The 144,179-nt window shown below is 32.4% G+C and overlaps 7 protein-coding genes across 9 annotated transcripts in view; all 7 read left to right on the top strand.

The window, feature by feature from the left end:
* The window catches only part of LOC133175684 (sulfotransferase 2A8-like), a 1,122-nt gene extending 464 nt beyond the window's left edge, over positions 1-658 (top strand). Inside the window, exons 2-4 of the mRNA XM_061310792.1 lie at positions 39-142; positions 259-406; positions 549-658. Of these exons, the coding sequence (XP_061166776.1) occupies positions 39-142; positions 259-406; positions 549-658 (362 nt within the window). The remainder of the gene's footprint in view (positions 1-38; positions 143-258; positions 407-548) is intronic.
* A 12,892-nt stretch (positions 659-13,550) lies between these two features.
* Positions 13,551-23,882, top strand: LOC133175802 (sulfotransferase 1B1-like). The gene is made up of 5 exons (XM_061310917.1): positions 13,551-13,866; positions 22,253-22,567; positions 22,802-22,905; positions 23,019-23,163; positions 23,330-23,882. The coding sequence occupies exons 1-5, from the start codon at positions 13,710-13,712 to the stop codon at positions 23,437-23,439; spliced, it is 831 nt and encodes a 276-aa protein (XP_061166901.1). The 5' UTR covers positions 13,551-13,709; the 3' UTR covers positions 23,440-23,882.
* Positions 23,883-29,968: 6,086 nt separating this feature from the next.
* Positions 29,969-37,597, top strand: LOC133175682 (sulfotransferase 6B1-like). Its single transcript, XM_061310790.1, has 5 exons — positions 29,969-30,272; positions 36,449-36,764; positions 36,974-37,094; positions 37,212-37,359; positions 37,488-37,597. Exons 1-5 carry the CDS (start codon positions 30,119-30,121, stop codon positions 37,595-37,597), a joined length of 849 nt encoding a protein of 282 aa, XP_061166774.1. The 5' UTR covers positions 29,969-30,118.
* Positions 37,598-63,536: 25,939 nt separating this feature from the next.
* On the top strand, positions 63,537-132,568 carry LOC133175977 (sulfotransferase 1B1-like). 3 transcript variants are annotated; one of them, XR_009719362.1, is made up of 6 exons: positions 63,537-64,248; positions 74,466-74,780; positions 74,992-75,095; positions 75,209-75,353; positions 75,517-76,067; positions 132,415-132,568. XR_009719362.1 is itself a non-coding variant. In XM_061311140.1 (5 exons), the coding sequence occupies exons 2-5, from the start codon at positions 74,531-74,533 to the stop codon at positions 75,624-75,626; spliced, it is 609 nt and encodes a 202-aa protein (XP_061167124.1). In that variant the 5' UTR covers positions 63,537-64,023; positions 74,466-74,530; the 3' UTR covers positions 75,627-76,254. The 3 variants fall into 3 exon arrangements, 2 of the variants coding, with proteins under 2 accessions (XP_061167124.1, XP_061167123.1); XM_061311140.1 differs by lacking the exon at positions 132,415-132,568 and having other exon boundaries at positions 63,537-64,023; positions 75,517-76,254; XM_061311139.1 differs by lacking the exon at positions 132,415-132,568 and having other exon boundaries at positions 75,517-76,254.
* On the top strand, positions 87,801-89,568 carry LOC133175681 (sulfotransferase 1A1-like). The gene is made up of 5 exons (XM_061310789.1): positions 87,801-87,832; positions 88,413-88,726; positions 89,049-89,152; positions 89,271-89,369; positions 89,539-89,568. Exons 1-5 carry the CDS (start codon positions 87,801-87,803, stop codon positions 89,566-89,568), a joined length of 579 nt encoding a protein of 192 aa, XP_061166773.1.
* Positions 111,670-116,581, top strand: LOC133175973 (sulfotransferase 2A8-like). Its single transcript, XM_061311134.1, has 5 exons — positions 111,670-111,911; positions 114,081-114,395; positions 115,731-115,834; positions 115,951-116,098; positions 116,215-116,581. Exons 1-5 carry the CDS (start codon positions 111,755-111,757, stop codon positions 116,322-116,324), a joined length of 834 nt encoding a protein of 277 aa, XP_061167118.1. The 5' UTR covers positions 111,670-111,754; the 3' UTR covers positions 116,325-116,581.
* On the top strand, positions 118,717-132,568 carry LOC133175974 (sulfotransferase 1B1-like). The gene is made up of 5 exons (XM_061311135.1): positions 118,717-118,982; positions 130,801-131,115; positions 131,342-131,445; positions 131,558-131,705; positions 131,847-132,568. The coding sequence occupies exons 1-5, from the start codon at positions 118,826-118,828 to the stop codon at positions 131,954-131,956; spliced, it is 834 nt and encodes a 277-aa protein (XP_061167119.1). The 5' UTR covers positions 118,717-118,825; the 3' UTR covers positions 131,957-132,568.
* Positions 132,569-144,179: the final 11,611 nt, after the last annotated feature.

Genomic DNA, 144,179 nt, shown 5'->3' with positions numbered 1-144,179 from the left:
CTTATGCATTATTTGTTGATATTTCATCTATATTTTAGACTGTTACTATGGAAGTTGGTTTGAAAGAGAGAAAGAGTGGGAAGAGGCAGCACGACAAAATCCCGAAAAGATTTTGATTGTTTATTATGAAGATCTTAAGAAAGTATGTTCAACAAAAGACTTTTTGAATTAACATCTCAAGGTATTCTGTTGTAATTAATGCCACTTTTTCTTTAATTAAAAGATACTGGACGTATGTTGTTTTAATGTTTAATTTAGAATGGGATGGAGACGATGCGACAGATATCCAATTTTCTTGGAACCTCGTCTGATCCTAAATTTCTTCAGGCTGTTTATGATGAATGTACCTTTGAGAAAGTAAAAGAAAGAGAAAAGGATACAATTTGGAAGTTTATCTACCGAAAAGGTTAAAACTATTATGCTCTAATTCGTAAATGAAATATCTTTTCAGATATAAATCCAAATGATATATATATATATAACCCATCTGAAGAAACATATACATTTTGTTATATTACACGTTCTGAATGTTTGTCTTCATATTGCAGGAGAGGTTGGTGATTGGAAATCGACGTTAACTGAGGAACAGAATACGAAGTTTGATCAGGTCTTCAATGAAGAAATGAAGGATTCAAAATTAAAAATACAATGGGAGTAAATGGTAAATTCAACGGAATTAAATGGATATTGAAAATTTTCATAGGATTTTGTACAGTTATTAATTTTGTTTCATATATTACACTAAAAAGTAATATTTATTTTTTCCCCAATAACCATTATAAACAAAATACAAAATACGATATGAAATGATAAATCTGCTGTATGTGACATTTTTGCAACAAACGAGTGCCTCAGTGGGTTGGAACTATGGAAATGATCACGTAATGCTTCTAGAATTTCGAGAATTTCAATTCTTTTAGACAGCATTTTTTAAAACTCATGTTTAAATTTTTATTTCACATATAAATGTAAATATAAAGATTCACTGCCTAGTTTGTTGGGTATGCCTGGAACATGAATGCAATGTATGCATGAATGTAATTTTTGCATAGTGAGCTTCGCCCGTTATGCAAATTATCCCATGTTTCCAACTGTGGTAAATGCCCTTGCATACCCACCAAACTACATTTTGTAGACAGTAATTTTGAGAAATTTGCAAGACTGTGACGTTTAATTGATCCCTGCCTCCTCTTGCCCTCATCAATAGGAGTAATATAGTACTGAAAATATTGAAGTGAATCTGGAAACTATTTCGTACCATATATGAATCAATGACCTAGATATTTCACATTGAGTACAGAAATCAATTAGGTTTTTGCTTAATTTAGGCCATCGTTTAAATGCATAGTTTCATCGAAAAATTGAATAACTGAGGTTATCATCTGCAACCATTTTATGCAATATATGAATGTCTTAGTTTTGTCTGATTAAGTATATATAACCATTCTCTGTAATTACTTTAATTTTATACAGGAGCTGTGACACGCATAGTCTTAGAATTTCTAAAACTCTCCACGATTAAAGTCTTAAACTCAAATCAGGCAAACAATGGTTATTACATGTTATTGTTACCATGGAAACGTGCCCCAAAGTTTGAAAAATAGCATTTTTCAACATATTCAGAGTCCCTTAATTAACGTTTGCATCAATGCAAACAAGTGGCAAAAACTGAAGAAAAAAAAAAGGAATATGTGAATAAAATAAACGCGATTCTTTTATACTTGAATCTTCAATAATCAAGATAAAATAACATTATGAAATCAGGTCTGATTATCTATCATTCAAATACTGTAAGCTAGCGTGTCAAAATGATAATCATATTTAGTTAATATACATTGCATTTTATTTGCGCATCAAAATTACACTTCATATTCTCATATTTCATGATAAACATTCCATGTAATAATATGCTTGTTTTGTACATCAGTTTTATTTAAAAAGTACAAGAAATAAATTGATTAAGAACTCACTTTCAGTGTATAAACCTCACTCTTCGTTCAATCTAATTTCGCTCTTTGTTTGTCAGACCATTATATATTCACTCTTGCTCCTTTAGCGTATTGCAATCGCTCTCCGTTCATTGCTCTATCCTTTCAAAAATTCCCTTCCGCATTCGCTCACTGATCATTTTCTTTCTATGGAGTAGTAGAACGCTATTTACAATTTACAAGAAATTGGACATACAGAAGTATACCCATTCTTATATTCATTGATATCGCAGAAAGTTGATATTTTGTTGTATTGAAGTGAATTGTTTAGAAAACTTAATGATCAAAGTTTACCTTGGTTGTTGAATAAATGATTATATGTATTTTACTATAAATGCACTTTAAAAAAAATAGATTATGATTACCCATTAATAAAAAAATCGTAAAAAATGTGTTTTCAGTAATAATGATATTTAGGCGACTTCAGAGATACAAAGAAAAGGTAAATGGCTACAGCTTTGTAAATGGAAAGAAAAGATTAACACAATATAATGCATTTATATTATAAAATCATTTACTTCAAGCAATAACTAATTATATGTAATATGTAGTTGCAGTTTATGTAATGGTTAAAACTTGCAATTTTCTGAAGTCCAAAAGTGTATGAAATCTATGTGCTTGAATCACTGATAAAGACTCAGCTTTCTGACTAATGGAAAGAAACAGTATCTTCTGATAAGTGAGAGATTTAGCAAAAACCACACTTTTAACATTTTATTTCATATTTTTATGATCATTATTTTTTTGGAATAAATTTGCAGTGAATAAAATTTCAAAACGAAACCAATCGTACCCGCCTTCATTATTCATGTCTGGAGGACCCTCAGAAACTGACAAACACCTTTCTACAGGTTTTATCAGATATTGAGGAATTGTTGACCGTTCCTTCGCTTCGAATATAAATAACTTCCCATGTTCCAGTACTAAATCAAAGGAAAACAATGGAAAGATTCATCTTTCCACCATAGCACAGCCAACCCAATAGTCAAGAACTTCGTGAATCCTGACTGCTCGAATTTCTTAGATGATCACTTACGTGGGATTAAGTTGAGTAAACATCTGCTTTTTTGATCATTTCAAATCGTTGTCTTGTCATTAAGATGATCTTAAATATAAGAATAGTTGATTAGGATAATGTATTTTTCATGATTGGTCCCAGTAGACTGTTATGCAGGTATTCGTGTTGTCAGTACACCTTGTATATAGATTTTTTTTCAAGTCTTGAAAAACTTATATTTACAATTCAGAAACGAATAATCAAACTAGAGAAGTCATTTACATTTCTTGTTGATTTTTTTATAGCTCTCTAAACAGAGTGTTTTATTGGAATTGTTTGAACGAGGCACAGAAAGATTTGGTAGAAGCAGCGAAAAGTAGCGAGACAAATTGATTGTCTTTTATGTAAATCTGAAAAAAAGTAATGTTCAGCAATAAATTATCTGTTTTGGTATCCTAGGGTAACCCAATTTGTAGTGAAAATTATATTTCCTTTAAAAGATACAGAAATGAAATATATGGAGATAACGAACAGTATTCAAGCTCAAAAGTCCATTATACAATACAAAATAGGAGCAGAGCAAACACGGACCTCCAAACATCAGAGGTGGGATCAGGTGCCATGGAGGAGTGAGCATCCCCTGCCGACCGGTCACACCCGCCGTGTGCTCCTTGTCATGATCGGGAAATAACGGAAAAATCCGTCGACAATTCAGTGTGTAAATAATGGCCTAACAATTAGTATGAAAAACGTCAGTCAGCATTTGACTCAATGATAAATTGTATTTGCTGACAAGGTCATTGTATCGACCATAGAACTTACGAAATGATGACTTTAAACGAGACTGCTGATATTCTTGTTTCATCAACTTATTTGTCAATAATTTACCTCGTTTTAGAAAATGTACATACGTAGAGCATGCTCTTGCGTATCGAATCAACTGAGAGATATATACCCCGTATGCAGGTGATGAAGGTATATTGCTGCATAAGTAAGGGAAGTTGACGATTGAAAAGTCAAAGTCATCACGTTTATCATAAAGCTTGGTTGTTAGATTACCATTAACGTCTTTTTCAAGTAAAATATCCAAATATGAAACAGATGTGTCGGACTCTGTGGTATCTTTTATCTCAAGTTAACCAGAATATATCGTATCGACATAAGAATGAAAATAGCCATTGTTAATTGACAATACGTCGTCGATATATCTAAATGTCGAGTTGAACGCCACAGAAAGTGATTTCTTCTTTTCACGTACAAGTTTTTGGACAAATTCTGCTTCATATGAATACAAAAAAAGATCTGCTAATAACGGTGCGCAATTGGTACCCATAGAAATTCCAATAGATTGTTGGAAGACCTGGTCTCCAAAAACCACATAGATATTGTCAATCAGAAACTCAAGCATCATTTTAATGTCAACTTCAGAGTACTTGTGTGTACAATCAGAATGTTTTTTAACAAAATAATTTTGCAAATGACCAATGACAAGGTAAGTATATTAACGAGTTCCATTTTTATTGAAAAAGCAGCTGTCAATGATATAAAAAAGCCTGGACTTTAATTTATCGTGGGGAATGGTTGTGTATAAAGTTGAAAAGTCGTAAGTTTTTAAGCTGTTGATTTTGGTAAAATCTTTTGATTTCAAATTTTCCAAAAGTTCCACTACACATTTATGTTTTTTTAAATGAAAAATTTAGAAAGGCATGCAGACTATGCAACGCATATCAAATTTTTAACTTCGTCCGATCTTACATTTCTTCAAGCTGTTTATGATGATACAGTAAAAAAAAGAGAAAACGAAATTATCAACATGTACAAGAGTCATTAAAATATAGGCTTTTATCTTAACTGTTTTATTTCATGTTGTATTATATCCATATCTAGTTGACATATTATAACAATAAATTCAAACAATTTGAAAAAAAATTGAATATATCAGAACATTCATCAAATTTATCTAAAATTTAAGACTGCAAAATGGGGTCAAGGAGACCGATTAAAATTTAGTAATCCAGCAACAATTTTCAATTGCAAAAGTGCAAAGTGTCTATGAGCATATCTCTGATAATTAAATTGCCCTTGAACGAAATGAAATTGAAACGTTCAAATTTTCTATTGCTAAATTTGTTACACTGTAACGTAAAACATTGCTTTATCTTAAAATCAATTTGTAAGAGAGAGAGATACATCGAATTACGTCACGAAGCAATGAGTAATAATAAGATTTTGTTTTGCACTTAGGAAACCTCTAAGACAATCTGAAAATGCTGGAGAAACCAATCTATCTATCTATCTATCTATCTATTTATCTATCTATTTATCTATCTATCTATCTATCTATCTATCTATCTATCTATCTATCTATCTATCTATCTATCTATCTATCTATCTATCTATCTATCTATCTATTTATCTATCTATCTATCGATCGAACGATCGATCGATCGATAGATAGATAAATAGATAGATATAGATAAATAGTTATATATATAAATTTAAAGTATTTATTTTATATATATATATATATATATATATATATATATATATATATATATATATATATATATATATATATATATATATATATATATATATATATATATATATATATATATAATCACTTCACTCTAGCTAGTTCCTCATTCACTTCCAATAAACAAAAGCAATAGTTAAAAGTAGTTATGCTTCTGCAAATATTTGAAATAAATAACAAAATCAATTAACAATCAATTTGGCATGTTTACACAAATAAAAAAGAATATTAAAGTACAGCTGTAACTGATTCATGCTAAAAAAAAATAAATTTCTTTCATGGTTTCTTTCACTGCCCAATATGCAAAGTTTCATATAGCAACTTGTGCTATTGTTAACAAATTTTAGAGGGTGGTCGCTCTCTCTCTCTCTCTCTCTCTCTCTCTCTCTCTCTCTAGTAGCAGAGATTCACAGAGTGAACGAGTGTCATTATATTTATCCTATTTAGTGATGTAACGGTTTAAAATTTAAAGGTAAACATTTCAGATTAATGTATACGTCAGTATTTTACATTCGATTGCTTTTTCATTATTGATCTATTTATCAATTTATTATTTATCATTTAGCGATTCAGGGACAATATGAAAACCATCTATCATTCTGTGTTCAATAATTCAGAAGTGAAAAAAGAATAAGATAGACAACACGATCAGTATGTCCTGGTCCCAGCTTACCAAGCAGGTAACAACATTGTCTTTGTTTGTAAGACTCATTATTTTAATTGTAATATAGAAGAAATGGGATTTAATTCTGCAAATTGCAATGCAACTTACACCCATAGCTCCGTTTTTAAGGAGGAATTTTTTTAAAAATCATATGTCAGTTTAAATATTTTTAATATTCCCAACAACCAAATGAGTTTGAATTATCATATTTATATTGGATTCCAAAACTTCATAAAAATCCTTACAAACAAAGATACATAGCGGATTCCAGTAAATTTTCTACAAAGCCTCATTCTTTACTCCTCACTAAAACATTAACAGGAATGAAGGAGAAATTTCAGAGTACTGTCAACAATATATTCGGGAAGTGGTGTAAATTAGATGTAGATACTTAAAAATTCTAAGGAAATTTTGGAAAATTTGAAATCACAATATTTTACCAAAATCAATAACATAAAAACGTACGACTTTTCAACTCTGCAAACAACCATTCCCCACGATAAATTAAAGCCCAGGCTTTTTGACATCATTGGCTGCTACTTTTTCAATAAAAATGGAACTCGTGAAATTACTTACCTTGTCATTGGTCATTTGCAAAATTATTTTTTTTAAAAAGCATTCTGATAGTACAAGTACTCTGAAGTTGATATTAAAAAGATGCTTGAGTTTCTGACTGACAATATCTATGTGGTTTTAGGAGACCAGGTCTTCCAACAATCTGTTGGAATTCCCATGGGTACCAATTGCAGCCGTTGTTAGTAGACCTATTTTTGTATTTATCTAAGGCAGAATTTATTCAAAATCTTATACATGAGAAAAATCTCTTGCTGTGGCATTCAACCCAACATTTTAGATATATCGACGACGTATTATCAATTAACAATAGTTATTTCTATTCATATGTCGACACGATATATCCCAGTGTGCTTGAAATAAAAGATACCACAGAGTCTGAAACATCTCTTTCATATTTGGATATATTACTAGAAAAAGTCGGTAATGGTAATCTAACAACAAAGCTTCATGATAAACGTGATGACTTTAACTTTTCAATCATCAACTTCCCTTACTTATGCAGCAATATACCCTTATCACTTGCATATGGGGTGTATATCTCCCGCAAAAGCATGCTCTTCGATTCGTGTGAACAATTTCTCGACCGATGTAAGTTATTGACAAACAAGTTGATGAAACAAAAATATCAACAGTCTCGTTAAAAGTCATCACTTCGTAAGTTCTATGGTCGATACAATGACCTAGTCAGCAAATACAATCTATCATTAAGTCAAATGCTGACTGACGTTTTTCGTACTAATTGTTAAGCCAATATTTACACACTGACTTGTCGACAGATTTTTTCGTTATTTCCCGATCATGAAAAGGAGCATCCGGCGGGTGTGACCGATCGGAAGGGGATGATGACTCCTCCATGGCACCTGATCCCACCTCTGTTTTTGGAGTTCTGTGTTCGCTCTGCTCCCAATTTGTATTGTTTTAATCGACTTTGAGCTCGAATGCTGTTTGTTATCTCCATATTTCACTAGTTTAAAGTGTTATTCAACACGAAAGGTATACTGTACACGTACTTTTTCCCCACGGAGACGTAGTTCCGTGGAATCACAAATTCGAATTCTCTTCAATCCGCGGGTAAAAAATTACGCAGATTTCTCGGATTGCGATTTTATGTTTAAATGCACTTTTGTGTCATATGACAAATTTCCATGGAAAATTTGTAACGTAGCATAAATGATTTCCAGTTGGGGAAAAGAGTGTGCCTGCAATATTACATAATGCATTTTTGACCTAAATCATAATGCAGAATGGTAAAGTACTATTGGTAAAAAAACTTGAAACTGCCTTATACTTCGTTATTTAAGCAAGTAGGCACGACTGGATTCGCAGGGGTGAGAGCAGAGTGGGTCACTTTAACTTCAGTTTGATATGTTACTTTGATGAGACAGTTTATGATTTTATGATGACGACAAAGGATAACTTAAGCGTAGACGGACTTATAGTTCCAGCATTTTTGCCACTTCAAACTTAACGGACGCCCGAAAACGAATTGCAGATGTTGAAAATTTACCCATTAGGAAAGATGACGTATTTGTTATTTGCTATCCAAAATCAGGTACGTTTTTTTCGTATGGGATCTATCCTCTTGTTTCTAGAACGGTAGATAAATATTTCAAATAGCTCTTATCTTTTCTTATCTTTGGAAAATGAAAGACAATGCTATTCATATATAATAATTCAGAGAAATACATAAGATAAGGAAAATTCATAATTATTACTATATAAGTATTCTAAATTGTGAAAGTTTAAAATTTTGCGAAATTATTATTTTCTGGAATAAGGTTAATGCATAAATATTTTTTGTTAACTTAAAATGCGTTTTCATTTGAATAAAAACACATTTTCGTATTAATAATGTACATGTATACAGTTTTTACACATCTGTCGTTTGCATGAAAGAGTATCTAGCAACTGGATTAACACTTCTTTATGTGGCCAAATTTGAACCTTGCAATGAAAGAAATAACTGTATTTTGACATTGCATTTGCAATTCAATAAAATATACTCACGGATCTCTACCTTTTTAATCCATGCGTAAAGCACATTCGATAAGTCGACTATTAAAAAATTACATAACATAGGATAAAGGAAGTTATATAGAATATAGAAGAAAGCTTCAACTAGTACATTCAAATGAACTTTACAAACTAAGCTTTATCAGAATTTCAGCAAACGTGGGAGGTACAATTGTTGTCTCAATTCAATCGAAGGATTTCATTTGTGATGAGCGCTGCAGTTACTGTAAAATCGTTGATTGCTTTCCTTCAAACACACATTAAATATAACTATATATCATTTTTTATGCTCGTTAATAGAAATCAAAACGTGCAACTGAATCCTAGTAAAATCTCTCAATATTTTTTGTTAAAAATACTATTAATGATAATTACAGAATGAAAGTCAGCTTGATCTCGCTGTACTTACTGAGATGACGTCATTTCTTAGTTTGACACGCAGTTTCTCTGTACTTGAGGCGTGGATCAAGCTTTTATCGTAGCTTGTAAAAATAAAAATAAATACAAATCACACATAGTCGGACGAAATGAGAGACATATTCTGAAATATATTAATCCACATTTTATTGTCAAACTAAACTGATAATGTGTAGACTTTTATATGCAGCGGACAATAAGTCTTTTGAACCGGACAAATGTCATATTTTTATCTCATTGACCCTTAAAACACTTGAGATATATGGAGATAACGAACAGTATTCAAGTCCATTAAACAATACAAAATTGGAGCAGAGCAAATACGGACCTCCAAACATCAGAGGTGGGATCAGGTACCATGGAGGAGTGAGCATCCCCTGCCGACCGGTCACAACCGCCGAGTGCTCCTTGTCATGATCGTTTATATTAGTGGCATGAAAATATTTTTTATGTTTATCTATGAAATACTTTCTAGCTTAATTTGATTGATTCAATCGATCCACAAGGGTGGAAAGATTTAAGTTGCATCACATCCCATAAAAAATGCTTTGCAATGCTGAGTACTATGGCAACTTGACAAATTTCACCAAAGACGGACTCGTTTCCTTGAGATGTAAAAAAAGAAATACAACTTTATATTTGAAAAATCGTAAAATTCTGTTTATTTCCCTTTTATGATGATGTTAAATATGACGTCACTTCAATGTCGTTATCGTGGTTATTTTTATCACAACATGATAGTAAATATCGGCATCATTAAACAGTTTAAATTTTAGGCTTTAAGACAGAAACAAATCAAAACACAGAAACATTCAGAGTTGATGCAAGATTATTGCTTAAATATGTCCGAAGCAAGGTATGTGTCCTGTGCATGGTGAACTCATCTTACTTCATTTAATTTCAAAAAGGAAACCACTGGCTGAATGAAATCGTCCCCCCCCCCTTTCAGAGTTCATGTCTGGACACCCCTCACAAAATGACCGACACCTTCCTAGAGTTTATACCAAATCTACAGGATTTGGAGACTGTTCCTTCGCCTCGAATAATGGCATCCCATCTTCCAGTTAAATATATTCCAAAGAAAAACAATGGAAAATTATCCAATCCATTCGTAACCCGAAGGATATTGTAGTGTCCGCTTTTCATCATTATACTAAAGATCCATTTATCAAGGACTACGTGCCTCTTGACTGGCCCACCTTCTTGGACGATTTCTTACGAGGGGGTACGTTGAATTCATTGTTGTCTTCTGATAATATAATGTCTTTCATTTGACACATCTTTATTTTATTTTCATTTTGAATGAATAACTATAGCGAGTGTTTGATCGGGAATACAAGCAAGTACTTTTCATGATTGCTCCAAAAGGAGAGTATAATGCAATTATTATTGCATAAAGGGGGCAGGGCCTAAATTATACGGAAAATGCTTACTGTGACATCACACAGAAATAGCAATTCCTCACAATAACAGAAAATGAAATAATTTGCTATTTTAACTGCATAAGAGTAATGAACTACAAAACGTACCACTGCATTCATTTTTATTGCTAGTTAAATCCCACACAACAAGATATATACAAGTCACTGATCGCAATGCACTTGTCGATATGGTGTCACCATGATAAAATTTGACACATCTTTTGTACAGAGAGAGTCAGGTCAAGTATTTTTTTCACAGCGAAAAATACATTTTATTATTAAAGAGAATATTATTCGCAAATGTTAGTAAGGACCATTAATACAAATCTGAAACCTTTGTTTACTGCCATTATTTAAAAACTATCGAGAGAATGTATTGAATTAATTCTATCGTGTCTTTGATACATTTTTTTGCATGTTTCACGCCGAGTGCTTTATTAATCGTCTTTTTGCAAGGTCTTTTTACACTTAATAGATCTTGACCATTTTTTTTTTATATACATAACGGTCATATTCCTTAACTTGAAAAGTGCTGCTGCTTTCCTGAAAACGAGAGCATTACTTAATAAATACATAAAATACTTGGTAAAGGTCACACATATTCGACTAGAGCTTTGAAATTTAAACTAATGAAATGCAAATTCTATTTAAAGCAGCAGATTTTTCCATAAACAACAAGATATGTAGAAACAAATTATTACTTAAATTTTTAATTTTAATTTAATTTGCCCTTGCGATATTGAAATTTGTTCATGACCTACATATAGTACACATTACATACATTTATCACGTGGCTGTTAAATAACGTGACCAAAGCAAATTCAATACAGGGCGGTGTATACAATGTTATTTCAATTAATATTAAAGTCATAAGATAATATAGTAGCTTTAAATAAATAAATTCAGTTTAAAAAAGGTATGTATTTATGCACGTTCATTTTCCGTTGATTTCTTCGTAGTACGCCTTAACAGAGCTGCGTGTCATATACATTCTTTGTTAGAAATATTCATCTAAAGTTTAATTTTAAACAGACTGTTACTATGGAAGTTAGTTTGAACGAGAGATAGAGTGGGAAGAAGCAGCACGACAAAATCCCGAAACGATACTGATTGTCTATTATGAAGATCTTAAGAAAGTATGTTCAACAAAAGACTTTTTGCATTAACATCCCCAGGCATTCTGTTGTAATTAATGCCACTTTTTCTTTAATTAAAAGATACTGGATCTATGTTGTTTTAATGTTTGATTTAGAATGGGATGGAGACAATGCGACTGATATCCAATTTTCTAGGAACCTCGTCTGATCCTAAATTTCTTCAGGCTGTTTATGATGAATGTACATTTGCGAAAGTAAAGGAAAGAGAAAAGGATTCAATATGGAACTTTATCTACAGAAAAGGTTAAAACTTAAAGTTTCTAAATCTAAGATGAAATATCTTTCAAGAAATGCATCCATTTAAAAAGTATACAAATTTATATAATAAATCTTCTGAATTTTCGCATCCATACTTTAGGAGAGGTTGGTGATTGGAAATCGATGTTTACTGAGGAACAGAATAAGAAGTTTGATCAGGTGTTCAATGAAGAAATGAAGGGTTCAAAATTAAAAATACAATGGGAGTAAATGGTTTTTAACAATTTTCGAAGGACTTTGTATATTTATCAAATTTTTCCCGACATCTAACTTGTAAAGGATGCTTATGTATTCCCTTATAACCAATATTAACAATATTATATGGAATAATTTAGAAGCATAAATTGTAGTTGTGTGTGGCATTTTTGCGACACATGTACGGAGTAAAATGGAGAAAAATGTATAAAAAGGAAACATTGTTTGCTAAAATTTAGGTTATCAACCATATAAACATACGTAAATAATCTGTATTATTTCTGATTATTAAAAAACCCCACATTTACAACTTGTTAAAAAAAATATTAGAACCAATTCTGACAAAATCACTTATGTACCAACAAATACTTTTTAAAAACAATATTTCATTATTACAATTTAGCAGTATACATTTTGAAAAACTCTACAAAAGAGAATTGACTATCTGGAAAATGTGTTTGTTATCCGATCACTAATATAGCACAAATACTGAACAATTTTCCGGGGCAGGGAATTAATTATAAAGGGGGTGATATTCTAAACATGTTAGAAGATTACTACACTCATTCTGAGGTAAATATTTAATCACTTAACTCTAGCTTCATCTTTGAAATTTAGTGAGTTTATTCAAAACTAGAATAAACAAACGCAAAGGTTAAAATTCGTTAGCCTTCTGCAAATATTTCAATATGCACTAGAAAAAGACACAAATCCAGATAAAATCACCTTTCATGTTTACGCAAATAAGAAAATTTATTAAAACAAAGCTGTAATGGATTCATGCTACAAAAATTTGAATTTCTTTCCAGGTTAGAGAGCTTTTTTTTACTGACAAGTAAGCAACAGTTGATGAAATAATAGATAGTACGAGTGCTATCGTTAACAAATTTTAAAGGGTGCCCCCTCTCTCTCTCTCATTCTTTAAAGAAGCAGTGACTGTTAATTCTCAACTTTTAACTTGGAATTTGGAGATCGATCCAGACATTTATGCATTTGAAAATAAGTGCTGCATTTATTAGGGAAAAGAGAATCAAAGATAATGGATTATTGATCGAAGCAGCTTAAAAGTTTTATAGTTGAATGCTTTTTCATTTTTATTTTGTTTTAAATGTCATTCATTACGAAAGGTGCACTGTAAAACGTACTTTTTCCATGGGGCCAATTCTTCAATTCGCGGGTATAAAATTACGCAGATTTTTTGGATTTCCCATTGTGTGTTTTAAATGCATATTAAGTGCAACGTGAAAATTTGGGACATTGCATCAATTATTTCCAGTTGGGAAAAAGTATGCCTACAGAATTACGTAATACTTTTTGACCTAAATAATTGTGCAGAACGGTTAAGTTTTGTTGTTAACAAAACCTTGGAACTGCCTAAAACTTGTTGTTTCAGCAATTAAGCACGTCTGGACTGAAAAGGTGAGAGAAGAGTGGGTCAATTTAACTTCAGTTTTGCATGTTACTTTGATGAAACAGTTTATGATTTTATGATGACAACAAAGCAAAAGTTAAGAGTGGACGGACTGCTAGTTCCACCATTTTCGTCATTTCAAACCCTAACTGACGCCCGAAAACGAATTGCAGATATTGTAAATTTACCTACAAGGAAAGATGACGTTTTTGTTATTGGCTATCCAAAATCAGGTACGTTAACGTTTTAATTAACTTTTTTAAATAACAGACGAGATTTTACTGATACAAAAAATGTATATCTATTGATACAAAATACATTCTGAATTTCGGAAGTTTCGGGAAAATATTTATTTGATAGGTGAATACATAAATATTGTAAATTTGAAATGCGTTGAAGTTTAGAAATAAAACACTTTTTCTGATTATTAATCTACTTGTATAAGTGGATACACATCTGTAGTTTGGGTATAGATCAAAGAAATACATGTAGCTTCTTTATGTGGCCGAATATAAGCCTTGCAATAAAAAAAATGTCTTAACATTTGATTTGCAATTTAATAAATAATGCCACGGATCTCTATCTTTCTAATCCATGCGTAAAAGAATTATTTGATAAGAAGACTTTAGGATATTACATTCTCTGAGAAAATATTTGCTTGTTCACACATCTAACTTGGGGAAAAAGGGGGGGGGGTGGCAAAAAGAGCGGAAAATGTCTATATTCAGTTCACAGTTTAAGAGGTATGTTTGCAAAGTCTGACACCTTCAGCACGACATTTTAGATTGAATAATGGATATTGAATTGTTTGAATGGACTTTAAAGCTTGAATACTGTTCGTTATCTCCATATTTCATATAGAGGAGAAGTCGAGAGTCAACTTGATTATCTATATTAACTAAGAATTACAGTACCCGCAACGTTTTTCTTGACTATGCTATCGTGTCCTATCGTGTGCATTTCCTATCGTATCGTGCGTGTATCTTATCAGGTTTTCCGTATATCGTATCGTATATGGCGTTTATCAGGTTTTGCGTTATCAGATTTTACGCTGATCGTGTGCATTTGGAAGGCATTTAATTTTACCACCATTTTCACAAAAAAGATCGAGGTATTCCTTTCTGCATTAATTGTGAATTTAGAAAAAAGAAAAAAAAACGAATAAACAGTAATCCACATTGTAAAGAAGAAGAGAAGGAAAGCACGATCAATGTAAAGTTTTCAGTAAATCCACATACCGTACCATCAGGATTTTGTTCAAATTATTAGAGCTCGCTCCGTGACTGGAAGGTCGTGGGTTCGAACCTCGGCCGCAACTGACCTAAGTCAATAAAAATAGGTAGCAACTATTCCAACGCGGGTATGTTAAGGCTACACCCAGAGATATCCTACTTGCCTTTATAATGTGACGTCATAGTAAGCTGTATGACGTGAACTTTAGAAATAATGATTTCTTAATATCTATATTTCAAGTTTAATTTCAGGTTAAAGAAATGAATGGAATCATTCAAAACATAATATAAACTAAATCTTGTCGTTTTTGGGTGATATAAATAGCTAAGTATTTAGCACGGGGGTTAAATACCAAACCCATGACGTCATAACTATTGATCAAATATTTGCCGAGTGAAGTTAAACGTGACGAGAATTCATGTAAACAAATAGATGAAATGGGAGTTTTAAAGCATATACGTGAATGTTATGTGATTCATAAGGAATTAAAGATTAAAAATCAAGTACGCTGATATATTCTTATCATGTTTTCTTAAAATGAACACAGGCAGTGCTTTGAAAGTCCGATCAGCCTTTTCTCTGTCGTTCTATAACAACAAAGATGCAAAAGTTCAACACTACGCCGCATACTTTGAAACAAATTTTTTGTTTGTATCGAAAGCTTGTATTCTATAGTACTTGGAAAGTGCTGCTAGAATCGTGTGGTTAACATGAATTGATAACATTTCCTTGATCGTATGTATAAAATGTAAAATTTTGGTAAGGTTTCATGTGAAACTTTGGAATATTTTTTTCTGTGTCGGGAGAGTAGGATTCTAGCAGCACTTTTCAAGGCCCAGTGATGTTTTTTCATAATAATTTTCACTAAAAGAAATGAATTAGCTCCGGGGTAGTGTTGAACTTTTCACTTTTTCATTAAGGCAGTTTTTCTATTTATAGACGTCACGTGATGACGTCGTAGTGGAGTGTTTCTTTTAGCCTAATACTCAGTGACGTCTATAGAAGGAATAATAATAGTAAATGTTTTATCCATGACTTTTCCGATTTATCAATGTTACATTTTACGAAAAAAGTCTATGATCTGGGTACTGCCTTAACATACCTGCGAAGCGTTCGGCACTATGACGTGAAAGTTGCAGGTCTTTCGTATGAGACCTTAAAAACCAAGGCCCCGTGTCACGACAGACGTTGGCACGATAAAGAATCCTCACTGCTCAATGGCCCTGAGTGCAGAGTAAAGGTATAAATTTGAAGCCCTTCACTGGTAAATGGTGACGTCTATATATGAGTGAAAAATTCTCGAATGGGAAGTAAAACAACATAAGATCAATCAATCAAGTGAAAGAGGGATTATTTACTGGAAAGTTAGTAAAAGTTTTCATAAACGATGGCATAAAAATAAAATTTATTTGAGATGCAATAGTTCGATAGTTATTTTGATGCTTTATTTATTTATTCATTCTGTTCACAGAAAATAACTGATGAAATAAGACTAATTAAAAAAATTTTTTTTGTTATGCCAAACAGTGCTTTTATCCCGGGAAGAAAAAAGGGTAACAAATAATTTACGTCAAATTTGAAGAAATAATGAATGAGGAAACTAGATTTTTTTTACATTTAAAAGTTCTAATTATACCCTTTTAAAAAAAACTCTAACCCCTCCTTTCCCCCACCCGGTAAAATTCTCTCAAGGCAAAAAAAAAAAAAAAAAAAAAAAACAAAAAAGTAAAAAAAATGAAATAAAGTAGATGTAAAAGGAGGGCTGTTTTATGAAAATATTTAGTAAATTAAGTTTCAACGTTTAAACCCTATTTCTTATAACCTGTAAAGGTCTGTCCCTCGATAGAAGTAACAGATTTTTACGCAATATAAATTTAATTTAAAACAAAAATTACATGTAATGATTTCATAAATTTATCTGGCCTTAATGTTTCGTGCATAGTCTCCCTAGAAGTCGTATCTACAATTTCAATTCTTAGTTTTTGGATGAGAAAGCATGATGTTTGTCCATAAACATTTAAAAAAAACCTTATCCTCCTTTAGTTTTGGTCCAAACATTACAAGAAATTTCTTTAAAAAATCTTTCAAAACGCTAGTCCTCCAACAGTATTGGTTCATTAATTTCAATCAGATTTTGTACACTTACCAGGATACATACTTCTGAGTATCGGTTTTTCATTTCGACAAAGGTGTTGTCATGTTAACTAAAAATGATTTTTCTGGAAATTCTTTCAAAATGCTACTCCTCCTACAGTTTTGGTCTAATTTGGGTAGGCCTTGATACGCAAGTACACTATTCTAAGATACATTATTATTCTGTCAATGTGATTTTGATTTCATCAAACAGTGTTGCCACGTTTACTAAAAATAGAAGTTCCTTTAAAATTCTTTCTAAACTCTACTATTCCTACAGGTTTGGTCCAATTTCAATAAGACTTAGTACACAAGTATACCATACTAAGATACATCAGGTACACATCAGTTGGGCTTCAGTCTCGTCATTTTTTTTATACGAAATTGGAAGTTAATAAATATTGAAATTATCCCACAATTCGATCAATTTTGCCCATATATATAATCTTTTCAATTAGCAAACAGCGTCCCAGTGCTACATTGATTGAAAAAAGAATAATGGTATTTCTATTAAAGTCATTAATGTTTGATATTTTTTTCAACTTTAACGTGTAAAACAAGTTTTATCTTTTTTGATATTTCTTTCTGAGACTACATGCTTGTCAGGTCGCGCAAATTGAAAGAGATAACGAACTTCAAATCTAAATCAAGTAAAATTAGGAAAAGAAGATACATACAAAAATAGATGCTTAAATATTTAAATATAGACCTATTTTGATTGTAAAATAAGCAAATATCATATTTCTAAAATATTAAGAAATCGTAAACATTATACGATGTTCAAAATTCTACCTTTTTGCAGTCATCCTTACATGAATATATCGATACATTTTTTTTTCACTTTATGGGACATTATTGTGAAAAATTAAGATATATACTGTTAAATTCATTTCACTTATACAAACATGACTTTTTTTTTGTTCATGAATTATACAAAAACTGTATCATATGTCCTTTATCAATATTCAGGCCTATTTAAAGCTTAACACGATTCGTAAAGGAATGTATCCGCCATATTCGATTGGTCTCTGGCTATATCTGAGGGCCTCTAAATAAAGCCGCTTCACTTAGTCACTGTTCAGTGTAATCAATCGTCACCGGTGTAGACGGACGTATGCTATACAGCATATGGAAGCGACAAAAAATAACTGTGTGCTTCTTCTAATCAAAATGCAGGAGAATAAAATACATGTACCAAAGAAACTTACAACAGTTGCACAGGTCAGTGCAGTATACAAACAAACACAAATACTACGTTACTGCAATAAAATGTAAATAAAGGTAATGCAAGATAATCAGCACGAACACGGGTCGTCTTTCTACGCCGACACCCGTGACAATAAAGCAGTCAGGTGTAACGAATACGAAGAGTATACCCCGGTGCTGATATCGTAGATAGTAATATCGAAAATGGCTACTGGACTTTTGCGAGAAGCGCTGACTTTAACAGTCGATCGACGGCTTACTTTTACACTAGGTCAATATACGGAGGCTCTTTTGCCATATAAATATTTAGCTTTAATTAAAAGGTAATAATGGACAGTTTCAAAGCACAGATTACGTTGTCTAGGAAGGGAACTGCAACCACTCTATCCTCAACCCTCTCCCTTTCCCCCTTGACCAATTCTTGTCAAGTTTTACTTTCGAAATGTTTTTTCTTCCTTATTTAATTCCTTCAGCAATTGAGACTGAAAAGAGATACTACCCCTCACGAATAACATATTTCAAGTTATGTTATTCTGCCTCCCATCATCTCTTGTGTAGATGTATACTAGTAAATCAAGTATGCGCCCCTAACATCATACCTATAACCACTATTAATGTTTTCTTATCTATTATCAATTCCGTACCCCCGTACATAACGCAGGTTTAAATGTCAAAGTAAGCCGTCGACTGTAAAAGTCAGCGCTTCTCGCAAAAGTCCATTTACGAGTCGTGTTCAGCTTTAACATGGAAAAATAACAGAAGGAGACGTGATTTGTTTCTATTAAATAACAAGCAGGTACATGTATTTGAGTCGCTTACGCCAGCACTGCAGCTATTAAACATACACAAAAGTCCAGTCCGGCGAATGCCAAGAAGAACAATGATTATGCAAACAATACGATGTCCTTAATTTGTCGAAAACAAATGTATACATATTGCACGATTCTCATGTCCTGTTAATGAGGTGGAAAATATGTGTGATTTCTTTCGTTTGAAGAACGAATTAGACAGAACTCAATTTCTACTTGGTAATAATAATGAATGGATTAATCTGGATATTTAAAGTTTTCAATTCGAATACCTGTAAAGGTATGTTCAGTCATGCGGTTCAATAGAGAGATAGAGAGTTGTTTGTTAAGGCCAGTTTTGGACAAGCACAGCTGGTAACACGTTCAAAAACATGCAGAATTATTAGATTTTATGAATCCAACTTACATTTACATGTTGTTATTTAATAATATATGTACTGTTAATACGAGTACATGAAAGCTGCTGCGTGTCGTTGCTAGTCCATTAAATGTGTTGTGTTCTTTATTATTACTGATTTGGTATCAGGAATGAATACGTTTTAAAGGAGAAGTATACATATGCACTGGTAATAAAGCTATGTTTAGAAAACGGAAAATATTAACGCATTTTCATGCTTTGCAACATTACTTCTGCTTAAAATACATATGCGCATCTTATGTAGTCATGAAACACATGAAAATTATAAAAATTAGTAAAATTAGCAACAAGTCTTCTATCAGTTTGTTTACATATCATAAAAGGGAAAAAGAAATACATTGAATTACTAAGTAAAAAAATGAATACTTACATGTACGTACATAAATAATATTTATCAACGAAATAAAAAAGCAAGTAATGAAGATACATGTAATATTTCGTTTTGTAAAACATTTATCTCTACTTTAATTTACCAATCATGTATCCTACCAAGTTTTGCTTTTATCAGGTTTTGTGTTTATCGTGTTTTGCGTTTATCAGATTTTGTGTTTATCGGGTTTTGCGTTCATAGTGAAAACTATTAATCCTGTAGGACCCTGTGGGACTTCTATTGTATCTTGCATGTATCCTATCGTATAGTATAAAGGGGATGAAGGACACATGGTCACATGACTCTGTTTAACTACGTCATAGTCTCCGTTTATATAAGTGCAAAACGTGTAAACCATCAGTTCCTGTAAAAAATTTTGACAATTTGTTTTACTTTAATTACCATCTTATATATATATATATATATATATATATATATATATATAAAAATAACATTCTTGTAAACTTTAACAAATTGAGGAATGTTTGATCCACTCCTCTGTTTCCCTATGCTGCGCGTCCAACAAGTCGGTGACGTCATACAAGATCTGATAGTACAGCAAGATCAAACTCGATGAATACACTGGCATGATTTTTATGTAAAAAGAGGTTATAATCAGTATATGATGAGATATTTTGAGAACTGGAGAACATAAAAATTGTTTTTGCATTGCTGATAACGGGCATCTTATGAAGGCATATCTTATTTCGCTTATTAAGCTTTCCTGTGACGTCATAGTTGGTTTTTCCCGTACTCGAGAAATATAAACATGACACGCTTTGGTCATGCTTATGTCTTGTTTAATTAACGATGTCTCTTACAATATTGAGGTCAGCTTCACCATTCGATATTTTTACAGTCAATCAATAAAATGGAGGACTTGCATTTCAACGTAAATTTTCAAATATTGAATGATAGAATTTTATGCAAATTAAGTTTATTGTTGTTTAAGTTGTCTTTAAAAGTACGTAATTTTCCTAAGTTGTCTTTAAAAGTACGTAATTTTCCTAACCCAGATGCAGTGTAATAGAAGAAACCTGTTTTTTTTTTTTTTTTAGAATTTTAAACCCCATTCATACTCTGAAATATTTTAAAAGATGCATGTCCACTGACATATTTTTTATCTATGCTTAAAAAATCCCAGTATGGACAGAGTAATGGGCCCGAAAACATGGAGAATCAAAACTCCACTTGGACACTGTAGACCATAGTATTTGTCGATCAATATCTCTAAAATGAGGTAGGAAACCTAATAATTTAACTGCTTTAAGATATGAGGGACATACTAAATAAGAAATATACAAAATGTGAAAAAAAAAATGAATGACAAGTAATTTTTCAGCTGAAGGTCCTTCTTCCCCTTAAATATGGAGATATCAAACAGTAATCACGCTCAAAAGTCCATTGAAGCAATACAAATCGGGAGCTGAGCAAAAACCTCTAAAACATCAGGTGCATCATAAAAGTTTTGTTTTTAGGTTACCAAAAACGTCTTTTTCCAATACAATATCCAGATATGAAACAGATGTGTCAGACTCTGTGGTATCTCTTATTGTAAGTTCACTGGGCTATATCGAGTCGACATATCAATGAAAGGAACTATTATTAATTAATAATAAGTCGTCTATATATCTAAATGTCGAGGCCACGGCAAGTGTTTTCTTCTTCTCATGTATATTTTTGAATAAATTCTGCTTCATATAAATCCAAAAATAGGTCTGCTGATAACGGGGCGCCAGTAGTACCCATGGGAAACCTTACAGATTGTTGGAAGATCTGATATCCAAAAACTACATAGATATTGTCAATCAGAAACTCAAACATATTTTTAATATCTACTTCAGAGTACTTTTGTGTACAATCAGAATACTTTTTAACAAAATGATTTTGAAAATAACCAATGGAAAGGTAAGTTAATTTACGAGTTCCATTTTTATTGGAAAAGCAGCTGTTTATGATGTCAAAAAGCCTGGACTTTAATATTTTTGTACCCTATCCTATCGTATATCATGTCAGGAATAACGTTGCGGGTACTGTATTAGCAATTCAGTAAAAGTAGGAGAATGATACTCATACATGTACAATCATTTTCCTTCTGACAACTTCATTTTTGATTGGTTGTATTGAAAGATACTAAAGAGTTATGTTATTGAATGAAAAGAGGAGAAAAATGAAAATAATAAAAAAATATTTGATGTTGAAAGTACAATAACATAGAAATTAATGGTACTGGCAAAATTATGCATTTTTGAGAGGCCCAAAAATGCACTGAATCTATATGCTCCATTTACTATAATAGCGCTGTCTTCTAGTTAATGGAAAGGAAAAGATGATTTAACAAAGAATATCCTTACATGCAGAAAATTTCTTATTTTACTATATGCTTTATGATTATTTTGGGTGTGTGTGAAATTGGACATCATGATAGTACTTCATTTAATTTCAAAAAGGAAGCCATTGGCTGAATGAAATCGTGCCCCGCCTTCAGAATTCATGTCTGGACACCCCTCACAAATTGATAGACACCTTCCTAGAGTATATGCCAGATCTACAGGAATTGGAGAATCTTCCTTCGCCTCGAATAATGACTTCCAGTGTCCCAGTTAAATATCTTCCAAAGGAAAACAATGGGAAAATTATCCACTGCATTCGTAACCCGAAGGACATTGCAGTGTCTGCTTTTTATCATTTCACAACCGAACAAATAAGCAAGGACTACTGGCTTCCAGAATGGCCAACTTTCTTAGACGATTTCTTACGTGGGGGTATGTTGAAGTCATTGTTGTTTTCTGACAAGATCAAATCGTTATCATTTGACCCTTAAGATCACAGTGGTGCACTTACAATGTACTAGTGTTTTGTCCATAATCCTGTAGTTTCAATATGCTACCAAAAACAAAATTACTAAGAACGCATGAATAGATTACCTGAGAAATTATAAATGTCCTATTTATTCTTTGGTGAGATACTACTATTCATTTAATATTTTATTTAAACAGAGATTTATTACGGAAGTTGGTTTGAACGAGAGAAAGAGTGGGAAGAGGCAGCACGACAAAATCCAGAAAAGATTTTGATTGTTTATTATGAAGATGTTAGGAAAGTATGTTCGACAAGAAACTTTTTGTATTTACTTCCCAAGGCGTGCTGTTGAACTTCATGCCGTTTATTCTTCAAAAGATACTGAACCTATGTTTGTTTTAATGTTTACTGTAGAATGGTACGGAGACGTTGCGACGAATATCCAATTTTCTTGGAACCTCGTCCGATCCTACATTTCTTCAGGCTGTATATGAATGTACCTTTGAGAAAGTAAAAGAAAGAGAAAGGGATTCAAAGTGGAGCTTTATCTACAGAAAAGGTTAAAACATAAAATACTCTGAATCTAAATTGAAATATCTTTAAAGTTATAATTTCAATTGCTAAATATAGAATTATGTAAAGAAAAATACTAGTATACATTTTTTTATATTACACGTTCTGTATTTTTATATTACACGTTCTGTATTTTTGTATTCATACCACAGAAGAGGTTGGTGATTGGAAATCGGTGTTTACTGAGGAACAGAATAAGAAGTTTGATCAGGTCTTCAATGAAGAAATGAAGGATTCAAAATTAAAAATTCAATGGGAGTAAATGGTTTTGAACAATGTTCAAAGACTTTTGTGCATTCATTGAATTTGCTTCGTATTTTAAACTTATAAAGGATTCTTTTTTATTCCTTAATAACCAGTATGAACAAAATATTGTTTTATTTGAACTATTGAAAGCAAAAATATGAGTTGCGTGTGACTTTTTTACAACACATGAACTGAATAAAATGGAGAAAAAAATGAATAAAAGGAAATATTGTTAAATAAATTCAAGGTTATCATATAATTTAGGAATGACTCTAATTCTTGGCCAAATTATTCAAGTATAATCTGGTTTGGGTCAGTTTACGCTTTATAATCCGCGAAGCGGATTATAAAACAGCGTAAACTGACCCAAACCAGATTATACTTGAATAATTTGGCCAAGAATTAGAGTCATTCCTTGTAATTTAATTTTAAAATCATTAAATAACTATGGGTGTAAAATTTCGTTGCTTTTTATTAGTTCAAATTTGCCGCTCACTAATACAACCGTAGTAACGGAAATGATGGGAAGCAAGGGGAGGTAAAAACTGATACATAGGCCTAGCAGCCTTGTTGTTTGTTTACATGTGGTAAGATCGAATTATTGTTTGAAGTTTAAGGTACATTTATTGAATCTGGAATTTTCCATGAATTCCGAGGACTGGAATTGAGAGGATTGTATGGATACAGATGATTCAGCTGGTTGTCAGGGGGGTGTGTCCCCATACCAAACCAGGTTATACAGAAATAATTTGTGTTCCTTTTTGGATATTAACCAATCAGAGGCTAGAATACAAACAAAATTATATTATAGAGACATAATCTGCATTCTTTCTGATCATTTTACAAAAAATGCAAAACCACAACGTTAAGAAAGATAAAAACCAGTTCTGACTTGATCACAAATACATGATATCGCTAACAAAGTAGGTTTTAATAAAATATTTTATTTGTATGTACATTAAAGATTTATAAATGTTAAAATTCAGCAGTAATCATTTTTAAAAAGTCTAGAAAAAGAAGCTTACTATCTGAAAAATTTGTTAGTTAATCTTTTGTGGACTCTTCCTCTTGAAGGTTTATGCAGCCTTTAAAGCATCTATGTATATTATTTTGCCAATATATTTGCAAATATTTAATAATATGATGCAGGAGAATAAAAGTGTGGTTTTGAACACATTTATACTTTCTTTAATTGATTTAATTGAGAGGACTACTGTAGATCCATTATTTCACGCAAGTACTTAATATCACGAAATTGATCTTGCCAAATCGCGAGGACAATAATTCGAGAGTAGCCGGTTGATCAAGATATTTTACTTGGATTTCAGCCCCATAAAAGTAAAGCGAGTAATTTTATTTTGCTAGTGGTGCTTCTCACGAAATCATGAGATAATTAATTCGCGTACATTCAGGAATCTACAGAATGTAGATCCGCCTGGTTAATTAAGCTAGTCTCTTTTGTTTGATCCCTATCTAATATTTTTTAAGTTTGAGGATACCTCTTTCATCCAACCACAGTCACTTTTATGTGTCACTATGTGTCATTAGAATACAAAAAAAAACCCAGGTCTGCTTATAAAGTAGCTCAATGTGTGACCATTGGGATTCAAAGAGATTGCTGGAAGAACTGGTCTCCTAATACATTAAAGAAATTGTTAATGAGGAACTCCAACATCTTGTAAAGTAAGCGTACTTTTCTTATAAAATCACAAAAAGAAATTAAACAAAGTAATTTTTTAGATGATTTGTTAGTTAATAAGAAAATTTCTACAATTTTCACAGAATGTTTTTGGAATTGAGTGTTTGTGACCAGTATCAAGTGGCAAGCTACCAAGTTGTATGTTAGCTGAGAGACAACACCATTTCGCTTTGTTCACTTAATTAATTACAGCACTAAGCAAATGACATATTTGTATATATTGAATAAATTACGCACTAGGCAAGTGTCCATTATATTTGTATATTTTGCTTTGATCTGTATATTTAGATCCCCCCCCCCTTCTGAAAGTGTTTTGCTCCGTTGTTATTTTTTATTTTGATCAAGGTTTTTGTTATTAAATGTCAATTAGAAATTTGTTGGCATCGATCACGGTCAAAGTTTTAGAGTTACTCCCCACGGCTGTTTGTATTAATAGTCGCGTTGCACTATTTTAGCACAGGAGCATGTGGAGAGTAAAGAAGCATGTGGAGAGTAAAGAGAGCAGATTAGATATTATAAGGACATTGAAAATCTGTGATATTTTCTGACAAATGCACACGTATTTGTTTGCGAAATATATTTAGAAAAGGGCCAATGAGAAGTCGAATTGGTGAATAACACGTAAAACAATAAGCGAAAAGTATTTGGATCCGCGCCCAATTTCATATAAGTAGTGATGACGTCTGTACTAATCTTCTCATAAAATCATTATTACAGTGTGCTAAATATTTTATATAAAAGGAATATTCTTTACACATTTTAAAGAATAAGCAATCAAATTTATTTAACGAATTTTTGTAAGTTTTGTGTGAGCTTTTGGTGTGTAAATCACACAGACTTGCACGTAGGCATATTTTTCATGAAGCGCTATCCCAGATTTCTACTTATCCTTATGACGTCCAGACGTCATAACTGCTTGTATGAAACTTGGCGCGGATCCAAATACTTTGTGCATACTGGTGCTTTAAGCGTTATTCACCACTTCTCATTAGCTGTTTTCTAAATATATAGTTTTCATTTGACCAACAAATACTTGTGCATTTGTCAGAAAATATCACAGATTTTCAATCTCCTTATAATATCTAATTTTTATTACACGTTCGATATTGTTAAAATTTTACACGTCCCATGGTGTCTAATTTAGCCTTTACTAAACAGTTCTAGTACTTGTAATGAGAAAAAAAAGTCCGCCGACAACCTGTTTATATGTATACGTAATAACTCTCCACATTCTCCTGTGCTATATAAAAATAGTGCCATGCGACTTTTAAAACAAACGGGGAGTCACTCTTAAGCTTTGAGCATGATCGATGCCAACAAATTTCAAATGGACCAAAATGAAAATAAAAACAATGGGATGGGATACTTTGAGAGGGGCGGGCGGGGCGAAAGGAAGTTAAAGTATAAAATTTCATTGTAAAAGCTCAAAAGCTTCTAGAGATATCGCCCGGAAACTAAAGTCTTACACAGAGACAGAACGTATGAATTTACGACCTTGATCTTACACCTTTTGACCTCACAATCAATAGGGGTCTTCCTTGGACAATAGGGAGTTTTGGTATAAAAATTTCATTGCAAAAGCTCAAAGGCTTCTTCATATATGACACGGAAACGAAAGTGTTAAAACAGACAGAATTTATGACCTTTGACCTTTTGACCTCAAAATCAATATGATTTTCCTTAGGCCGTAGGGAGTTGTTATGTAAAATTTCAAAGCTCAAAGGTTTCTCGAAATATTGGAAATTAAGGTGTTACAGACAGACAGAAATACACACAGACGGACACTCATACTCAAATTAATATTCCCCACTTTCAGTGAAGATGGGGGGGGGGAGGGGCGGGGGCAAAAAATGTCGCTAATAAAGGAGCATGATTTGTATGGGCCCATCAGTATTCCAACGGATTGTCGGAAGACCTGGTCCCCAAAGCCAACATAGATACAGTATTGTCAATGAGAAACACCAACATCTTTTTACCAACAACTTCAGAGTCAGAATGCTTTTTAGCAAAATACTTTTGAAGATAACCAATCACAAGGTAGGAAAACACGATTTCAATTTTTATTGAAGAGGCAGTTGTCTATGTCAAAAACCTTCTCTTTAATTTACTATGAGGAATGGTTGTACATGTATAAAACATGCAAAAGTCTTATGTTTTGATTCTTTTGATGTTTGAAAAGTTTTGAGATTTTAAATTTTACAAAAGTCGTTTGGAGTTTTTTTTAGAATCCACATTTTATTTACACCGCTTTTTAAATACCGGGTACGTTCTAAAACAATTGTCTGAAGTTTCTACTTCACAACAGTTAATATTTTGGTGAGGAGTAAGGATAGGGGCTTGGTTGAACATTTACTGGATCCTAAATTATATCTTTGTTTGAAAGGATTTTTATGAAGTTTTGGAAGCTAGTATAGGGACAGTAAATTAAACCCACTCCCATTGACTGAAACGTATGCTTCATTGGAACCCTGTCTCTTGCCAATAAGCTTACTGAGTTCTACTCCGCGTAACTTCAGTGATTTTTTTTTAATTAGGACTACTTATCAGTCTATAAAAAAATGGGGAGGCATCCTCTGCAAGTTCCTTGTGTTTATACACAGTCTTATAACGTTCTTTCTACTGTACTTCAGATTTTTGTTCCCCGCTTTCACTGAAAGTGGGGGATATTAATTTGGGTATAACTGTCCATCCGCACGTATGTTTAGCTGTCTACATTTCTGTCTGTGTGTAACAATTTCGTTTCCAGGCTATATCGCAAGAAGCCATTTGAAATAAAATTTAATTCACATCTTTCTATGGCCGAAAGAAGACCCCTATTAATTTTGAGGTCAAAAGGTCAAAGGTCAAGTTCATAAATTCATACATTCTGTCTGTGTGAAAAATGTTTGTTTCCAGACGATATCTAGAGAAGCCTTTGAGCTTTTGCAATAAAATTTTACACCACAACTTCCTATGGCATAAAAACAACCCTATTGGTTTTGACGTTAAAAGGTCAAAGCTATAAATTCATACATTCTACCTGTGTGTAATACTTTCCTATCCGGACAATATATCATGAAGCTTTTGTGCGTTTGCAATGAAATTTTATACCACACTCTCTATAGCCCCGCCCCCCTCTCAAAGTGTTTTGCTCCGTTGTTATTTTTTATTTTGATCAAGGTCTTTGTTATTAAATGTCAATTAGAAATTTGTTGGCATCGATCACGGTCAAAGTTTTAGAGTTACTCCCCACGGCTGTTTGAATTAATAGTCGCGTTGCACTATTTTAGCACAGGAGCATGTGGAGAGTAAAGAGAGCAGTTTATTACATATAATAAAGCTTGTGGGAGGACTTTACATAGTAAATCTATAAGAACTGTTTTGTAAAGGCAAATTTAGACACCATATGTTGTGTAAAAATATTAACAATATCGAACGTGTCAAGAATGAAAAATTGGCGTTTTAAGGAGGATGAAAATCTGTAATATATCAAACAAAGCACACGTATTTGTTGCTCAAACGAAAAATATTTAGTTAGAAAAAAGCCAAAGACAAGCTTAAGTGGTGAATAACACGTAAAACACCAATATGCACAAATTATTTTTTATCCTCGCCCAGTTTCATACAAGCAGATATGTGTGGTATGTACAAAATTTCTCATAGAATCATTATTAATGTGTAATTAATATTTTATATAAAAGGAATCTTCAGTACATATTTTAAACAATAAGCAATCTATCTATATGATTATTCATATTGGCATTTACGATGTGAAAATTTTGTTTAAAAAGATTGTCATGTAGATGTTCACAGAAATAGAAAATAAAAGATAAAATCTGCGCACACGCCACAATTCTTAAGCAAATTTGGATGAAAATCTAAACTTTAAACTTATATGGTCTTAGGGCCAAAAAGCTGAAAAGTCAAGGTTGACCTATTTTCTTCCACCATCAGCATTTTTTTTCTACCCAGAAATTTCTTGACAAGCAAAAACAAAACAAAACAAAACAAAAACAAAAAAACTAAACAAAACAAAACAAAACAAAACAAAACAAAAACAAAAACAAACAAACAGACAAACAAACAAAGCAAAACAAAGAAACAAACAAACTCCTCTCAACCGTGAAAAGCCTATTTCTTAACAGGGGTCCACGTTTTCAAGGGGGGATTACAAAGTCGGTTTTAATTTGCTTCAATATATACATTTAACAACTCTGCAAGTTCCACGGGGGGGGGGGAGACCCGACCCCCACTCATTTTTCCTTAAGTTGGGGACACAAAATCTCTGAATTAGCTTGTAGTTGATATAGGTAATTCCCTTAGGAGGTCAGTCAGTCAAACAATCACGTCTTTGTTTTTGTAGATTTCTCTTGGATCAGGAAGTCACACCAATAATAATCTATCATATTTTACCTTATTCCAGTAGTTGGTTGGAACTAAAAGGAACTGTTCAGTCCGACCCAGCCATAGACAACTGTTTCCTAATGTGTAATAATAGTACTGTTTATTTACTATCTACTCTATCTACCAACATATAACTTTATAATGAATTAGTATGCTTTTGTATACTAACGTTTTACATGATCCAGGCATTCATTCATTTAGAATATTAGTGCTACATTTATTAGAAGAAAAAAAAACTACCCAAAAGAAAATCAATTAATGAGCAAAGCAGCATTAACATTTCATGGTTGAATACTTTTTTCTCATTATATATTTAGTTTAAAACTTTATTCAATACCAAAGGTATATTACATAATGCTTTTTGACCTAAATCATAGTGCAGAACGGACCATTGTGTGGTAACAGAATCTTGAAACTGCCTTAAACGTCGTTATTTTAAGAACTCAGTACATCTGAACTCGCAGGGGTGAAAAAAATTTGTGTCAATTTAGCCTCAAATTGGTAAGTTACTTTGGCAACTAAGTACACCTGGACTTGCAGGTGGGAGAGAGGGGTGGGTCAATTTAAACTCAGTTTGATATATTACTTTGATGAGACAGTTTATGAATTTATAATGACGACAAAGCAAAAGTTAAGCGTAGACGGACTGATAGTTCCAGCATTTTTGCCTTTTCAAACCTTAACGGACGCCCGAAAACGAATTGCAGATATTGTGAATTTACCCACGAGGAAAGATGACGTTTTTGTTATTTCCTATCCAAAATCAGGTACGTGATTTCTATACATGTATAGTATTTAGCCTCTTTTTGTCCAGTACAATATATAAATATTTTAAATAGTCATTCTTTTATTATCTTTTTTTAAAATGACAGAATAGATATAAGATAAAGAAAGTGCAAGAAGTTGTGATACAAAATTCGTTCTGAATTTGGGAAGTTTCGAGAAATTATTTAGTTTTGGATTTAGGTAAATCTTTGTGAATACATAAATATTTTTTGTTTGATATTGTACATGCAAAGAGTGATTACACATGCATCTGTAGTTTGCCTGAAAGAGTATCTAACAACTGGATAAAAGAAACATTTCTTCATGTGGCCAAATATAAACCTTGCAATGAGAAAAGTGATTCGATATTTGATTTGCATTTAAAAATGTACCAGGATCTATATCTTTCTTATCTATGCCTAAAACGGTTATCTGATAAGACGACTAAAAATAACGCATAATATAAAGTCATGTTTATTTGTTTAACACCCCTTCGAGAATTTTTCACTCATATTGAGACGCCAGCACTTGTCAGTGGAGGCTGCAATTAATACTTGTACTCGGCACTTACTGCCTTTGAGCAGTGAGGGATCTCTTTCGTGACAGCACCTAATGCGATACGGGACCTCGGTCCAACCGCTGTCTCATCCGAATGACCGTTCTCCGCATCACACTGTGGATTCGAACCCGCGATGTAAGGTAAATCATATACGGTACCAATTATGATGCACCAGATATGCATTTCGACAAATTATGTCTCTTCAGTGATGCTCAAGCCGAAACGTTAGAAATCCAAAATATTTAAATAAAATGACTTTGAAAAGCTGAAAAAAGGTGTGCCAAAGACTTGAGCCAAATGCATCGAAGGATCAGAGCTACGTATGAGGGAGATAATCCTTAATTTTAAAATAAATTTCTGAATTATACCACAGCAATTAAATATATATCCGTATTTTCAAGCTAGTACCGAAGTACTTAGCTACTGGGTTCAATTCCTTACTTTAAAGCAAACGCTCTAACTACTGTGCCACGCGGGCGCCTATAAGGTAGTGGATGTTTGTGAATTGCGTTTGTACATATATGTAACAGGGGTGGTCGCGTGGTAAGAAAGAGCGGGAAATCTTGATATTTGGTCCAGATTTAAAGAGTTATGTTTAGAAAGCCTGACGTTAGGGATTACATTCTTATCCTTGATATAGAATGCAGATTGAATAACGCATATAGAAGTAAATTTGAAATTGATTAACTTTATGTGCTAAGTATTATCAGCATTTCAGCAAAAGTAGGAGTTTCCTTCTGACCACTTCATTTTTAAGCGCTTAGCGTAAAACGCTTATAGACAGCTTACAACTGCTTCCGATCCAGCGCGCCACTAAACAAGTTCGATAACTTTACTGAGTCTTCTAGAAATATACTTCTTGAAATCTCCGACTTTTTCAGCTATTTTGGTTTCACACAGTTACATGCAGTTCTAGTAATAGGTGTTAATCGGTATGCCCAAAATTGACCTTCATATTGTCTTCCCACATTTTTTTTTATTAAAATAGAAAATTTAGTGTTATAACTACTTACAGATCTTTCTGTTACCATCCTTGCATCATGTCTAGAGTTCTAAATATTGTAGATTTCGCATCTTTGTTTCAATGAGCAACAGACAGACAGTCTATATAGACTTGTATTGTGTAGTCTTTACTTGTAACATAGATAAAAATATTTCTGATGTAAAAGGCAGCATATGCATAGTGGCTATGTTTTCAAACAATCAACTAAGACAGGAAACTAACAAAATTTCCATTTCTAACAGGGATATCGATGAAAATTTGGTGCTTTTCAATTATGTGTGAAGAAATAAATTGCAAAAGGACAGGAATGGCGGTGATGTGATGTTATGTATACTTGTGTTAGGAACCTAGGAAGAATTCATATATTGTATATAAGGTTATAAGTGGGTTGAGAATTTGTAGGAATATCGGTTTAGCGACATTTAGAGGACTACATGAAAACGGAATAATACAATTTTATATCTCCATGGATATTAGGAGATATAGTTGAACCTATTTTATACATGTATATAACGAGGTTAATAAACAATTTTCAAAACTGAATTTTAGGTTGTGTAGAATGTTTTTCTAGAAATATGGAACTAACAGAGAAATAACAGGTCGATTATCTTTTAGTAGTCCATATCAAATGCCTTGAACACACTGGTCCTGTGTCCATGCTATTCTTATTATTGTTTGCGTGGTAGGTAATATAATAAATCGATCAGTAACAAATTAAATCACGCTCAACAACAGCCAATCTTGAATTAAAAATAAAAATTATAGCATACCACAAAATTGCTAGCACAGAATAAATTTATTGTTACGATTTTTGCAATCGGTGTGGCACATTCAAGAAAGTAATACTAGCGACATTTTTTAAGTGTTCAAAATTTGTTGAAATGTAACATTTATCCTGCTAATTTATTACTAAATGTACAATTTGAATTTGGTCGGAAAAATAATTTCCAACATTTTCTTCCTCCTTGCTTGCGATTTATACATAGAGCTAGGTCTTAAAGATTCCCAGGACCTTTAAGATTTCTACTTGTGAGGGGCGCTGGAAAAATATATTTTGAATTCTATATTTGCTTCTTCTTTCTCTCTTTTAGGATTTAGAACATGCGTTTATTTTGGACTGATTATCTACCACTTCCTCTATACTAGGTTAATGATTTTTTTAAAGATTATCTGTCAGTTTTATGTACATGTGATTGACCTTTTAATACATTACATTAAGTTTACTTTAAATAAAGAGGAAAAGACACAATGTTGAATTTCAAAATGTTAAAAATTTTAGGGAAAATTTCTAGCTGTTGAACTGTAGTTCATTCACCAGACAAACCAGAGAACTACAGATCCAACCTTTGTTAAAACCTTCTATTTACGGCGCCGCTTTTTGTCGCACTCTCTGGGCATTATTTCTTGTATTATATGCGTTTCCCCGCCGAAAGCATGGTATCCATTAAGATACTATATCCCCAAAAGCCTCAGATTTAATGAAAAATAATAGAATACTGATACATACATGTACCCCTTGAATTATAAGTGTATTTAGACATAATTCCCATTTACTGTAGAAGTATTTTTCCGCGTGGTATTAATTTACGCTAAGAACACGTTTACAGATTTTCCGCGGAAATCTCTCTTAATGTACTTAATGAAATATGGATGACAAAAAAAGTCAAGCTCATAAGTCCATTAAAACAAACCAGAAAGGGAGCAGAGCAAACACGGACTCTAAAACGGATCTCGGACCAGGTGCCCCGTCGATCAGTCAAACCCGCTGTATCTTCTTGTCCATAGAAATAATTCGGTGTGAAAATAATGTTCTAACAATTTGTATGAAAAACGAAATATTGACTTTAAACGAGACTGTTGATATGCTTGTTTCTTCAACTTATTTGTCAATAGCTAGAAATTGTTCATACGTAGAGGATGCTCTTGCGTATCAACTGGGAGATCTATACATAAATTCAATATGCAGGTGACAAGAGTATATTGCTACATAAATAAGGGAAGTTGACCATAGAAAAGTCATGTAGAAGTTTTTAAATGAATTCTGCTTCATGTTAATACAAAAATAGGTCTGCTAAAAACAGAGCAGAATAAGTACCCCTTCGAAATTCCGACAGATTGTTGGAAGACTTGTCCAAAAACTATCGATATAGATATGTTCTACAAGAATTTCAAGCATATATTTAAATATCATCTTCGGAATACTTGTGTGTATACTAAGTAATCAGAATGTGTTTGAAGAAAATAATTTTGCAAATGACCAATGACAAGGTAAGTAAAGTTACGAGGTATATTGAAGGTATATGGTGTTTATCTAAGAAATCCGCGTAATTCCCTATAGATTGAACAGAGATTTTGATTCCGTGGAATTACAATCCCTTGGAAAAAGTACGTTAAAAGTATTACATTCAGTATGCAGAGCAGTATGTGTCATAATTTGTGACCTTAGCATGACCTTACATTAGCTCAGTCGGTAGAGGCTCGCTCCGTGATCGGAAGATTGCAAGTTCTAGCCCTTGCCGCGAAAAACCTAAGTCGATAATAAAATAGGCATCTTAAAAACCGAGGCCCCTTATCAGGGTAGGCGTTGGCACGATAAGGATCCCTCCCTTCTCAATGACCCTCGGTGCCAATGCAGGTAAATGTCTAAATTTGAAGTGTATTGTTACGTCTCTATACGTGTGAAAAATTCTCGAATTAATGAATCAGCCCTTGAAGAGTTATTTCCATTTGTCTCTAATCAATAAAAATCAATTTTAAAAAATCTAATTTCAAATTGTTATTCTACTCCAAATTAATAAATACATCTTTCCATCGCAGCATTTTTGATATTCTTAATATTTCAATTTTTATTTTTTTAGAGATTTACCCGTCCCCACAAACCTCAATGCGATCTTCATTGATCAATTTCTGTTTAGGCAATTACAACTCATATTTTAAAAATTCTTGTGGTACACCATGTCTACTGTAAAACGCTTTAAACTAATATCAGAGTATTTTATACATGATGGATATTTAAGGATAGAGAATTAAGTTCTATCAGGGAAGGAATATCTTAGTTGTCAATGTGTTTCACTCCTAATCTTGTTACTTCGGTCTTGGAATATCAATTAAAAAACCGCATTCCGATTTCCATGTTGGGGTTATACTAAAGTACGCCTAGAAAATTTTCACGCCCGTGTTTTATATATCTTATTTCTTTTTAATAACAAATTGAATACATTCGGTAAGGCGTGAGAATAATTTAAAACAGAAATCCCATGTAAACACAGGTATTTTGTGTTATGAAGTCATTGAATATTGAGAATGGTCATGCTAGTTCAAATCACTGAACTGAAGTTTATTCTTAAACAGGAAAACTCAGAATTGTAATTGCGGCTAAACCTCTTTTATCTGAATGTTCTATTTTTTAGCATAATTATGTTGACGTTAGGGAAGAATAAAAAAGCTCGTACTTATTCCGGTACAACAGAAAATTTAAATTTTAACTACATATTGCACAACTGCATTTTTAAAATCCATTGTTTATCGCTTCCTTGTACTTTCAGTAACTTGATTGATTAGGGCTACAATTTTTGTAAAATATCTGATTTTCTCTAGGCTTTGATATACATTACATATGACTGTATATCATTCTTGATGATTGTTGAGCAAAGTTGATAATTTGTGTCGTATAAAATAAAATATATGGAGATAACAAAAAGTATTCATGCTCAAAAGTTTATTCAAACAATACAAATCAGGAGCAGAGAAAACATGGTCCTCTGAAACATCAGAAGTACATGAGATCAGGTGCCATGGAGAAGTGAGCATCCCCTGCCGACCGGTCACTCCCGGCGTGTGCTCCTTGTCATGATAATAGCAGAAAAGTCCGTCGACAATTTATTTTGTAAATTATGGCCTAACAAGTAGTTTGAAAAACGTCAGTCAGCATTTGACTTCATGATAAATTGTGTTTGCTGACAAGGTCAGATGAAACTTGAATTGAAGCAAGATCATGTCAAATAAGAATCAAGAGGAGTATATGTGGTATGGTACAACAGGGCAATTATTGTTTACTTCCGGATCGTTAATAGTCTATCCTCCTTCGGTTATCTTTTTTTACCCATAGATGCTGGAAAATTACACATTTTCAGATTTCTTCTTTTTGTCTTTTGACAGATATTCTTCTCCAGAGGGAGGCACAAAATGTTAGAAAATGTTAGATGAATACGAAATCTGCACATAAACGTAGTTTGACGAATTACATGTTATAATAACCCGTCTGAAAGATACATAAAAGAGTTATGTATATGAATGAAAAGATGAGGGGAAAAAAATGAAAAAAATATTTGATGTCGAAAATACGATGATATGTAATTGTAACTAATGGTAATGGCAAAAATGTGTGTTCTTGAAACTCCGAAGATGCATGGAATCTATATACTCTGTTAAATATATATTTGCACTGTCTTCTATTTAATGTTAAGGCATCCTCTGGATGATTGAAAAAAGAACATCCTGACATGCATAAACCTTTAAAAAAATATTTATTTATTTATTTATGATGATTCTTTTGGAGGAGATGTAGGGGATGAAATTGGAAATTATAATAATACTTTATTTAATTTTAAAAAAAGGAAACCATTGGCTGAATGCAATCGTGCCCCGCCTTCAAAATTCATGTTTGGACACACCTCACAAACTGTCAGAAAAATTCCTGGAGTTTATACCAGATCTTCAGGAATTGGAGACTGTTCCTTCGCCTAGAATAATGGGATCTCATCTTCCAGTTAAATATATTCCAAAAGAAAACAAAGGAAAAATTATCCATTCCGTTCGTAATCCGAAAGACATTGTATTGTCTGCTTTTCATCATTACACAACCGATCCATATGTGAAGGACTACGTGCATCATGACTGGCCCAGTTTCGTGGACGATTTCCTACGTGGGGGGTAAGTTAAATTCATTGTTGTTTTCTGACAATATCAGTGTTATTTGACCCTTATTGTCTTGAACTGCAAATCTTTATTTACTTTGCATTGTGAATGAAAAGCTATAGCGAATGCGTAACTTGTTTACTTTATTGGGAATACATGTAAGTATTTTTCATGATTTGTTCAAAGGGAGAGTGATGCAATTGTTGTACTGTTACAACTTACAGCTATCTATTTTTTATAGACTGTTACTATGGAAGTTGGTTTGAAAGAGAGAAAGAGTGGGAAGAGGCAGCACGACAAAATCCCGAAAAGATTTTGATTGTTTATTATGAAGATCTTAAGAAAGTATGTTCAACAAAGTGTCTTTTTGCGTTAACATCCCAAGGCATTCTGTTGTAATTAATGCCACTTTTTCTTTAATTAAAAGATACTGGACATATGTTGTTTTAATGTTTAATTTAGAATGGGATGGAGACGATGAGACAGATATCCAATTTTCTTGGAACCTCGTCTGATCCTAAATTTCTTCAGGCTGTTTATGATGAATGTACCTTTGCGAAAGAAAAAGAAAGAGAAAAGGATACAATGTGGAAGTTTATCTATAGAAAAGGTTAAAACTATTGTGCTCTAATTCGTAAATGAATTTCAGATATGAATCCAAATGATATATATATCCATCTGAAGAAACATATACATTTTTTATATTACACATTCTGTATTTCTCTATTCATACTACAGGAGAGGTTGGTGATTGGAAATCGATGTTAAATGAGGAACAGAATAAGAAGTTTGATCAGGTCTTCAATGAAAAAATGAAGGGTTCAAAATTAAAGATTCAGTGGAATTAAATGGATATTGATAATTTTCATAAAATTTTATACAGTTATTAATTTTGTTTCGTATATTAAAATCAAAAGTAATATTTATTTTTTCCCCAATAACCATTATAAATAAAATATGACATGAAATTATAAATCTGAGTTGGGTGTGACATTTTTGGAACAAATGAGTGCCTCAGTGGGTTGGAACTATGGAAATGATCATGTTATGCTTCTAGAATTTCGAGAAATTCAATTCTTTTAAACAGCATTTTTTAAAATTTATGTTTAAATTTTTATGTCACATATAAATGTAAATAAAAAGATTCACCGTCTAGTTTGTTGGGTATACCTGGGACATGAAACACAGTTGGAAACGTGTGATAATTTATGCATAGGGGGCTTCCCCCTTTATGCAAATTATCCCGCATTTCCAACTGTGTTAAATGCCCTTGCATACCTAGCAAACTACATTTTTGTAGATAGTATTTTTAAGAAATTTGCAAAATTGTGACCTTTAATTGATCCCTGCCTCCCCTCGTCCTCATCAATAGGGGTAATGTAATACTGAAAATATTGAAGTGAATCTGGAAACTATTTCGTACCATATATGAATCAATGACCTAGATTTTTCACATTTAGTACAGAAATTAATAAGTTTTTTGCTAAATTTAGGCCATCATCTAAATGCATAGTTTCATTGAAAAACTGAATAACTGAGGTTATCAAACCATTTTATGCAATAAATGAATGTCATAGCTTTCTCTGAATAAGTATTAAGACCCATTCTTTGTAATTTCTTTAATTTTATATAGGAGCTGTGACACGCATAGTCTTAGAATTTCGAAAACTCTCCACGATTAAAGTCTTAAACTCAAATCAGGCAAACAATGGTTGTTACTTGTTATTGTTACCATGGAAACGTGCCCCAAAGTTTGAAAAATGGCACTTTGCAACATATTCAGAGTCCTTAATTAACGTTTGCAGCAATGCAAACAAGTGGCAAAAACTGAAAAAAAAAAAAAATGAAACATGTGAATAAAAATAAATGCAATTCTTTTATACCTGAATCTTCAATAATCTAGATGATCATAATGAAATGGGGTCAGCATGTCAAAATGATAATTATATTTAGTTAATATACATTGCATTTTATTTGCACATCAAAATTACACTTCATATTCTCTTATTTCATGATAAACATTCTATGTAATAATAAACTTGTTTTGTTTTATTTAGAAAGCGCAAGAAATAAATTGATTAAGAACTCACTTTCAGTGTATAAACCTTACTGGTATTTTGTCGTATTGAAGTGAATTGTTTAGAAAACGTAAAGATCAAAGTTTACCTTAGTTGTTGAATAAATGATTATATGTATTTAACTATAAAAGCACTTTAAAAAGTATACATGTAGATTATGATTACCCCATTAATATAAAATCGTAAAAAAAAAAATGTGTTTTCAGTACTAATGATATTTAGGCAGCTTCAGAGATACAAATAAAAGGTGAACGACTACAGATTTGTAAATGAAAAGAAAAGATTAATAAAATATATTGCATTTATATTATAAAATTATTTTCGTCAGGCCATAACTAATTATATGTAATATGTAATTGCAGTCCATGTAATGGCAAAAACTTGCAATTTTCTGAAGTCCAAAAGGGTATGAAATCTATGTGCTCGAATCACTGATAAAGACTCAGCTTTCTGACTAATGGAAAGAAACAGTATCCTCTGATTAGTGAGAGATATATCAAAAAACCATCCTTTTAAACATTTTATTTTATATTTTTATGATCAATATTTTTTTTGGAATAAATTTGCAGTGAATTAAATTTCAAAACGAAACCAACCATACCCCGCCTTCATTATTCATGTATGGATAACCCTCACAAACTGTCAAACACCTTTCTACACGTTTTATCAGATATAAGGAATTGATGACCGCTCCTTCGCTTCGAATATATATGACTTCCCATATTCCAGTACTAAATCAAAAGAAAGCAATGGAAATATTCCTCTTTCCACCATAGCACAGCCAACCCAATGTTCAAGAACCGTGAATCCTGACTGCTCGAATTTCTTAGATGATCACTTACGTGGGGTTAAGTTGATTAAATATCTGCTCTTTTGATCATTTCAAATCGTTGTCTTGTCATTAACATGATCTTGTACCTCAACAACATTTTTGTTTGGAAAGAAAACCTGTTACGTATATTAAATATATGAATAGTTGATAAGAATAATATATTTTTCATGATTGGTCCCAGTAGATTGTTATGCAGGTATTCGTGTTGTCGGTACACCTTGTACATAGATTTATTTTCAAAAGTCTTACAAAAACTTTGATATTTACAATTCACAAACGGATAATCAAAATAGAGAAGTCATTTACATTTCTTGTTGAGTTTTCTTTTTAACTTTCTAAACAGAGTGTTTTTACTGGAATTTTTTGAACGAGACACAAAAAGATTTGGTAGAAGCAGCGAAAAGCAGCGAGAGAATCGATGTCTTTAATGTAAATCTGAAAAAAAGTAATGTTCAGCAATAAATTATTTGTTTTGGTATCCTAGGGTAAACCAAGTTGTAGTATTTATTATATTTCCTTTAAAAGATACAGAAACTACACATTTGTGTTTTTTAAATGCAAAATTTAGAAAGACATGGAGACTATGCAACGCATATCAAATTTTAAACCTCGTCCGATCTTACATTTTTTAAAGCTGTGTATGGTGATACAGTAAAAGAAAGAGAAAACGAAATTATCTACATATACAAGAGTCATCCAAAAATACCTAGACTTTTATCTTAACTGTTTTATTTAAGGTTGTATTATAACCATATTAAGTTGACATATTATAACAATAAATACCAACGATTTGAAAAAAAAATGAATATATCATGACATTCATCAAATTTATCTAAAATTTAAGACTGCAAAAATGGGGTCAAGGAGCCCGATCAAAATTTAGTAATCCAGTAACAATTTTCACTTTGCAAAGTGTCTATAAGCATATCTCCGATAATTAAATTGCCCTTAAACGAAATGAAATTGAAAAGATCAAATTTTCTATTGCTATATTTGTCAAATGTTACACAGTAATGTAATACAATGCTTTATTTTAAAATCAATTTCTATAGACAGGTAATCCTCATTGAAAGAGAGAGAGAGAGAGAGAGAGAGAGAGAGAGAGAGAGAGAGAGAGGTCACGAAGCAACGAGTAGTATTTAGATTTTGTTTTGCACTTAAAAAAACCTCTAAAACAATATGAAAAATGCTGGAGGAACCAATATATATATATATATATATATATATATATATATATATATATATATATATATATATATATATATATATATATATATATATATATATATATATATATATATATATATATATATATATATATATATATATATATATATATATATATATATATAAAGCACTAAAAACCAACAACACTGTATATCCTAAGTGTCGGATCTACTAAGTAGATACAAAGTCACGGATGGAAATTTATATAAAGCACTAAAAATGACCAACGACACGAACAATAATAATTGTCAAATTTTCGGGACAACCTGTCCCTTCCTCAGGACAAAGAAAAAGGTTAAGAAGTCATAAAAACAAAAGAAATAGAGAAGCAAAAACAACTAGCACTACTACTAAACTACCAAACACTAAATATTTACAATGTTACATGTTTAATTTTGAGTTTGTAAACAGTTGTGAACAAAGAAATCCGGAGGGCTATGAATTGCGTCCGGTCTATCGGGTGTAGTCTGGTGAAGTGTGATTTACATAATTGAACGAATTAATTATCGCTAATTAATTACGGCCAACAGTAAATCGTACATTGTCTTATTCTCTCAAAATAGCGTAACTCTACATGATAAAAAGGAATTAAAGAAAGATAATATGGAAGGACAATTTAGAAATATGAATTTGGGTACCCAAATATCTACAGCTCACATTTTTGCTTATTTCTTTTTTCCGTTTTCCAAATTTATAATATATCCAAATTCATATTATCTTTGTCCTGAGGAAGGGACAGGTTGTCCCGAAAATTTGACAATTATTATTGTTCGTGTCGTTGGTCATTTTTAGTGCTATATATATATATATATATATATATATATATATATATATATATATATATATATATATATATATATATATATATATATATATATATATATTAGGGATGGCAATCGAATACAGAATGTCTAATCGGTTAACCGCAAGACGTTCCGAACGATTAATCGGTTAATCGTATCGTATAAAAAATTCGACTTCTTTTCTTGTATTTGTATTTATATACAAAAGAAGACTGAAAGAGAGACGTGGTTAGAAGTTAGAAACATTCTGCTCATTATCTTGATCAGGAAACTATGTGTACATATAAATTATTTTATTTCAATTTCAATAGTTAGGCAAAGAAAAAATAAGAAAACCATGAATTTTGCGTAAGAAATCAGACACAGAAAGATATGTTTCCAGTGCAGATATCGCACAAATTCATTCTTCATTGTCACAGTGATCAAAACTTTGTCCGAACTTTAACTTATGCAATAGTTTTCCAATAATATAATAGATAACGGCGAAAGATTGATATGTATACACATTCATTAAAAGTGCTCAATGGAAATTGTGTAAAATCATTAAAGTATTACGGGACGACCAGGTTACCAATATATTGTTTTTAAAAACAGTAATTAACACTTCCAAAACTGACCAATTATTACCTCGCGATCTCAATCCGGAGAGCCATAATTACCTCCAAATCAGCTCAATAAGATGTGTAAAAACACTGAACTATCAACTTTTATGCAGAGATTTCCTTTTTTAAAAATTAAATTTAAGAAAATTGCATCCAATTTTACATGTATTAAATTTTCCGATTAACCGATTGCAGATTTTCTAACCGATTACCATCGTTCCGACCGATTAATCGATTAACCGGTTACAAATTGCCATCCCTAATATATATATATATATATATATATATATATATATATATATATATATATATATATATATATATATATATATATATATATATATAAAATAATAATAATAATAATAATAAGCTGTGGTTTTGTATTGAATTTTAAGCTTGTTCAATGAAAGAAATGAAGTTGAAGAAGTAGACTTTGCCTGCCTTCTGTTATTTACTGCTGTCATATCTTCCACTATCTCTTCAGGAGGTATGAAGAAATTTGCCCTAATCCTGCTGGTCGATCTGGATTAAGGTGTGATCCTTGATCAGCAATGATTTCTGTGTGTCATTGAGAAAGAAGTTATAACCTCTCTTCCTTAACAGAATTTCTGAATGAATGGATTGAAAGCCAATTCCTTGTCAATAAAGTCTTTCACAGATGGTGTCAGGAAGGCAACATTCTTGACTAAATTATTGAACAATTTCTTTTTCATTTATTTATGGTACTTTTTTATGTTGCCTTTGATGGTCTTGAAAATTGTAGGGCCATTAATCAGCAAGTCAATTTCTTATCTTTTCTCACTTTTTTCTATATGTTTACTGATGTAAGCTGACCAACACTAAGTCAAAAGCAAAAATCTTTCGACATGGTAAGGTACAAATTTTAAAATATCTAAAACGTTGAACTGATGATTCAAAAGACTAATCAAGATGATTTTCTGCATCAAAGAGCAATGATTCTTGAAAATATTTTTTCTAGAAGAGCCTCATCCAACTTCATGTAATCAAGATTATTAGATTTTATATTAAATATTGAATTATTTATTTAGGATAGGATTTCATGTTTTATTAGTCGGTATAAAACATACACAGTTTATTAAATCATCATAGCAATATGTAAGGTGTATTACGAGTAAAAGTAGGTACGAAATTAACTTTTACTGTGCACCGGAAGTTACCCCCTTTTCAAACCTGCAGATTTTGCAACCAGACGCTTTTTCGAAGACGAGCAAAATATCCAGTGCCATCAGCATCTCATTTTAAGAGGGAACTACAACTAAGAAGTGGAATAGTGTGTGAAGGGATCAAACCTCCCCGTATCTATAATTAATTGAATATCTTTGATCTCAGCAGTCTTTTTGCTGTGTTCAATGAAAGCTTTTTCTGCTATCGTCCTTACTGGGTATGGTTGAAAATGACTAGCTTTGACCTCTTCATTCTTAAAGATAGGTGCTTTAAAGATGTTTTCATTACTGGCTTTAACAGGAGACTGTAAAATACAAACATTTCTTCAAATATATTTTTCAAAGAAATCTTTTTTTTTGTGTGTGTGTACTTGTATTTTTTTAACTACTCTGTAATTATTTTTATAAAACAATTTTTCTATGACATTTTACACTTCCTCGATTTTTATACATCATATGAAGAATCACACATCATGTACATGTGATAAGTACGGCAGGGTTTTGATATCTCGATTTTCTTGTTTAACTCTACAATGCCTCGACATGGAAATATAACTGAACAGCTTCAAGTTGTATCTGCTTGACTTTCTTGCGCTTGAACTGAAATATATATTGAATATGAAAGTCTTTGGTTTATTAAAGTATCAGCCAAAGTTTATAATATCTAACAAGAATTTCAAGAAATGAGTCATCAGCGGTGTGTAGTGTGACTGAAGATAGACAAACGTAGAGGCAAGCAGGTAAACTAAATATGTCACCATGAGAATTTTCTCGTAGAAGCATCAAATAAGGAAAGTAAAGTCTATTCTGATAAAGAATACTAAGAAATGATGAATTCTTTTGTGACAAAATGAAGTAGAAAACCCTAAATAAAATAAATAATTCAAATAAATTGATTTTAAGTAAAGATTTGAACTTAAAATTATGAACGTTTGTACATATTAAGGGGAAGAAGGACCTTGAGGTGAAAAAATACCTGTCATTCAATTTTTTCATATTTTGTATATTTCTTATTAAGGTAGTATGGGATATCTCCACGTTATGACGTATTTCCGTTTGAAGTATTGTTTTGATTTGCATGAGTGCTTATTATCGGGTCAAAATTTGTAGATACACCGTTGAAAAGAACACTCTGAAGCCTATTTCAATGCAAGTTCTCACAAGTCGGCATTTTAAGTAAAAACAGACAAAAAAATCGCAAGTATATAAATTTACTTATAATTGTACAACGGACATTTAAAAAAGCAAACCCCTGTAAAAGGTAGTTTCAACATTGCTGCTTTTGAACACTTTTAAGCAAAAGCTGTATTTCAATTGTTTGAGTAACTGTACAGCACCTTGTGTGCGGTGAGGCATGGATAAGTGCAATTACTTCACATTGTGCTGAATTATCACCAATCAATTATCACGTTAACCAGGGCTGGACTTTTTTTGTTATTTAATTCAAGAAGTAACTGTTTGGTCACAAATCAGCTAGCTGTTGTATATAGTCCCAAAACGTTCAGATGAATGCAATTGCTCTGAACAAGACAGGTCCTGGAAAGCGATTGTCCATGCATTGTTTTCAAAACCGCTCAAAGTTGAAAACTACAAAGTGCGATTTTTTTATGGTTGGGAAAAAATGATCATCATTTCTAAAATAGCACCCAGGTTTTTTCAACCCTTGGAAAATAAAGAAGGATAACTCTTCCGCTCGGATCTTTTAATTCAAAAAATTTTAAATGCATTTTATATTTTCCATTTATATATATATTTTCAATTTGTTTATTTCACTTTGCTAACATATTAAGATACATTCTAATTGTAGACTTTCATGAAATTTTATCCGTCTGTTTTCAAGAAATAAAGTTTTCCCAGTTTTTTACGCTTATTTTTTGTTGAAAATTAAAAAAATACTAAGACATATTTCTTGTCATTTTTGTTTTTATAAACACTTTATATTAGCAAACGCCTGCCTATAATATTAAGCTTATGAAAAAAGAATTATGCAAGAAAAAAATCGTTTTTGTATTTCTCATTAAAATAATAAAAAAATTATTAAAATTACACTTTAATATACTGAAAGGTGGGGGTATTTCAAATCCTTCTAATTTGGGTACATAAATATGTAGGAGAAGTTCCGTTTGGTATCCCATACCACCTTAAGTATGTCCCACATATCTTAAAGCAGTTATATCATTAGGTTTCTAACCTTATTTTAGAGATATTGATTGACAAATACTATGCCCTACAGTATCTAAGTAGAGCTTTAGTTCTCCATGTTTCCGGGCCCATTACTCTGTCCATAATGGGATTTTTTTTAAGCAAAGATAAAAAATATGTAAGTGGACATGTATCTTTTAAAATATTTCATAGTATGAATAGGGTTTAAAATTCGAAAAAGCAAGTTTCTTCTATCACATTGCATCTGGATAGCGAAAATTACGTACTTTTTAAGACAACTTTAACAACAAAAAACGTAATTTACCAAAAATTCTATCATTCAATATTTTTAAATTTACGTTGAAATGTAAGTCCTTCAAATTATTGATTAACTGTAAAAATTTCGAATGGTGAAGCTGACCTCAATATTGCACAGGAAATCGTTAAAGAGGACATAAGCATGACAAAAACGTGTCATGTTTACATTTCTCGAGTACGGGAAAAACCAACTATGACGTCACATGTAGCTAAATAAGCGAAAGAAGATATACCTACATAAGATTTCCGTCATCAGCCATGCAAAAATAATTTTTGTATTCCCCGTGTCTCAGAATATTTTATCATATAATGATTAAGACCTGTTTTCACAAAGTAATACCGCCCCTGTATTCACTGAGTATGATCTTGCTGTACTAACAGATCGTGTATGACGTCACCGACTTGTTGGACGCGCAGTTTAGGGAAACAGAGGAGTGGATCAATCTTTTTCATAATTTGTTAATGATTACAAGAATTTTAAAACTTTTTATTTTTTTAATATAAGATGGTTATCAAAGTTTAAAAAAATGTTAAAAAATTATACAAGAACTGATGCTTTACACGTTTTGCACTTATATAAACGGAGACTATGACGTAGTTAAGAGTCATGTGACCATGTGTCCTTCATCCCCTTAAAGGTGCATAGACACAGATTTGAAGGTTATTTTTTTCTCAAATTCTCTGTATAATATCACAACTTATATGTTGCTTTAGAATTTTAGATGAAAATAAAATTAAAAACTTATTTAATCTGGAAATTATTGAAACTACGAATTTCGGGAGGCGTTTGATTAACACATCCTTGAACTTTCACAATTCTTAACTTTATCCTTAATACTTTAGAAAAGTAACGATTTTGTTGTGTATTAATAAATAATATTACGTCTATAATCCAGAAAATTCAGAGTAAAAATGTGCGAAAGCAAAACCCACTCACTTAAGTATTATCAGCCCGTGCTCAGTGTTGTGTAGTTGTGTACAGAGTTTAACAAATTGAATACACCCGTGAAACGTAAACTGTTTTTTGTAAACAGGGCACGAGCTCTGTTGTTGTTAATGTTTAGGTTTCACCGGGTGTGTTCAATTGTTAAACTCTGCAGACAGAAATGAGCACGGACTTACAATACTGGTGAGAGGATTTTGCTTTCTACATTTCTACTCTGAAATTTCTGCATTATAGTTTTAATATTTTTCATTAATAAACAACAAAATTGCTACTTTTCTAAAGTAATAAGGATAAAGTTAAAAATTTGTGAAAGTGCAAGGATGTGTCTATCAAACGCGTCAAGAAATTCGAAGTTTCAATAACTTCCAGATCAAATAAGAATTTTATCAAATTTTCGTATAAAATGCTATAGCAACATATAAGTCATGAAATTAGACAGAAAATTTGAGTAAATGTTCAACTTCAAATCTGTGTCTAAGCACCTTTAAGACTTTACACAGTTATATCCTTTTTTGCTGAAGATTTCTGATATTAGTAAAACATGGAGTCTGAGGTTGGCTGCTTCATTTATTGTAATGAAATATATGGAGATAACGAACAGTATTCAAGCTCAAAAGTCCATTAATCAATACAAAATAGGAGCAAACACGGACCTCCAAACATCAGAGTTGGGATCAGGTGCCATGGAGGAGTGAGCATCCCCTGCCGACCGGTCACACCCGCCGTGTGCTCCTTGTCATGATCGGGAAATAACGGAAAAATCTGTCGACAATTCAGTGTGTAAATAATGGCCTAACACTTAGTGTGAAAAACGTCAGTCAGCATTTGACTCAATGATAAATTGTATTTGCTGACAAGGTCATTGTATCGACCATAGAACTTACGAAATGATGACTTTAAACGAGACTGCTGATATTCTTGTTTCATCAACTTATTTGTCAATAATTTACCTCGTTTCAGAAATTGTACATACGTAGAGCATGCTCTTGCGTATCGAATCAACTGAGAGATATATACCCCGTATGCAGGTGATGAAGGTATATTGCTGCATAAGTAAGGGAAGTTGACGATTGAAAAGTTAAAGTCATCACGTTTATCATAAAGCTTGGTTGTTAGATTACCATTAACGTCGTTTTCAAGTAAAATATCCAAATATGAAACAGATGTGTCAGACTCTGTGGTATCTTTTATCTCAAGTTCACAAGGATATATCGTATGGACATAAGAATGGATATAGCCATTGTTAATTGACAATACGTCGTCGATATATCTAAATGTCGAGTTGAAGGCCACAGCAAGTGTTTTCTTCTTTCCACGTACAAGATTTTGGACAAATTCTGCTTCATATGAATACAAAAAAGGTCTGCTAATAACGGGGCGCAATTGGTACCCATGGGAATTCCAATAGATTGTTGGAAGACCTGGTCTCCAAAAACCACATAGATATTGTCAATCTGAAACTCAAGCATCTTTTTAATGTCAACTTCAGAGTACTTGTGTGAACAATCAGAATGTTTTTTAACAAAATAATTTTGCAAATGACCAATGACAAGGTAAGTATATTTACGAGTTCCATTTTTATTGAAAAAGCAGCTGTCGATGATATCAAAAAGCCTGGACTTTAATTTATCGTGGGGAATGGTTGTGTACAAAGTTGAAATGTCGTAAGTTTTTAAGCTGTTGATTTTGGTAAAATCTTATGATTTCAAATTTTCCAAAAGTTCCTTGGAATTTTTAAGTATCCACATCTGATTTACACCACTTCTCGAATATATTGTTGCACAGTACTCTTGAAGTTTCTCCTTCACCACTGTTAATATCTTAGTGAGGAGTAAAGATAGAGGCTTGGTTGTAACTTATTGGTTGGTTGTGTAACCAAACTTCATTGCACAGGACATACTAAATATTGAAATAATAATATTCGTATTAAAATCCAAGCTGTAAAATGGTGGTCGTATAAAAAACTCAAAATAAATGCAATTATTATATATTAATGTATAAAACTGTGCTTTCACTACTTATATGTGCAGCATAGCATATGTTCAGAAATGCTATTTAATTTATACAGAAAAATGTAGAAGGTATATAAAAGTAAAAAGCATTTACAAAAAAAGGGCAACTTCAATTACAATTATAGATTTAAATTGTATAATAGATATCCATTTATGGATACACAAAGCTATCGTTATATGTAATACATATTGTAAATGTTAAATCTCCCTCTGATAGTTTATAATACTCACTTTTACATGCACAAATCACTCTCAAGAGTAAAAATATTTAATGTTATGTTGAAAATTCGAAGTATATGTATGGTTTTCCTTTTTTCCTTGCAACTCTCTATATATTACGGGTAATACCTGAATAACGTAAGATTTCTATGTTATTACTGTTGTTTTTTGAAAGAAGAGATCCCTCTCCATAAAGATATCGACAAGGCTTTTATTCAATTACTCTTTTCTTCACTCAGCTTCATTCTTTGGCTACATTTCTAAATAAGATAGAAAAAAATCTTTAGAAACATTCTCAGTATTTACATGACAATGTTTTTGCCTCCTCGTCTAAAAATATTAAATCCAAGTAACATACGATGCATGTAGCAATATGCATGTTATTTATTTAGCAATAGTTTTCAAAGAAATCAATTTACTTTTGTTGTGTTTTAATATGCAATGTTCATTGTTAATTGAAACTTTCTAGCTTAGAATGATTATATATTATGTTTATAATCACTGAGCATGAGTAGAATATATATATATATATATATATATATATATATATATATATATATATATATATATATATATATATATATATATATATATATATATATATATATATATATATATATTCACTTCACTCTAGCTAGTTCCTAAAACTAAGTACAAAAAGTGAGTTTATCCTTCACTTACAATAAACAAAAGCAATAGTTACAAGTCGATATGCTTCTGCAAATATTTCAAATATATCACAAAATCAATTAACAATCAATTTGGCATGTTTACACAAATAAAAAAGAATATAAAAATACAGCTGTAACTGATTCATGCTAAAAAAATGAATTTCTTCCATGGTTTCTTTCACTGCTAAATAATTCCAATTAAATTTTATTTATTGATTTCCTGTGTTTTGATTGGACAAGAGCTAGTTCAAGAAAAGGTTTAAACATTGATAAATCTCTCAACCAGACCAAAACTACTTTCTTGTTCTACATGTAGCTTTTATTGTAAAAAAAAAATAAAACAAATCATTACTTTTAGTCCGTTTTAGCTAAACGATTACAGAAACTTGAAATTAAATAAAAACAATACTGACGACATATAGGACTGGCAGACGGGAATGTTATGTTTATGTCACTGTCAGATCACGAGTTAAATCTCTCATAGGATATTATCGTCGTTCCTAATGCAAAGCAAATCAGCTCAGTTCTCGGTAGCTGTTAGGAAAGAGAAACGTACCTCAGAATCTTGCCTTATCAGCATCAAATTCATATTTCTACATCCTATATTCTGTCCCGTCTTTAAACAAACCAGAGCAAATCAAGGGTGTCGTCAGTATGCTTCTTTCATTTTAGAGCGTCTGTCGTTAATGTCGACATGGTCAAGGACGAATTCTTCTAAAATCTACCTGTATATACGATATTCGTTGACTTAAACAATATTCGAAGAGTTTTTATAAGTTTGTTTTATTGAATGTTTAGATAATTTAAGTTAAACTTTATCGATGTCTATCTCGATTACGTTTTATTTCCACATCGCGACATAAGTATTCCTACGCTATATACAGAAATAACGGATTGTATGGAGGCTTCAAAGATAAATAAATTAAAACTTCGTGATTGGAATTATAAGAATTAAACGTTCTTAAACGCTTCGCACTTTTATGTTAAGTTTGTGAGTAAAATGTCGAGAGTTTACACATCGATAAATTTTTCAAAAAGAACGTTTAATCCTATAATATGCAAAGTTTCATGTAGCAAACTAGTGCTATTGTAAGCAAATTTTAGAGGGTGGTCGCTCTCTCGCTCTCTCTCTAGTAGCAGAGATTCACAGAGTGAATGAGTGTCATTATATTTATCCTATTTAGTGATGAAACGGTTTAAAATTTAAAGGTAAACATTTCAAATAAATGTATGCGTCAATATTTTACATTCGATTGCTTTTTCATTGTTAATCTATTTATCAATTTATTATTTATCATTTAGCGATTCAGGGGCAATATGAAAACCATCTATTCTTCTGTGTTCAATAATTCAGAAGTGAAAAAAAATAAGATAGAGTACACGATCAGTATGTACTGGTCCCAGCTTTCCAAGCAGGTAACAACATTGTCTTTGTTTGTAAGACTTATTATTTTAATTGTAATATAGAAGAAATGGGTTTTAATTCTGCAAATGGCAATGCAACCTACACCCATAGCTCTCCTTCCAAGGAAGAAATTCTTTAAAATCATGTCAGTTTAAATATTTTTAATATTCCCAACAACCAGATGAATTTGTATTACCATATTTAAATTGGATTCCAAAACTTCATAAAAATTCCCTACAAACAAAGATACATAGCGGATTCCAGTAAATGTTCTACCAAGCCTCATTCTTTACTCCTCACTAAAACATTAACAGCACTAAAGGAGAAACCTCAAGAGTACTGTCAACAATATATTCCGCAAGTGGTGTAAATTAGATGTAGATACTTAAAAATTCCAATGAAATTTTGGAAAATTTGAAATCACAATATTTTACCAAAATCAATAACATAAAAACTTACGACTTTTCAATTGCATACAACCATTCCCCACGATAAATTAAAGCCCAGGCTTTTTGACATCATTGGCAGATGCATTTTCAATAAAAATTGAACTCGTTAATTTACTTACCTTGTCATTGGTCATTTGCAAAATTTAAAAAAAAAAAAAAGCATTGTACACACAAGTACTCTGAAGTTGATATCAAAAAGATGCTTGAGTTTCTGATTGACAATATCTATGTGGTTTTAGGAGACCAGGTCTTCCAACAATCTGTTGGAATTCCCATGGGTACCAATTGCACCCGTTGTTAGGAGACCTATTTTTGTATTTATATAAAGCAGAATTTATTCAAAATCTTATACATGGGAAAAATCTATTGCTGTGGCCTTCAACTTGACATTTAGATATATCGACGACGTATTATGAATTAAAAATAGTTATTTCCATTCATATGTCGACACGATATATCCCAGTGTTTGAAATAAAAGATTCCACAGAGTCTGACACATCTCTTTCATATTTGGATATTTTACTAGAAAAAGTCGTTAATGGTAATCTAACAACCAAGCTTTATGATAAACGTGATGACTACTCTTCAATCGTCAACTTCCCTTACTTATGCAGTAATATACCCTTATCACTTGCATATGGGGTGTATATCTCTCGCAAAAGAATGCTCTTCTATTCGTGTGAAAAATTTCTAGAACGATGTAAGTTATTGACAAAAAAGTTGATGATACAAAAATATCAACAGTGTCGTTTAAAGTCATCATTTCGTAAGTTCTATGGTCGATACAATGACCTAGTCAGCAAATACAATCTATCATTAAGTCATTAAGCTGACTGACGTTTTTCATACTAATTTCTTAGGTCAATATTTACACACTGACTTGTCGACAGATTTTTTCGTTATTTACCGATCATGACAAGGAGCATCCGGCGGGTGTGACCTGTCGGAAGGGGATGCTCACTCCTCCATGGCACCTAATCCCACCTCTGTTTTTTGAAGTTCATGTTCGCTCTGCTCCCGATTTGAATTGTTTTAATCGACTTTGAGCTTGAATGCTGTTTGTTATCTCCATATTTCACTAGTTTAAAATGTTATTCAACACGAAAGGTATACTGTACACATACTTTTTCCCCACGGAGACATAGTTCCGTGGAATCACAAATTCGAATTCTCTTCAGTCTGCGGGTATAAAATTACGTGGATTTCTTGAATTGCGATTTTATGTTTAGATATTTACATTTCCAATGTCTTTGTCCAAGATAAAATTACAAATTGTAAAAATACTTTATTTCTACATAAATCTACTGGTTCATCGATTGGCGCGGTTAAAAAAAATCACTTGCGGGGCGGGCATAACGGGGGCGGGACAAATAGAGACAGAAGCGGGGCTATTAGCACGGGAATTTGCAGAATCAGGAGCATGTAAATATAAGGAATAACTGTCAGATTTTTTGGATTCACGACGATGATCAATCGATTGGCTTGCGTGATAATTTTATGCATAAACGCCTTCGGCGTTGATGCAAATTATCACTCAAGCCACTCGATTGATCACATCATGAATCCAAAAAATTAGACAGTTATTCCTTAAATGCACTTAAAGTTTCACGTGACAAATTTCTGCAGAAAATTTGTGACATAGCATAAATTATTTCCAGTTGGGAAAAAGTGTGTCTGCAATATTACATAAGGCATTTTTGACCTAAATCATAATGCAGAATGGTAAAGTGCTATTGTTAAAAAAACTTGAAACTGCCTTAAACTTCGTTATATAAGCGAGTAGGCACGACTGGATTTGCAGAGGTGAGATCAGAGTGGGTCAATTTAACTTCAGTTTGATATGTTACTTTGATGAGACACTTTATGATTTTATGATGATGACAAAGGAAAAGTTAAGTGTAGACGGACTGCTAGTTCCAGCATTTTCGCAACTTCAAACCTTAACGGACGCCCGGAATCGAATTGCGGATATTGAAAATTTACCCATTAGGAAAGATGACGTTTTTGTTATTTGCTATCCAAAATCAGGGACTTTTTTTCGTATGGTATCTATCCTCTTGTTTCTAGAACGGTATATAAATATTTCAAATAGCTCTTATCTTTTCTTATCTTTGGAAAATGAAAGACAATGTTATTTTTATATAATAATTCAGAGACATATATAAGATAAAGAAAATTCATAATTATTACAATATAAGTATCCTAAATTGTGAAAGTTTAAAATTTCGCGAAATTATTATTTTCTGGATTTAGGTAAATGCATAAATATTTTTGTTAACGTTAAATGCGTTTTCATTTGAATAAAAACACATTTTCTTATTAGTAATGTACATTTTTACAGTTGTTACACATCTGTCGTTTGCATGAAAGAGTATCTAGCAACTGGATTAACACTTCTTTATGTGGCCAAATTTGAAGCTTGCAATGAAAGAAATAACAGTATTTCGACATTGCATTTGCAATTCAATAAAATATACCCACGGATCTCTACCTTTCTAATCCAAGCACATTCGGTAAGTCGACTATTAAAAAATTACATAACATAGGATAATGGAAGTTATATAGAATATAGAAGAAAGCTTCAACTAGTACATTCAAATGAACTTAACAAACTAAGATTTATCAGCATTTCAGCAAACGTACGAGATACAATCGTTGTCTCAATTCAATTAGAGGATTTCATTTGTGATGAGCGCTGCAGTTACTGTAAAATCGTTGATTGCTTTCCTTCAAACACACATTACATATGACTATAAATCATTTTTTATGCTCGTTAACAACAGTTGATATTTTGTGTCATAGAAATCAAAACGTGCACTGAATCTTAGTTAAATTTCTAAATATTTTTTGTTAAAAATATTGTTAATGATAATTAGACTGAGTAATTATTCAGCAGTAGATTATGTCTAAGTATGGATCATAAGGAGCATTTGTGACTGATGTAACAGGGTAAAACTGTTTACTTCCTGATCATTGATAGTCTATCCTCTTTCAGCCATCTTTTTTTCTACTCAAAAACGTCTTTATACAGAAGTTGTTCCCCAGTTGGAAACAAAAATGCACTTCGATTTCTTTTGAAAATTAAATGTTTTATAATAATTGCACCATTTCAAATATACATAGAAAAGTTATGTAAACGAATAAAAAGATAAGAAAAATAAAGAATTAAATTTTATTTGATGTCAAAATTAAAAAGATATGTAATTGTATTTAATGATAATGACAAACGTATGCGTTTTTTTGAGAGGTTCAAAGATGCATTGAGTCTATGCTCCAATTAAATGTATTAGCTATGTCTTCTTCTGAATGGAAAGGAATCCTCTGGATGATTTAACAAGGAATATCCTTAAAAATATAGAATTTGTAATTTTCATTATATCTTTTTTATCAATTTTTGGGGTGCGTCCAATGAAATTTGACATCATGAGAGAAGGGTTAATTCACCATGCATCGGACACCCTCGTACTTGAACAAGTTCTAGCGATATTGCTACCGACCGAATATTACCAAAATCAATCTAATCATGTAACCTGTGATCCAAATATGAATTTGTAACACTATTTAATGCTTTTTATTAAGAAAAAATCATTAGAAATGAATTTTTTGGAAGGAGCCTGATTTCACCATGGATCGGACAATATTCACCATGTAGCGGACAAACAGTCTTTTGAACCGTACAAATGTCATATTTTTATCTGATTGACCCTTAAAATACTTTAGCTTTTAAATTAGTGGCATGAAAATATGTTTTATGTTTATCTATGAAATACTTTCTAGCTTAATTTGATTGATTCAATCGATCCACAAGGGTGGAGAGATTTAAGTTGCATAAAAATGCCTTGCAATGCTGAGTACTATGGCAACTTGACAAATTTCACCAAAGACGGACTCGTTTCCTTGAGGTATAATGAAAGAAAGGCAACTTTAAATTTGAAAAATCGTGAAATTCTGGTCATTTCCCTTTTATGATGATGTTAGATATGATGTTACATCAATGTCGTTATCGTAGTATTTTTATCACAACATGATAGTAAATATTGGCATCATTAAAAAGTTTAAATCTTAAGCTTTAAGACAGAAGCAAATCAAAACACAGAAACATTCAGAGTTGATGCAAGATTATTGCTTAAATATGTCCGAAGCAAGGTATGTGTCCTATGCATGGTGAACTCATCTTACTTCATTTAATTTCAAAAAGGAAACCATTGGCTGAATGAAATTGTTCCCCGCCTTCAGAATTCATGTCTGGATACCCCCCCACAAAATGACCGACACCTTCCTAGAGTTTATACCAAATCTACAGGAATTGGAGTCTGTTCCTTCGCCTCGAATAATGGCATCTCATCTTCCAGTTAAATATATTCCAAAGGAAAACAATGGAAAAATTATCCAATCCATTCGTAACCCGAAGGACATTGTAGTGTCCGCTTTTCATCATTATACAAAAGATCCATTTATCAAGGACTACGTATCTCTTGACTAGCCCACCTTCTTGGACGATTTCTTACGTGGGGGTACGTTGAATTCATTGTTGTCTTCTGACAATATAATGCCTTTCATTTGACACATCTTTATTTTTATTTTCATTCTGAATAAAGAACCATAGCGAATGTTTGATTGGGAATACAAGCAAGTATTTTTCATGATTGCTCCAAAAGGAGAGTATAATGCAATTATTATTGATTAATGATTATGCTTTGTTCATAACTTTGTAATTTTTTCAATATGGTATAAAACCTAGATACTTAAAATGCTTTGATAGATCACATGAAAAATTATGTATGGGCAGTTCTGTTAAGGCTGCATAAAGGGGGCAGGGCGTATATTTTACGGGATATGCTTCATGTGACATCATACATAAATAGCAATTCCTCACAATTACAGAAAATGAAATAATATTGCGATTTTAATTGCATAAGAATAATGAACTACATCAAAACTTACCACTGCATTCATTTTATTACAGATTCCCTATTAATCAAACAAACAACAGATATTATTTTGCTTGTTTAATGTGGCGCTTCTGGCCGCGGTGATCAATTTGCTGGGGCTACCACAGGGCTGCCCCACAATCAACAATCAATACAACAAATGTGACGACCCAAATCGGGCGGATCATGCACTGGGTAGGTCACAAGTGCATGAACGTCACCAATTCAATTATAAATCAAGTTCAATCAATAAATCAATAATCAATCAAGTTCAATCAATCAATCATCATTCAATCAATCAATTCAATATCAATCAAGTCAACTGCTTGTCAATTACAAGCCAATGCACAAATTCAAATCCTGAATTTCAATTTACATGTGCAATAGGATAAACAATGGAATGAGCGTAAGAATATGTGTTGCACTCCTCCAGTTGCGTTGAGGTGCGACGGAATACGCCACTTGCAAGGGCCATGAATACTCGTGTCTACCACGAGTAAGAATGGAACTGCAACCGCCACCAATGGGGGTGCCAAGAACCATGGTGACGGCGGCAGTACCTCAACGCAAATGGTCACCGTCGACCAGGGCCTGCTCATTCACCAATACAACTTATAAAACAAGTGACTTATTAGTCAATTACTATTCAATGCATTAAAACAAAATATGAATTTAAATCGTCAACGGTCATTGACCTATTCCGTTATATGTGTTGAAATGCAATTATGGACTTGTGAGAATAAAATAACTCCCGGTTTAATCTAAAATTGTGGATCCATACCTGCACTCTATTCCCTGTCCCGTTGGTTTATTTTATCGTATTACTTACCTACTAGGTTGTTACTCCTGTTACGCATTTTTATGGCTTTTATAAAAATTTAAACTATCTTTGCAAGTATTGGTTATAGTTGTACTAAAAAGTGTGGAGTGTATCAGACCCAAATTGAACAAAAACGAGATATTTACATCATCTCTGAACTTAGAATACTTTTAAAAACAATATTTGTGTACTTAACCCCCCCCCCTTCTCATTTCCCCCGCTGCATAAATCATATTTCCTCTTCACAATTTATCAAACAACTATAATCCATAGTAAAAAAAAAAAAAATAAATAAATAAATAAATAAATAAATAAATCATTGAAATGAAAGAAAGTAAAAATATGTGAGCCTTGTAACAACTACTTAATGGATGCCTAAACATGTACATTTTATAGCCAGCGTTTCAAAGCTAAAATAACCCCCCTGCATGTTGGTGGCAAATGTGCTTTAGCGGTTGCTCCCCAATTGTAGTGAATGAGATTTAAATTTTGTATTCTACAAATAATAAAACATATGGGCATGATATGCCGTATCCAATACTGACTAAACCTGCTCGAAGTTTCCCTGAAAAAAGGATAAACACCTTTTATGACTGGTCATGGAAGTACTTGCAACTACCTCGAATCGTTAAACTGTTTTAATTAAAAATAACTGCCAAGGCTTATTAATTTAATCATCACCTATTAAGTGTTTTAAAGTACGACTAATTTTAGTTTTATATAACCTCATGCCATAAGGGTAGTTTAACCTATTTAAAACAAAAGGAAGAATACTTTATATCGCTATTACTTAACGTAATGAAACTCTTTTGCGTTGAAGGTAGGAAACGTTGATTAATAGCCGAGGACAATGTGCTATAGCTATTGACTACACTATGAGATCGATCACTGCAGATTCTTAAGGGACATATATAAGAAAGAAGCCCTGGTGAAATACCTAGCTAAATGTTCGTTGCACCACGCTATGAAATTAAAATGCTAGCTCTCTTGTGTTAATTTTTTATGAATATTTCCCGCTAAGTAGACTATTCTAATAATAAGTTTAATCATTTTCTTTCTGATAAACGTTATTTTGGAAGTCTAAATATTCCGAATACTTTGACTTGCTTTCTGAAGTGCAACCATCGGCATTACATTGTACCTTCGGCATACTTATTGTTCGTATCATTCAATTGTCACTAGCGTAAACAATATATGTAAACAACATGTTATGCCCCGAAAATGAATGGAGATTTATAAGTTTCTTGACTTTATTGCAAAACAGCCGCAGTAAGTTATGCAATTCGAGGTAATTGCGATACTAAGTGTTCTGAGCATTCAAAAAATATCTGTAAGGGAGTAGTTTTATCTCTGAGAAATTTAAGGTATAATCGTGGACCATTGTGTATCACACACAATTATACATGTATTTGGTAAAAATTAAACAGAATGATAAAATTAGTTTCAAGGCTTAAATCCCCATTAGACACTGACATAGGTGTGCAATAAAATAGATAAACACAATAAATTATCCGAGAAAACAAATCTTGAGTACGTTGCAACTCTTTGTCCATGGGTATGTGCGGTGGAAAAAAAACTGGTATACTTTATAAGGCATACTTCTGGAGATATCTTGGATATCCCTTACCAGATTAGCTTAAAATTGAATGTCAGTGTACCTTAAATAAACGGATCAATATTGTTTTGACAACACATTATTAACTCCTTGGTTTTGACTTTTCTTATGTACTAGTAAATTCAATATTGCAATTTCATATCAACCTATTAAATCTTTAAATAATAATAATAATTGATTCATATATAATTTAACTGATTATTTGACAAGCTTTGTTTCCCCGTCTCGTCGAACACATTAGCAGACTATCCATTCAAAGATAGCCTGATAAGCAACATACGGAGCAAGTACTGGGTGCTGCTTATCCTTGTGAGACTCCTGACCAATCACTTTTATTAATCTGCCTATCACAGTGCTCTAATAGCTTAACTAAATATCAGAACTAGTCCATCCGACGGAGACGAGGAACCAATTTGATTTTGACCATCTTTTTTAAAAAAATTACCAGTTTATTTGAAATATGCCCCCCCCCCTTCACACAAAGACTCGCTTAACCAAATTATACTTTTCCCTAGAATGTAATCTAATAGCTGCGATTAATTGAAGCTGGATTAGGATCTATATCATTTGCCAATTCCACTTTTATATCTAGTATTAGCACAACTGCAACATTTCCTACTTGTTTCTTTTTTGCAAATCTTTAATTACTATTCTAATGAATTACTGGGGAAGTGATAAGGTCATGCTTTGATGGAAAAGAATGTTGTGTCCATTGCAGCTGTTGACTCACTGATAAAGCTGTCTTAAAAAAAATAAAATTAAAAATGTTGACCTGTTTTTGGTAATGTACCTGAAAATAAATAATCATGGTAACATACATCTGTAATCACTATCAATTACTTAAGGTTTTTTATGTACTTACTGCCTTTTGTACCAATATAATTTGCTCCTTGCTTGTGCCTGAACCCTGCAAATTTGCCTACCTATTCTAATGCATATGAAGAATACTTTTCCACAGCTTTGCTGCAGTTTGACTGCTCACTGTGAGACAAATGCTTGCAAAATTAATAAGAAATGTTCTCATCCTATTTCAATAAACTGTGATTTTACTTTCATTAGTTGGATTTTTATGCAGAAATTGACCATGTGGACCAAATGAGCTCCCATATGTTGTGTAACATAATATACAAGTTAACTCCCATCCCATTATGTAATAGGAAAATCAGTTCATACAATATCATCCATAAAACCTTACACCTTTTTGTTTTCTTAAAAAAAAAAAAAAAAAAAAAAAAAAAAAAAAGATGACAAACAGTTCTGCTCCAAACCTTTTCAAAAGACCAACGGAAATGATACAAGTCTGCAAATAGAGCATAACACACAATTTAATAAACCTCCTCTCAGTACACACAGTACTTTGATTACTTGAAAAGTGAAAGTGCACAAATTCTCGTGAATGCTTTCTCCAATTTAACGACGATTACATTTTGTAAAATGCGAATCAATATACCTCCTTCGAGCACGATAAATCTATGTAGAAAACAAACTAAAATCCTTCTAGTAAGCCCAGCTTCTGAGAATATTCCGTGTTTTATGAAATTATCCCCCCCCCCCCCGTTATAGCTATGATGGACTCGAAGTTTAACATTTCGCTCCTAAAAATAATAACTCAAGTTAAACAATCATTTGACCCCCAAACTGATCTTAATATATTCCTGTTACCTGTAAAGTCTCACAAATTACAACATCGCGTAAAATCAATTCAATTTACGAAAAAGTCCAATCAGGCCAAATCCAAAGTCAAACTTCGCCATCGATACGTCTAATTTGCTTTGAAACTACAAACCTCAATAATTATACTAAAAATCAAACTTATTTGATTTAAAAAATTTAAAACATTGCCACAATTTAACTCCCAAAAATTTTCCATGACCTTACCGTTTAATTGATTCTTCTAGAAAGGAGGTAGAAAAGAACTTATTATTAGACTATATACAAATGGACCTAAATTATCCGGAATGATAGCTTGTGACTAAGGGTGAAAATTTATATTTATCCGAATGTACGTAACTTATCCGGAATAGATAAATATTACTAGGGTTACTGAAATAAACTCACTTATCCGAGACCAGGCTCGTATAGGTGGTATTATTGCAAGTTAAATCCCACATAGCAAGATATTTACAAGTCACTGATCGCAATGCACTTGTCGATATGACGTCATCATCGTAAAATTTGACGCACTTTTGTACAGTGAGAGTCAAATCAAGTAATTTTTTCACAGCGAAAAATACCTTTTATTATTAAAGAGAATATTATTCGCAAATGTTAGTTAGACCATTAATACAAATCTGAAACCTTTATTTACTGACATTATTTAAAAACTATCGAGAGAATGTATTGAACTAATTGTACCGTGTCTTTGATACAATTTTTGCATGTTTCACGCCGACTGCTTCATTAATCGTCTTTTTTCAAGGGCATACAATTAATAAATCTTGACTATTTTTTAAATATACATAACGGTCATATTCCTTAACTTGAAAAGTGCTGCTGCTTTCCTGAAATCGAGAGTATTACTTAATAAATACATAAAATACTTGGTAAAGGTCACACATATTCGACTAGAGCTTGAAATTTAAACTAATAAAATGCAAATTCTATTTAAAGCAGCAGCATTTTCCATAAACAACAAGATATGTACAGTGTAGAAACAAATTATTACTTAAATTTTTAATTTTAACTATTGAATACCCTTGCGATATTGAAATTTGTTCATGACCTACATATAGTACACATTAAATACATTTATCACGTGGCTGTCAAATAACGTGACCAAAGCAAATTCAATACAGGAGGGGGGGGGCGTAAACAATGTTATTTCAATTAATATTAAAGTCATGTGATGATATAGTAGCTTTATAAAAATAAATTCAGTTTAAAAAAGGTATGTATTTATGCACGTTCATTTTCCGTTGATTTCTTCGCAGTACCCCTTAACAGAGCTCCGTGTCATATACATTCTTTCTTAGAAATATCCATCTAAAGTTTGATTTTAAACAGACTGTTACTATGGAAGTTGGTTTGAATACGAGAAAGAGTGGGAAGAAGCAGCACGACAAATCCCGAAAAGATACTGATTGTCTATTATGAAGATCTTAAGAAAGTATGTTCAACAATTGATGTTTTGTATTAACATCCCCAGGCATTCTGTTGTAATTAATGCCACTTTTTCTTTAATTAAAAGATACTGGACCTATGTTGTTTTAATGTTTAATTAAGAATGGGATGGAGACGATGCGACAGATATCCAATTTTCTCGGAACCTCGTCTGATCCTAAATTTCTTTAGGCTGTTTATGATGAATGTACCATTACCGAAAGTAAAAGAAAGAGAAAAGGATTCAATATGGAACTTTATCTACAGAAAAGGTTAAAACTTAAAGTTTTCTAAATCTAATATGAAATATCTTTCGAGAAAAGAATCCATTTAAAAAAAGTATAAAATTTTGTATAATAAATAAATGATCTGAATTTTGGCATCCATACTTTAGGAGAGGTTGGTGATTGGAAATCGATGTTTACTGAGGAACAGAAAAACAAGTTTGATCAGGTCTTCAATGAAGAAATGAAGGATTCAAAATTGACAATACAATAGGAGTAAATTGTTTTAACAACTTTCGAAGGACTTTGTATATTTATCAAATTTTTCCGGACATTTAACTTGTAGGGGATGCTTAATTATTCCCTTATAACCAATTCTAACAATATATCATATGGAATAATTTGGAAGCTTAAATTGTAGTTGTGTGTGGCATTTTTGCGACACATGCACTGAGTAAAATGAAGAAAAAAATGTATAAAAAGGAAACATTGTTTGCTAAAATTTAGGTTATCAACCATATAAACAGACGTAAATAATCTGTATTATTTCTGATTATCAAAAAAAAACAACACACATTTAAAACTTTTTAAAAAATATTAGAACCAATTCTGACAAAATCACTTATGTACCAACAAATACTTTTTAAAAACAACATTTCATTTTTATGTACAATAAAGATTCATTGTTACAATTTAGCAGTATACATTTTGAAAAACTCTACAAAAGAGAATTGGAAAATGTGTTTGTTATCCGATCACTAATATAGCACAAATACTGAACAATTTTCTTGGACAGGGAATTAATTATAAAGGGGGGGGGGTGATATTCTAACATGCTAGAAGTTAACTACACTGATCCTGAGGTAAATATTTAATCACTTAACTCTAGCTTCATCTTTGATATTTAGTGAGCTTATTTAAAGCTAGAATAAACAAAAGCAAAGGTTAAAATTCGTTAGGCTTCTGCAAATATTTCAATATGCACTAGAAAAAGACACAAATCTAGTTTAAATCACCTTTCATGTTTACGCAAATAAGAAAATTTATTAGACAGCTGTAATGGATTCATGCTACAAAAATTTGAATATCTTTCAAGGTGAGAGAGCTTTTTTTGCTGCGAAGTATGCAACATTTGATGAAACAATAAATAGTACGAGTGCTATTGTTAAATTTTTAAAGGGTGCTCTCTCTCTCATTCTTTTAAGAAGCAGTGACTGTTATTTCTCAACTTTTAACTTGGAATTTGGAGATCGATCCAGACATTTATGGATTTGAAAATAAGTGCTGCATTTATTAGGGAGAAAAGAATCAAAGACAATGGATTATTGATCGAAGCAGCTTAATAGTTTTATAGTTGAATGCTTTTTCATTTTTATTTTGTTTTAAACGTTATTCATTACGAAAGGTGCACTGTAAAACGTAATTTTTCCATGGGGCCAATTCTTCAATCCGCGGGTATAAAATTACGCAGATTTTTTGGATTTGCCATTGTGTGTTTTAACTGCACTTTAAGTGCAACGTGAAAATTTGGGACATTGCATCAATTATTTCCAGTTGGGAAAAAGTATGCCTACAGAATTACGTAATACTTTTTGACCTAAATAATTGTGCAGAACGATTAAGTTTTGTTGTTAACAAAACCTTGGAACTGCCTAAAACTTGTTGTTTCAGCAATTAAGCACGTCTGGACTGAAAAGGTGAGAGAAGAGTGGATCAATTTAACTTCAGTTTTGCATGTTACTTTGATGAAACAGTTTATGATTTTATGATGACAACAAAGCAAAAGTTAAGAGTGGACGGACTGCTAGTTCCACCATTTTCGTCATTTCAAACCCTAACTGACGCCCGAAAACGAATTGCAGATATTGTAAATTTACCTACAAGGAAAGATGACGTTTTTGTTATTGGCTATCCAAAATCAGGTACGTTTTAATCAACTTTTTGAAATAACAGACGAGATTTTAATGATACAAAAATGTATAACTATTGATACGAAATACATTCTGAATTTCGGAAGTTTCGGGAAAATATTTACTTAATAGGTGACTACATAAATATTTTCTTGTAAATTTGAAATGCGTTGAAGATTAAAAATAAAACACTTTTTGGTATTATCTATCTACTTGTATCAGTGAATACACATCTGTAGTTTGGGTATCGATAAAAGAAATACATATAGTTTCTTTATGTGGCCGAATATAAACCTTGCAATGAAAAAAATATGTCTTAACATTTGATTTGCAATTTAATAAATAATGCATTGGATCTCTATCTTTCTAATCCATGCGTAAAAGAATTATTTGATAAGACGACTGTAGGATATTACATTCTCTGAGAAAATATTTGCTTGTTCACACATCTAACTTAGGGAAAAAGGGAAGGGGGTGGCAAAAAGAGCGGAAAATGTCTATATTCAGTTCACAGTTTAAGAGGTATGCTTGCAAAGTCTGACCTTCAGCACGACATTTTAGATTGAATAATGGATATTGAATTGTTTGAATGGACTTTAGAGCTTGAATACTGTTCGTTATCCCAATATTTCATATAGAGGAAAAGTCGAGAGTCAACTTGATTAACTTTATGAACTAAGAATTACAGTACCCGCAACGTTTTTCTTGGCAATGCTATCATGTCCTATCGTGTGTGTTTCCTATCGTATCGTGCGTGTATCTTATCAGGTTTTCCGTTTATCGTATCGTATATGGCGTTTATCAGGTTTTGCGTTATCAGATTTTACGCTGATCGTGTGCATTTGGAAGGCATTTAATTTTACCACCCTTTTCACGAAAAAGATCGAGGTATTCCTTTCTGCTTTTATTGTGAATTTAGAAAAAAGAAAAAAAAAACGAATAAACAGTAATCCACATTGTAAAGAAGAATAGAAGGAAAGCACGATAAATGTAAAGTTTTCAGTACATCCACATACCATACCATCAGCATTTTGTTCAAATTATTAGACCTCGCTCCGTGATTGGAAGGTCGTGGGTTCGAACCTCTGCCGCGACTGACCTAAGTCGATAAAAATAGGTAGCAACTATTCCAAGCCTTCGGCACTATGACGTGAAAGTTGCAGGTCTTTCGTATGAGACCTTAAAAACCAAGGCCCCGTGTCACGACAGACGGTGGCACGATAAAGAATCCTCACTGCTCAATGGCCCTGAGTGCAGAGTAAAGGTATAAATTTGAAGCCCTTCACTGGTAAATGGTGACGTCTATATATGAGTGAAAAATTCTCGAATGGGAAGTAAGACAACATAAAATCAATCAATCAGATGGAATAGGGATTATTTACTGGAAAATTACTTAAAGTTTTCATAAACGATGGTATACAAATAAAATTTATTTGAGATGCTATAGTTCGAAAGTTATTTTGATGCCTTATTTATTTATTCATTTTGTTTACAGAAAATAACTGATGAAATAAGAATAATTAAAAAACAATTTTTTGTTATGCCAAACAGTGTTTTTATCCCCAGGAAGAAAAAAAGGTAACAAATAATTTACCTCAAATTTGAAGCAATAATGAATGAGGAAACTCGATTTTTTTTTACATTTAAAAGTTCTAATTATACCCTTTTAAAAAAGAACTCTAACCCCTCCTTCCCCCCACCCGGAAAAATTCTCTCAAGGCAAGTAAAAAAATGCAATAAAGTAGATGTAAAAGAAGGGCTGTTTTATGAAAATATTGAGTAAATTAAGTTTCAACGTTTAAACCCTATTTCTTATAACCTGTAAAGGTCTGTCCCTCGAAAGAAGTAAGAGATTTTTACGCAATATAAATTTAATTTCAAACAAAAATTATATGTAGTGATTTCATGGATTTATCTGGCCTTAATGTTTTGCGCATAGTCTCCTTAGAAGTCGTACCTACGCTTTTAATTCTTAGTTTTTGGATGAGAAAGCATGATGTTTGTCCATAAACATTTAAAAAAAACCTTATCCTCCTTTAGTTTTGTTCCAAACATAACAAGAAATTTCTAAAAGAAAATCTTTCAAAACGCTAGTCCTCCTACAGTATTGGCTCTTTAATTTCCATCAGATTTTGTACACTTACCAGGATACATACTTCTGAGTATTGGTTTTTCATTTCGACAAAAGGTGTTGTCATGTTAACTAAAAAACATTTTTCTGGAAATTCCTTCAAAATGCTACTCCTCCTACAGTTTTGGTCTAATTTGGGTAGGCCTTGATACGCAAGTACACTATTCTAAGATACATTATTCTGTCAATCTGATTTTGATTTCATCAAACAGTGTTGACACGTTTACTAAAAATAGAAGTTTATTTAAAATTCTTTCAAAACTCTCCTATTCCTACTGGTTTGGTCCAATGTCAATAAGACTTAGTACACAAGTATACTATACTATACATCAGGTACACATCAGTTGAGCTTCAGTCTCGTCATTTTTTAATACGAAATTGGAAGTTAATAAATATTGAAATTATCCCACAATTCGATCAATTTTGCCCATATGTTAAATCTTTTCAATTAGCAAACAGCGTCCCAGTGCTACGTTGATTGAAAAAAGAATAATGGTATTTCTATTAAAGTCGTGAATGTTTGATATTTTTTTTAACTTTAACGTGTAAAACAAGTTTTATCTTTTTTTAATATTTCTTTCTGAGACTACATGCTTGTCAGGTCGCGCAAATTGAAAGAGATAACGAACTTCAAATCTAAATCAAGTAAAATTAGGAAAAGAAGATACATACAAAAATAGATGCCTAAATATTTAAATATAGACCTATTTTGATTGTAAAATAAGCAAATATCATATTTCTAAAATATTAAGAAATCGTAATCATTATAAGATGTTCAAAATTCTACCTTTTTGCAGTCATCCTTACATGCATATATCGATACAATTTTTTTTTTCACTTTATTGGACATTATTGTGAAAAATTAAGATATATACAGTTAAACTCATTTCACTTATACAAACATGACTTTTTTTTTATGAATTATACAAAAACTGTATCATATGTCCTTTATCAATATTCAGGCCTATTTAAAGCTTAACACGATTCGTAAAAGGAATGTGTCCGCCATATTCGATTGGTCTCTGGCTGTATCTGAGGGCCTCTATATAAAGCCGCTTCACTTAGTCACTGTTCAGTGTAATCAATCGTCATCGATGTACGCAGCTGTGTTAAGGCAGTCCGAAGGCTTAATATGCATTAACATATACATTTTATTTGGAGCTAATTTTATTTTCAATTTGTAATCTATGTATGAATTTGCAGTCAACTTTTGATGACAGTGTAATCAGGTGTTATAATAATGCATTTTTTGATATCACATGACTTTGTTGATCACGTGACAGACACATAAATTCCTAAATGTTGCAAAAAAAATCGCCTCGGCACAAGTGCAAAACAACATTATTGAGAAAGATTTGTCACATAAGTCAATTCATCGTGATCTTTGGTACATATAAAGTGCTGGGGGCAGGTCTGAATTTTACTTGTTGAGAAAATATTCCACGAGAAATTCAACTTACCCACATAATAGGAGGCATTTTCCACTCTTTATCGTAATTTATTCAAAGTATGATAAATTACATACAACCCCCCAGCAAAATTCAGTTAGAGGACATACTTCTCTAGTAGATTCACACAGAATATCTTCAATTTATCCTTATTAATCACTTGTGCCAGTCAAATATATACACGGTTTATAGATTCTAAATCTGTCCACGAACGTGTAAGGGGGAGAGTTTCACAGTCAATTTTTTGTTATTGTTTGAAAATATGTAAATCGGACAAGTTAAAGGAATAAATATATTAGATTCCAAATGCTCAGCATCATAACAGCACATTTAAGCTTAAAGAACAATCCAGACATTTTAATCAAACAATAACGCTAAAAAATCTTTACATGTCATGTGAAGAAATGTAAAAGATACGACACTTTCCCCGTCATATGTCAGCTCAAGTATGCAGTGACTTGACGTCATTTGCTATTATGACGTCATATCTAGGTAGCTCAGAGAAGTTACACAGTTGGAACAGTTTGATATTTTACGGACAGCCTTATCCTAGCCGCGTAGACGGACGTATGCTATACAGCACTTGCTAGCGACAAAAAATAACTGTGTACTTCTAATCAAAATACAGGAGAATAAAATACATGTACGAAAGAAACTTACAACAGTAGCACAGGTCAGTGCAGTATACAAACAAACCCAAATACACGTTACTGCAATAAAATGTAAATAAAGGTAATGCAAGATAACCAGCACGAACACGAGTCGTCTTTCTACGCCGATGCCCGTGACAAAAAAGCAGTCAGGTGTAACGAATACGAAGAGTATACTCCGGTGCTGATATAGTAGATAGTAATATCGAAAATTGCGTATGCCTACTGGACTTTTGCGAGAAGCGCTGACTTTAACAGTCGACGGCTTACTTTTACACTAGGACAATATACGGAGGCTCTTTTGCCATATAAATATTTAGCTTTAATTAAAAGGTAATAATGGACAGTTTCAAAGCACAGATTACGTTGTCTAGGAAGGGAACTGCAACCACTCTATCCTCAACCCCCTCCCTTTCCCCCTTGACCAACTCCTGTCAAGTTTTACTTTCGAAATGTTTTTTTCTTCCTTATTTAATTCATTCAGCAAATGAGACTGAAAAGAGATACTACCCCTCACGAATAACATATTTTAAGTTATGTTATTCTGCCTCCCATCATCTCTTGTGTAGATGTATACTAGTAAATCAAATATGCGCCCCTAACACTATACCTATAACCACTATTAATGTTTTCTTATCTATTATCAATTCCGTACCCCCGTATATAACGCAGGTTTAAATGTCAAAGTAAGCCGTCGACTGAAAAAGTCAGCGCTTCTCGCAAAAGTCCATTTACGAGTCGTGTTCAGCTTTAATATGGAAAAATAACAGAAGGAGACGTGATTTGTTTCTATTAAATAGCAAGCAGGTACATGTATTTGAGTCGCTTACGCCAGCACGGCAGCTATTAAACATACACAAAAGTCCAGTCCAGCGAATGTCAAGAAGAAAAATGATTATGCAAACTATACGATGTCCTTTATTTGGAGAAAACAAATGTATACATATGACACGATTCTCATGTCCTGTTAATGAGGTGGAAAAATATATGTGATTTCTTTCGTTTGAAGAACGAATTAGACAGAAATCAATTTTTACTTGGTAATAATAATGAATGGATTAATCCGGATATTTAAAGTTTTCAATTCGAATACCTGTAAAGGTATGTTCAGTCATGCGGTTCAATAGAGAGATAGAGAGTTGTTTGTTAAGGCCAGTTTTGGACAAGTGCAACTGGTAACACGTTCAAAATCATGCAGAATTATTAGATTTTATGAATCCAACTTATATTTACATTTTGTTATTTAATAATTTATGTATTGTTAATACAGTAAAGCTGCTGCGTGTCGTTGCTAGTCCATTAAATGTGTTGTGTTCTTTATTATTACTGATTTGGTATCAGGAATGAATACGTTTTAAGGAGGCTGGGGGGTCAACAAATTAACCACAAATTAACCACCAGATTTAACTTAATTTTTTTTTAGATATGATATCTTAAGCTGTCAACTATCATTTGGCAAAGAAAAATTTCAAAAAATTTAGTTTTAAAATTTGATCATTTTCTATATCTTCATATGGAGCTCTTCTTCTAAAGGAGATCAATATAGTCTAAAAATGGCCACAACCCCCAGCCTCTTTAAAGGAGAAGTATACATATGCACTGGTAATAAAGCTATGTTTAGAAAACGGAAAATATTTACGCATTTTCATGCTTTGCAACATTACTTCTGCTTAAAATACATATGCGCATCTTATGTAGTCATATGAAACACATGAAAATTATAAAAATTAGTAAAATTAGCAACAAGTCTTCTATCAGTTTGTTTACATATCATGAAAGGGAAAAAGAAATACATTGAATTACTAAGTAAAAAAAATGCATACATACATGTACGTACATAAATAATATTTATTAACGAAATGAAAAAGCAAGTAATGAAGATACATGTAATATTTCGTTTTGTAAAATATTTATCTCCACTTTAATTTACCAATCATGTATCCTACCAAGTTTTGCTTTTATCAGGTTTTGTGTTTATCCTGTTCTACGTTTATCAGATTTTGTGTTTATCGGCTTTTGCGTTTATAGTGAAAACTGTTAATCTTGTCGGACCCTGTGTGACTTCTATTGTATCTTGCATGTATCCTATCGTATGGTATAAAGGGGATGAAGGACACATGGTCACATGACTCTGTTTAACTACGTCATAGTCTCCGTTTATATAAGTGCAAAACGTGTAAACCATCAGTTCCTGTAAAAAAAAATTGACAATTTGTTTTACTTTAATTACCATTTTTTATAAAAATTTTTAAAAAAAATATAACATTCATTGTAAACTTTAACAAATTGCGGAATATGTTGTTCCACTCCTCTGTTTCCTTATGCTGCGCGTCCAACAAGTCGGTGACGTCATACAAGATCTGATAGTACAGCAAGATCAAACTCGGTGAATACACTGGCATGATTATTATGTAAAAAAAAAAGGTCATAATCAGTATATGATGAGATATTTTGAGAACTGGGGAACATAAAAATTATTTTTGCATTGCTGATGACGGAAATCTTATGTAGGCATATCTTATTTGGCTTATTAAGCTTTCCTGTGACGTTATAGTTGGTTTTTCCAGTACTCGAGAAATATAAACATGACACGCTTTGGTCATGCTTATGTCTTGTTTAATTAACGATGTCTCTTACAATATTGAGGTCAGCTTCACCATTCGATATTTTTACAGTTAATCAATAAAATGGAGGACTTGCATTTCAACGTAAATTTTCAAATATTGAATGATAGAATTTTATGCAAATTAAGGTTATTGTTGTTTAAGTTGTCTTTAAAAGTACGTAATTTTCCTAACCCAGATGCAGTGTAATAGAAGAAACTTGTTTTTTTTTTTTTATATTTAAACCCTATTCATACTCTAAAATATTTTAAAAGATACATGTCCATTGACATATTTTTTATCTATGCTTGAAAAATCCCAGTATGGACAGAGTAATAGGCCCGAAAACATGTAGTATCAAAACTCCACTTGGACACTGTAGGCCATAGTATTTGTCAATCAATATCTCTAAAATGAGGTAGGAAACCTAATAATTTAACTGCTTTAAGATATGAGGGACATACTAAATAAGAAATATACAGAATGTGAGAAAAAAATTGAATGACAAGTATTTTTTCAGCTGAAGGTCCTTCTTCCCCTTAAATATGGAGATATCAAACAGTAATCACGCTCAAAAGTCCATTAAAGCAATACAAATCGGGAGCAGAGGAAAAACCTCTAAAACATCAGGTTTATCATAAAAGTTTTGTTTTTAGGTTACCAAATACGTCTTTTTCCAGTACAATATCCAAATATGAAACAGATGTGTCAGACTCGGTGGTATCTCTTATTTCAATTCCACTGGGCTATATCGAGTTGACATATCAATGAAAGGAACTATTATTAATTAATGATAAGTCGTCTGTTACAACGCACTTTGAAAAATTACGCACTTTGAAATTTTTTTTCAAAGTGCGTTAATTTTGGGACAACGTTAACGCACTTTGAAAAAAAAATATATCTTTTCAAAGTGCGTTAATATCGACCATATTAACGCACTTTGAAAAAAAAAATGTGCACGGCTTGGTCAATATTTTTGCAAATTTTAGGTATGATAAATAATTATTTGAACCTGGTTGGATAACTTTTCGGTGATGACGTCAGGATCTGTTATATAGACTTTTAAAAATTTTTAGGAGTTGTCTTTTTTCCAAAGGTTCTCGTAACTGTTATAAATGGGAAATGGGTCTTAGAAATAATGGAGGAATGATTGTTTAACAGCACAGTTTCGTTTCTTTTTTCTTTTTTTAATATTTTATCCAGTCTCTAATAAGTTCGGTAGATGCAGGTGTCGATAAGTGACTTAAAGCATCGCATATTTCTTATGGAAAAGGGAGCAATTATGATTTTTCCATACCATGAAAATTCTCTCTCTCTCTCTTATCTATTTTTCTATCATATTCATCTATCTATCTATTGTGAACATACATGAATATGAAACAATGGTTGACTCATTTATTTGATAGTAAGAAAATAAACCTTAAGTTAGCCACATTACTCACTCGACTGAAATTTTTACCTCGTTCACTAATAACTTTTTCTCAAAAAAGTTATGAATGTAGTCGGATTACTTCTAAATCTATAATTTGATATCATAAAAACCCTAGACATGTCAAATAGCATGTTTTAATTACCATGTAAATGCATTTTTTCTTCGGATTCATTGTGGATACATTTTGAATAAAGGTTATGCGGGTCTCTTCTTTAATATAATAGGGTGCGAAATTTTTTTTTTCAGGAAAGCTTATGTCAATTTTTTTTTTTATCTATTTTACGTTTACTCAAATTTATTGAGAGAAATAATATCAATGTCATTAGGGCTGTGTATTGAGCGAAAAAAATCAATACGATACGATACAATATTTTATAATGCGATATCCGATATATTGGATTCTTTAACAAGTCTATCAAAAAAATCTTATAAATCATTTAATGCATGAATTAAAAAAAAACTTATTGTTTTATAATCCATTTCAAAGTTCTTGTCTCACTGTCATTACAAATTACATTTCAAATTCAAACTTTTAATGACTGTGAAATCAATGTGTTAAAATAAAGTTGTCTATGTATTTTGTAATATTTATCTAAGATGTGCTATCTGCTTAATGATTATATCATTATTGATCAATTATTGATCAATTTTAATTCAAAACAGTGAAAATATAACCTTTGGTGATTGAAATTCCCAACTTTTTCACAGAATTATCAGAAAATCTGCCTGTCCGATACGTATTGGAAGTTATTTTTTTGATACGATACATTCTTAAATATCGATACGTATCGATATATTGATACAGCCCTAAATGTCATACCAGTTATGTAAATACATATATTTGTGTAGGAAAGATAGAGAGTTGGGCTGACGGACTTTTTACATGTCTTCTCCTCGTTCTCGATGAGGGTAGATCAATTCATCAGTTTTTCGGAAGAAATATAACAAATTAATGCTGTCTATTATTAAAATCTAAGTCCAGAATTTTTAGTTTTATACGTAGTTTTTCAAAGTGCGTTAAGTGTTTTCATGGTAAAAAATGTTGATGTACACTCTTAACGCACTTTGAAAAAAATTTCAAAGTGCGTTGATTTTGGACAAAATTTAACGCACTTTGAAAATTTTTTTCAAAGTGCGTAATTTTTTCAAAGTGCGTTGCCACAGTCGTCTATATATCTAAATATCGATTTGAAGGCCACGGCAAGTGTTTTCTTCTTCTCGTGTATGTTTTTGAAAAAAATCTGCTTCACATAAATACAAAACTAGGTCTGCTAATAACGGAACTCCATTAGTACCCATGGGAAACCTTACAGATTGTCGGAAGACCTGATATAAAAAAACTACATAGATATTGTCAATCAGAAACTCAAACATATTTTTAATATCTACTTCAGAGGACTTTTGTGTACAATCAGAATACTTTTTAACAAAATGATTTTGCAAATAACCAATGGAAAGGTAAGTAAATCTACGAGTTCCATTTTTATTAAAAAAGCAGCTGTTTATGATGTCAAAAAGCCTGGACTTTAATATTTTTGTATCCTATCCTATCGTATATCATGTGAAGAATAACGTTGCAGGTACTGTAATAGCAATTCAGTAAAAGTAGAAGATACTCATACATGTACAATCATTTTCCTACTGACGACTTCATTTTTGATTAGTTGTATTGAAAGATACTAAAGAGTTATGTTATTGAATGAAAAGAGGAGAAAAATTAATAGAAATTAATGGTACTGGCAAAATTATGCATTTTTGAGAGGCCCAAAAATGCACTGAATCTATATACTCCATTTACTATAATAGCACTGTCTTCTAGTTAATGGAAAGGAAAAGATGATTTAACAAAGAATATCCTTACATGCAGAAACTTTCTTCTTTTACTATATTCTTTATGATTATTTTGGGTGTGTGTGGGGGAATGAAATTGGACATCATGATAGTACTTCATTTAATTTAAAAAAGGAAGCCATTGGCTGAATGAAATCGTGCCCCGCCTTCAGAATTCATGTCTGGACACCCCTCACAAAATGATAGACACCTTCCTAGAGTATATGCCAGATCTACAGGAATTGGAGAATCTTCCTTCGCCTCGAATAATGACTTCCAATATCCCAGTTAAATATATTCCAAAGGAAAACAATGGGAAAATTATCCACTCCATTCGTAACCCGAAGGATATTGCAGAGTCTGCTTTTTATCATTTCACAAACAACGAAATAACCAAGGACTACTGGCTTCCAAAATGGCCAAATTTCTTGGACGATTTCTTACGTGGGGGTAAGTTGAAGTCATTGTTGTTTTCTGACAAGATCAAATCGTAATCATATGCATTTGACCATTAAGATCACAGTGGTGCAATTACTAGTTTCAATATTCTACCAAAAACAAAATTACTAAGAACGCATGAATAGATTACCCGAGAAATTATAAATGTCATATATATTCTTTGGTGAGATACTGCTATTCATTTAATATTTTATTTAAACAGAGATTTATTACGGAAGTTGGTTTGAACGAGAGAAAGAGTGGGAAGAGGCAGCACGACAAAATCCCGAAAAGATTTTGATTGTTTATTATGAAAATGTTAGGAAAGTATGTTCGACAAGAAACTTTTTGTATTTACTTCCCAAGGCGTACTGTTGAACTTCATGCCGTTTATTCTTCAAAAGATACTGAACCTATGTTTGTTTTAATGTTTACTGTAGAATGGTACGGAGACGGTGCGACGAATATCCAATTTTCTTGGAACCTCGTCCGATCCTACATTTCTTCAGGCTGTATATGAATGTACCTCTGAGAAAGTAAAAGAAAGAGAAAAGGATTCAAAGTGGAGCTTTATCTACAGAAAAGGTTAAAACATAAAATACTCTGAATCTAAATTGAAATATCTTTAAAGTTATAAATCCAGTTGCTAAATATAAAATGTAAAGAAAATAACTAGTATACATTTTTTTATATTACACGTTCCGTATTTTTATATTACACGTTCTGTATTTTTGTATTCATACCACAGAAGAGGTTGGTGACTGGAAATCGGTGTTTACTGAGGAACAGAATAAGAAGTTTGATCAGGTCTTCAATGAAGAAATGAAGGACTCAAAATTAAAAATTCAATGGGAGTAAATGGTTTTGAACAATGTTCAAAGACTTTTGTGCATTCATTGAATTTGCTTCGCATTTTAAACTTATAAAGGATTCTTTTTTATTCCCCAATAACCAGTATGAACAAAATATTGTTTTATTTGAACTATTGAAAGCAAAAATATGAGTTGCGTGTGATTTTTTTGCAACACATGTACTGAATAAAATGGAGAAAAAAATGAATAAAAGGAAATATTGTTAAATAAACTCAAGGTTATCATATAAAGAGACGTAATCTGCATTCTTTCTGATCATTTTACAAAAAACGCCAAACCACAACGTTAAGAAAGATAAAAACCAGTTCTAACTTGATCACAAATACATGATATCGCTAACAAAGAAGGTTTTAATAAATTATTTTATTTGTATGTACACTAAAGTTTTATAAATGTTAAAATTCAGCAGTAATTTTTTTTTTAAAAAGTCTAGAAAAAAGAGCTTACTATCTGAAAAATTTATTTGTTAATCTTATGTGGACTCTTCCTCTTGTCATGAAGGTTTATGAAGCCTTTAAAGCATTTATGTATATTATTTTGCCAATATATTTGCAAATGTTCAATAATATTATGCAGGAGAATAAAAGTGTGTTTTTGAACACACTTATACTTTCTTTAGTTGATTTAATTGAGAGGACTACTGTAGATCCATTATTTTACGCAAGTACTTCATATCACGAAATTGATCTGGCCAAATCGCGAGGACAGTAATTCGCGAGTGGCCGATTGATCAAGATATTTTACATGGATTTCAGCCCCATAAAAATAAAGCGAGTAATTTTATTTTGCGAGTGGTGCTTCTCGCAAAATTATGAGATAATTAATTCGCGTACATTCAGGAATCTACAGAATGTAGTTCCGCCTGGTTAATTAAGCTAGTCTCTTCTGTTTGATCCTTATCTAATATTTTTTTAAGTTTGAGGATACCTCTTTCATCCAACCACAGTCACTTTTATCTGTCACTATGTGTCATTAGAATACAAAAAACAGGTCTGCTTATAAAGTAGCTCAATGTGTGACCATTGGGATTCAAAGAGATTGCTGGAAGAGCTGGTCTCTTAATACATCAAAGAAATTGTTAATGAGGAACTCCAACATCTTGTAAAGTAGGCGTACTTTTTTTTTTTTTTTTTTTTTTTATTTTATTTTATTTTTTTTTTATAAAATCACAAAAAAAATTAAACAAAATAATTTATTAGATGATTTGTTAGTTAATAAGAAAATTTCTAAGCTATTTTTTGTTGAAAAAATAGTTATCAATGATGACAAAAAATCTTGAAATACATATTTTGATGCCGTTGTTGATTGTAAAAAAAAATGTGATTTCGAATTCTCTAAAAGTATTGATTTTACATGTACACAGCAGTCTATATACGGTGTTGAGCACAGTGAAGCTTAAACGGTCATTGTATTGTAAAAAGCTCTTGAATTATATTCCCCGCTACACCCGAAAATGCAGTGCTATATGCTACCCTCAAAGAGTTGAAAGGCGATATGTTATAGAGTTTTCTTCACCCTGATAAGTAAAGTTATCAAATCAGGACATTTAATGGTCTAATTTATTGATCATTTATGTACTGTAAGATAGCATGTCAAAAGTATCATTTTATCTAGTAAATGAATTTATATATATAACTCCAAAAAACACAAAGACACTTAAAAGATGAAATGTTTGATTGCAATGATAATATAATTCTGAAAGATGGTTAATCTTTGTGAATATGTATGAGTTTCGTTAATTGAGGAACTCATTTTTTTTTCATTGAGCAGATATGCTCCCTGCAATACAAGAAGCGACCTGATTTTCAATTAGTTACACACATGTTACTTTTATATAAAAATGACGATTTATCAAAATCGCTCCTGATACCACCTTTGGTATTTCCAGGTTTTTTTTTTTTTTTTTTTTTGCCCTGTTTACATTTTGTGTGGTTTGGCAGATTTATCAGAAGGCGTTTACAAATTTTCAACTTTTTCACGTACAAGATGGGAAAATGGGACCGTCTCGCTACATGTTTTTTTATTATGTATCGTAAACTAAGTCGACTGAGTCAGGAATTACATTTTCGGCAAAGATTCGGCATGTAGATTGAATTGCATATGTTTTTTTTTTTTTTTTTTTTTGGTAGTAGTATGTCTGTAAGTTATAATTAGATATTGTAATTTAAGGAAATTAATCAACATTGAATAAATCATAAACCTATGTATAAATTAGAGAAGAACCCAGAAGAAGGAGTCCATGCAATGTGATACTAGGTAAAGTATTATTTACTTCCTTGTCATGCTAGTTTCTCATCCGTTGGGCATTTTAGATGTGTTAAATTTGTAAATTTGTTAAAACAGGAGTATGGACTGTGGTTGAGACTTCCTACTCGCTTGGAAAAGTCAGTTCATCTACACTTTATGTGTATTTATACAGCTCAAAAACTTTTGCTTAGTTTTTTTATTTTGGTCAAGTTTTTGTTATTAAATGTCAATTAGAAATTTGTTGGCATCGATCACGGTCAAAGTTTTAGAGTTACTCCCCACGGTCGTTTGTATTAATAGTCGCGTGGCACCATTTTAGCACAGGATCATGTGGAGAGTAAAGAGAGCAGCTTATTACATATAATAAAGGTTGTGGGCGGACTTTACATGCTAAATCTATAAGAACTGTTTAGTAAAGGCAAATTTAGGCACCATATGTTGTGTAAAATATTGACTATATCGAACGTGTCAAGAATGAAAAATTGGACATTATAAGGAGGATGGAAGTCTGTAATATTTCAAACAAAGCAAACGTATTTGTTGTTCAAACGAAAAATATTTAGTTAGAAAAAGACAAAGACAAGTGGTGAATAACACGTAAAGTATCAATATGGACAGAGTATTTTGGATCTGCACCCAGTTTCATACAAGCAGTTATGTGTGGCGTGTACAAAAGTTCTCATAAAATCATTATTACTGTGTAATTAATATTTCATATAAAAAAAATCTTCTGTATATATTTTAAACAATAAGCAATCTATCTTTATAATTATCCATTTTGGCATTTACAATGTGAAATTTTTGTTTAAGAAGATCGTCATGTAGATGTTAACAGAAATAGAAAAAAGAAAAAATAAAATCTGCGCACCCGCAACAATTCTTAAGCAAATTGGGATGAACATCTAAACTTTAAACTTATGTGGCCTTACGACCAAAAGCTGAGAAGTCAAGGTTGACCTTTTTTCTTCCACCATCTGCAATCTTTTTAATATACCTTCCACCCTCTTCCGCGGATCTAGAATTTTTTTCTAGGGTGGGGGTGTACGCCTGAGTCAAATAATTTCCAACCCAGAAATTTCTTGATCAAAAAAAAAAAATAAAAAAAAAAAAATAAAAAAAAAAAATTAAAAAAAAAAAATTAAAAAAAAAAAAACAAAAAACAAAAAAAAAACACAAAAACAAAATAAAAAAAAAAAAACGAGAAAAAAAAACCACAAAAAAAAAAAAAAAACAAACAAAAAATAAAACTCCTCTCAACCGTAAAAAAACGTATTTCTTAACATGGGTCAACGTTTTCAAGAGGGGGGGGGGAGGGTCCAAAGTCGGTTTTTATTTCCTTCAATATTATATATTGACTGGGGTTGAGGGCAACATTGAGTTTGTTAGCCTCCAAGGAATGAAATTTTGTCCGACGTGGAGAGGAGGCCAATATTTTTATCCCGAGGAGGTTAACATAATCAATGTTGCCCGAAAACCAAGTCAATAATTGTTTTGTTATATGAAAAACATATCATTAAAATAATATTTTGTTTTAAATAAAATATCTGCATCTTGAGTGTAGACCTAGTGTTAGCGAATCTTGTATTACTTGGTGACGTTATGTTTTTTGAAAGTATCATTGCGTCACAATAAATCAATCTTCTTATCAGAATCCAAATCAATAAAAATGTGGGAAAACTCTCTTTGTTGCTCAATAGATAAAATTAAAGCTGAACACCCTTCTTAAAAAGAATCTGTCCGCCATATTCGATTGGTTTCTCGCTTTATCAGAGGACCCCTATATAAAGCAGCTTACTTAGTCGCTGTTCAGTGTAATCAGTCGTCATTAGTGTAGACGGAAGTATGCTACACAGCACTCGGTAGTGACCAAAAATAAATGTGTAATTCTTCTAATGCAGGAGAGTAAGATGTACCAAAGAATCTTAATGCAGTTGCACAGGTCAGTGCAGTATACAAACACAAACACAAATACACGTAACTGCAATAAAATGTAAAAAAAAAAAAAAAGGTAATGTAAGATAACCAACACGATCACATGTCGCCATTCCACGCCGATACCCTTGACAATAAAGCAGTCAGGTGTAACGAATGCGAAGGGTGATGATATCGTAGATAGTATTATCGAAAATGGCGTATGCCTATTTACGAGTCATGTTCAGCTTTAAATGACCGGTCAATATTTTTCGGAGGAGCTAATATCAATAACGTTGACTGGTTCTCTATATAGAGAATATAGGGACTATTATTTACCGAATATAAGAAATAAATATAATAACTCTGCAAGTTCAAGTAGGGCTCGAGACCCGACCCTCACTCATATTTCCTTAAGCGGGGGACACAAAATCTCTGCATTAGCTTGTATAGTACATGTAGTTGATATAGGTAAGTCCCTTAGGAGGTCAGTCAGTCAAACATTCACGTCTTTATTGTTTTTTTGTAGATTTCTCTTGGATCAGGAAGTCACACCAATTATCATCTATCATATTTTACTTTATTCCAGTAATTGGTTGGAACCAAAAGGAACTGTTCAGTCCGGCCCAGATATAGACAACTTTTTCCTAATGTGTAATGATGGTACTGTTCATTTACTACAGTACATATTCTTTTAAGTCGATGCATCGACCTAGGACACTTTCCTCCTAAGACACTTGTCTATATTAACAAAAAATTGAACAGGTATCCTGTTAGACCTCCATTGATTTTGTGGCGTAAATTTCCTGAACCAGGATTTGTCTCGATATGTCATCAATCTATCAAGATGGTCATTCTAAGCAGTTTGTGTCCATGATCTCGCAAAATATAGGTCAAGTCATCTAGTTTTCTTGTTAAAAGGTCCTTTCCATTTTGAAGGTAACTTATGGCATGGACCCATCTTTCTGCACTCATCAAACAACCATACATGTTTCCTATGCTCAGTGATCCCTTCTTTGTCTTTAAATCGTAGTATCTTTTCCGATACTCAGAACTTTGTTTCAGATGTTTTCTTGTAATCTCAGTTGCCTTGATCATGCCTTGATCATGTTTGCTTATAAATCTAGAACATACATGTATTTTTGTACCAAATATCAAAGAGCACTCTGTGCTTTTTAATACGAACATATGACTTCATAATGAAATTTGACGTCAAGTAAATGCAATCTTGAGCTGTCATGAGGGGGAGAGTGTCATAAATTCTACACCTTATTTCAAACTGCATGTAAAATGTTAGCATGCTTTTGTATACTAACATTTTACATGATCCAGGCATTCATTCATTTAGAATATTAGTGGTACATTTATTAGAAAAAAAACTACCCAAAAGAAAATCAATTAATGAGCAAAGCAGCATTAAAATTTTATAGTTGAATACTTTTTTCCCATTATTTATTTAGTTTAAAACGTTATTCAATATCAAAGGTATATCACATAATGCTTTTTGACCTTAATCATAGTGCAGAACGGACCATTGTGTGGTAACAGAATCTTGAAACTGCCTTAAACGTAGTTATTTTAGGAACTCAGTACGCCTGGACTCGCAGGGGTGAAAGAAATTTGTGTCAATTTAGCCTCAGATTGGTAAGTTACCTTGGCAACTAAGTACACCTGGACTTGCAGGTGGGAGAGAGGGGTGGATCAATTTAAACTCAGTTTGATATATTACTTTGATGAGACAGTTTATGATTTTATAATGACGACAAAGCAAAAGTGAAGCGTAGACGGACTGATAGTTCCAGCATTTTTGCCTTTTCAAACCTTAACGGACGCCCGAAAACGAATTGCAGATATTGTGAATTTACCCACGCGGAAAGATAACGTTTTTGTTATTTCCTATCCAAAATCAGGTACGTGATTTCTATACATGTATAGTATTTAGCCTCTTTTTGTCCAGTACAATATATAAATATTTTAAATAGTCATTCTTTTATTAACTATTTTTTTTAAATTGAAAGAACAGATATAAGATAAAGAAAGTGCAAGAAGTTGTGATACAAAATTCGTTCTGAGTTTTGGAATTTTCGAAAAATTATTTATTTTTGGATTTAGGCAAATCTTTGTGAGTACATAAATATTTTTTGATTTGATATTGTACAGGCAAAGAGTGATTACACATGCATCTGTAGTTTCCTTGAAAGAGTACCCAATAACTGGATAAAAGAAACATTTCTTCATGTGGCCAAATAGAAACCTTGCAATGAGAAAAGTGATTCGATATTTGATCTGCATTTAAAAATATACCACGGATCTATATCTTTCTTATCTATGCCTAAAACGGTTATCTGATAAGACGACTAAAAATAACGCACAATATAAAGTAATGTTTGTTTGTTTAACACCCCTTTGAGAATTTTTCACTCATATTGAGACGCCAGCACTTGCCAGTGGAGGCTGCAATTTATACTTATACTCGGCACTTACTGCATTTGAGCAGTGAGGGGTCTCTTTCGTGACAGCACCTAATGCGATACGGGACCTCGGTCCGACCGCGGTCTCATCCGAATGACCGTTCTCCTCATCACATTGTGGATTCGAACCCGCGATATAAGGTAAATCATATACGGTACCAATTTTGATGCACCAGATATGCATTTCGACAAAGTATGTCTCTTCAGTGATTCTCAAGCCGAAACGCTAGAAATCCAAAATATTTAAATAAAAAGACTTTGAAAAGCTGAAAAAAAGGTGTGCCAAAGATTTGAGCCAAATGCATTGAAGGATCAGAACTACGTATGAGGGAGATAATCCTTAATTTTTAAAATAAATTTCTAAATCATACCACAGCAATTAAATATATATCCGTATTTTCAAGCTAGTACCGAAGTACTTAGCTACTGGGTTCAATTCCTTACTCTAAAGCAAACGCTCTAACTACTGCACCACGCGGGCGCCTATAAGGTAATGGATGTTTGAGGTTTGCGTTTGTACATATATGTAAGAGTGGTGGTCTCGTGGTAAGAAAGAGCGGGGAATTTTGATATTTGGTCCAAATTTAAAGAGTTATGTTTAGAAAGCCTGACGTTAGGGATTACATTTTTATCCTTGATACAGAATGCAGATTGAATAACGCATATAGAAGTAAATTTGAAATTGATTAACTTTATGTGCTAAGTATTATCAGCATTTCTGCAAAAGTAGGAGATACTCATACAATCAATTTCCTTCTGACCACTTCATTTTTAAGCGCTTAGCGTAAAACGCTTATAGGCAGCCTACAACTGCTTCCGATCCAGCGCCACTAAACAAGTTCAATAACTTTACTGAGTCTTCTAGAAATATACTTCTTGAAATCTCCGACTTTTTCAGCTATTTTAGTTTCACACAGTTACATGCAGTTCTAGTAATAAGTGTTAATCGGTATGCCCAAAATTGAATTGACCTTCATATTGTCTTCCAACAATTTTTTTTATTAAAATAGAAAAGAGCTAGGTTCACTTTATGCATAAAGTGGCCCTGTAGATATACCAATTTATTGACTAATACCCCGTGTACCATTTTCAACATTAATATAAAGAAGAGACTTATTGCTTCCAATTTATATAACAGAATTTCCTTTGAAGAGCCCAGACATTGAAAAACAGGTTGTGTGAAATTGCAATGTTATTGTCTTTTGCAGAAAAAAGGGTGTTTTTGAGAACCTTCAGCAAAGAATTAAAATATGAGCACACCCCTCGATCCAAAAATTAAGATATGTTTTATAATCTTCATTAACAGTTCTTTTATAATATATTTACACATTTTGGATCTGAGGTTGTGCTGTACACGAAATATTGAAAAAATTGCATCATATTTTGACCATTTTTGAAGAAATATTCAGGATATGTGAATAATGACGCAATTCATGACGTCATAAAGCATTGACTAGAAAGAAAATTACGTCATTTTCAGTAGATATTCATTCAACAAGTGCTCAAGTATTATTTATTGCCTTGTTGATTAAAACTATACAGGTTTGAATTTTAAGAAATTCAAAGGGCCAAAAAGGCCCTAAGTGGCTCTTGCTCTTTGGTGTTATAACTACTTACAGAAATATGGAACTAACAGAGAAATAACAGGTCGATTATTTTTCAGTAGTCCATTCCATATGCCTTGAACACACTGGTCCTGAGTCCATGCTGTTCTTATTATGTTTTGCGTGGTAGGTAATATCATAAATCGATCAGTATCAAATTAAATCACGCTCAACAACAGCCAATCTTGAATTAAAATAAAAATTATACTATACCTCAAAATTGCGAGCAGAAAATGAATTTATTGTTAAGGTTATTAAAATATATTTTTGCAGTCGGTATGGCACATTAAAGAAAGTAATACTAGCGACATTTTTTAAGTGTTCACAATTTGTTGAAATGTAACATTTATCCTGCTAATTTATTACTACAGTGCAGGGAACTAATTTTGTTACATAAACCAGCATCAGCATAAGCATTAGTAGCATCAGGATCGAGCTAGCATCAGCATCAGCATTTAAAAAACAGCATTACCAGGATCAGCATCAGCAAGCAAAGGATAAAACCAGCATTGACCTACATAAAATCAGCATTATCCTACTAGCATCAGAAAATCAATGAGTTTTAATTCAGTAAAGAATTAAAAAAGAAAGAAAGAATATTGGTTAAAGTATTCACATTATTGATACATAGTGAGATATTATGATCAAATAATTGTAAAAGGCACTTTTGTTGCTTTAAACGGCAATGCTGAAATTCATTATCTACTTCCGGTAGCATGATGCTACTTCCGGTAGCATTGACCTAATTATAAAACAGCATCAGGTTAAGGATTACTAGCATTAAATCTGCAAGCAAAGGAAGCATTCAAATCAGCAAGCAAAGGAAGCATTCAAATCAGCATCGATGCTGTAACAAAATTAGTTTCCTGCACTGTACATGTACAATTTGAATTTGGTCGGAAAAATAATTTCCAACATTTTCTTCCTCCTTGCTTGCGATTTATACATAGAGCTAGGTCTTAAAGATTCCTAGGAACGATAAGATTTCTACTTGTAAGGAGCGCTGGAAAAGTATATTTTGAATTCTATTTTTGCTTCTTCTTTCTCTCTTTTAGGATTTAGAACATGCGTTTATTTTGGACTGATTATCTACCACTTCCTCTATACTAGGTTAATGATTTTTTTAAAGATCATCTGTCAGTTTTATGTACATGTGATTGACCATTTAATACATTAGATTAAGCTTACTTTAAATAAAGGTGAAAAGACACGATGTTGAATTTCAAAATGTTGAAAATTTTAGGGAAAATTTCTGGCTGTAGAACTGTAGTTCATTCACCAGACGAACCAGAGAACTACAGATCCAACCTTTGTTAAAACCTTCTATTTACGGCGCCGCTTTTTGTCGCAGGTTTTGGGTATTATTTCTTGTATTATATGCGTTTCCCCGCCGAAAGCATGGTATCCATTAAGATCCCCAAAAGCTTCAGATTTAATGAAAAATAATACATACCCCTTGAATTATAAGTGTATTTAGGCATAATTTCCGCATGGTATTAATTTACACGATCACAGATTTTCCACGGAAATCTCTCTTAATGTACTTAATGAAATATGGATAGCTAAAAATAGTCAAGGTCATAATATAAGTCCATTAAAACAAACCAGAAAGGGAGCAGAGCAAACACGGATAAAACGGAGGTGGGACTAGGTGCCCCGTCGATCAGTCAAACCCGCTGTATCTTCTTGTCCATAGAAATAATTCGGTGTGAAAATAATGTTCTAACAATTTGTATGAAAAACGAAATATTGACTTTAAACGAGACTGTTGATATCCTTGTTTCTTCAACTTATTTGTCAATACTAGAAATTGTTCATACGTAGAGGATGCTCTTGCATATCGAAACAACTGGGAGATCTATACATAAATATAAATTCAATATGCAGGTGACAAGAGTATATTGCTACATAAATAAGGGAAGTTGACGATAGAAAAGTCGTGTAAAAGTTTTTAAATAAATTCTGCTTCATGTTAATACAAAAATAGGTCTACTAAAAACAGAGCACAATAAGTACCCCTTCGAAATTCCGACATATTGTTGGAAGACTTGTCCAAAAACTGTCGATATAGATATAGATATGTTCTACAAGAATTTCAAGCATATTTTTAAATATCATCTTCGGAATACTTGTGTGTATACTAAGTAATCAGAATGTGTTTGAAGAAAAAAATTTTGCAAATGACCAATGACAAGGTAAGTAAAGTTACGAAGTATATTGAAGGTATATGGTGTTTATCTAAGAAATCCGCGTAATTCCCTATAGATTGAACAGAGATTTTGATTCCGTGGAATTACGACCCCTACGAAAAGTACGTTTAAAGCATTACATTTGGTTTGCAGAGCAGTATGTGTCATAATTTGTGACCTTAGCACGACCTCACATTAGCTCAGTCGGTAGAGGCTAGCTCCGTGATTGGAAGATTGCAGGTTCAAGCCCTTGCCGCGAGAAAGCTAAGTCGATAAAAAAAAAATAGGTGTCTTAAAAACCGAGGATCCTCATGAGGGTAGGCGTTGGCATGATAAAGATCCCTCCCTTCTCAATGGCCATCGGTGCCAATGCAAGTAAATGTCTAAATTTGAACTGTATTGTTACGTCTCTATACGTGTGAAAAATTCTCGAATCAATGAATCAGCCCTTGAAGAGTTATCTCCATTTCTCTCTAATCAATAAAAATCAATTTTAAAAAATCTATGCAGTAAAAATCATTTCAAATCTTTATTCTACTCCTAATTAATAAATACATCTTTCCACCGCAGCATTTAATGATATTCTTAATATTTCAATTTTTATTTTTTTAGAGATTTACCCGTCCCCAGAGACCTCAATGCGATCTTCATTGATCAATTTCTGTTTAAGCAATTACAAGTCATATTTTAAATACTCTTGAGGAAAATCATGTCTACTGTAAAACGCTTTAAACTAATATCAGAGTATTTTATACATGATGGATAGGGAATTAAGTTCTATCAGTGAAGGAATATCTTAGTTGTCAATGTATTTCACTCCTAATCTTGTTACTTCGGTCTTGGAATATCAATTAAAAAACTGCATTCCGCCTTCCATGTTGGGGTTGTGCTAAAGTACGCCGAGAAAATGTTCACGCCCGTGTTTTATATATCTAATTTCTTTTTAATAACAAATTGAATACACCCGGTAAAGCGTGAGCATAATTTAAAACAGAGATCCCATGTAAACACAGGTATTTTGCATTATGAAGTCATTGAATATTGAGAATGATCATGCTAGTTCAAATCACTGAACTGAAGTTTATTCTTGAACAGGAAAATTCAAAATTGTAATTGCGGCTAAACCCCTTTTATCGAATGTTCTATTTTCTAGCATAATTATGATGAGGTTAGGGAAGAATAAAAAAAGCATGTACTTATTCCGGTACAACAGAAAATTTAAATTTAAACTACATATTGCACAACTGCATTTTTAAAATCCATTGTTTATCGCTTCCTAGTACTTTCAGTACCTTGATTGATTAGGGCTACGATTTTTGTAAAATCGCTGATTTTCTCTCGGCTTGGACATACATTGCATATGACTATATATCATTCTTGATGCTTGTTGAGCAAAGTTGATAATTTGTGTCGTATAAAATAAAATATATGGAGATAACGAATAGTATTCAAGCTCAAAAGTCTATTCAAACAATACAAATCAGAAGCAGAGCAAACATGGACCTCTGAAACATCAGAAGTGCATGAGATCAGGTGCCATGGAGGATTGAGCATCCCCTGCCGACCGGTCACTCCCAGCGTGTGCTCCTTGTCATGATAATAACGGAAAAGTCCGTCGACAATTTATTATGTAAATTATGGCCTAACAATTAGTTTGAAAAACGTCAGTCAGCATTTGACTTCATGATAAATTGTATTTGCTGACAAGGTCAGATGAAACTTGAATTGAAGCAAGATCATGTCAAATAAGAGTCAAGAGGAGTACATGTGGTATGGTACAACAGGGCAATTATTGTTTACTTCCTGATCATTAATAGTATATCCACCTACGGTTATCTTTTTTTACCCATATATGCTGGAAAATTACACATTAATTTTCAGATTTCTTCTTTTTGTCTTTTGACAGATATTATTCTCCAGAGGGAGGCAAAAAATGTTAGAAAATGTTAGATGAATACAAAATCTGCATATAAACGTAGTTTGAAAAATTACATGTAGTAATAACCTGTTTGAAAGATACATAAAAGAGTTATGTAAATGAATGAAAAGATGAGGGAAAAAATATTTGACGTCGAAAATTCAATGATATGTTATTGTAACTAATGGTAATGGCAAAAATATGTGTTCTTGAAACTCCGAAGATGCATGGAATCTATATACTCTGTTAAATATATATTTGCACTGTTTTCTATTTAATGGAAAGGCATCCTCTGGATGATTGAAAAAAGAACATCCTGACATGCATAAACGTTTTAAAAAAAATTATTTATTTATTTATGATGATTCTTTTGGAGGAGATGTAGCGGATGAAATTGGAAATCATAATGATACTTAATTTAATTTAAAAAAGGAAACCATTGGCTGAATGCAATCGTGCCCGCCTTCAAAATTCATGTTTGGACACACCTCACAAACTAACAGAAAAATTCCTAGAGATTATACCAGATCTTCAGGAATTGGAGACTGTTCCTTCGCCTAGAATAATGGGGTCCCATCTTCCAGTTAAATATATTCCAAAAGAAAACAAAGGAAAAATTATCCATTCCGTTCGTAATCCGAAAGATATTGTCTTGTCTGCTTTTCATCATTACACAACCGATCCATATGTGAAGAACTACGTGCATCCTGACTGGCCCAGTTTCGTTGATGATTTCCTAAGTGGGGGTAAGTTGAATTCATTGTTGTTTTCTGACAATTTCAGTGTTATTTGACCCTTATTATCTTGAACTACAAATCTTCATTTACTTTGCATTGTGAATGAAAAGCTATAGCGAATGCGTAACTTTTGAACTTTATTGAGAATACATGTAAGTATTCTTCATAATCTGTTCAAATGGAGAGTGATACAATTGTTGTACATTGTTAATAACCTTGTAGTGTTTCAATATGCTAACAAAAATCTAGATCCTTAAAATGTATCAATAGGTTATCCGAGACATAAAGAATGTCTTATGTATTCTTTGTTGATATTTCATCCATTTTTTAGACTGTTACTATGGAAGTTGGTTTGAAAGAGAGAAAGAGTGGGAAGAGGCAGCACGACAAAATCCCGAAAAGATTTTGATTGTTTATTATGAAGATCTTAAGAAGGTATGTTCAACAAAGTGGCTTTTTGCGTTAACATCCCAAGGCATTCTGTTGTAATTAATGCCATTTTTTCTTTAATTAAAAAGATACTTGACCTATGTTGTTTTAATCTTTAATTTAGAATGCTATAGAGACGATGCTACAGATATCCAATTTTCTTGGAACTTCGTCTGATCCTAAATTTCTTCAGGCTGTTTATGATGCTTGTACCTTTGATAAAGTAAAAGAAAGAGAAAAGGATACGATGTGGAAGTTTATCTACCGAAAAGGTTAAAACTATTGTGCTCTAATTCGTAAATGAAATATCTTTTCAGATATGTATATTACAATCTGAAGAAATAAACATTTTGTTATATTACACGTTCTGAATGTTTATCTTCATATTACAGGAGAGGTTGGTGATTGGAAATCGATGTTAACTGAGGAACAGAATAAGAAGTTTGATCAGGTCTTCAATGAAAAAATGAAGGATTCAAAATTAAAATTCAATGGAATTAAATGGATATTGATAATATTCATAGGATTTTGTACATTTATTGATTTTGTTTTGTATATTAAACTAAAAAGTAATATTTATGTTTTCCCCCAATAACCATTATGAATAAAATACGATATGAAATTATAAAATTGCCCTTAAACAAAATGAAATTGAAAACTTCAAATTTTCTATTGCTTTATTTGTCAAATGTTACGCTGTAATATAATATATTGCTTTATTTTAAAATCAATTTCTAAAGAGAGGTAAACCTCATTAAAGAGAGAGAGAGAGAGAGAGAGAGAGAGAGAGAGAGAGAGAGAGAGAGGTCAAAAAGCAACAAGTAGTAATTAGATTTTGTTTTGCACTTAGAAAACCTCTAAAACAATCTGAAAAATGCTGGAGGAACCAATATATATATATATATATATATATATATATATATATATATATATATATATATATATATATATATATATATATATATATATATATATATATATATATATATATATATATATATATATATATATATATATATATATAAAAAATAATAATAATAATAATAACTAGAAACTCATTGCTAGCAATGAGAGGTCTTCCGTCCGATTCTGAAAATAACAACAGAAATTCACGCTGAAAAAGTGATAAATGAAATTCAACTTGAAAATCCAACAAAGCTAACCATTAACCATTCACTTTTTTGCATCACTTCCTGTCACGACCGGAAGTAACGGCGATACAAGATTTTCTAAAGATTCAAATAAACTGATGAGTGTCGTAAGTTCTATGGTCAGCAAATACAATTTATCATTAAGTCAAATGCTGACTGACGTTTTTCATACTAATTGTTAGGCCATTATTTACACATTGAATTGTTGACGGATTTTTCCGTTATTTCCCGATCATGACAAGGAGCACACGGCGGGTGTGACCGGTCGGCAGGGGATGCTCACTCTTCCATGGCACCTGATCCCACCTCTGATGTTTGGAGGTCCGTGTTTGCTCTGCTCCTATTTTGTATTGTATAATGGACTTTTGAACTTGAATACTGTTCGTTATCTCCATATATTTCATGAGTGACTATCAGACCTGAAAGTTGAAGACTTCAGTCGTTTACTGTTGCCGAGGAATATTGTGAGATCAAATTCTAATTTTTAGGACAGGTAAACACTCATCCGGAAGTGAATTTTATAAAAAATCTCTGCAAACTTTTTCAATCAAAAAGATGAAAACATACATAGAACTCTTAGAAGTCTCTCTATTAACCCTGTAAATCCCAGAGAAAAATATTGAAAAACAAAAAAGTTGCAAATTTAACATTTTTGAATTCACTTCCGTTTGCGACCGGAAACAAAAAATAATGGTCGATCACCATATCTACATTTGATGCTCTCTCAATTCAGCAAGTTTCATATTCATATCTTTAGCCATTCTCTGATGATACTGTTTACTTTCTTTTATTCTTTATGTATTGAACTTAATATTTCATGTAATTCCATACACAGGCATGTCCATGTAATCTTTTTCTGCACTTCTATATACTTCTGCATCAGACCATTTGTGTACTACGAAAGGATGGTAACGATGCATCATTTCGCGCGGATAAATATTCGCGCATTTCCTTTGGAATGTATTTTTTTATTGAATGGTGATAGCTTCAATGAAATTTCAAAATGTATGTTCTTATAACCTGAATATCGAGCTTTAGAAAGTATATTTATCATATTGTACTTATAATATATCGTATGGTATATCGTAAGTAACACTAAAGCAGTGATTTAGGTAAGATTTTCTACAAGTTTTATTTTCCTGTTTACCCCCAAAGTGGACTATCCCGATTAGTTACACATTCATGAAAAGACTGGAATGTTTCGCCCAAAAACATGGCTCGTCCTCCGACGGTTAAGGAATCTGATACCATTTATGTTCAATAACAATATCTTTTAGAAAAAAAAATATTTATATCAACTTCATTCAACAATCTTTAAAAAATGGTTTTCTTATTTTTGTCTTTTCTGTTCATTTAATATGACACAAGCTTGCATGAGGAAAAAAACAATGGTCCACGTAATAATTACTATATATTGATTGCTTTAGTTAGGCAAGTTTCTTGAAAAGCTATTACTTTTAACCATGGTTTAGGATCAGTTTTTCCGTGGTGTAAAACAAAAGGTTGTAGTTATCGTATTTCCACTTGTAGTCATGTCGTTTTCTACTTTGAGATACAGACAGGAACAGTTATAGTAGACGTTTGAGGAAACCTCGGATTAAAACTCTAGTTCGAAACAGAATTGCAACGTAATTGTGACGTGACAATCCAACAATTCCTTCACATTTCTTTGATTCTTATGGTAGTTTCATTCAAACAAACGCTCGACTGACTCCGTAAATTCCGACCTACTTATCGGAGTTTACGGAGACAGCCGCCATTTTGGACTACCGCTTCAAATTTAGAAATGCGAATATCTAGAGTTTGGATTGATCAATTCTAAAATAAATTATATATTAAGCATTTTCAGAAGAGCCTCTATTACCCTTATTAAAATAAAAGAGAATATAGAAAAACAAAAAAAGTTTAAAAATTCGACTTTTTAAAATTCGCATCCTGTAACGACCGGAAGTACTGACGACGCACAAAAAGGTAATTCTCCTCATCTAGAAGACATAACCTATCATCTCTAACAAGTCTCCAGTTCATATCTTAAGCAATTTTTGAAAAAAAAGGGAGGACAAAATTTCATTTTAAAATCAGAAAACTGTCAATAACTTGGCACCGGAAGCGAGTTTTCCAAATTTCCCTTCTGATGAACAAAGTACATTTGACGACGCATAATTCCTAAAAGTTTCATTTAAAACCACTGAATAGTTTTTGAGAAATCGCCTGCACAAAATTTTGGGGAAAAAAAAAATAAGAAGAAGAAACAGTAGAATCACTATAAAGTCTTCCGTGAAGACGGAAGACCTTAATAAGCTGTGGTTTTGAATTGAATAGGAAGCTTGTTCAATCAAAGAAATGAAGTTGAAGAAGTAGACTTTGCCTGCCTTCTGTTATTTACTGCTGTCATATCTTCCACCATCTCTCCAGGAGGTATGGAAAAATTGCCCAAATCCTGCTGGTCGATCTGGATTAAGGTGTGATCCTTGATCAGCAACGATTTCTGTGTGTCTTTGAGAAAGAAGTCATAACCTCTCTTCCTTAACAGAATTTCTGAATGAATGGATTGAAAGCCGATTCCTTGTCAATAAAGTCTTTCAGAGAAGGTGTCAGGAAGGCAACATTCTTGACTAAATTATTGAACATTTTCTTTTCCATTTATCTATGGTACTTTTTTATGTTGCCTTTGATGGTCTTGAAAATTGTAGGACCATTAATCAGTAAGTCAATTTCTCATCTTTTCTCACTTTTTTCTATATGTTTACTGATGTAAGCTGACCAACACTAAGTCAAAAGCAAAAATCTTTCGACATGGTGAGGTGCAAATTTTAAAATATCTAAAACGTTGAACTGATGACTCAAAAGATTGATCAAGATGATTTTCTGCATCAAAGAGCAATGATTCTTGAAAATATTTTTTTCTAGAAGAGAATCATCCAACTTCATGTAATCAAGATTAATTTGTTTTACGGTGTGACCGTTGGGGCGAGCGCAGTTGTACCATCCACACTTGTAAACTTTGATCCGCCTCTTCAAAGTTCCAAACCGCACGAGACACAGTCTAGACTGTGACGTCATATGACGTCGGAATTCACGGAGACAGCCAGGCGTCTGGTTGAACGAGACTACAAGCCTAGTGCAAATTTTAATGAAATACATTGTAGAGTAAATGCAATTATTTTTTTGTTAATTTTAAGCTCTCGGGAAACTGCAGGCCTTTTATATTTTATATTATTTTTATCGCCATTATCGCATGGAATCCTGGTAGTGAAGGAATTCTGGGAAGGTTTCACACTGACATTTGCCTGACGTATATGTCATTCCGAATTTCCTCTGTTCTTACACGTTAGTCTATTGAGCTTGCTTCGCGAGCGGCGCTTCGCGCCGCTCGCTCCGCTCGCTATTAGATTTTATATCAAATATTGAATTATTTATTTAGGACAGGATTTAATTTATGTTTTATTAGTCGGTATAAAACATACACAGTTTATTAAATCATCATAGCAATATTTAAGGTGTATTACGAGTAAAAGTAGGTACGAATTAACTTTTACTGTGCACCGGAAGTTACCCCCTTTTCAAACCAGCAGATTTTGCAACCAGACGCTTTTTCGAAGACGAGCAAAACATCCATTGCCACCAGCATCTCATTTTAAGAGGGAACTACAACTAAGAAGTGGAATATTGTGTGAAGGGATCAAACCTCCCTGTATCTATAATTTATTGAATATCTTTGATCTCAGCAGTCTTTTTGCTGTGTTCAATGAAAGCTTTTTCTGCTATCGTCCTTACTGGGTATGGTTGAAAATGACTAGCTTTGACCTCTTCATTCTTAAAGATAGGTGCTTTAAAGATGTTTTCATTACTGGCTTTAACAGGAGACTGTAAAATACAAACATTTCTTCAAATATATTTTTCAAAGAAATCTTTTTTTTGTGCATACTGGTATTTTTTTAACTACTCTGTAATAATTTTCATAAAACAATTTTTCTATGACATTTTACACTTCCTCGATTTTTATACATCATATGAAGAATCACACATCATGTACATGTGATAAATTACGGCAGGGTTTTGATATCTCGATTTTCTTGTTTAACTCTACAATGCCTGGACATGGAAATATAACTGAACAGCTTCAAGTTGTATCTGCTTGACTTTCTTGCGCTTGAACTGAAACGTATATTGAATATGAAAGTCATTGGTTTATCAAAGTATCAGCCAAAGTTTATAATATCTAACAAGAATTTCAAGAAATGAGTCATCAGCGCTGTGTAGTGTGACTCAAGATAGACAAACGTAGAGGCAAGCAGGTAAACTAAATATGTCACCATGAGAATTTTCTCGTAGAAGCATCAAAAAAGGAAAGTAAAGTCTATTCTGATAAAGAATACTAAGAAATGATGAATACTTTTGTGACAAAATGAAGTAGAAAACCCTAAATAAAATAAATAATTCAAATAAATTGATTTTAAGTAAAGATTTGAACTTAAAATTATGAACGTTTTGTACATATTAAAACTTTACATAGTGATATCCTTTTTGCTGAAGATTTCTGATATTAGTAAAACATGGAGTCTGAGGTTGACTGCTTCATTTTTTGTAACTTATTGGTTGGTTGTGTAACCAAACTTCATTGCACAGGACATACTAAATATTGAAATAATAATATTCGTATTAAAATCCAAGCTGTAAAATGGTGGTCGTATAAAAAACTCAAAATAAATGCAATTATTATATATTAATGTATAAAATTGTGCTTCCACATCTTATATGTGCAGCATAGAATATGTTCAGAAATGCTATTTAATTTATACAGAAAAATGTAGAAGGTATATAAAAGTAAAAAGCATTTACAAAAAAAGGGCAACTTCAATTACAATTATAGATTAAAATTGTATAATAGATATCCATTTATGGATACACAAAGCTATCGTTATATGTAATACATACTGTAAATGCTAAATCTTCCTCTGATAGTTTATAATACTCACTTTTACATGCACAAGTCATCTGAGTCTCAAGAGTAAAAATATTTAATGTTATGTTGAAATTTCAAAGCATATGTATGGTTTTCCTTTTTCTTCTCTACAACTCTCTCTATATTACGAGTAATACTTGAATAACGTAAGATTTCTATGTTATTACCGTTGTTTTTTTAAAGAAGAGATCCCTCTCCATGAAGATATCGACACGGCTTTTATTCAGTTACTCTTTTCTTCACACAGCTTCATTCTTTGGCTACATTTGTAAATAAGATAAAAAAAAAATTTAGAGAAATTCTTAGTATTTACAGGGCAATGTTTTTGCCTCGTCTAAAAATTTTAAATCCCAGTAACAAACTGTGCATGTATCAATACACATGTTATTAAGGTCTTCCGTTTCCAACGGAAGACCTTCTACTGATTGTAATGATTAAGATTATTCTTTTTTTTTTTTTTTCCTAGACGCCAAATTTGAAGCTTCATATCTTCCTCATTTCTGAACGGATTTTGTTCAAATTTTCAGAGCTTTTAGACTTTACAAAACACTCTCAGAATACTGTAATACAATTCGGAAATTACCTTCTGTTCACGAGTTATTCCCCTTTGATTGAAATTTTTATGCCTCTGGTTTCCAGACAAAGGCTCGGAAACTATAATAATTGGAGCACAATACCATTTGAAATTGAAAAGAAGAAGCATTGAAGTTGTGCACATCGGTTTTTCTTTCTTGATTTTTGCATTAAAAATGGCGCTAGAGAGGGATCAAAAGTTAGAACGCGAAAAAGAGCAAAAATTTTGACATATTTTCCTTTATATCTTTAAAACTAAAAATAATTTGTTAAAACATGTAGAATAAAAGTTGTGCATAATTCCAAGAGCTTTCATTTGATATCACTTAAAAGGGGCTGGCCCCTAAAATTAGGGATCTAGAGCCCTTGAAAGTTTTCGCCTTATAACTCAAAAACGGTAAATATTTCGATATGGATTTAGGAATTAAAGTTGCTCTTTAACACCTTATTGATCTCATAAAAATGTTGTTTTGTTCGAGTATTGCGTAATATGTCGTAATATGTAGGTAAAAAGCAGGTCCCGTAAACAGGTAAGCGTTTTCAATCGGCAAGTTAATCAGAACTCTTCATGTGTATAACTTAAACAAACTTGCTATAAATAATATACCCTACTGTATTTAATGTTAATTTTCTTCTAAATAAGGTTTTAAACGTGTTCTGTGGTTCACTCATAAATTATTTTTACAACTTTCTTTTCTTTTTTAATTTAGTTTTAAAGGGAACAACGTCTTCAAATAAAGGAAGGAATTAAATGTATCTATATAACTACGTAAGTAATATTAAACTCTAAGCATCGAATAATAAATGATCATTAACTGTACGCATTTTACGTTCTCCATGTTCACCTAGATGTTTTTTGTTATGTAATACAACCCGCGATCCCACGTTGCCGAGGTCACCATCGACCAGCCACCTGCGGTCATAAACCATGTAAACAAAACAAATATCTGTGAAGACTGTGATCACGTTTTAAATCCATCGTGTAGAAACAACGACTAATGAAACATTGTGGTTTTTTTTATTTACATTGAATCTTTAACAGTTTAAGATAACTTAATCTCATCTTTGATTTAATCTTAATTTCAAACACTAGTGAATAAAATCATTTCGAATTTTAATCGCTTTTACCGGCCTGTTCACTGTCGACACAGCAATACGATTTAAAAAAAAAAACAAAAAACAAAACAAACAATTCATTTCTCTGTCCCGTGTAATTGCATCTTTGATTTAATCTTAATTTCAAACACTAGTGCATAAAATCATTTCGAATCTTAATCGCTTTTACCGGCCTGTTCACTGTCGACACAGCAATACGATTTAAAAAAAAACAACAACAAACAAACAATTTATTTCTCTGTCCCGTGTAATTGTATTCTATTTCAATTGTAATTGAAAAGGTGCTAAGGCAAATAATTGCAATTAGTGATGGAAGTATTAAGTATTAATACTTGTGTAAAGTATAATTTTTACTATCAGTCTCTTAATTGTTTCTTCATTTAATTTTCATTAAATATTAAACTATATACATCAAATAATACTTTTAAACATACAATAATTCACGCCTTCTTACAGCACAGTTTCGCTTTGTAACCCAGTCTTCGTGCACACGTGGCCGCAGAGAGCCGGGGTCATATCGGTGTTAAAATACATTGTGTACTCATAGCGATTAATGGAAGATTGGGTTTGAAATCATTTCGAATCTTACATATTATTTTATTTTACTCTATCTGACGCTTATTTTTATCAATCCTTACCGCCCGTGCATTTATTCATTTCAAGTTTTACGCATTTTAATTGCCGACTTAACCATTTAGTTTGCAACAATTTATTTTTCTGTCTCGTGTTTTAAACTGCATGTACACATGCATGATATTTGTAAGTGGATGTGACTTTTTCAATTCTCGGCATCCTCACAATGTCAAGATACATGTATTGTGATTTCAGAACTTAATTGACATTGTGAGGATGAATTCTCGGGAAAATCAAAAAGTTTTACGGATACATACATACAAACATACATACATACATACATACATGAATGCAAGTACAGAACATGCTCTTTTTATAAGCACGATCATTAATTCGAAGGTACAAGTGTACATGTATAATTATGCAAGAGCGCCCCAAATGTACGCATATCGAGTGTTTAAAATACAGAGAAATGCAAAATCCCCGGTCTCTGTTTTACATTATCTTTGCAACAAAATATTAGTCAATCTGAAGTCAATTTTATTGATCTATAGCTTATTTTGAAGTAAATTATCAGTCCACTGAGTTGATAATGAGTTGTTTTTATAACGGGTACATTTAGAGTATTCCGAATCACTTTTTACATTTTGACTGTAAACGATTTTATTAACAAGTTTATAAATGGTTGGTTGGTATTAAAGGAAAGCCAATTCAATGAAAAATCAAATCTACAGTACACGGCGAGTCTATCTACGATACAGCGGCCTTGACAGGGGTTATATTTACATCACCTTTTTAGTGTATTGCAGGTCACTTCCGGGTATTTCGAATCACCAGGTAAATGGCTAAAAACAGTCAGATAACAACATTATAATTAATAAATTAGTTGGTATTGTTTACCAAAAGTATCAAAAAATAAAAAGAATTATTTTCTTGTTGAATGTTGTTGTTTTTTATATTAAGTTATTAAAGCCCCCCCCCCCCCCCCCTTCCCTTCTGTAGACACACTATAAAACAGCGTTCTCAGAGGCGGGTCACGCAGAAAAGCAAATACCAACAGAATATTACTTTCTGAAATTACATGATTGTAAATTGTTGTCCTGTAAATATAATCATGATAATTATGTAATTTTTTTTTACCTATGTGATTTTTTTTAATGCAAATAATTAACATTGAACAGTCATAATTCTACGAGTAGGCTACCAAATAATGATATAATGATGATAAAAAAAATTGTGAAAAGGAATTAAACCAACTCATGTTTAGATTTCATGATTATCAAGAATGACGTATATCACTGCATACGTGTACTCGTACATATCACCATTGATCAACACTGATCAAGTGTATACCGGGACCCGGGATAGTCTTATTATAGCTCTTGCTTTGTCAAATCATTACTTTCATACCCTTTGCATTTAAGAAAAACAATGTTATAAAAAAAATAATAATCTGACATATATAACAAGTATACATGTAGCGTGTGCAATTTATTTGGCTAGGGGCATGTACACACGTGGTTCAAAACTGTAGTGGGCTACAAATGCGGCCATAAGTAGTATTTTTTAAGGTGTTATTAAAAACAAATAATACTCACAAAAGCTTATAAAATTGCCGTTCTATCGATACCTTATATGCCATGTTTCATCCACCAACAACGCCACGACATCGATGAGAAATACCATGCAACGTTTCCACACGGGCATTTTCTTCGAAAAGGATAGGAAGTAAATGAATTAAAATAATTAATTCTTTTAGTTAACGAATTATGTTTACCTCTTTATTTGTTGTATGCAATAAGTATAGACCTTACAAATAATGACTGTTTGGTTGTCACACCTGTGCATGTGTCGTGCGAGGTACAGCGGTAAGGTAAATTACCGAGAGTCGCGATATGCGGGGTGATTCGGAATACCCTAAATGACTGTGGTCCAATGAATTTCTACTAGTAAATCAATTTACCTGTCAAATATAACATGGGCCCACATAATACGACTAAATTCGTTTCAAGAATGAACTGATTCTTAACAAATATATGTACAGTATACAATATCTTTTCTTTAAATCTGTTTGTTTATTATTTTCAACCACAATCTGCAGTACATGTATACGAAATGCATGCACAACGGCGCTACACCTGTCAATCAAAATCACTCGATATTGTGAACTCAGTCTGGTGCTACGGCAGCATTTCCGAAGTGATTCAAAATATTCTTTCGGCTAATTCTAATTTTTCGCTTTGAATAATTATATTTTGGAACAAAGTTGGAATTAAGGCTGGAGCTGCATGCTGTGAATTTATCACACCTGCAGTCTGCAGTCTTCTCTTCTTACATGTATATGAAGCATCTGTTGAGTAATGAATCAGAGAGGATAATATGCGGAACAAGTTTGATTGAGATTTTTACTTTTCCTTTAAGATAAAATGATTAATAACATAACTTATACATCTAATAGATACATATAAATGCACATGTATAGCTTTTTAAAAACAAGAATCTGTAATTAAAAAAGTGAAAGTGAAGAGTTTAGGTAATAGTTCTTAACCAAAATTTAATGACAGTTCATTCCTTCCTAGTCTCTATATAACTTTTAATTACGGCCGTGCCCTCTCCCCTTCAATTGATGTCTTATACATGCTTTTAAATTCTGTTTATGTATCAAAAAATTTCCACAGGTACTTGTGGACAGGATCCCCCCCCCCCCATTTTTTTCCCCACAAATTATATTTATTACACTTCATCATGTGTACCATAGGAAAAAATCGAGTACAAGTACCTGTGGAAATTTCTATTTGCCCCCCCCCCCTCCCCAAAAAACTGAAATTGCTTTCTACGGGATTGACAACAGGTACTTGTGGACAGACAGAACCCCACCCCACCCCCCCCCACCCCCGATATTCAACCCTGGGGCTTGGACATTTTTTCCACAAATTATATTTATTGCACTTACTCATCATGTGTACCATATGAAAAAAATCGTGAAAACCCCAAAATAATCGTTCCACACAAAAAATGCCTCACTATGTATAGTTAAAACATTAAATTTTCATATTTCTTGATGAAATTAACATTAAAAAAATCAACACAAAATGAATACCGAATTACATATCACTTGAATTTATCATAAAGCAGAACATCTGTTCTGCGGGCTTCAAGGCCAGCTCAGGAACCTAAAGATATCCTCATTTTCCAAGTCCAGTACAGAACGTAAAATAAATGAAATAAATCACACGATCACTGGGATGAACTCAAAGAAAGAAGACTCTTGAGGAAAAGATATTTTGGTTCGAATTATAGACTGAAATAAACCGATATTCTCTTTTTGCCACTCTTTCCTGGTGCCCTGGGACTCTGAATGTAGGATCAGTATTTTTTTTCACAGGTCCGTTGTACGGATTGTACGGGGGGGGGGGGCAGACCTTCTGAAAATAGTCTTCTGCTGTAGTTTTAATATGTAAATTTTGATTTAGTTGCTGCTTGCCCCCTCCAAACTCTTTGTTTCTCTACGGTCATACATAGGCGAATCCCAGCAAAAATGTAATGACCCCCCCCCCCCCACCCTCCAACACACACTTTTTTTAATGTGTATTGCGATAGGACTTAAAATTGGAAAACATTTTCTGTATATCTCTACATCGAAAAATATAAAACAAATATTTTTTTTATATTTCCATTTTAAAACAACATAGGTAATTATGCATAGCTAATTAAATACTGAATTAAATATTTATCTTTGCAGACAATATGCTCTGGGTTATAGAACATGATGTGAAAGCGTATCGTAATGCACCTTGTAATCCTTTGGATTTTCAGATTTAAGGCCAATGCGAAAACCCAAAGACGCCGACATTTTTTTATGCTACTGTAATCGAAGATCCGGGGGCATGCAGTTTTTGTCCTGTCCACCTGTCTATTTGTCTGTTAGACTGTGTTAGCCTCTTTGTCCGCAAAAACTTGAACTATGCCCATAAAATTTGATTGGTTGGAACTACTGCTTTCATATTTCTTATGTGTATTCCTAGTAACAAGGACTTCCTTCAGGTACCAACATATTTGACCTCTTGACCTTGAACTTGGAGTTTGATCCTCTTTCGCAAAATTTTACCAAACTATAACCTTGGCCAAAACTTTTGAACAGTTGGTGCTAGGGCTTTTATACTTCACATCTGTATCCCTTGTGATAAGTCTCCTCCTTGGGTATAAATATGTTTGACCATTTGACCTTGACCTTGGAGTTTGACCAACTTTTAAACAACTTTAGCCTTGACAATAACTTTTGAATGACTAGTCCTAGGGCTTTTATATTACATAGGTAATTTTCCTGTGACAAGGCCTGTCATTGTATTACTATAATTTTGACCATTTTACCTTGACCTTTGAGTATGTCCTACTTTTGAAAAACTTTAACCTTGGTTTTAACTTTTGAACAGTTGGTGCTAAGGCTTTTTTAATACCACATGCGTATTCTTTGTAACAATGAAGACCTTCCCTCAAGTACAAACAATTATGATCCCTTGACCTTGGAGTTTGACCTTTTAAAGAAATTAACCTTCGCCATAACTTTTAAACTGTTGCTGCTGTGGCTTTCATACTAGTATATATTTCACAGTATATTCTTTGTTCAAGACCTTTATTTGGGTAATAACATTTTTTTTTATCTTTTGATCTTGACCATGGAGTTTGACTTGCATTTGAGAAACTTTAACTTTTGCCATAAGATGCCATATGGGGGCATCAGTGTTTCAAAAATCACACGTTGTTCAGTATCCAAATCGGGCATAAAACATTTACAATGATCCTTTACAGCAGTGAGTTGAACCTAATAAATTACGACTATAGAAATTATGATAATTTATTTCGATGTATGGTCTGAAAAAAAAAAAAAAACGTTTATTATACCTCTGTGAAAACTAGCTTACAAGTGAAAAATCACTAGTAAAATAGAATTTGATTGGCCGAGAAAGTCACGTGTCCATCATGTTTGCCCTGCAACAAAAACGTCGTGTTTCACGATTGTGACGTCACAATTAAACGAGTTAGGAATTAGATTATTTATAGCGACGCTGCTAACTTCGTTCGCGCGGTAACAACAACTTAAAATTCACCCCAAAAAATCACCTTAATTAATGGAATTGCATACAGATAGTAGATTAAACGTTCTTTGTTAAAATTTTTGCACTTTTCAAAATTCGTTTATGGAAATACAGCTAACATACGTCATGAGACGTCACAGTCTAGACGTTCCAAATGTCTCGTGCTGTTTGAAGAGGCGGATCTTAAAATTAAGTGAACAATGCACTCGCCCCAACGGTCGCACCGTCAATATATTATCGTTGATTGATTGTGTCGATTTAAATGTGTAAAAATGTAATGGTGGTATTTGAATGTTACTGGTGTGATCACACAAACTTGTCACGTAGGAATTTTTTTTTTAATGAAACGAGGCTATTGGTGTACCTGTAACTTACATATCTTTCATATCGTTCTCATAAAATGCATGTTTGCTTTATTCATTGGATCTCCTTTGTAATTCCTGCATTTTGGTTAATTCGGTATTATAAACAATTTATTGCATTATAGTGAGGGAGACATAAAGATTTCTTCGCAAATGAAAAATCATATTTCCCTCGGGCGTTGCCTTCGGGGAGTATGATTTTTCATGGGCGAAGAAATCTTCATGTTGCCCTCGGGGAATATGAATTTTTATGGGCGAAGAAATCTTCATGTCTCCCTCACTATCATGCAATAAATGCAAACTGTGAACTTGTTAAGTCCGAAACACACAAAAGGGTATCGCTGATATCATACAGTGTTATCATTGCCTTGATCAGGCCCAAAGGAAGCAAATTCAGTTTTTTTTGGGGGGGGGGAGGGGGGGCACAGCCATACACTTTCAGTTGACAGTTACAGGGGCACTACTACCATAAATTTCCTGACAAGCAAAAAAAAGGTCACCAACTACCAAAAATTCCTTGACAAGCAAAAAAAATCAGGCGTTTTTATTGAGGTGGCACAAGCTATAGTATCTATGTCTACTATAGTAATCTATATATCGGCAAAATTATTGGGGGGCACGCCCCCCCCCCGGTGCCCCCCCCCTCGGTTTACGGCCATGTTGATTAAATTTAGGGTCACTAAGGAAAGAATGTTTTGACTGGATGAATGGTCTGAAAGAACACGTGTTAACTTGTCGAGTCGGTAACACATAGATAGGGTTTGCTTATAACCAGAGTGTGCCATGGTTTGATGCAAGGTCATTTGAACGAGTTCAAGGTCATCAACGGAGGAACAACATTCCTTAACTGTCTTTCTACTGGTGAGACATTGCAAGTTGATACCCCTTACAAGATTGCTTATAACCTTAGAATGTGGCATGACCTTGACTCAAGGTCACTTCTTCCTGTTCGCAGCTCCATCGGAAGACCTACTCGTTGGTTTGCAACGAGCTCTGCTCTAGTTTATTTAGCAATAATTTTCTAAGAATGTACTTTGTTGTGTTTTAATATGCAATGTTCATTGTAAATTGAAACTTTCTAGCTTAGAATGATTATATATTATGTTTATAATCACTGAGCATGAGTAGAATATATATATATATATACAGCCCGGGGTTGAACTCTCGACCTACGGAATCTGTCTCCTAGCAGTACAGGAACAGCGCGCTAGACCGCTCGGCCATCTAGGCAAGTTAAGAACTTGCTTTCGATGCCGATGGAATTCTCGCGGCGCTGTCCTACACTACACGGTCATTGAGAATGGAAGTGAGATACAGTTATTTGAACATTAGTTTTATTAGAGGATCGTTACCAATACATGTTGTAATGAAATCAATTTTTATTTATAAAGCACATTTTACAACAACTCTTAAACTAACATAACTGCCCTAAGTGAAGAAATATTAATACAGAAAGCACAAAGAAATTCACCTGGGGCGGAAGTGGGTAGCCTTATAAAGGTGAATTTCTTTGTGCTTTCTGTATTAATATTTCTTCACTTACGGCAGTTATGTTAGTTTAAGAGTTGTTGTAAAATGTGCTTTATATATATATATATATATATATATATATATATATATATATATATATATATATATATATATATATATATATATAATCACTTCACTATAGCGAGTTCCTAAAACTAAAAACAAAAAGTGAGTTTATCATTCACTTACAATAAACAAAAGCAATAGTTACAAGTCGATATGCTTCTGCAAATATTTCAATATATAACGGAATCAATTAACAATCAATCTGGCATGTTTACACAAATAAAAAAGAATATTAAAGTACAGCTGTAACTGATTCATGCTAAAAAAAAAAATCTTCCATGGTTTCTTTCACTGCCCAATAATTCCAATTAAATTTTATTTATTGAATTCCTGTGTTTTAATTGGACAAGAGCAAATTCAAGAAAACGTTTACACATCAATAAATCTCTCAACCAGACCACAACTACTTTCTTGCCCGACATGTAGCTTTTATTGTAAAAAAAAAAATAAAATCATTACTTTTAGTCTGTTTTAGCTAAACGATTACAGAAACTTGAAATTAAATAAAAACAATACTGACGACATACAGGACTGACAGACGGGAATGTTATGTTTATGTCACTGTCAGATCACGAGTTAAATCTCTCATAGGATATTATCGTCGTTCCTAATGCAAAGCAAATCAGCTCAGTTCTCGGTAGCTGTTAGGAAAGAGAAACGTACCTCAGAATCTTGCCTTATCAGCATCAAATTCATATTTCTACGTCCTCTATTCTGTCCCGTCTTTAAACAAACCAGAGCAAATCAAGGGTGTCGTCAGTATGCTTCTTTCATTTTAGAGCGTCTGTCGTTAATGTCAACATGGTCAAGGACGAATTCTTCTAAAGTCCACCTGTATATACGATATTCGTTGACTTAAACAATATTCGAAGAGTTTTTATAAGTTTGTTTTATTGAATGTTTTGATAATTTAAGTTAAACTTTACCGATGTTCATCTCGATTACGTTTCCACATCGCGAGATAAAGTATTCCTACGCTATATACAGAAATAACGGATAGTATGGAGGCTTCAAAGATAATTAATATTAAACTTCGTAATTGGAATTATAAGAATTAAACGTTCTTTTTTGAAAAATTTATCGATGTGAAAACTCTTGACAAAATGTCAAGAATTTACACATCGATATTTTTTTTCAAAAAGAACGTTTTATCCTATAATATGCAAAGTTTCATGTAGAAAACTCGTGTTATTGTTAACAAAGAGCTAAATCCACGAAGGGGCTAAATCGACCCAGTCATCAAAATAAATGAAACTTTCTCACATAAAACTCTAAGATTTGTATGTTGTAAAACAATTTATTTTTTAACAATATCTTTTCTGGTTTTCTTTTGACATTCGTTTAAATTTGGTATAGTTTTCCTTATTAATACTATCACGTCATTACGTTGACGTTACATACTTTAACGTCATGACGTTGACATTTTGTATAAGAAAGTAACATATGTACGTTAATGGAATAAAAATAATCAATATAGACTCTTCTTTAAAATTTTGGGAAAATTTTACTATGAATTTTTCAAGAAGTTCTGAAAACTTTTGGTTTATTTTTTAATTAAAGCTATTTGTACTCTAAAGAAATGCCACATATTTGATATATACATCGGTTGTCTGGTATAATCGTTGATACATGTAACACGTTTTAAATGATAATAAGAGAGACGTTAAGCTGAAAACAAACACAACGTGTTTATCCGTCATATCTGAGTAAAACTGAATTAATGTAGTAAAATATATTCTATAATAGCCATGGATAAGGATTTTATCTTTCTTAAATGTTTTATTGTATGGTCATACTGAGTACAAACAAAAAAATAGACTTTTTTCAGAAAATGCACAAGTACGCTTTAATAACAAAAGCATAAAATTAAAATGAAAAGTTGCATTAAAAATGAATACGTTTGAAGTTACCATCTATTTTATTGTCATTTTGAGAATTTCGTTGCACCTCCGTAATTTATGGCATTTCCCGGACATTTGAAATGAAATTGTAGTTCATACATGTAATACACGTAAAATAATGTGTTTAACGGTAATCCTGCGCACCACAGATTGACAGGAAAGAAGCCACTACAGACTTTTAAACAAGAGTGATGCAAAGCATGAAATCGGCCGCAAAAAATTAAGAGTCCGACGAAAACACAAGATTTCCGAAGTATTTGAATTTCAAAACGGAACCTGAAGTTAAAAAAACAAGATAAACGGAAATTGGAGTATACCACTTTACTCAATGTAAATTACTTAATCGAAATAAAGTTCACTAATTACCGGTATAATAAATGTTATATCATCAAAGAGAAACGTTTTTTACATACCCACAATAGGCATAAAAAGGGATTTCAGATGACGAAAACGATCGAATTAATTATTGCTAACTAATCGTTTTCTTATCATATTATCATATCTTACACAATCCCATTTTGGGGAGTACCTATTATAAACCCTTTTAAATAAAATCATAAAGTAATGATTATCTGGTGAGAAGTGAAAATTGCATTGAAACACAACAACAACTAAGACTTTCATATAGTTCAAAGCCAGTTTTAACATTTTGCTCATAATTTTCAAATATTAAAAATCACATTTCGTTTCTCCATGTGCAATTTCTAATACAACTACAAATAGATAGGCGATAATGAGTACAGAAGACGATAAAATAATCATAATATCGTATACATATTGCATATATGAGATTTTTAACTTGGACGTCTTCGGATCGTTACTCTTTGTAATGAAACAAAAATATACGAAAAACAGCTACTGGAAGTAGTAAATGGCTATTATTACAGACCGTCTTCAAAAATTATAGACCACATGTCGAGCGACATATTACCATACACCCCCCCCCCCCCCCCAAAAAAAAAAATCATGTTCAATTGCCCGATCTATGAAGTTATATTCTATATAGACATCCCTTCAAAAAAAAAAAATGATAGACAGACAAAATTAGCAGTTATATCCGTTAATAATAATAATACATTCAGGATACATGGCCATGCCCCCCCCCCCCCCATAATTTTGCCGATATATAGTATACTATATAAAACGAAACTACTATATGCTTGTGCCCCGTCAATAAAAACGTCTGATGCCCCCCCCTTTTTTTTTTTGCTTGTCAAGGAATTTTGGTAGTTGATAGTGCCCCCTAACTGAAAATGTATGGCTGTCCCCCCACCCCCCTCCAAACTGAAATTGCTACCTACGGGCCTGGGATCTATAATAAATTTATGCAATGACCGAGTCACGAAAAATCAATCGTTTTTAAAATAAATTTTTATCAAGGAGATTGAAAAAAAAATGAAAACTGCTATTGAATTTATTTTTTTATACTATATATACAAGGACTAATATCACTTCACTACTTTCTTGTTTAAATGGCAGCAGTAATTGGTCGAACTGTCCCACGTATTTAATGAGTGAGAGTGAGAATCCCGAAACCCCCCTCCTCCCAATAACCCCTGTCTTTTTTTTTCTTTTTTTTTTTTTTTTTTTTTTTTTTTTTTTTGCTTCTTATTTTATATCAATGCTCTAATCCCTCTCTATGAATTTACGCTACTACATGTATAAACATGTTTGCTAATCTTGGGTGCCCTCTCTCCCTTGGGCCTGTTACATTTAAGCGGAGTAACTCAAAATAGAAAGAGATAGCAAGTAGCCTCCCTTTGACATTTCTTTTCATGTGTTGGCTAGGTCACAGCATGCATGCGATACTGAATTTACTTAAAACCTTAAAGAGTTGTCACTGCCTTGGTAGTAAGTTATTCGTTTAAATACAATATAGGACATTTTTCTTATAGAGGCGTATCACATAAATTACAAGCGATCTGTAAAATCAATCTATTGTTTGTTTGATTTGTCAACTCGAATTTTCTAGGTTCAGTACTTCGTAACATAATTCATGTTAAGAGGTCTCGGATCAGTAAAGGTTTTCACTATTAATCTATTAATTAATCTTTTGTCTTAAAATGCCACTGGCGATTTCTGAAACGCATGTTGGGTATGGGTTATAATACATGTATAGTTATATTAGACTCTATTACGTAACATTAATCATTTGTATGCAGTCGATGCAGACTTCACGACATTAATGTTTTGTAAGATGGCAAAAAAAAATCATTATAAATACGTCTTGGTAGTTGACTCCGATGTAAATTGTTTAATATTCTAGGATATTCCGACACGGCCAATCAAGAGAAAATAAAGATGTAGCCTACATGTTTCTCGGGTGATCTCCCTTTGATTACATAGTGACCATGGTGACGAGGAGACGGGAGTTGGAAAAAAAATTCAAAGCATAAATAAATAGGCTGTCAGAGGAAAAGAGAACACATTATTAGTTTTTTTTTTTAATATTTCAGCATAATGATGAGTTATAGATCAACTTCTTGAAGGAAAAGTCTTGGGTCAGGACTGAGGCATGTAGTACAGAAAATGTCGACATTATTGCATCTACATTCAGTCATGCTTAGCGAGAATTTTTCGTACTTTTATGCACCACAACACAAAATAACTTATAATAAATATAACATTCGCATTTCGAAACTTTTTGATATTTACAAAAACAATATGGAATCTTTTTCTTTTCTAGTAATGTAAGGTAATCCCCGCTATTTTCACAGTGTGAGTCGGTGCTAAGGTATTTGAATCGAACGAAAAGTATTAATTTCGATGTGGCCACACCCCTCGAACAAAATAAAAATGTACTTTATTTATTCATATTTTAATCCTCTTTTCAATGGTATAAATTTCATTTTGTTCGAAGGGTGTGGCCACAGCAAAAATTTGAACCAAAGACGAAAAAAATGCTTCATTTTGATAAAAACTAGCAAAGTGCACGTGTTTAGACGTTTTCTGTACAAATATGACGTCATCAAATTAAAAAAATTGGCATAAACTTTTTAAGTTTGATACTCAAGGATAACATTTCTTTTGTTAATTTTCTTCTTCCCCTCAGTTTAATTTTCCTGAAAAAAAATAGGCCGATTTAGCCCCTTCGTGGATTTAGCTCTTTTAGAGGGTGCTCTCTCTCTCTCTCTCTCTCTCTCTCTCTCTCTCTCTCTCTCTCTCTGTGTGTGTGTGTGTGTGTGTGTGTGAAGCAGAGATTCACAGAGTGAACTAGTGTCATTATATTTATCCTATTTAGCGATGTTACGATTTAAAATTTAAAGGTAAACATTTCAGATAAATGTATACGTCAGTATTTTACATTCGTTTGGTTTTTCATTATTGATCTATTTATCAATTTATTATTTATCATTTAGCGATTCAGGGGCAATGTGAAAACCATCTATCCTTCTGTTTTCAATAATTCAGAAGTGAAAAAAGAATAAGATATACTACACGATTAGTATGTACTGGACCCAGCTTACCTAGCAGGTAACAACATTGTCTTTGTTTGTAAGGTTCATTATTTTAATTGTAATATAGAAGAAATGGGATTTAATTCTACAAATGGCAATGCAACTTACACCCATAGCTCCCTTTCTAAGTAGGAAATTCTTTAAAATCATACGTCAGTTTAAATATTTTTAATATTCCCAACAACCAAATGAATTTGAATTATCATATTAATATTGGATTCCAAAACTTCATAAAAATCCTTACAAACAAAGATATATAGCGGATTGCAGTAAATGTTCTACCAAGCCTCATTCTTTACTCCTCACTAAAACATTAACAGGAATTAAGGAGAAACTTCAGGAGTACTGTCAACAATATATTCGGGAAGTGGTGCATATTAGATGTAGATACTTAAAAATTCCAAGGAAGTTTTGGAAAAATTGAAATCACAATATTTTACCAAAATCAATAACATAAAAACTTACGACTTTTCAACTCTGCATACAACCATTCCCCACGATTAATTAAAGCCCAGGCTTTTTGACATCATTGGCAGCTGCTTTTTCAATAAAAATGGAACTCGTAAATTTACTAACCTTGTCATTGGTCATTTGCAAAATTATTTTTTTAAAAAGCATTCTGATTGTACACACAAGTACTCTAAAGTTGATATTAAAAAAATGCTCAAGTTTCTGATTGACAATATCGATGAGGTTTTAGGAGACCAGGTCTTCCAACAATCTGTTGGAATTCCCATGGGTACCAATTGCATCCGTTGTTAGCAGACCTATTTTTGTATTTATATAAAGCAGAATTTATTCAAAATCTTATACATGAGAAAAATCTCTTGTTGTGGCATTCGACTCGACATTTTAGATATATCGACGACGTATTATCAATTAACAATAGTTATTTCCATTCATATATCGACACGATATATCCCAGTGCGCTTGAAATAAAAGATACCACAGAGTATGACACATCTGTTTCATATTTGGATATTTTACTAGAAAAAGTCGTTAATGGTAATCTAACAACCAAGCTTTATGATAAACGTGATGACTTTAACTTTTCAATCGTCAACTTCCCTTACTCATACAGCAATCACTTGCATATGGGGTGTATATCTCTCGCAAAAGCATGCTCTTCGATTCGTGTGAACAATTTCTAGAACGATGTAAGTTATTGACAAACAAGTTGATGAAACAAAAATATCAACATTCTCGTTTAAAGTCATCATTTCGTAAGTTCTATGGTCGATACAATGACTTAGTCAGCAAATACAATCTATCATTAAGCCATATGCTGACTGGCGTTTTTCATACTAATTGGTAGGCCAATATATACACACTGAATTGTCGACAGATTTTTCCGATATTTACCGATCATGACAAGGAGCATCCGGCGGGTGTGACCGGTCGGAAGGGACGAAAGGTATACTGTACACTTACTTTTTCACCACGGAGACATAGTTCCGTGGAATCACAAATTCGAATTCTCTTCAATCCGCAGGTATAAAATTACGTGGATTTCTTGGATTGCGATTTTATGTTCCAATCCACTTTAAGTGTCACGTGACAAAGTTCTGCAGAAAATTTGTGACATAGCATAAATTATTTCCAGTTGGGAAAAAGTGTGTCTGCAATATTACATAATGCATTTTTGACCTAAATCATAATGCAGAATGGTAAGGTGCTATTGTTAAAAAACCTTGAACCTACCTTAAACTTCGTTATTTAAGCAAGTAGGCACGACTGGATTCGCAGGGGTGAGAGAAGAGTGGGTCAATTTAACTTCAGGTTGATATGTTACTTTGATGAGACAGGTTTTGATTTAATGATGACGACAAAGGAAAAGTTAAGTGTAGACGGACTGCTAGTTCCAGCATTTTTGCCACTTCAAACCTTAACGGACGCCCGGAAACGAATTGCAGATATTGAAAATTTACCCATTAGGAAAGATGACGTTTTTGTTATTTGCTATCCAAAATCAGGTACGTTTTTTTTTTTCGTATGGTATCTATCGTCTTGTTTCTAGAACGGTAGATAAATATTTCAAATAGCTCTAATCTTTTCTTATCTTTGGAAAATGAAATGTTATTTTTATATAATAATTCAGAGACATATATAAGATAAAGAAAATTCATAATTATTAATATATAAGTATTCTAGATTGTGAAAGTTTAAAATTTCGCGAAATTATTATTTTCTGGATTTAGCTAAATGCATAAATATTTTTTGTTAACGTTAAATGCGTTTTCATTTGAATAAAAAACACATTTTCTTATTAGTAATGTACATGTATACAGCTGTTACACATCTGTCGTTTGCATGAAAGAGTATCTACCAACTGGATTAACCCTTCTTTATGTGGACAAATTTGAACCTTGCAATGAAAGAAATAACTGTATTGCATTTGCAATTCAATAAAATATACCCACGAATCTCTACCTTTCTAATCCATGCCTAAAGCACATTCGGTAAGTCGACTTTTAAAAAATTACATAACATAGGATAATATTGGAAGTTATATAGAATATAGAAGAAAGCTTTAACTAGTACATTCAAATGAACTTTACAAACTAAGTTTTATCAGCATTTCAGCAAACGTAGGAGATACAATCGTTGTCTCAATTCAATTGGAGGAATTCATTTGTGATGAGCGCTGCAGTTACTGTGAAATCGTTGATTGCTTTCCTTCAAACACACATTACATATAACTATATATCATTTTTTATGCTTGTTAACAACAGCTGATATTTTGTGTCATAGAAATCAAAACGTGCACTGAATCTTAGTTAAATTTCTCAATATTTTTTGTTAAAAATATTAATAATGATAATTAGATTGAGGAATTATTCAGCAGTAGATTAGGTCTAAGTATGGATCATAAGGAGTATTTGTGACTGATGTAACAGGGTAAAACTGTTTACTTCCTGATCGTTGATAGATTATCCTCTTTCAGCTATTTTTTTTCTACTCAAAAACGTCTTTATACAGAAATTGTTCCCCAGCTGGAAGTAACATGCACTTGGATATTTTTGGAAAATTAAATGTGTTATAATAATTGCACCATACATAGAAAAGTTGTGTAAACGAATGAAAAGATAAGAAAAAATAAAGAATCTACTTGATGTCAAAATTACAAAAATGTGTAATTGTATTTAATGATAATGGCAAACATATGCGTTTTTTGAGAGGTTCAAAGATGCATTGAGTCTATGCTCCAATTAAATGTATTAGCTATGTCTTCTTCTGAATGGAAAGGAATCCTCTGGATGATTTAACAAGGAATATCCTTAAAAATATAGAATTTGTAATTTTCATTATATATATTTTATATCAATTTTTTGGAGTGCGTCCAATGAAATTTGACATCATGAGAGAAGGGTTAGTTCACCATGCATCGGACACCCTCGTACTTGAACAAGTTCTAGCGATATTGCTACCGACCGAATATTATCAAAATGTATCTAGACATGTAACCTGTGATCCAAATATGAATTTGTGACACTATTTATTGCTTTTTATTAAGAAAAAATCTAAAAATGATTTTTTTTGGAAGGAGCCTGATATCACCATGGATCGGACAATATTCACCATGCAGCGGACAAACAGTATTTTGAAACGTACAAATGTCAAATGTTTATCTCATTGACCCTTAAAATACTTGAGTTTTTAAATTAGTGGCATGAAACTATTTTTTATGTTTATCTATGAAATACTTTCTAGCTTAATTTGATTGATTCAATCGATCCACAAGGGTGGAGAGATTTAAGTTGCATCACATCGCATAAAAATGCTTTGCAATGCTGAGTATTGTGGCAACTTGACAAATTTCACCAAAGACTGACTCGTTTCCTTGAGGTATAATGAAAGAAAGACAACTTTAAATTTGAAAAATCGTAAAATTCTGGTTATTTCCCATTAATAATGATGTCAAATATGACGTCACTTCAATGTCGTTATAGTTGTATTTTCATCACAACATGATAGTAAATATCGGTATCATTAAAAAGTTTAAATTTTAGGCTTTAAGACAGAAGCAAATCAAAACACAGAAACATTTAGAGTTGATGCAAGATTATTGTTTAAATATGTCCGAAGCAAGGTATTTGTCCTATGCATAGTGAACTCATCTTACTTCATTTAAATTCAAAAAGGAAACCATTGGCTGAATGAAATCGTTCCCCGCCTTCAGAATTCATGTCTGGACACCCCTCACAAAATGACCGACACCTTCTTAGAGTTTATACCAAATCTACAGGAAATGGAGACTGTTCCTTCGCCTCGAATAATGGCATCCCATCTTCCAGTTAAATATATTCCAAAGGAAAACAATGGAAAAATTATCCAATCCATTCGTAACCCGAAGGACATTGTAGTGTCCGCTTTTCATCATTATACAAAAGATCCATTTATCAAGAACTACGTGCCTCTTGACTGGCCCACCTTCTTGGACGAATTCTTACATGGGGGTACGTTGAATGCATTGTCGTCTTCTGACAATATAATGTCTTTCATATGACACATCTTTATTTTTATTTTCATTCTGAATGAAGAACTATAGCGAATGTTTGATTGGAAATACAAGCAAGTATTTTTCATGATTGCTCCAAAAGGAGAGTATAATGCAATTATTATTAATTAATGATTATGCTTTGTTCATAACTTTGTAGTTTTTTAATATGGTATAAAACCTAGATACTTAAAATGCTTTAATAGATCACATGAAAAATTATGAATGGGCAGTTCTGTTACGGTTGCATAAAGGGGCAGGGGCGTAAATTATAAGGGAAATGCATAATGTGACATCATACATAAATAGCAATTTTAATGCGATTTAAATGCGATTTTAACTGCATAAGAGTAATAAACTACATCAAAACTTACCACTGCATTCATTTTATTGCTAGTTAAATCCCACACAGAAAGATGTATTCAAGTCACTGATCGCAATGCACTTGTCGATATGACGTCATCATGTTAAAATTTGACGCATTTTTTGTGCAGTGAGAGTCAGATCAAGTAATTTGTTCACAGCGAAAAAAACATTTTATTATTAAAGAGAATATTATTCGCAAATGTTAAACCATTAATACAAATCTGAAACCTTCGTTTACTGCCATTACTTAAAAACTATCGAGAGAATGTATTGAATTAATTCTACCGTGTCTTTGATACATTTTTTGCATGTTTCACGCCGAGTGCTTCATTAATCGCCTTTTTGCAAGGGCATACAATTAATAGCTCTTGATCATTTTTTAAAATATATATAACGGTCATATTCCTTAACTTGAAAAGTGCTGCTGCTTTCCTGAAATCGAGATCATTACTTAATAAATACATAAAATACTTGGAAAAGGTCACACATATTCGACTAGAGCTTTGAAATTTAAACTAATAAAATGCAAATTCTATTTAAAGCAGCAGATTTTTCCATAAATAACAAGATATGTAGAAACAAATTATTACTTAATTTTTTTAATTTTAACTATTGTATGCCCTTGCGATATTGAATTTTGTTCATGACCTACATATAGTGCACATTACATACATTTATCACGTGGCTGTCAAATAACGTGACCAAAGCAAATTCAATACAGGGCGGCGTAAACAATGTTATTTCAATTAATATTAAAGTCATGTGATAATATAGTAGCTTTATAAAAAAAATTCAGTTTTAAAAAGGTACCAGTATCTATTTATGCACGTTCATTTTCCGTTGATTTCTTCGTAGTACGCCTTAACAGAACTGCGTGTCATATACATTCTTTGTTAGAAATAGTCATCTTAAATTTGATTTAAAACAGACTGTTACTATGGTAGTTGGTTTGAATACGAGAAAGAGTGGGAAGAAGCAGCAGGACAAAACTCCGAAAAGATACTGATTGTCTATTATGAAGATCTAAAGAAAGTATGTTCAACAAGAGACTTTTTGCGTTTACATCCTCAGGCATTCTGTTGTAATTAATGACACTTTTTCTTTAATTAAAAGATACTGGACGTATGTTGTTTTTATGTTTAATTTAGAATGGGATGGAGACGATGCGACAGATATCCAATTTTCTCGGAACCTCGTCTGATCCTAAATTTCTTCAGGCTGTTTATGATGAATGTACATTTGCGAAAGTAAAAGAAAGAGAAAAGGATTCAATATGGAACTTTATCTACAGAAAAGGTTAAAACTTAAAGTTTTCTAAATCTAAGATGAAATATCTTTCAAGAAATGAATTCATTTAAAAAGTATACAAATTTGTATAATAAATGTTCTGAATTTTCGCATCCATACTTTAGGAGAGGTTGGTGATTGGAAATCGATGTTTACCGAGGAACAGAATAAGAAGTTTGATCAGGTCTTCAATGAAAAAATGAAGGATTCGAAATTAAAAATACAATGGGAGTAAATGGTTTTTAACAATTTTCGATGGACTTTGTATAATTATCAAATGTTTCCCGACATTTAACTTGTAAAGGACGCTTATGTATTCCCTTATAACCTATATTATCACTATATCATATGGAATAATTTGGAAGCATAAATTGTAGTTGTGTGTGGCATTTTTGCGACACTTGTACTGAGTAAAATGAAGAAAAAATGTATAAAAAGGAAACATTGTTTGCTAAAATTTAGGTTGTCAACCATATAAACAGACGTAAATAATCTGTATTATTTCTGATCATTTAAAAAAACCATACGTACAACTTTAAAAAAAATATAAGAACCAACTCTAACATATTAACTTATTTATGTGCTAACAAAGTACTTTTTTAAATACAATATTTCATTTTTATGTACATTGAAGATTCATTAATGTTACAATTTAGCAGTATACATTTTGAAAAACTCTACAAAAGAGAATTGACTATCTGGAAAATGTGTTAGTTATCCGATCACTAATACAGCACAAATACTGAACAATTTTCCGGAAAGGGAAGTTAAAGGGGGGATGATATTCTAAACATGCTTGAACTTCACTACACTGATCCTGGGGTAAATATTTGATCACCTAACTCAAGCTACATCCTTGAACTTTAGTGAGTTTATTTTTAACTAGAATAAGCAAAAACAAAAGTTAAAATTCGTTACGCTACTGCAAATATTTCAGTATGCACTAGAAAAAGACAAAAATCCAGTTACAATCACCTTTCATGTTTAAGAAAATAAGAAAATTTATTAAAACACAGCTGTAATTGATTCATCTCAGGTAGGTAAGGCAGTATCCAGATCATTTTCGGCAAATTTAGACTTTTTCGTAAAATGTAACATTGATAAATCGGAAAAGCCATAGATAAAACATTTACTATTACTATCCACTGCATAGACTTCATTGAGTCTTAGGCTTAGAGAGGCAATCTGCTACGACGTCATCACATGACGTCTATAAATAGAAAAATTGCCTGAATGAAAAAGTGAAAAGTTCAACACTACCCCGGGGATAATTCATTTCTTTTTGTAAAAATAATACTGTAAAACCTCACTGGGCCAAAAGTGCTGCTAGAATCCTTCTCTACTGACACAGAAAAAAAATATTCAAAAAGTTTCGCATATAACCTTACCAAAATTTCTACGTATTGTACATACGATCAAGGAATTGTCATCAATCCATGTTGACCACACGATTCTAGCAGCACTTTCAAAGTACTATAGAATACAAGCTCTCGATACAGACAAAAATTATGTTTCAAAGTATGCGGCGTAGTGTTGAACTTTTGCATTTTTGTTGTTAGAACGACAGAGGAAAATCTGATCGGGATTTCAAAACACTGCCTGTGTTCATTATAAGAAATCATGATAAGAATAAATCAGCGTACCTGATTCTTAATCTTTAATTCCTTATGAATCACACATGACATTCACGGTATATGCTTTAAAATTCCCATTCCATATATTTGGTTACATTGAATTCTCGTCACGTTTAATTTTCACTCGGCAATATGTGATCAATAATTATGACGTATTGGGTTTGGTATTTATCCCCTGTTATTAATACTTAGCTATTTATACCACCTATAAACGATAAAATTTAGTTAATATTATGTTTTTAAATGCTTCTATTCATTTCTTGGACCTTAAATTAAACTTAAAATAGAGATATTAAGCAATCATTATCTCTAAAGTTCACGTCACACAGCTTACTATGACGTCATATTGTACAAGCAAGTAGGATATCTGTGTGCAGCCTTAACATACCCACGATGCTTCAAAAAATTAATTTTTTTTTCAAGGTTAGATAGTTTTTTCACTGCCAAGTATGCAACATTTGATGAAACAATTAATAGTACGAGTGCTATAATTGTTAACAAATATTAAAGGGGTGTTCTCTCTTTCTTAAAAGAAGCAGTGACTGTTAATTTTCGACATTTAACTTGGAATCAATCCAGACATTTATGCATTTGAAAATAAGTGCTGCATTTATTAGGGGAAAAAGTATCAAAGACAATGTGTTATTGATTGAAGCAGCTTAAAAGTTTTATAGTTGAACGCTTTTTCATTATTTATTTTGTTTAAAACGTGATTCTTTACAAAAGGCACTGTAAAACGTACTTTTTACATGGGGTCAATTCATTTCTCTTCAATTCGCCGGTATAAAATTACGCGGATTTCTTGGATTTGCCATTGTGTGTTTTAAATGCACTTTAAGTGCACTGTGACAAATTTCCGCAGAAAATTTGTGACATTGCATAAATTATTTACAGTCGGGAAAAAGTATGCCAACAGAATTACATAATATTTGACCTAAATTATTGTGCTGAACGGCTAAGTGTTGTTGGTAACAAGACCTTGGAACTGCCTTAAACTTGTTGTTTTAGCAGTTAATCACGTCTGGACTGAAAGGGTGAGAGAAGAGTGGGTCAATTTAACTTCAGTTTTGCAAGTTACTTTGATGAAACAGTTTATGATTTTATGATGACGACAAAACAAAAGTTAAGCGTAGACGGACTACTAGTTCCAGCATTTTCGTCATTTCAAACCCTAAATGACGCCCGAAAACGAATTACAGATATTGTAAATTTACTTACGAGGAAAGATGACGTTTTTGTTATTTGCTATCCAAAGTCAGGTACGTTTTTATTAATGAACATTTTTAAATAACTGACGAGATTTTACTGATACAAAAAATGTATAACTATTCATACAAAATACATTCTGAATTTCGGGAGTTTCGGGAAAATATTGTTTAATATGTGAAAACATAAATATTTTTTTTTAATTTGAAATGCGTTTTAGTTTAAAAATAAAACACATTTTCTAATTATTAATCTACTTGTGTAAGTGGATACACTTCTGTAGTTTAGGTATCGAACAACTGGTAAAAGATCAAAGAAATACATGTAGTTTCTTTATGTGGCCGAATATGAACCTTGCAATTAAAAAAATATGTCTTAACTTTTGATTTGTAATTTAATAAATAATGCCATGGATCTCTATCTTTTTAATCAATGCGTAGAAGAATCATTTGATAAGTCGACAATAGGATATTGCATTCTATGCTAAAATATTTGTTAATGAATTTCTCTTGTATACACATCAAACTTGGGGAAGGGGGGGGGGGGGGGAGTAAAAAGAGCGGAAGATGTCAATATTCAGTTCACAGTTTAAGAGCTATGTTTGCAAAGTCTGACCTTCAGCATGACACTTTTGATTGAAAAATGAATATTGAATTTTTGAATGGACTTTAGAGCTTGAATACTGTTCTTTTTCCCCATATTTCATATAGAGGAAAAGTCGAAAGTCATTTTGATTAACTTTATGAACTTAGTATCATAGTACCCGCAACGTTTTTCTTGACAATTCTATCGTGTGCATTTCCTGTAGTATCGTGCGTGTATCTTATCAAGTTTTCCGTTTATCGTATCGTATATTGCGTTTATCAAGTTTTGCGTTTATCAGATTTTCCGCTTATCGTGTGCATTTGGAAAGCATTTTATTTTACCACCCTTTTCACGAAAAAAATCGAGGTATTCCTATCTACATAAATCGTGGATTTAGAAAAAGAAAAACAGCAATCCACATTGTTAAAAAAAGTATAGACGGAAAGCAGGATAAATGTAAAGTTTTCAATATGTCCACATACCGTTCCATCATCATTTTTGTCAAATTATTAGAGCTCGCTCCGTGCCTGAAAGGTCATGGGTTGGAACCTCGGCCGCGACTGACCTAAGTCGATAAAAATAGGTAGCAACTATTCCAAGCGCTCGGCACTATGAAGTGAAAGTTGCGGGTCTTTCGTATGAGACCTTAAGAACCTAGGCCCCGGGTCATGAGAAAAAATGGCGGGGTAAAGAACCCTCTGGCCCTGAGTGCAGAGTAAAGGTCTAAATTTGAAGCCCTTCACCGGCAAACGGTGACTTCTCGATATGAGTGAAAAATTCTCGAATGGAACGTAAAACAACATACAATCAATCAATCAATCAAATGAAAGAGGGATTATTTACTGAAAAATTAGTTAAAGTTTTCACAAACGATGGTATAAAAATATAATTTATTTGAGATGCTATAGTTCGATAGTTGTTTTGATGCTTTACATACATATTTATTTTGTTTACAGAAAATAATTGATGGAATAAGAATAATTAAAAACAGTTTTTTTTGTTATGTCAAAGAGTGCTTTTATCCCAGGAAGAAAAAAAATGTAACAATAAATTTACGACAAATTTGATGAAATAATGAATAAGAAAACTTGATTTTATTTACATTTTAAAGTTTTAATTATACCCTTAAAAAGAACTCTCACCACTCCCTCCCCCCACCCGGAAAAAAATCTCACAAGGCAAGTAAAAAACTGAAGTAAAGTAGACATAAAAGGAGGGCTGTTTTATGAAAATATTGAGTAAATTAAGTTTTAATGTTTAAACTCAATTTCCTTATAACAATCTGTAAAAGTCTGCTCCTCGGTAGAGATCATTAAAATTTTTACACTATATATATATATATATATTTTAAAAATTTACATGTAGTAATTTCATGAATTTATCTGGCCTCTCCTTAAAAGTCGTATTTACGCTTTTAATTCTTAGTTTTTGGATGAGAAAGCATAATGTCTGTCCATAAACATTTCTAAAAACTGCTCCTGCTTTAGTTTTGGTCCAAAAATTACTAAAAATTCGCCGCATTATATCGCATAACGTCGCCGTTTTTGACAATATCCAGCTAATTGTGTTTGTGCATATAACGTCATATTTTTCTTATTTATAATGTCAGAGTATTGATTTTTATTACACACGAGAGCTCTAGATCATATATGGGTGTAATTTTGGTCACATCATATGTCCGTATAATCTGACATAATAAAAAAAATCGCTGTCAACGCAATTTTTGAAAGTCAAGAAATTACCGTGCGCTGACCACCGATATTTAACACTCTTTCAACGTTCTTTCTAAATGTATATGACATAATAACCTTAAATTATTCAGCCAAAATGACGTAAATATCATTTTCCAACATTGCTTTAAATATGAATAATTTTGGTTAGGTTGTTTATGAAATATTTAAAATGTTCGCGTTTTTCTGGGACAACCCAACCCTCGTATGTAGTTTAACTCATTTCACTTATACAAACATGACTTGTGTTCTTTTTTCACGAATTATAAAAAAAAAGTTTATCATTTCTGCTTTATTAATATTAAGGCCTATCTAAACTGGAAAAATAACAGAAGGAGACGTGATTTGTTTTTATTAAATAACAAGCAGGTACATGTATTTGAGTCGCTTACGCCAGCACTGCAGCTATTAAACATACACAAAAGTCCAGTCCAGCGAATGCCAAGAAGAAAAATGATTATTGAAACTAAACGATGTCCTTTATTTTGGAGAAAACAAATTTATACATATTGCACGATTCTCATGCCCTGTTAATGAGGTGGAAAATATGTATGCATTTCTACTGGTAATAAAGCTATGTTTAGAAAACACAAAATAATAACGAATTTTCATGCTTTGTATCATTACTTCTGCTTAATAGACACATGTAAATCTAATGTAGTAATGGAACACATAAAAATTAGTAAAATTAGCCACAAGTCTTCTATCAGTATGTTTACATATAACCAAAGAGGAAAAAGAAAAAATTGAATTAATAAGTAATAAATAATGAATACTTACATGTAAGTACATAAATATTATTTATACAGAGAAAATGACACAAAACTCAGTACAGAATTTATACTTATTTATTGTGGCGAGTATTGGCCGTGGCACAAGAAAATACAAACATTGTGGGATGCCATTTCAACTGGGCAATCCCACCAAATTCAAACTTCATGTGTGTTTCAAAGTCTAACCGTCCCGGGTTTACCGCGGAGGGTCAGCACACATACAAAGTGTTCAAAATCAACATACAAACTGTTCAAAATCAAAGTCATATCTCAAACTTCAAATATCAAGCATATCAACTTCATATATCAAATCTTGTACATAATATATCAAATATCTCAAACTTGATAGATCAAACATCTCAAACTTCAAATATCAAACTTTTTCATATTTCAAAGTTGTACTATATATTGCAGCTCTAAAGTATATATCACTGTCACCAAGAGTAAGCTTATTAGCTTAGTTTACACTAGCATTAGCATATCAACAAGGTGACAGTTCAGTACAAGTTTCACACAAATATTCAGTTATCAGTTAACTTGGTGTGCGCAGACGCCACATGGCTGCAAGCTGGCACAGATTGCAGTCACCCCACACATTGGGGGAAGCAAAAACAAGTCAACTGTTCCACGACCAATACTGCCCAAGACCCCCCTTTCCGCTGGGTACTTACACACGTGTTAACCCTTCAGCAGACTGGGAATAAATTTTGAATTTTCCTCTATTAAGAAAGGTGCTATAACACATTAAGTAATCAAAACTTGCCAATGAAATATGTGGAGCAGAGCAAACATGTGCACAGACCTCTAAAACACAGAGGTGGGATCAGGTGCCATGGAGGAGTGAGCATCCTCTGCCGACCGGTCACACCCGCCGTGTGCTTCTTGTCATGACCGGGAAATAACAGGAAAATCTATTCCCTATATGCTTAATAAAGCTTTGGTCCTGTAGAAAGAAACTTCCCTACTATATCCTGCTTCACAGATGTATATGCCACCTTGCAATGCATTTACATAAAGTTTACCATTGCTTGTTAATTTTGTTTTGAATTGTCTATTAGCCTAGACAAGTATTGCTTATATTTTTGTCTCATTCTACAATGGCAAAGATTAATCAAGTATAAACATTCACCGATTTATGTATTTCAAAGGTGTTGGATGTACCTGGTTTATTGGATTGTGATGAAACGTATACTCAATGACTGGTTTTCCAACTGGTTCACAGATTGTTTGCTTTTCTTTTCTTTGACTTATATTTTGACCCATCCTCACTGTGTCCACAAAAAAGGTCCGACCGAGTTTCAATACTGTTGTTCCCCTATTCTGGGTTTGCATTTTCCGATTTCGACGCAGTATGAAACAAAAAGACAATAATTAATGTTGATAACCAATATTTGATCATTTAATAACAATACAATGGTAAATTACAAATGTAATTATTCTTTGGCATAGCCGCGTGTGCGTCGTCTGCTGCGTAAAAATTTTGAATCCAACATCATCCGCCTTATTTAATAAACATCAACAGTAATAAAAGCTTTAAAATGGTTGAAAAACAATATATAAATGGAAAATTATACGATTTTTTAAAATTTACATAGCAAAAGTTAAATGTATTTTTTGCAAGCATTTGTTATGCGTCTTTACCTTTGAAAGGTTCAGCAGAAAGGAATGTGAAGAACAAACCCGACCCTTTATATAGACACTTGCTGTGTCATCCAAGCCCGACTCTTAAACGCCAACGTACAAGGGGCCTATATACTAGTATATAGGTCCCTGCAAATATACTTTTCTCGTAAAATAAAGGCATCTATTTTGTATACACAATAGATGCTAATATTTATCACAGACTACCACTAAAAAACAAGTGACACCATTTCTTAATTATTTATTTATTAAGTTTGGCATCATATGGCCACGGCCCGTTGCAAATCAATTATTTAAGATACATGTGTTCAGTGGGTGCCGACCCAATTGGTTTTTGGCACACCTCCAATCAAAACAAACAATCAAACAATCAATCAATAATAACTGTACACATGTCATTTTTTACACTATAAGACTGGCGTTTGCTTTCCAATTTTTGCGGTGCGCCAGCCTTATAAAACAATATTCAATCAATCAATCAATATTCAATTGAATCAATCAATATCAAGTTCAATCAATCAGCCAATAAATTTATCAAATCGATTAATGAATATCCAATCAATTAATGAAAATTCAGTTGAATCAATCAAAAAGTTTCAGTCCAATGAATCAATCCATTTTCAATATCAATCAATATTCAATCAATCAATCAATATTCAATCAATCAATGTTCAATCAATCAATGCTCAATCAATCAATACTCACTCAATTCAATGAATTGTAGTAAGTTTATGTATAAGCCAAACAATATTTCAATTAATCAATGTTCTGTCAATTGTTTTCCATTGATCAGTTATCAAAATAATTATGTTGCAGCCGCGCCCTGTTCACAGCGGCGCTAGTCGAGATGAATTATGTTAAGCTAAATCCGCCAAAACGTGCATAGTTACTCATGTAATATGCACGCCGCCACAAACGTGGGGGTAGCTTAACACCCTACTCACAAAACAAACCTTGACCCCCACAATATATGCACGCCGTCAATGATACTACTACTACTATAAATGATCATATTAAATCAAGTTGGCAGTTCATTATGTTTTTAAGCCCGCTTTTAAAAATTTTAGTTTACTGCCAGACGAATTGTATATATAAAATATCCTCTGTTGTAACTAGATTAATTATGCTTGGTAACTGAGTTAATTACTTTTGCGATCTTTTTCCTGATCGAACTTCCATCACATCTGGAAACGACCCTATAGTTAACTTTACTGAACTATTTAAGGATTCGGCAGTTTTATCAATACATATCTTTACACAGCCAAGGTAATTTGCCCCGCAATAGAATATCAGATTAGGAACCCCATTCTAGCACATTCCTCTCTTGCTTTGTTACAACATACTAAATTTTTCTGCTATAGAAGCCTGTGATTAAAATGAACAGATGAACCAAATATCTCGAGAAAAAGTTCAAATGTCTTTCTTATTCTATTGAACTGCAGGGTTTATAATCTATGAATGATAACATTTAAATTGTTCTCTTCCTAACAATTTAATTGATTCGCATGAAAGTAAGTACATGTAGCTTTTCAAGTTCTAAAAGGATATAATTTACATGTATAGTGCATATAGTTATATTGAGGCGCAACACATCTAGTTTAAGGTTAAAATAAATAATAAACTAGAACTGTCCAAAAGGGACAAATACCCCCGCTGGGTTTTTCAGAGAAGGTACCAAATCACTAATGTTTTCTAGATGTGAGAGTTCACAATTTGCTTAAACATTTAGAGTGAAAATTTAATTACTCATTATATTTTTTAATGAATGAAACTAAGGTGCAGCCTAATAAAATATCAATACTAATAATTAAAGTGTTTTCTATAACATTGAAAAAATAGTTTGCCACTATCTGTCATCTTTGTAAGACATGACACTCTGCAAATTGATTGTTGAAAAAAAAAATCATAATTAATTATACAAAATCAAATTGATCTTAATAACTTTATATCAAACTCATTTTAAAAATAAAAAGCTGGTTCCAGTAACTATGTATTTTGACAGACATAAATTACAAGTAACAGACTTAGACAACAGAGATCTTTATTTCTTTCTGCCCAATTCCCAGAAGATATAGTTAAGACCTGCTTGATCAGAGATGCCCTAACAGCTTCCCACACTGAACTCATTAATTAATCTTTAACTGGAGGCATGTTCACTCATTACTCCCAAAGGACAAATGGATTTACACTATCTGCTGTGTAATGTAAAAACTGTTTTTAATACTTCGTGATTTTTTTTTAGTTCTAATGAGTAGTTTTAAGCTGTAGTTCACATTTTTGTACAGATGTTCTAGATTCTATGTCTCAAACTTAGACATGAACCTGAAATGACTAAGTCAATAAAAAAAAAAACACCTGTAAAAGGCAGAAAAATTATCAAATAGTGTTGAAAATACCAGGTGCACATCTTCATATGGTAAATAATAAGTGTACAAATTTTCATACAAATCTATGCAATAGTCTCTGGGAACAGATCCGAACAAAACCACACAATAAAAATGAAAAAAAAAACACCTGTAAAATAATAAAAAAAAAATAATAAATAAAATAAAATAAAATAAAATAAAAAAATCCAATCATGATGAAAATACCAGGTGCACACCTTCATATGGTGAGTAATAAGTGTACAAATTTTCAGACAAATTCTTGCAACAGTTTCCAAGAAATGGTCCGGACAAAATCTCGTCTGCAAACAGACGGACAGACAGACAGACGGACATGCTGATTCCAATATACCCCCTAAACTTCGTTTGCGGAGGGTATAATTACCAGGAATGTTTGCTCTAAATAATGGTGCATGACTAATAGTTAACAATACAGAGAGTAATTGTGTTTCTTTACCCTACTGCCCCCCCCCCCTGCAGTTTAACGTCTACGTGATGAAAGTACTCGTTAATAACGAGGTCCTTCTATGCAATGCCGAGTTTGAACTTAAAGTGCTTAGTACAAAAAGGGTTTCTTACTAAAGATAGTTAATTATCTACTGTTGGATACATATTAACATTATTCAGAACATGAGATGGAATACACTATTTATTTATTTATTTATTGATGATGATAGTATGATAGATAAGATTCTTTATTTCCAAATCAGGGCCCTTTCATGCAATGACAGGCATCACAAACAACAAGCATGATTTCTACAATTACAAATAGCACAGACAATTTATGTGTATACTAAATAATCTACAGTACATGTGTTTGTATATTGTACAATTTGACACTGTATATGTAAGTAATGTTGATAATGAAATAGTACTTCCGTGATGATAACATGTGAAATGTGATCAAGTAACTCTAAGATGGAGATCTCAATTAAACAAGGTAAAATCTAAAAACGTGTATAAGTCATTTATAAATATACTAAACACCAAACCAAACTGTATAGATCTTACATATTTTGACGTCTGTTTATAAAGTTGTGTGATCTAATCGTAACCAAAATAACTTTACTACAACTATAGGTGTATAATCATATGCTGGTTTTCCCGCAGCCAGTATGCCTTCTGTCTGCGCTTATCGTGCTCAGCTAAAGAATATTACTGCTTAATCAGCCTTATCGGAAAGAAATGAATATAAAGTGATAAAATTTTAAATGATATAAAAATAAATGGTCTTTATACGAATGAAAAGCTGCTGCATTTTTATGCCAATCATTGCATCTTGGGAGCGCTGGTAACAGCGCGGGAAGACGGCACTGAAAGAATTGCATTTCATTTGAAGTGACTTTTAAGATTTATTGGCCCTTCCTATCAGCACAATCTTAGGTTTAATTAGCTTTTCGTCAGAATAAAAACTTGACATGTATCAATTTCCAAACCCAGATGAATTAATTTTTGTGACGGGAACAAATGTTCAACACATTGAAGAATTCCCAATGCTGACAAAAATCGCCAAACGTGTCATCAATTTTGAGCAAATGTCGGAGTTAGCTGAACTTTCAAAACAGAGACATCAAGATAAAGAAGTGCGTTTCATATTTCGTACCAGACTGTGACATGACTGCCCATCGAAAAAAGATAATATTTCATTTGTGTTTAATTAATTTATTAATCACTTTATTTATTTATTTATTTATTTGTGACGATATATAACAACAAATGGAAGGCGTTTGACATAGTAGTTATTCGAAGCCAAGTACGCAAAAAATCATCTGGTTTTCTTGACAATAGTCTAAAACGATTTTTGTATCCATTTTGCCAGGTAAAGATCTCATCAATGATGCTATCATACCGATTATGGCCCTCCATCTATAAAATTTTGGCTTTATTGTTATGTGGATATTGATCCCCCTCCCTGATTTACGGGCCTAGTTTTGATAGAGGTGTTAAGGAAAAGGGAACAGCCATTATTGCCCATAACGATTTCACTCAGGAACATATACTGAATTTGTTACAGATCCGCTGAAATTAATATCAAATAATTAATTAATTAATTTGCTCTTCACTCCATGCGCCCTAAATTAAATTAAAACCATTTCTCAACTCATCGCCTAATTCTTGCTTTGGTGGAACATGACATGCATAAATATTGAAAGTAGTTTAATATTTACTTAAGAATGACCGATGTTTATTAAATTGAATGCCTAGGAGTAACGAAATTTAAGGTTTTCTGTTTCAAAAAGTGTTTCCCCAGGCCGGGGTTGCTGATTTGTTGAGGACGGAAACGAAGATGTTAATCAAAGGGAGAACAAGCTTAAAATACATGTTTATAACAATGTGCACATATATGCACAATAAGTAACTATAGTTGACATCAAAACACTGGTCTTTCAATTGTATGAGGGATGTTAGCGAGGACAGTTAAATGATACGAATAAGAATCAGGTTAATATTGCACGTAATTGTATTGTTTTTATCAATTATACATGCCCCCCTTTCAAAGCTCATTGATTAATGAATAAATAAATTAGTCTTATTATTTTAGCCTCATATATCGATAACATTAAGGCTCCATGAAGTACATACTCGGGCGCTTACAACATCGGAACAATGACCGACGATGCCGAGCGCGTGATCTTAGGAGTCTGAGCTTAAATTAATTCAAGTCACCCAATCTTATCGTGTGCATAATTATATTTATATTGCTCTAAACTCTGCGGTTGAAGGGGGTGTGCTTAAATTTAGATTCTACTAACTGCAATACAGACCAATTGTAATGATTAGCTTATTCTTGCCTTTTCCCACTGATTTTAACAGATTGATCGATTAACTGTCCATTTAGTATTTTTTGTGGATTTTTTAAAAATGTAATTGATACAACAGTGAAAATATTATACTAACAATTGATGTAGGCATACAAGATGACATACCGTTTGTGCTATGTGTAGTGTTATGCAGGTCCTCCTCATTGCTAATATTGCCGTTATTCTCTCCCTCCATTTTGTAATGCCTTGTTTGGATTTAGCGACTATAGATGTGGACATCTTGGTCAATATTTACAGCAACATTACTCCTACAAGTAAGAGCCTCGGCTAACATCCATACGCTCCTTACAGCCCTTCGGCGCGAAGTCAAAAACTCTAGCAATGTTGAAGTACACTAACGGTGCATTTAGTGCAAACAATCAGTAAAACTCGTCTTTGTACTCCATAGTCTTTTGACAATGTCATTGTACAATATTCTAAATTTTCTTAAAAATTCACAGCAAACCCTAAACGTGTAACATTTGGAAATGGTGTGAGAATGGAATGTACAAATGCTTGCGCATATATTGCGCGCGCATCATTCCACGTGGTGCTCTGTGATAAAGGGATTTATAACGCATTCACTACATAAATCCGATTATTAACGAAATAAAAAAAGAAAGTTAATCAGGATACATATAATATTTCGTTTTGTAAAACACTTATCTCTACTTTAATTTACCAATCATATATCCTATCAAGTTTTGCGTTTCTCAGGTATCGTGTTTATCGTAATTGTACTTATAAGATTTTGTGTTTATCGGGTTTTGAGTTTATAGTGAAAACCGTTAATCCTGTCGTACCCTAGGTGAACTCTATTGTATCGTGCATGTATCCTATCGAATGGTATGTGTATGAAATATGGAGATGACGAACAGTAATCAAGCTCAAAAGTCCACTGAAGCAATACAAATCGGGAGCAGCCTCCACTTGCCGGTGGAGAGCTGCAAATTTTGACCTGTACTCGGCAATCAGGTCCATTGAGCAGTGAGGGATCTTTTTCGTGCCAGCAACTATATATAGCTACTGCGACACAGGACCTCGGTTTATACGGTCTCATCCGAAGGACCGGTCTCCACGTTCCACAGTGGGATCAATGTCGAGTTGAAGGCCATGGCAAGTGTTTTCTTCTTCTCAGTATGTTTTTGAATAAATTCTGCTTCATATAAATACAAAAATAGGTCTGCTAATAACGGGGCGCAATAAGTACCCATGGAAAACCTTATAGATTTTTGGAAGACCTGATATCCAAAAACTACATAGATATCGTCAATCAGAAACTCAAGAACGTTTTTTTATATCTACATCAGAATACTTTTGTGTACAATCAGAATACTTTTAATAATAATGATAAAAATGATTTTGCAAATGAGCAATGACAAGGTAAGTAAATCTACGCGTTCCATTTTTATTGAAAAAGCAGCTGTTTATGATGTAAAAAAAAAAAAAAAACCTGGACTTTAATATTTTTGTATCCTATCCTATCGTATATTATGTGAAGAATAACGTTGCGGGTACTATATTAGCAATTCAGTAAAAGTAGGAGATACTCATACAGGCACAATTATTTTCCTTCTGACAACTTCATTTTTGATTAGTTGTATTGAAAGATACAAAAGAGTTATGTTATTAAAGGGAAAAAGGAGAAAAATGAAAACGATAAAAAAAATTTCATGTTGAAAGTACAATAACATATAATTGTAATTAATGGTATTGGCAAAATTATGCATTTTTGAGAGGCCCGAAAATTCACCGAATTTATATGCTCCATTTAATGTAATAGCACTGTCTTCTAGTTAATGGAAAGGAAAAGATGATTTAACAAAGAATATCATTGCATTCATAAACTTTTTTTTATTTTATTATATGCTTTATGATGATTTTGGGTGTGTGTGTGAGGGGGGGGGGGGGAGATGAAATTGGACATCATGATAATACTTCATTTATTTTCAAAAAGGACACCATTGGCTGAATGAAATCGTGCCCCGCCTTCAGCATTCATGTCTGGACACATCTCACAAATTGATAGACACCTTCCTAGAGTATATGCCAGATCTACAGGAATTGGAAAATCTTCCTTCGCCTCGAATAATGACTTCCCATGTCCCAGTTAAATATATTCCAAAGGAAAACAACGGGAAAATTATCCACTGCATTCGTAACCCGAAGGACATTGCAATGTCTTCTTTTTATCATTTCACAACCGATCCAATAACTAAAGACTACTGGCTTCCAGATTGGTCAAATTTCTTTGACGATTTTTTACTTGGGGGTAAGTTGAAGTCATTGTTGTTTTCTGACAAGATCAAGTTGTTATCATTTGACCATTACGATCACAGTGGTGCAATTACTTGCGCTTTGTCCATAACCTTGTAGTTTCAATATGCTCCAAAAACAAAGATACTAAGAACGCATGAATAGTTTAGCTGAGAAATTATAAATGTCATATAATTCTTTGTTGAGATAGTAGCATTCATTTAATGTTTTATTTTAAACAGAGAGTTATTATGGAAGTTGGTTTGAACGAGAGAAAGAGTGGGAAGAGGCAGCACGACAAAATCCAGAAAAAATTTTGATTGTTTATTATGAAGATCTTAAGAAAGTATGTTCTACAAGTGACATTTTGTATTTATTTCCGTAGGCGTGCATTGAACTTCTTGCCGTTTATTCTTCAAAAGATACTGGACCTATATTTGTTTTAATGTTTACTGTAGAATGGTATGGAGACCATGCGACGAATATCCAATTTTCTTGGAACCTCGTCCGATCCTACATTTCTTCAGGCTGTTTATGATGAATGTACCTTTGAGAAAGTAAAAGAAAGAGAAAAGGATACAATATGGAGCTTTATCTACCGAAAAGGTTGAAACTAAAATACTCTAAATTTAAAATGAAATGAAAAAGTTTTAAATCCAGTTGATAAATATGAAATGCATGTGAAGAAAAAGATACAACCTTTAATACATGTAGTACACATTCTGAAATATCGTGTTCATACTACAGGAGAGGTTGGTGATTGGAAATCGATGTTTACTGAGGAACAGAGCAAGAACTTTGATCAGGTCTTCAATGAAGAAATGAAGGACTCAAAATTAAAAATACAATGGGAGTAAATGGTTTTGAACAATTTTTAAAGGACTTAATTTGTATATTTATCAATTTTTTTCCTGATATTTAACTTGCTTATGTATTCCCTTATCACCAATATATCATATGAAATTATTTGGAAGCATAAATTTATGTTGTGTGTGACATTTTTGCGACGCATGTACTCAGTAAAATGAAGAAAAAAATGTATAAAAAGGAAATATTGTTTCATTAATTCGAAGTTACTATATAAAGAGTTATGTTACTATATAAAGAGTTATGTTCTGCGTTTTTTTCTGATTATTTTACCAAAAACAAAACCACAACGTTAAGAAAGATAAAACCAGTTCTGACATGATCACAAATACATGATACCGCTAACAAAGAAGACTTGAATAAAATATTTTATGTGTATGTACATTAAAGATTTATTAATGTTAAAATTCAGCAGACATTATTTTGAAAAAAAAAGTCTAGAAAAAAGAATTGACTATCTAAAAAATGTATTTGTTAATCTTTTGTGTACTCTTTATCTTGTCAAATTAAAGGTTTATGCAGCTTTTAAAGCATTTATGTATATTTGCCATTATATTCGCAAATGTTTAATAATATGATGCAGCAGAATAAAAGTGTGTTTTTGAACACATTTATGCTTTCTTTAATTGATTTAACTGAGAGGACTACTAGTATGTGGTTCCTCCTGGTTAATTAAACTAGTCTCTATTGTTTGATCCTTGGCTAATATTTTTTTAAGTTTTAGGATATCTCATTCATCCATCCACAGTCATTTTTTATGTGTCACTATGTGTCGTTAGAATACAAAAACAGGTCTGCTTATAAAGTAGGTCAGTATGTGATCATAGGGATTCCAACGCATTGTTTGAAGAACTGGTCTCCAAATACATCAAAGAAATTGTTAATGAGAAACTCCAACATCGTGTAAACTAAGCGTACTTTGATGTCAAAAGGACTAATCCTTAATTTGTCGTGAGGAAGGGTTGTATAAAATCTTGAAATACATATTGTGATGCCGTTGATTGTGAAAAAAAATGTGATTTCGAATTCTCTAAAAGTAATGATTTTACATCTACACAGCAGTCTATATACGGTCTTTAGCACAGTGAAGCTCAAACGGTCATTCAATTGTAAAAAGCTATTGAATGTTATTCAACGCTACACCCGGAAATGTAATACTAAATGCTACCTCAAAGAGTTGAAAGGTGATATGTTATAGAGTTTTCTTCACCCTGATAAATAAAATTATCAAATTAGGACATCTAATGGTCTAATCTATTGATCATTCATGTACTGTAAGATAGCATGTCAAAAGTATCATTTTATCTAGTGAATGAATTCATATATATATATAGATATAGATATAGATATTACTCCCAAAGATACAAAGACACTTAAAAGATGAAATGTTTGATTGTTATGATAATATAATTCTGAAAGATGTGTTACAGCTTACAGCTGTCTATGTTTAGCGGCGTAACATTGTGGGGCTCCTTAATCTGAATGTTGAATGAAAGACAACAGGATATAAATTGTTTTTATTATTTTATTAGATTTTATTCAAATAAATATACACAAAAACTCTTATTTGGCTCTGCAGTCTGCACCTGAAATAAAAATAAACCAACCATCCTTTCCACCAAAAATGTTAATTCTTAAACCACCCTTGAACAAACCCTTTAGTAAACACAAATAGACCTAATACCTTTAGGTCTAAGTTAATAGATTGAACTAGTGATTTCTTCACCAGCAAGTATAAGAATAAAATATCAGAGGTTATAGCAAACAACTATTTGTATAGGGACAAAAAGTTATGCTGATTTCTCAGAAAAATTCAATACAATGCACCATGCCTTTGTTAATAATGTCAGGATTTATAATATCAATTTTAGGTCACTTCTTGTGCCTGAGTAAATAGTAACCAACAATGGTGAGTTCAGATCACTACTTCTGTCTGAGAGAAACTTGTAAAATGCAGACACAATAATAAAGCAATCAAAAGTTGCTAACAAATTTAGTATTAGGTTAGGTTAATGATAATTACCCATCTAAATTTTTCAGAACTCTGCTCTGCAAGCGTCATTGTTCAGGTTAATAGTCTGAGGTAGAACCTCTCTGTGAGTGAGACTACAGACTCTGTCTGTCAGAGCCCGCGGAGCTCGTATTTATACCAGTTAGACCCTGTATGATGTCCAATGCATGACGATTTGGCGCCATAACTTCAAATTACTGGAACACTTCCGGTGTAGTTAGTTTACTATACTCATCCGAGGTGTTCCGAACGTACTTTACAGCTTTTACCGCTCAATATGAAAACTGAAGTGTAATTGTAAGGTTTTACCCAAATTAATAGAGAGTCTCATTATTTATCCAAATTACCAGAGGTAAGCATATTCAGCTGTATAATAATGTAGTTATTGAACCATTAATGGTGTATTTACATTGTGTGTTGAATTTCCCTAGTCACATGAAGGAAATTCGGAATGAGGTGTACACTATACGGCATTTTCTTATCAAGATCCTGTCTTTAATTAATAATAACAATTACTAAATGAAAATAAAACATCAGTATATATTATTCATCCAATCATTCATCCACTCATTATTTTAATGACTCATTCCACAAGAAATAAAGTGTCATTTGTTTACTTGCTCATAACCATAGAGGAGAATGCCGAATTCGTAACAGTACATTGTCCAAAACCTTGTAGATAGTCAATATGCTAACAAAACCCTAGATCCTTAAAATATATCAATAAATTATCCGAGACATTAAGAATGTCTTATGCATTCTTTGTTGATATTTCATCTATTTTTTAGACTGTTACTATGGAAGTTGGTTTGAAAGAGAGAAAGAGTGGGAAGAGGCAGCACGACAAAATCCAGAAAAAAAACTGATTGTCTATTATGAAGATCTTATGTGCAAAATACGTATACATCTAGGTGTCCGAGACAAGATCTGTGCAAAGTTTGTCGCTTAACGCCGATTGGATTGAGATAAGTGAGCACACAGCACTCAAATTGACTAAATAAAAAAAGGCGAATAGGTGAGCTTTATTTTCATGTCATCTGAGGTGTCGGAACGTTGAAAATAGATTCATTGGATGCGGAAAAGAGTATTAAACCGAACACAACACTCAAAACCGCCTGAAAATCGATGCATAAATGACTTTTTAGCGTTTGTTTGAAGTTTTGTTAGAACAATGAATGTTTTTACTGTGACGTCATAGTGGTCTCTTGGATAAGCGGAATGAATCGTTACTAAAAGTGACGGGGTGAGATTCTTAAAATGGTCATATCTCGGTCATTTTTGGTGCAATTTGGCACTTGAAACACTCATTTGATTCGAAATTTTACGCTCTTTTGGATGGTGTCATTTATTGTCTTCTGCAGTGTGAGCAATATTGTGTTCCTAGGCACATGCCTGTGCAGAGCGCATTGGTGAGACCTATGTGGGGCATGTGCAGGTGTCATAACAGTATTTCACTTGAGGTTCACGTCAAATCATGGCTGACGCAAAATAATTCCTGAATCTTCCCTTCCGATTTGGGCATTTTAACACGAGACTGGAGCTGAATTTTTTTATGAGATGAAAAACAATATGTAAACTTCCTATATTGACTAGATTCATTAAAATTTAGGGCGTGCTGAATTTTCTATATACTGTATTTGAGTGGGGAGTGATTAGGTCCTGGACTTGATTTTCAAGCACCTGCTCGACTTCGAGCGAGACAAACTTGCGTGCCTTGCTGGATGGCTATGTATTTTTTGGTACTAAAATCTTTATAAAGAATTGTTTTACAAGATCTGAAAAGGAAACTTCTCAAAAGTTTGTTTTAAATTAATACCACCTACTCAAAGTTACGCATTTTTGGTAAGAATATATAGCAAAATTTAATACTGTTGTGCAACCTGTAGAGAAGTGTCACTGCAAACAGGCTAGAGCACTGACCTTCAAAACTTGGTAAGCAATATTAAGAAAGTATGTTCAACAAAGTGACTTTTTGCGTTAACATCCCGAGGCATTCTTTTGTAATTAATGCCACTTTTTCTTTAATTAAAAGATACTGGACCTATGTTGTTTTCAATGTTTAATTTAGAATGCTATGGAGACGATGCGACAAATATCCAATTTTCTTGGATCCTCGTCTGATCCTAAATTTCTTCTGTCTGTTTATGATGAATGTACCTTTGCAAAAGTAAAAGAAAGAGAAAAGGATACAATGTGGAAGTTTATCTATAGAAAAGGTGAAAACTATTGTGCTCTAATTCGTAAATGAATTTCAGATATGAATCCAAATGATATATATACCCATCTGAAGAAACAATTACATTTTTATATTACACATTCTGTAGTTTTCTTTTCATACTACAGGAGGGTTGGTGATTGGAAATCGATGTTAACTGAGGAACAGAATAAGAAGTTTGATCAGGTCTTCAATGAAAAAATGAAGGGTTCAAAATTAAAAATTCAATAGAATTAAATGGATATTGACAATTTTCATAAGATTTTATACAGTTATTAATTTTGTTTCGTATATTAAACTAAAAAGTAATATTTATTTTTTCCCCAATAACCATTATAAATAAAATATGATATGAAATTATAAATCTGAGTTGTGTGTAACATTTTTGCAACAAACGAGTGCCTCAGTGTGTTGGAACTATGGAAATGATCATGTTCTGCTTCTAGAATTTCGAGAATTTCAATCTTTTTTAGACAGCATTTTTTAAAATTTATGTTTAAATTTTTATTTCACATATAAATGTAAATATAAAGATACGCTATCTAGTTGGGTACAGTCCACTAATTGTTTTCCCATAGGCGGCAATGTTAACGTTTCTTCACATAGTAATGTCCCTAATTTTCGTTCAGCAGTGAGTGACCCCTCAAATCAAAGCACATCAAGTTGTCTTTCCTTGGTTAAAATCTCGAGGTGGCATGTCAGATTCGTTTTCCGGCAAAATGCGTCTGTCTGCGTTAACCTCTGAAAATGAAAGTGAAAGTAGGGGAATTCCAGACTTCTCACTGGTGTTATAATACATAAAATAATTCTGCTGATCTTATTGATAAATTACATCTGCCAGGCTTTTTTGCAAGGGAACATACTCCTTATCAACAAGTATGAGGCTCAGTTTAATACATTATCACAGTTTTTTTTATTCAGGTCTGCAAATTAAGGAACTTGTAATTTTTTCTGCACTACTTTCTTCCCCTACCGATTCTAAAAATAATTAGAGGTATGTACCCAATATGAAAAAGTATTTTCTGGATTTTACAACATTTTACATCATAAGTCATACTACAGTCTATGTAGTGACACTATGCCAAATTTCAGGAAAATTCAATCATTAATAAAGATTTTACAGCATGCACAGTTCTATATGCAAAATCCTTTAAAAATGCTTCCATCTAGCCACAACTGCACCCACATTTTAAGTCATCGGTTAGCCTATTAATGTACTTATACCATTTTTATTCTCTTTCATGACTTTAAATACATCAAGCAAAATTATAATCATGCACTCATATGGGTCCATTTCTCTTATTTCAAAAAATCAATGCATTTTCGCACAAAATTTGATCATCCCTCACCCTTGAATTCATTGTTTCTCCATGATAGACAAAAAAATTAAGTTTACAAATACCCCGAAAGTAGTAAAAATAGAAAGTACTGATTATTTCCTGTCCATTGATGTATCATTCAGGGAAATTGGTGAAGGAATAAAAAAGTTATAAGCCTATATATTCTTGTGTACATTCATCTGTTTCAAAGCAATTTTTACGCCAATGCAAGTTCACTCATCTATGACGTCATAATGACATCATAATAATGGATTGCTTATTACACATGTAGTGTTACTTTTCCCGTACTTTTAAATAAAGATGAAATTAGAACTAAAATATTCATTATAACTATAAAATAATAAAAATACTTGCATGAGCAGATCAAATAAATAGTCTACAGAAAATGTTTGTTTCCATGGTAACCATTTTGTAATTTGTAGAAAAATGAAAGAGAACTTTGAAAATTTTGAATTTCCTTCCAAGTCGCTCGTTTTGACTGACAAATATTAAAGAAATTTTAACTCTAATATTTTTTAATTTTAATATTTTATCATACACAACACTATGAATGTTAAATATTGTTTTGAAATTCTTTTCAAATTACATTAGCTGTAAAATATATAGCATACATGTACAGATTAGTTTGATGGTCACTTTCATAGCTCAAATATTCATTTAAAATCTACATTTTCTAAGCTTTAACACCACCTCCTCCCCCCCCCCCCCCACACACACACAAAGAAGCTTTAGAAAATTCAACTTACATATTGAAAGTACTGTCATCATTTTACATGTGAAGACTCAAGATATGTTCAAATGAGTTTGTTTTGACTGACTGATAGCTTTAAACACCATCTGCATGAACCTCAAAGTTGTCCTGTATCACCATCAACCTAAAAAAAAAATCAATTTAAATGGTGCAATAATTTATAAGCATCAAAAGCACCTAAAATATTCACAGGCAGACATCAAACACACACAATCCTACCACATTCCTTTTATGCCCATAATTTGATATCAATTGAAAATAATGAATTTGCGCTGATTAGTCTCAACATTGTTAAATTACATGTAAATTAATAATACAGGTAAAAAGCAGATTTACTGACAATAATTATACATTAGATAAATACATGTAATGCAGTTAATACATGTAAAATATAAAAAATGTTAGTGTGCATGTTCACGCACACACTGCTTAACTTCCACAGAACTGTAGCCTGACCGACTTCTTTGAAAGAATGCACATGTATACTATGTCCTCATTCATGTAATTCTATTCCATGAAAATAAAAGTTTTCATTTACAAATATTGTAATAAGGCATGGAAACCTCTTTTTTCTTTACCTCTTTCATAAAATGACAAGTGCATATCACCTACATACTGCAAGACTCTGCACTAGGTAGCACTAAGCAGTTTCGATAACTTACTGCCACTCTACTTTCACTTTGACCTTGAACTTCACTGAATACCGATTCTGACCTCATTTGTGAATTTTTGTGTATTGAAAATAAACAATAGTAGTGGATGTACTTCTAAAATAACTGTTCTTTTTCTAAATATCTATTAATGGCTCTGAATTAATAAATTGTATAAAATCGATACATTTAATTTACATGCTACATGTACATGTGTACACAATGGAAGATATGAGCATAAGCTGTCTGTTACTAAGGGGGTAAGGGGGGGGGGGGCTATTAACAAATCAATTTGTTTCAAAATATGTATAAACAAATTAAAATGTGCTTCCTTCATAAATTTAAACAATTGGAAATGATAGTAAACACCGAGTTCAAAACAAAATAAAGATATATGAGAATTTTCTCTTACCAATAGGCTCCACATATTGGGTACAGTCCACTAATTGCTTTCCCATAGGCGGCAATGTTAACGTTTCTTCACATAGTAATGTCCCTAATTTTCGTTCAGCAGTGAGTGACCCCTCAAATCAAAGCACATCAAGTTGTCTTTCCTTGGTTAAAATCTCGAGGTGGCATGTCAGATTCGTTTTCCGGCAAAATGCGTCTGTCTGCGTTAACCTCTGAAAATGAAAGTGAAAGTAGGGGAATTCCAGACTTCTCACTGGTGTTATAATACATAAAATAATTCTGCTGATCTTATTGATAAATTACATCTGCCAGGCTTTTTTGCAAGGGAACATACTCCTTATCAACAAGTATGAGGCTCAGTTTAATACATTATCACAGTTTTTTTTATTCAGGTCTGCAAATTAAGGAACTTGTAATTTTTTCTGCACTACTTTCTTCCCCTACCGATTCTAAAAATATTTAGAGGTATGTACCCAGTTTGTTGGGTATACCTGGGACATGAAAGACAGTTGGAAACGTTGGATAATTTATGCATAGGGGGCTTCCCTCTTTATGCAAATTATCCCGCATTTCCAACCGTGGTAAATGCCCTTGCATACCTAGCAAACTACATTTTTGTAGACAGTAATTTGGAGAAATTTGGAAAATTGTGACCTTTAATTGATCCCTGCCTCCCCTCGCCCTCATCAATAGGAGTAATGTAATACTGAAAATATTGAAGTGAATCTGGAAACTATTTCGTACCATATATGAATCAATGACTTAGATTTTTCACATTTAGTACAGAAATCGATGAGGTTTTTGCTTAATTTAGGCCATCATCTAAATGCATAGTTTCATCGAAAAACTGAATAAATGAGGTTATCAAACCATTTTATGCAATATATGAATGTCTTAGCTTTCTCTGATTAAGTATTAAGAACCATTCTCTGTAATAACTTTAATTTTATATAGGAGCTGTGACACGCATAGCCTTAGAATTTCGAGAACTCTCCATGATTAAAGTCTGAAACTCAAATCAGGCAAACAATGGTTGTTACATGTTATTGTTTCCATGGATACGTACCCCAAGGTTTGAAAAATGACATTTTGCAATATATTCAGAGTTCCTTAATTAACGTTTGTAGCAATGCAAACAAGTGGCAAAAACTGAAAAAAATGAAATATGTGAATAAAAATAAATTCTTTTATACTCTTATTCTCTTATTTCATGATAAACATTGTATGTAATAATTAACTTGTTTTGTACATCAGTTTTATTTAAAAAGCACAATAAATTGATGAAGAACTCACTTTCAGTGTATAAACCTCACTCTTCTTTCAATCTCATTTCGCTCTTTGTCAGTTTTCATTATATATTCACTCTCGCTCCTTCAGCGTATTGCAATCGCTCTCCGTTCATTGCTCTATCCTTTCAAAAATTCCCTTCCGCATTCGCTCAGTAATCACTTTCTTTCTATGGAGTAGATAAACGCTATTTACAATGTACAAGAAATCGGACATACAAAAGGAGTATAGCCATTCTTATATTCATTGATATCGCAGAAGGTTGGTATTTTGTTGTATTGATTGATTGATTGTATGTTGTTTAACGTCCCTCTCGAGAATTTTTCACTCATATGGAGACGCCACCACTTGCCGGTGGAGAGCTGCAAATTTTGTCCTATGCTCGGCACTTATGGACATTGAGCAGTGAGGGGTCTTTTTCGTGCCAGCAGCTACTGCGACACGGGACCTCGGTTTATACGATCTCATCCGAAGGACCGGTCTCCACGTCCCGCAGTGGGATTCGAACCCGCGACGTAAGGATCAACTCCTAACTTCGCGACTCTAGAGCAGACGCTCTAACCACTGCGCCACGCGGGAGACTTGTTGTATTGAAGTGACTTGTTTAGAAAACGTAAAGATCAAAGTTTACCTTGGTTTTTGAATAAATGATTATATGTATTTTACTATAAAAGCACTTTAAAAAGTATAGATTATGATTACCCCATTAATATAAAATCGTAAAAAAATGTGTTTTCACTACTAATGATATTTAGGCAGCTTCAGAGATACAAAGAAAAGGTGAATGACTACAGATTTGTAAATGAAAAGATTAATAAAATATAAGGCATTTATATTATAAAATCATTTACGTCAGGCCATAACTAATTATATGTAATATGTGAGCCAGTCCATGTAATGGCAAAAAAGTTCAAAAGGGTATGAAATCTATGTGCTCGAATCACTGATAAAGACTCAGCTTTCTGACTAATGGAAAGAAACAATATCCTCTGATTAGTGAGAGATATATCAAAAAACCACCCTTTTAAACATTTTATTTTATATTTTTATGATCATTATTTTTTTGGAATAAATTTGCAGTGAATTAAATTTCAAAACGAAACCAACCGTACCCCGCCTTCATTATTCATGTATGGATAACCCTCACAAACTGTTAAACACCTTTCTACACGTTTTATCAGATATTGAGGAATTGTTGACCGTTCCTTCGCTTCGAATATACATGACTTTCCATGTTCCAGTACTAAATCAAAAGAAACAAAGAAAAGATTCATCTTTCCACCATAGCACAGCCAACCCAATGTTCAAGAACTTCGTGAATCCTGACTGCTCAAATTGCTTAGATGATTATATGTGGGGTTAAATTGAGTAAATATCTGCTTTTTGATCATTTCAAATCGTTGTCATTTCAATAAGATGATCTTGTACTTCAACAACATTTTTGTTTGGACAGAAAACCTGCTACGTATATTAAATATATTAATAGTTGATAAGGATAATGTATTTTTCATGATTGGTCCCAGTAGCTTGTTATGCAGGTATTCATGTTGTCAGTAGAACTTGTACATAGATTTTTTTTTTTCAAAACTTTGATATTTACCATTTAGAACCGGATAATCAAAATAGAGAAGTCATTTACATTTCTTGTTGATTTTTTTTTAAACTTTCTAAACAGAGTGTTTTACTGGAATTGTTTGAACGAGACACAGAAAGATTTGGTAGAAGCAGCAAAAAGCAGCGAGACAAATTGATTGTCTTTTATGTAAATCTGAAAAAAGTAATTTTCAGCGATAAATTATCTGTTTTGGTACAGTATCCTAGGGTAAACCAAGTTGTTAGTAGTAAATATTATATTTCCTTTAAAAGATACAGAAACTACACATTTATTTTTTTTATGGCAAAATTTAGAAAGGCATGGAGACTATGAAATGCATATCAAATTTTTAACCTCGTCCGATCTTACATTTCTTCAAGCTGTTCATGATGACACAGTAAAAGAAAGAGATAACGAAATTATCTACATGTACAAGAGTCATAAAAAATGCGCAGACTTTTATCTTAACTGTTTTATTTAAGGTTGTGTTATAACCATATTTAGTTGACATATTATAACAATAAATTCAAACGATTTGAAAAATAAATTGTAAATATCATGACATTCATCAAAATTATCTAAAAGATGGTGTTGCAGAAACTCGTGATTATTCCCTATATCGAGAAGGACATTTAAATACCCACGACGCATGAAGAGTTATCTCTAAATATAGATAATGCTACGTAGATGACTTTATTTATACGACGGGTATGTCCAGCTTGTTTTAACAAAACATTTAACATTTTACTTTTATTTCATGCATAGTTTTTTCCTAACATAGACTGGCGACCTGTAAGTAAACTTTTTTCACATCTATGGTCACTGTCGCCATATTGCACGAGAAAAGTTAGAACGATAAAAAGCACAACTAATGGCAAGTGCACCTCGCACATTATTTTGAAAGATGTACTGTGGACAGCATGAATTAATATTTTTCAATATATAAAAATGTGCTCAGTAATCACGCTGTTGATGCAATGTCCAAGAAATTCCATTGAGTCTTTCAATTTAGTTGTTTCAAGTCAAATCTGTGCCACTAATTAACAGAACAATAATGAAACGAAATGCGTATGAAAAAATTAAATTCTTTAAAATGATAGTACTTCATTTTTTTAAGACATTGCCACTAAATAATAACATTAAATATATGTCTTATTAGTTTTAGATCACAAATCAAGGAAAACAATTTAATTCTGCATGCATTTAAAATATTACCCATTAATTTTCTGACATTCTCTCCCTCTCTGTTTCTCTCTCAAGAGAGATGTTACATTGTACTTCCATTATTAAAAAAAAAATATGTAAATTTATACCAGCCATTCCAGAATTCGAACCCATTCTCAGGTAAAAGAATCTTTGCATAGAGTTCACACGCTTTACCACAAGACCAGCTCCGACCAGCTCCGTTAGTGATCTAGTACGTGCAATTTTATGTGCACATTTTACATTTCAGATGGATAATAATTTTTATTCGATTTTTGTGATTTTCAAAAATATGCCTCTTTGAAACAAAAATCGGAAATGGCAGTTTTGAAGAAAAATCCTGTCTCTTTATGCATATATCAAATTCATTCTGTTTCAAGGAGGCAATTTTTCAGAACAATGGGGATTCCCTATCTGAAAAACAGAAAACTTGACTTATTTTGCTATGTGACTAATTTACACTTCATTTAATGGCAAATTGGAAGTCGATATACAGTTTCTAAATATTGTTCTACATCTGTTGTATATACCATTGTATCTGAAAAAAATTAAGACCGTTTTCTTTTACTTAAATTTTTTCTTTTGAACTGCTACAACTTTAGGGAAAATAACAAAAGAAATGCAACACCCTCTTTAAAACTGCGAAAATGGGGTCAAGGAGCCCGATCAAAATTTAGTAATCCAGTAACAAGTTTCGCTTTGCAAAGTGTTTATAAGCATATCTCTGATAATTAAATTGCTCTTAAACGAA

This window comes from Saccostrea echinata, unplaced genomic scaffold (assembly GCF_033153115.1).
Source record: "Saccostrea echinata isolate AGI-Se365-2 ecotype Australia unplaced genomic scaffold, CSIRO_AGI_Sech_v1 ptg000064l, whole genome shotgun sequence".
Lineage (NCBI taxonomy): Eukaryota > Metazoa > Mollusca > Bivalvia > Ostreida > Ostreidae > Saccostrea > Saccostrea echinata.
Note: the sequence above shows the minus strand (reverse complement) of the source record. Positions and strands in the feature narration are given on the sequence as shown.

Excerpts from the sequence above, each read along its gene's own strand:
- LOC133175802 (XM_061310917.1), top strand. The coding sequence starts at position 13,710 with ATGATGACAACAAAGCAAAAGTTAAGAGTGGACGGACTGCTAGTTCCA. Across the intron at positions 13,867-22,252 it reads TATTGGCTATCCAAAATCAG|GAAGCCATTGGCTGAATGAA; the intron begins GTACGTTAACGT and ends AATTTCAAAAAG. Across the intron at positions 22,568-22,801 it reads AGACGATTTCTTACGTGGGG|AGATTTATTACGGAAGTTGG; the intron begins GTATGTTGAAGT and ends TTATTTAAACAG.
- LOC133175682 (XM_061310790.1), top strand. The coding sequence starts at position 30,119 with ATGACGACAAAGCAAAAGTTAAGCGTAGACGGACTGATAGTTCCAGCA. Across the intron at positions 30,273-36,448 it reads TATTTCCTATCCAAAATCAG|GAAACCATTGGCTGAATGCA; the intron begins GTACGTGATTTC and ends TTTTAAAAAAAG. Across the intron at positions 37,095-37,211 it reads ATTATGAAGATCTTAAGAAA|AATGGGATGGAGACGATGAG; the intron begins GTATGTTCAACA and ends TGTTTAATTTAG.
- LOC133175977 (XM_061311139.1), top strand. The coding sequence starts at position 64,092 with ATGATGACAACAAAGCAAAAGTTAAGAGTGGACGGACTGCTAGTTCCA. Across the intron at positions 64,249-74,465 it reads TATTGGCTATCCAAAATCAG|GAAGCCATTGGCTGAATGAA; the intron begins GTACGTTTTAAT and ends AATTTAAAAAAG. Across the intron at positions 75,354-75,516 it reads GAGCTTTATCTACAGAAAAG|AAGAGGTTGGTGACTGGAAA; the intron begins GTTAAAACATAA and ends TTCATACCACAG.
- LOC133175681 (XM_061310789.1), top strand. The coding sequence starts at position 87,801 with ATGTCAAATAAGAGTCAAGAGGAGTACATGTG. Across the intron at positions 88,727-89,048 it reads TGATGATTTCCTAAGTGGGG|ACTGTTACTATGGAAGTTGG; the intron begins GTAAGTTGAATT and ends TCCATTTTTTAG. Across the intron at positions 89,153-89,270 it reads ATTATGAAGATCTTAAGAAG|AATGCTATAGAGACGATGCT; the intron begins GTATGTTCAACA and ends TCTTTAATTTAG.
- LOC133175973 (XM_061311134.1), top strand. The coding sequence starts at position 111,755 with ATGATGACGACAAAGGAAAAGTTAAGTGTAGACGGACTGCTAGTTCCA. Across the intron at positions 111,912-114,080 it reads TATTTGCTATCCAAAATCAG|GAAACCATTGGCTGAATGAA; the intron begins GTACGTTTTTTT and ends AAATTCAAAAAG. Across the intron at positions 115,835-115,950 it reads ATTATGAAGATCTAAAGAAA|AATGGGATGGAGACGATGCG; the intron begins GTATGTTCAACA and ends TGTTTAATTTAG.
- LOC133175974 (XM_061311135.1), top strand. The coding sequence starts at position 118,826 with ATGATGACGACAAAACAAAAGTTAAGCGTAGACGGACTACTAGTTCCA. Across the intron at positions 118,983-130,800 it reads TATTTGCTATCCAAAGTCAG|GACACCATTGGCTGAATGAA; the intron begins GTACGTTTTTAT and ends ATTTTCAAAAAG. Across the intron at positions 131,446-131,557 it reads ATTATGAAGATCTTAAGAAA|AATGGTATGGAGACCATGCG; the intron begins GTATGTTCTACA and ends TGTTTACTGTAG.